The 124,940-nt window shown below is 39.7% G+C and overlaps 1 protein-coding gene across 2 annotated transcripts; it reads left to right on the forward strand.

Moving 5' to 3' along the window:
- The first annotated feature begins 25,774 nt into the window (after nucleotides 1-25,774).
- On the forward strand, nucleotides 25,775-120,427 carry LOC143340104 (cadherin-12-like). 2 transcript variants are annotated; one of them, XM_076761721.1, is made up of 12 exons: nucleotides 25,775-26,116; nucleotides 61,645-62,078; nucleotides 78,920-79,214; nucleotides 84,044-84,163; nucleotides 85,964-86,131; nucleotides 88,893-89,080; nucleotides 101,492-101,745; nucleotides 106,402-106,538; nucleotides 110,008-110,129; nucleotides 114,461-114,578; nucleotides 116,309-116,560; nucleotides 119,135-120,427. In XM_076761721.1, exons 2-12 carry the CDS (start codon nucleotides 61,833-61,835, stop codon nucleotides 119,644-119,646), a joined length of 2,412 nt encoding a protein of 803 aa, XP_076617836.1. In that variant the 5' UTR covers nucleotides 25,775-26,116; nucleotides 61,645-61,832; the 3' UTR covers nucleotides 119,647-120,427. The 2 variants fall into 2 exon arrangements, with proteins under 2 accessions (XP_076617836.1, XP_076617837.1); XM_076761722.1 differs by lacking the exons at nucleotides 25,775-26,116; nucleotides 61,645-62,078; nucleotides 78,920-79,214 and adding an exon at nucleotides 80,347-80,358.
- The last annotated feature ends 4,513 nt before the right edge of the window (nucleotides 120,428-124,940 follow it).

Consider the following 124,940-nt stretch of genomic DNA (forward strand, 5'->3'; position numbering starts at 1 on the left):
GTGTTAAACTGATTATTCCAATTACTTCTTGTTTTCACAGAACTAATATGAAATTTAATAACAAACCAGATGTTCATTTGGATTTAAAATTTCACAATATGATAGATTTCTCTAAAAAATGATTCAGACTTAAAACCATTAAAAGTGTATCATTACAATCACCATCATATTGTGATAAACAAAGTTCACAATACATACATGTGATTTTGTGAATTTTGTCACAAGAAGTTAAAACTCACTGCTCGTTAAACTAGTAATTTGAGTCATAGTATGGTCTTTAAAATGTCAGAAAATAGTGAATCACAATTTTCCAGAGGCCAAAGTGATGTCTTCAAAAGTTTTGTCTTATAAACAGTCCAAAATCCCAAAAAACTATGAAGAAAGAAAACCTCCATATATTCATGTTTAAAAGGCTGGAACCTTTTTTGGCATTTTTGCTTAAAGGGGACTTAATTACTTGATACATCAAAATAATTGCTAACTAATTTTCTAGAAATTGACTCTGTGATTAACTGACTAATAATTTTACGTCTACTTAAATTGCGAGGACAACAGTGTGCACACACGCACGCACGCATGCACACACGCACGCACGCACACACACACACACACACAGAAGAGCCGACACAGATATTTGTTTTTATTTGATCGAGTGGGATGTGTATCTTTATAAGCTTTTATCTACTTAGAGGTAACATATTCCAACCACAAGAGTCAGATGACTGTGTTGTAAAGAACAGAAGGTAAATGCAAGCCTTTTTCGAAAATCACATTTTGTGACAGCTTTGCTGCAGCAGCGGAACCGGCTTATTGCAGTGACAGCACTTATGGAAACATAAAAACACAAACTTGACATGAGACCATTACAAGATCCTTAAGCACATCACTTGGTATGGATCACTGCCATATATTAGCTATTGTGAGTGAACATTAACTGGGCATATTGACTTTGTAAACGACTGTTTATGTGCAAGTAAAAAGGCCCGAGAGGCATTTAGGGCAATAAATGGGACTAAAGGTATGAAGACAAATAATGCACTCACGCTCGCACACACTCTTCTTTTAGTAAGCGATCTCAATGTTTGTGCCTCTAGTTTTACAACAGATGCCTGTGTTTCATAAAAATGGCAACTTGAAGATTGTTCAAGTGCCTTTAGAAGGCTGAAGGTTGAATGGAAGAGGATTCTTAGCACCTGCTCAGGGTACCATATTAAAGCTCTGCACTATGGGTTGTATTAGTGTCTCCACAGGCATCCACACCAAACACAGTGGGGACCTGAAAATCACAGCCCTGAAACTAATGCTTGTCCAGTGAAGGTCATGGAGCGAGGAGTATATCTGCTCCACAGGCAGGCCTGCTTGAATAGATGAATCACAATTGACCAGGGCAAAGCTGTTTTTTTTTACCTTTGGTGAAACTTTTGTCATATGAAACAGAGAGAAAATACTGTCACAGACTTGCGATGAGACTTGAACAAGAAAGAAAGAAAAGTTCAAAAGGATGATCTCAGAGACCTGTTCATGGACTTAGCATGAGCGAGTTCTTTATTCAGCAGTGTGATACAACTACAGAAGAAAGTATTTTATCTATGTAAGAGAAAGTACACCTTTTCTGTACACACAATGTTAATGTTGCTAGTGAGTTTCAACATGTCCATTTACATTCTGCCTTAGTTCACCCAAAAAGTGAACTAAGAATCTACGTTAGTTTAGCTGACATGACCTTTCTGCTAGCTATAGTAAATACAACATGTAACTTATTTGGACAGCATGGTAAGACATATGAAAGCATCTCCCAACAGCTGTTTTCTGCAATAAAAGTTAAATAAAATGCATAACATTATCACTCACTGCACACTAAAACATACTTGAATAAAATAAATTGGAAGTGGAGGCTGATTCCAGTGGGTAATACTAATTCTCTTGCAATGAACTGGAATTAGTAACACCAATGGGCTGTATTTTAGACTGTTTGCTACTTATTTGGTTCTTGTGAGCAGTCTCCACAGGGCTGAAGAAACATCAGGCTGCATCCATTATTATACTTACATAGGGGGAAAAAAACTCTTGCTTGTTTGTATTTCTTTAAACCAATCACAATCATCTTGGGCGGCGCTAAGCCCAGGATGCATCAATGGTACTCCTGTAAAAAAAGGGTCAGCAGGGGCAACTTGTTTTGGTGGAACATTTGCACATGGGGAGCGAAGGTCTGGCATTAAAATGGCTAAATCCCTGCAGCTAACAGCTGCTAGCATGTTTACATCCGTACCATTAGCAGCCAGGTTAGGGTTAGAGTAATTTGACATATTCAGCATAGATGAAAGTGAAAGTTGCTGGCTTAGAGGATCTTGTTGTTGTTTTCAGCAGAAACAGGGATTCTGAGAATGGTAACATGCAGTCAGCCAATGGCTGTTTTATATATGTGACTGATGGCAGGCTTACACCCACAGTCTCCATCAGGTGAGTCAGACTATAGTGTATCATTAGCATGGACTATGTTTAAAAAAAAAAAAAACTCAAATTTATCCCATTTTCATCCAAATGCAGCATTGGTGACAATCTCTAGACTGACAATTAAAGAGTACAATGAATAAGCCACCACGCCAAGCACTTTCCAGCTTGTAAACAGCATGTAAAAAGCTCCCATTACATTTTATTTGTGTAGGTCAGATAATCCCATTATATCTGTATTAATGTACTCCCTGTGAACCAAAGTCACTTGACAATTGAGCAAATAAATATTGCACTAATTGAAGTCAAAGCAACTCCATATGAGGCTTACCAATCACAAAAAAACAACACGAACAGCAGCATGATCTTGCTCAGGCAATACAGGAGAGCATGAGCTGCTATCTTGTCACCTTAATAATTACAGGACAAACGCAATTGGAACCAACACACCAATGGTCCCCAATCTCAGCAGCTCGTTATTAGAAAGAAGCCCAGTGGAGCTCGTTAGAGGATGAGGGGAGACTCGGTAAATAAGGTTAATTGGCCGATCTGTCAGACCCGGGAAGATGCTCACGCTGACACGAAGCAACCAGAACATGATTTCATCCTTTTCGCCCACACCCACCCCCTCCTGTTTGCCTTCATTAGCAATTTAAAGGGGTGTGACATGGTAGCTGTAGTGGTGGAGATTGCTAAAGTGTGCTGTGTTGAAACCAAAGGTGATATGAGATCAACATGGGCATTTGTGTTTGGTGAATAACAGTGTGCCACGTGTACTTAAGTAACAGTTTGTTTGGAATAAATGGAAGATCTCTTTGTACTTTTGGTCTGGTTAGCATGAGCAGTAAAGTCATGCTTACTGCAGCAACAATATTGTTTCCAACATAAACTAAATTAGCATCTTGCAGGCCAACACTAATATTGCTATTAAAATAATATCAGCCCTCTTACCTGCTTTAGACAGTGGTAGAACTACACAACAGTTCAGTGGGCAAAAGCACTTGAAAGAAATAGCTTCAGTGCTAATGAGACTGATATGACAATTACTTCCAAGGGTAAGTCATTAGTTCTGAGTGAAAAGAGAGGACAGAATAGCACCAGCCTGTGGACAGCTTAATGGTCTTGACATCAGCATGCTCTGCTTGCTTTCTTCTTCATGCTCTCATCTGTTTTTACATTCACCATTATATGGGTATGGTACTGTAATGGCTATAGTTTCGGGTGTCCTCACAAGTCATCAAGATTTTTGGCTGCTCTTGTTAATGGCAAAAGACAGTTAATTAAAGATCTTGTCTCATGGGAAATGTATCCATCATCACGTTTATTGAACCAATCAGAGCCCTGAAAGGGACAAGGAATTCCAAAAGGATGCTGCGGCTCATATGTCTTGATTAGCTGAATATTTCTGCACTAGGATGGTGATTGCACAGGAAAACTGAGAAAATTGTCCATCATGGACTGCTGCTGATAGTAAAAAAAAAAAAAAGGGAGGGGGGGATAACTTGAGATTATCTTCTCTGATACTGAACATGAACGACTCCAATAAAAGTACCGCCTGTGCACTTTTTGGATATACTACTGTAAGAGCAGCATGAAAATGTATTGTTCCTTTGAAACTTGAAGACTTGAAATCCGAAACCGATTCACAACTGTGCTCATTTTCTCACAATATAAATCCATCCAGTGCCCTAAAATTCACTGCAGTTACAGTAGGATCTGTTCTTAGCTTTTGTTTGCTAAGAAAGAAAAGCACTGATACTGCCCGACACTTTAATTGGAAGGAAGAATTGTAAAGTCTAAATAAACAAGTGGCTTTTTCTGTTGGTGAGATAAAAAATTGAGGAAAAAACTGCCCACTGTCAATATCCAATGTCCTTGAGCAACATGTTGTGTTCCAACCAACACAGATTTAAAGCCAAATAAAGAAGAAAACTCCAAGGTTTAGTTTTTAATAGTAATAATTGAAAGGTACAATATTCTAGAGCAGAAACTGAGTAGCTGAATAGGGACAACAAAGGGAAAGTTTGGATTTTGTAAGTAAGGAGAAGCATTACAATACACCAACTGGTTTAGAATCATAATTATCCTGCTGCATCTACCAATATAAAAGTTGTCCTTTCTCCCCATACTGACTTATTTTTCTGGTGGAGATATAATTATTTTGGCACAATCATAGACAAATACTATAACATGAGCTTTATTAATGGACTTAACATTTGCATTTCCCTGAAAGGTAAGAACTTGAATATTGCAGGGAACTCTGTAAAATGTTGCTAAATGAGCGCTATATAGTAAGAAACCATGGCCTAGTTATGATAATCAAATTGTAATATATTCTCAAATATATGCTCACATATTGGAACTTATAAGTCAACAGAGGAATCAGAATTTTTAATTCCTTGTGGATGTATGGTGGCTTATCGTATCGGCTCCATGTGTATTTCTAAACCCCTGGAAACTATTCATACTGTACATAATTGACATAGCAAGCCAAAGTATGTGCGCTGTTTCCTGTAAAGACGAAGCTAAAGCTAAATTATTCAAAAGGATAGAAACATTAAATTTGCTGAATTTTAATATTAGCTTCAAGCCATTTTTTGATTCTTGAAGAATAATTAAAACAGTTAGGTACTGGTACAGTAATTTTACTTTCTATGGGTATGAGGCTAGAAGACCTTTCCCCATTAGCTGATCTACCTTTGATGTTAATTTATACTGCAGGATCTCCTTGTCTGCACTGAGCCACAGTAATGGATTTTGAACTGGCGATCAAAGCAGCCTCAAGACTCCTCTTGCTTTCCAGTGTGAAATCCTTCTGTATTTAAGCAGCCCATGTTGAACAAACCACTTGCTTGAATTATAAACTCTGTGCTTTAGTTACGACCTCAAGAAACTTGAAACTCATTCATATCTCAAGTATCAGACTGTTGACAGAACAAGCTATGTCAGAAAAATATATTGGGTGACTTGGACAAGGATGCATGTTGTAGAAAATGTAAAATGACATGTCTATATTGAACAAAAACTCTCTTTCCACTACAGTAGACACCGTCATCAGATGCCTTTTTGTATTATGACATATGCATCCACAAGCAGAAAAGTATACTTTGACCTGTTCTGTAGACACTGACACCCCAAAATGATTCATCCAATTGATAAAAACTTCAACATGAGGATTCAAGCTATGTCACCACAGCATGTACAGAAAGTCATAACAGATGCATTCACCTCCTATAGGACCTTAAGGTTCTAATACCTCCCATTATGTTGTATAGAAATAATGAACCATGCCAAACGCCTCACGTCCCAGATTCAAATGTAAATCATGTTTTAATCAAGTGAGTGCCCTCTCTAATAAACACTTGCGCTGAGAAGTGGCGGACAGTGTGTGACCTTGGGTGGTGATGTATCCATCAATGCTTTTATTTATGCACCCATCTTTTGATCACGCACCAATAAATCCTTGGTTAAACTTTAGAGGCACTTGCGTTCAAAAGACTAAACTGTCACCTGACAGGGCATAGGAAGAGTTTATGAGCACGAGGAACAAAACCATATAAAATAGCCCCTCATTCAATCTCTAATGGATCGAGGGGGATGCATCAATAGGGCTATTATGGCTCCCCCAAGGCAAGAGCTGCGAGACTGATAATAAATCAATAGTTTGCCATAAATTGGCTACACTAAATACCTGGGTGTCAGAACTGTGCACATAACACTTTGAATGTTTGGCCTTAAGGGCTTCAAAAGAAAAAACAAGACATGCTATTTTTCTGATTCCTTGAGCAAATGTCATGAGTGTAGACAAATTGCAGCTAATGCCAGGACAATTTTCTTGGGAGTACAGACTTCAGTATTTTCATGTTTCATGTCCTAAGGCAGCTACAACTCAAAGCTTAAAATTTCATACATCAGCTATAGCTCTTCAAGCACCTCAGAGGTGCCCGAATTTAAACCTGACAGCATGTAAATACCACATTTGAATTGTCAAAGTACAGGCTGAAATTTGTAACTTGCTGCTAAAATATGACTGATATAATTCAATAACAACTGTTTCCTCATTTAAAAACACTACTTTCACTTGCTAGTAAGTAAGAAAGTAAGTAAGTACAATTATTTGTCAATGTGTCAGTCTTTTTATGTTTAGGATGCTGAAATCAGAGATGAAGTAGGTCTATGGAAGCGCCCTTGTTGTGAATATAACACTTGAGTAACACGTTTTTATTCAAAAAGGTCACAGTCAAAGGTGTTAAAAGTTTTGGCTCAGTGAAATAACTGGAAGATGGTTAAAGTCAGATGGCAGATCGGGCTCGAAGTAGATGGATCTCTCTCATTCCTCCTGGAGGCTATTGGCATTTTTTACCCACATTAAATATGTCCAACATTCTAACATGGAGTAGTTTACCATGCACCCGACTGCTAACACGATACTGAATGCAAGTCAAGTATCTGGTTCCAGTTGGAAGCTAAATGTTCAGTCACATCCCAACCCATGAGATATTTTACTTCCTACATATTTAGTTATTAGCAACAATTCCACAGCTAATCATAATTTTAAGTTATTCAATTAAATCTCAATTACTTAATCCAAAAACAATGAGTCACTATATTCACACAAACAAATAACTGGACAAGACAAATGAGTGAGTATCCATGTGACACTGAAGTGCAAAGGGAAAAAGTGTTGTGTTACTATGGAATCGTATTCCTTCTCAAGCACAGGCTGTTGCAAATTGTCTTCTGTATTGAGATATATGGAGCTTGATAGATGGAAGAAAGCATTGGCTCATTGCAGATCCTGCCACTGTTTTCCAGTCAGCCTAAAATGGAACACCCTTGTGCTATTCATCATATGCTACTCAATTATGAATGTCTGAAAACTTGAACATGCTGCAGTAATATATTTGCAGGGGATAAGAGGAGAAAGAGCTGTGCTCGGAAAGCCAGAGCAAGTCATGTCGCTATTAGAATGCAGAAAGGATTCTTTGGTGACTAGACTTTGAAATAAAACCCTTTCTCATCTCTTAAATATGGTTGCTTTCACAATAAATACAAATCATACATTCATCCACAGTATCTTACGTTATTGATTTAACAGCCTACACAATGTATGCAAGAATACCATGAAATACTGCTTAGCCAGTGGGTGTGACTAATAATGCACATAAAAGCTGATGCATTACAGCACGTGCAGCCCTCTGGTTAATTTTCTTTTTGATGGTTTTAAAATATGGCTAAATAATCAGGGCAGACTTATCATTCCAGTCATTGTCCTCTCGCAGGCCTAACTAATAACAGTGAATCAGCCAAAGCCATCGGGGTTCCCAGACTTAATTACCCAACTCTCTTTGTCTAAAGAAGCTCAATAGAAGATCTAAAGCAGTCTTAGAAGTGTCTGATCTGATCTTCTAACTGTGATGAGATTTCACTTCCTTTATGGCTCTAATTACTGAAATTAGATCTCCAGCAGAGAAGACTACTGTATAGAACTGCATTAGAAAGGAGCCTTTATTTCTGTAACTGTAGCCAAGACTCTTTGTTCTGGGTTACAAGCCTTCATTGCTTTGGAACACGCCCATTCTCTCAGACCTAAGAACGGCTGATCCTCAGCTGTAACACTAAATGCCAAATAATGAACCAGTCCCCCCCACCATTATTGATACTCTTGCAGTGAGTCTTTTTTTTGCTCCTCACTGGCTCCACTTTGTCCTACTTTCCAGTATGAATAATAAGGAGGAGGGCACTTGTGTGTGGTTGTACTAGTCCTTGACCTGAGGTAGCTAAACCTTGCCATTAGCACAATCATAGGGTCTCGTTATGTAGTACATACATAATTAAAACCAAAAAAAACCCGGCTTCGGAACAGGTTCGTCCTTGGAGGTTTAATATTTTAATAAGATACTAAAAGGGCCAATCAGGGGCTTGCTCCCTGCTGACTTGAACTGAAGAGTGACAGAATTTATCAAGCTAACATTTAATCTACTAAATATTTTAGTTGTTTATTAGTCACTAATGTGTGTTGTGATAATAATATAAAGTATTGTTACCTCATCGCATTGTGCATGTTATTACTATTATTAACTATACTATTATTAAAAACTTCAGCATCAGAACATATCGCAGCTACACAACAACTGCAAAACTACAAATGTTTACTTACTGTGTCCATAATGTATCACTTCTAGTTGTGGTCAGACATTACAGATTTAAGTGTTGGAGGATGAACCTCAGGAACCAACCAGCTGTGTGGAAAAGTTCTCTATTCAGCTCATTTTGCTCCAGCTGAATCAAGATGTACCTCTAATTGATTAGAATTTCAAATGAAATTTAGCACAGGCTTTTGAGAAAACAGCGAGCAGCTTTGCCATCATCCAACACTATAATTTGTCATACAAATTTGGAAAGGCTACCAGAGAGACTTTTGTTTTCGATGAGGACAGTCCCTAATTGCAATGACTCCTGCACTGCAAAAATGGCACATGGGCAGCAAATCATCACACTAAGAATAGTAAAGAGTGGTCCCTCTGCAAAACAAGTATTCCAGTTACATTTAGAAGGTCCTATTCTTAAATGTGTAAAGCTGTAAACTGCTGTACAGTTAGAGTTCATCTTAAATGGTGCTTTGTCTTTAAGAAAACCACCTTTTCCAAAATCTTGCCCAAAAACTATTTCATTACTTGATAATCGATTAAATGCTGCTTTCATCGGTTCCCCAAGCTGCTATACAGAGTTCATTATTCACAGATACACTTGATTCAGCTGTAGTGATGCTTGGGTGGGAGTCAGTTAAATAGACTCAGCATTGATTTAATTTTGTAATTTAAAGGCATTTTTGGAGCATGCATGCTTTTCCAAACTGTGGATTGTTTACTTCTTCAGTCTGGTAACTTTTGGCAGCTAAACAATGGGACTGAGACGGAATGAGAGCAAATAAAGACACCGAGACACCTGGAAATGTGAATCTGTCCTGTTTCAAGAGACCTGAATTATGCAGTTCATGAGGAGCAAGAAACAGACCCAAAGCATGTGTGTGTGTGTCTGTCTGTCTGTCTATACATACATACATACATACATATACAAACAGATGATTTAAATCAGTCATGCAGGATTTCCACACCAGCCTTCTAGGTTTCTTGTTTTCTCTCTTACATAGCATAAAAAGAACAAAATGCATGATTACTTATTTATCTATTTACCACAATGCAGAATACACAGATTTGCAATGTGTCATTGATGCATGCGTACCAGCTGACTTTCCATTCCGGATACCAATAATGGCTTCCACAGAGGAACAATTTTGAAAATTGATGCTATCGATATTAGAGGACCATTTTTTCCTCTCCTCTGGGATTGAGTCAATACTGTTGTCTCCTGAGCAAACACTGCAGGTATGAAATGAAGTGTCCCTGTTGAAGAGGAATCAGAGAGAATAACATGTCTCTAGCTTCAAATGGAGCTCAGTTATGCCTCAGTGCTGCATCTTCCTTCTGCCAGCATGACCAAACACCTGTGACCTCCATGACGCCATAGTCCCCGAGAAGTTTTGGTGACAGCTGCTGGTTGACATTCGACAGAGATTAAATAAGTGATTTGTGCTTTGCTGTTTACTGCAAAGGGAACAGTGTTGTCTCGCACTTCTAAAATGCCATTTTAGTTGACGTAACTGTCACAGACTTTTCCAGGAAGTGCCACCCCCTTGCAGCCGTGTTCAAAAATACACCCACCTGGCCCTCCCGATGTGGCACATCTAACTAGAACACCTTCTTTTTATTATTGTGTTTCATTGCATGCATTTTCCTAAAATGATAGATGTATGCATTAATTGTGTTTCAAAATCAGATGTGGTGTCCTGACTATCAATAGAAAAATACAAAAAACTGCACCTCTTCAGCAGCTGCCTGTTAGTGGTGACAGAAATTCATCAGGCAAAGGTTGCTGTTCAGTAACTAAGCAGCAATTCAAAGTTATGTGCTCTCAGAATTAATTGGAAGTCCACAATGGTGCTTTCCTGGTTAGTCAGGTGTTTTCTCTGCAGCTTCCAAGGGCATCTGGCACAAGTAAACTGTTTTCAATTTTATTAGAAATCAGCAAACCACTCAAGAATGTTTGATCTGTTATTAAGAACTAACAGGGCTCAAAATGCCTTCATTGGAGAGGGCATGAAAGGCATGAAATAATAAGCAATGAAAAACAAAGTAAAGTATCACCACCTCTTGATTTGTGCTTGGCCAAGAAAGAAGCAATCAGAAGCTGTGTAAGGCAGCCAGCACCCTCTGAAACTGAGCCAGCACTAAGTACCGGTATGCTACATTACTAGCACGCTTGTCTTATACCCCAACTGCAAATAAGCTTGAGAGGGAAAACACTGGGCAAAGTGACAGCCTGGCAGAATAGCATTTATACAGAGGAAAACCAGGTAGGCTTTCACCACAACAAGCAGACGAGAGAATTGGAGCACTACAGAACCTATCCTGTGCTTGCTTAGTAGTGGAAAATAGTGTTGCAGCTTTAGCCTGTAAGTGTGCGCACATACAGACACAATCATCATCATGAATAAAGTGAAAATCTGATCACGTGATACTGACTCATAACTTTGTTGTGTCTTCACTTGAAAGGAAAAAAAGCAGACGGTATCCACAACAGTGGGTGTAACTAAGTGTCAGACCACTTTCTACTTCACTGCAGTTATGTGACAGCTTCAGTTCCTAGTTACTTTAAAAATCAAGATTTTTGAACTATAAAGTTTCACTGTAAAATAAACTACCCAACAGTACATACAAGTACGGCTGAAACAATTAGTTGATTGACTGATCAATCAATTGGTAGAAAATTAATTGCCAAAATTTTTCCTTTTAATCCTTTGAATTTATTATTAATTTCAGAATTGTGATGACATTTCCCACTATTTTCAGAAGCTTTACAAACCAACAATCAATTAAGGGAGAAAATAAGCTGAATCCATTATGAAAATGATCATTAGCAGTCCTATACAAAATAGTTCAAAAGGAGCTCCACCTCAACCAACAACAACAATGAAATTCTGCTTTAATTTTAATGCACGAGTCATAATAATCTAATGATATATAATTGTACAACAATTACAAAAAATACATTCTCCTGATAACATACTTTAGCAACATTTCAATCCAGGGAGTTTTACTTGGAGCAGATTATTTTTATAGTGTGGTATAAGCACTTTTACTGAGGGATCTGAATACTTCCTCTGCCACTGATCCACACACAGTGTCAACCTTGTGGTCAAAAGGTTGTTTGTTGGTACAGTAAAGTTACAAAAGATACAATCCACTGTACAGACACCCTCAGATTTTCTTTCTTTGAATCTCCTGCAGTAGGTCGATATAAAAAGGACTGTGAGCACTGCCGCACTACTCTATTACTTGTCAAACTGTGATCAGTGTTACACTTTTTTTTTCTTTTTCTATTTTTTTTCCCCAAACAGCAAAACACTTAACATTTACAACAGCAAATCTATCCTGTCATTTGTCCATTGTGATCATAGCATACTTTCCATGGGATTCAAACTTTCTTGGAAGGATTCTCTGACTTCTGAGTGTCAGTGACACAACAGGGCCACAGATAATGCCCCGTCTTCCAATATAACTTCACTTTGAAGTCCAGTCAGGGGATGAAGCAGAAAATTTTAAGTAGTTAATCCCTCATTTTCAGTCAAATGCACAGTATCGGCTTAATATTTACCGCAGAGGTTTCTAATTGTCCTGCTTACTAGTTCAAACTTAAAGTGCCATACTGATATTTCGTGGGACCTCTTCAGAGAAATTGACGATGGGGTGGAAAATGCTTTCAAGTGATATAATTAGCATAGTTTTGAAAGGAAAAAATAGCAACTTTTTTTTTTTTTTTTTTTTTGGGAGTAAATGCAAGGTCATGGTGTGTAAGTAAGGTAGTTTAATTAAATTTGCTGTCCATAAAGTTTTTGAGGAACATTATGCAAATAAGATTTTAATTATTGCCCGTTCCCAGTGTCATCAAAGTGCTTGTCTAAAAGGGAAGAGAATGCCTTCACCAGTCCTCTGTGATTTTCTCTAACCGCAATCCCTCCCATAAAAAAGGAAAATTAAAAAAAATAATAATAATGAATTGAATTAGTTCCAGTTGATCACTACTGCAGAAACTTTTTTCCCCCAGATATTACCACTCTGTCTCCTGAAAATAACTCTGAATCACTTTAATATAAACTGGTTCACTTAACTGTAAAGACATACGTTTTGCTTTGCTCATTAGCTACAAATGTGAGAATACATGTACATATATAAAAAGAAGTAGAGTGTCTAAAATGAGTTCTAGTTTTAAAAGCTCAATACATATTAACATTAACATATACGTATTTGGATTAATACTGTCCATCTTTGATGGAAAACTCTGCATCTTTTTGTTTCATCTGAATATCTGCATTGTGTTTAAGCAGTTTTTCTGATCCATATGCTAGATGTGTGAGCAGATGCCTTGAATGCATTCATAGACCACAGTCTTTTGGTCAATTCAAGGCACATGGAAGCTACCCATGCCTGAAATTATCCAGTTCAAAGGGCACTGATTGTGGTTACACACTTAGAAAATCAAATATTGGCAAAAGCTGCCATCCCAGTTTAAGGGAATTATACATCTGGGGGTGGGAATCAAAAGTTAAAACAGGGATGTGACGGCTCTGATGATTGAGACTTTGATCAAATATTGATTGTTTGGCACTGTACAGAAGGTGAAACTGCTGAGAAATCCTAAATCCATACTTTGGAATTTGCGAGATGTGGGCCTCCATTATTTAATTATCTTCTCCTTGAGAGAGATCAGCTCTCCAGTCAAGGCCCGACAGCTCGTCTTGAAAAGAACTTGCCAGAGGAAGCAACGAGTTTAATTTGCAACTTTTTGCTCCTCTTTCATTTCCGCATTACTGGTTCAACCTGAAAGCAGAGTCGATTCAATCCCACTACAGTGAAGAACACAGAGGTATTCCAGCATGAGTAATAGGGACTGGTATTGGTATTTATCGTCAGAGTAAGAGTGCGAAGTGTGAGAAAATACCTACTTATGAAACTGTTTAGCAACCGTTTCAGGAAATTTGGAATTCAAATAAGAGCATTTCATTGTTAGTGAATGTCGACACACCTCATTATGTTAGCACCATGCTAGTGGGTTGCATGTGTAAGTGCAAATTTTCCTAAGTTTTGACAGTCCTAAGAATTTACTTTGTGGGGAATTCTTTTGATATGTCAATGAAATATCTACACTGTGTTTCCTAAGACACGTTTCTATGTGGGAATGAAAAACAGATTGAGCTTTGGCAAACCAGCCTTAAATGACCGAGAAGCAGGGTTTCATCTGCTCCTCCTCTTCTACACCCAGGTCGCAGAAGGAGCAGACTGTAAACCAACTGTTCAACTTAAAATCAAATGTTTCATCTGTTTTTCTTATGTTTGCTTTGTTTCTTAAAGGGTGGGAATGAGACATGAGAAAAGGACCCCCACAGTTAAAGTGTTTTGTATATTCATTGTGTGTGTATTTATCCATGAATGCATGCATGGATATGCCAGAGAAATATATCAACAGAAGAGAGCCTTAAGCCCTGTGTTCTCATGAGAGCTTCATTATGTGGGGACCTCAGGTAATTAATGAACTATCAACAACCTCTGTGGTTTGTGAATTATATGGAGAGACAATGAAAATTCATGAAAACCATCAGTGGCCTGGATACAACACTTTTACATTCGTCACTGTGATTTAATAGAACAAAATGTCACATTTGTCTTGCAAAGCTAAACTCTTTTTCCACTACGACTTCAGTTTTTCTTACCAGGTGAAATACATTAAGAAAAAATAACGTACAGAAATATGGTAAGAAAAACACACTCTTCAACACTGAGGTTTCAATTCATGTCAGATTTAAACAGGATTAGAAGACGTAGAATCTCCATAATTATTCCATTTTTAAAGCCTGTATGCGTGCAATTTCTAAACTGGTAAAATCAAACGTTGCAGCAAATCAACATTTAAGGGCTTTCATATTGATTCTGTGGGAACAGAGTTAAGTCACCAGTACCATGTCAGAAAAAGCCAGCTAATTTATTTTCTCTCTCTCTCTGTCTCTATCTTTTTGTAGTGGATGAAATCTTGGGGGTCAACTTGTCAATCAAAACAAAGGTCAGGAGAAGCCAATAAAACAATAAGTACGTCTGAAGGCCTTTGGATGTTTGGAACTGAAGAACAACTTTGGAGGAACTTTAAATCTGTAAACACACACACAAGAAAGGTGCAGTATCTTTGCATTGTGGGAAATGTGTCAGAAAGTTTGTCACTTTGGTCATTTCTTCTCCAGTAATATAAACTTGAAACCAGCTGCCAATCCAATTTCAATAGGATGGTAAAGGGAACACGTAACTCACAAAGGAGTTCTGAATTGTCTTCAAAGAGAAAGAAGTTACCGCGGGCACACAACACTTATTGCAGTTTATGAAATAACCCTACCCAAAAGGCTCAGACGTCCATCCTGCACTTCCTGTGAACTGAGTCCTAAAAGAGCAAATGCATGAAACAGATAAATAAGTGAACACACACTCATCTTTATATTCTCTGTCTGTGTACACTCACCCCCTTTCATATTGTTGGGACCGGCTTCAAACAAGGTGAAAAGACATATCCTTCCAGACTTCAAAAGTGCATTTGATATCCCAAGCTGGACATTTTGCGCATTAATAATAGATTGTTTGATTTTATTACTTAAAAATGAATGGATGTCTCTTCTTCCGGGACTGTTTTCTTTTCATCATCTTTATCTTCAAGCAGCCCGAACATATAGAAGGCAACGTAGGGTGTAATAAAGGGGAAAGTGTCAAAACGGCACAAACTGTCCTTTTTTATTTCTTAAAAGCCCACTTCTGCGATATATGAGAGGCAAAGAGCAGGAAGGGGGAATGGATCAAAGAGCAGTCATGGTGAATGACCCAAAGCAATTTTCCCTGTCCTCTACACATATGTACCTCACCTGTGCTGTCCATAACATTTTCTGCAATGAACAAAGGTCCTAGCACCCGTGATCTATTTGTTTTCATCTCCGACTTACGATGTCTGCAAGCCAGAGCCACGGGACCGCCCCAAGCACATATGGGTGTACCTGTATGGGTGTACCTGTATACGAAACAGCACATTTCTGCTAAAGAACATTAATATGTGCAGCAGGAATAAAACATTTGAAAGATTTACTCGTCTTATGGTTGGAATCTAGTGTAGAAGGGCTCATTATGATGCATTTATATTACAGACTGTGCCTAAACATACTTGTTAGGCTGTGCTGTTTGGCCTACAGACCCTGTCAAAGTGACAAAAAAAATAATGTTCTTATTTCATAGTATTTTTTTCCATTGTGATACATGAATGATCTCTAAAGGCAGAGTCTCATTTTTCTTGTCGCCTTTCACCTGGACTTTTGTATTATCGATTTATTTTCATCTGATTACTTGCTCCCTCTGTTTGCCTCAGGAAGGAGTAGATTGCCCAGTTTGCAGCTTCCACTCAGAGGCACCACAGAAATTAACCATGTGTGGATTTGTTCTCGTGAGAGAAGCAACACAATCAGCCGAGAAAAATAGCTATCAGCTACGCAAAAGTCGCAAGAAGTTACCATATAACCCAACACTGAACTACAGTCTCCACTGTTAGCTGAGCAAAGCGGATTACAAAAGGAGTGAAGTGCTCAGACAAAGACTCTGGGAGCCTTTTTCCTGCACTAAAACGAACAGAATAACCCAGCATCATGTTCAGCTTTTCTGAAAAATACTGTTTCAGAAAATAATCTCCAGAGCTTTTGTGTCAATACATTCATACCATTCCCTATGAACAAGCTTATCAAGGTATTGCTGAAGTAGAAATTGAAGAAGAAAAAAAAAATATCCCATACAATATTATCATTAACGTTCCATGTCGCATCTCTTCACACGACACCACTTCCATTCTCCTTTCCTCATGCAGTCCACTTTTTCTCCTTCTTAAATTCCTTTCAGTCCTGCAGTTCCTCCCTGAGCCTTGAACACTGTTGAACTGACACTTTCTGGCCTTCCTGACAGAGAGCAATTAGTGAGCGTAAGGTTGAACAGCTTGAGGCCGAAGGCTGCCAACACTACTCTTTAGTGCCTTGGAAGAAACCATTTGATAATGATCCCACACTCAACATCACCATAAGCTAAGCCCAATAATGACCAGACCCCTTACCAGGCAGGCTGGACCCCTTCATGACAGATCACAGTAAAGTACATGTTGAAATACTGTATAATGGCAACCATTTTTTAAACCCACGCTAAGGTGTTGTGCAACACCACATCATAAGCCCCCAGCAGAGGCTGTGAGTATTCACAGCAGAACCAATTTATTGTGTCTACTTCAGAAGTACTGTTTATGTATGTTGTTTCTTGGATTTGTCTAAATGGGAAAACACATGCAGATTAAAATCATTCAAGCAGGAACAGCACCATTTGTCCCGTGCAAGCCTGTTGATGGTAGTGAAGAATGCCTGTGATTTCCCTTGCCAACAAACACATAAAATGCAAAACATCTAAAAACTCGATTTCCTTTGGTAAAAAGAGAAAATTGAAAATGCCCTTGCATGTAAGAAGATCACACACTGTATTTCCTCAAAGAGCCTGATTCTACTGAATATCCAAAGCTTGTTTCCTTCTTACTATGATACACAAATGCGTGTCAGAAAAAGAAGTACTATAAATTATGTTCACAGCCAAGGACCATATAAAATGATATTCCACTATTAGCTTATACATTCAGCAGCAACAGCAAGTCCCAGTAGCCCCTGGTGGAGATTAAAGAAACGGGGTGGCATTTAGCAAGCAGCCACTCCATTTATAGCTCTTTTTTGTCCAGATTTCCCTCCAGAAATTCTATAAATGAGGAATATGCCTTTATTTAATTTGCCACACATGTTGACCACTGATAAACAATGTATGTCTAATGGATTGGACAACTCATTTAGTCAATCTGCTAAATGACAAAGAGTAGAAAGTACACCACATGATAGCAGGACTTGTGATGAATTTGTGCAAAAGTGTGTTTTGAGGAATAACAACCACAAGGTTTTTATGGTCACAAGAAGTGGCTCAACATAAAGCCTAAAAACAGCTGGTGGATTCAGTCAGTGAAAGAACTAGCTGCATGTAGTCTCATGTGTTTATGAGTTGTACTAATGAAATACAGCAGGTGATTTGAGTTTATGAAGCTCAGTGTTTATTCCCAAAACTTTAGGGTGCCTTATTATTCATGATGAAAACAGTTCCTGAAGGAGAAGGTTAAGGCGGTCATTTGCTTGCCCTGGTACCATAATTTTTAAATAATCTGTGTCTCCCGCACTCTTTATCCATCTCCTTATGTGTGTGTGTGTGTGTGTGTGTGTGTGTGTGTGTGTGTGTGTGTGTGTGTGTGTGCGTGCGTGCATGCATGCAAACCAATCCAGCTGAATATTAATTCAAGCCTTGCTTGCCAAGAATGGCGGATGCAGCAGTGCTACAACAGCATCATTCTGGCTTTAATGACTTAGTGCCAAATGAATTAGACTGACAGCAATTTATTGACCCAATTTTGAAACTGAATTGCTGGAATCATCTTCAGCAGTAACAAATTAGGCTTAGGATGGTAACTGCTGCAGAGCTACCTTGTATGTTTGTAATAACCAAGCTACTCATGAATCATGTGCAGGGTTCTTTTTTTTATTATGAATATGAATAAATAAGGTGCATAATGGTGGCCTTGCAGTCTAAGAGGCAACCAATGCAGCCATAGCATTACACAATGTATTTCAGGACCTGAGGAAGACCAGAGGTACGTCAATGTGTTTCTAATGGGGATCCTTAAATTAACAAACAGGATCTGTGGTTCAAAACCATGTGGGAACCTTTGCTGTGTGTTATCTTCCTCTCTCTCTTCCCATTTTTCTGCCTCCCAAACATGATCCAATGAAGGCAGAAATTCCTCCAAAAACTAAATTAAAATGTTTCTTAGCTTAGGTTATTCGGTTAACTTATTTTGGGGAAAGTATGAAAATACACTATCTCCATTCGTGTTTGAACATTTTTATTCACCCTTAAGGTAGTGTGGCACATAATCAGTATCTCATTTGTTTCCAATCTGTTTTACTCTTCAAAAGGTCCTTATTTGTTTGCCAGAGGAGGACCCTAATTACTTTAAACAGAGAACAGGAACAATGTTTTCTGATCACTGGTTGTATGGCTCCTTAATAATGTTTCAAATGTACTGTATGGACTGTTGCCACATTGAGATGTAACACTGTAGTTGTAGTCAGAGAAGTTGTTGCCAAAAACATGTTGTTCATGTTGTTGCATTCGATGACATATTGTTTCATTGCAGTTAATATGGCAAGTGAGGTTTCTTTTGTGTTTTTTTTTTTTTCCTTGACACAAGGCCAACACTGCATGTTGAAGGTCTTTAGCGCAGCTCCATGTCACAGACAAAACATTCAGGCATGTGATTTTGCTAATCATTCAAGCTATTTACCCATTCAAAAGCTTTCTACTCTTCTCCTTGACTTCAATGTGTCTCAATGTATTTCTCAACATCTCAAACAATTGCCGAAACGGTGTTAAATACTGCTACTACCATAAGTCATCATTATGATGATTCATCTCTGCAAACTGGAATAGAAATAGTATTTTATTATTTGAATATATTCATAACATTGTAAAACAGAACATGCACTATTAAGAACAATTCTCTCATTACATGTACACTAATATGTTACTCTTTATTCATATTATTACAACACCAAGAGTACATCTAGCCTGGAGTGAAAATGCTCCAGCATGATATTTTTGCTCAAGGACGAAGCATTTGCTCACTGTCAGTTACATGCAAACCTCATTTGCAAACAATATTTTGGCAATCATGACGAATTTGCCATGTTCTGTTAGATGATAGAATATCACTGGTTGTGGGGGAGGCTTATTGGGAGGGAAGACACATTCTGTTTAAATACATCTGTTGATTGGCCACACCGTGGGAATTCAGAGAATAATAACGCTGTGAAGGCAGTGGGAGAGAGCTGGGATGAAGGGATCTAAATCTGCGCTGTGGACAAACAGGAAAGCCGTTTCCCTGGCATCATCCTTCCCTCAGAGATTACATGTCTCTCGTTTTCATCATAACATCCAAGTTGGCTTGCTACCATTAATGGGACAGACCTCAGTACTTATCCCATCACATTGCAGTGGCCAGAAAAACAGACCATAGTGGAGCAACTGTGTCATCTAAACACCATCGGGTCTTTAAAAATGCACGACATGTCGCATCACATTTGAATGTTACTTCTTTTAAATGAGGAAACAACATCAAATCATTTTCACAACAGCAGGCTGCAGGTACAATTATGCAGCCTGAGTGAAATACTAAAATACTCTCAATAGGTTTAACTGTGGGCCGCATTCGGGTGGACAGCAGTAAAAGGTAATATACTGTAGCTGCTGAGCACAATTCAGAGCCTGCGGTGAGTTGAGGCAGTCTCTGCACCACAGCCCTCCTGGCCGTTCACCCCATCCTCGTTCACTCGTTCAATATACCTCCAACTCTTCAGGCTAAAGCCCTTATACTGGCCGCTTCATCTCTCCACAGTATTTAATGCGTTTCTTCCTTCCCACTCCCACTCCAAACCTTTGCCAAATGCTTGCCTGACAACACATCCCTCAGCCTTTGCAGCAGACAAGTAATATGGGCTCATTTTGCAGCAGCCTGTGGCAGAGACAGGAGTGGGCCTGTGTCTGCCAGAACTGATTACTTGTGAAAATTGCTGATCAAATTGTCAAATCATCCAAACTTTGAGATAGTTTTCACTCTCACCTGCAGAAAATATGACCCCATTTTATTTGTGGGTCAATTTCTGTGACATGCACATTTTGCAGACAGAGCCTGATGTGACTCCAAATCAAATAGCGTGTGGATTCTTCTCTCGTACAACCAATATTTTTCCACCAATGAAAATGAATTCCCATGTTCATGTACCTTATATTCTGGTTGGGTGTAATTCTTCTGGCGTTATTACCTTGATTTTTATCTTCAGCTCGAAGAAGAAAAACGTCATCAGGGAAATGCGCCAGCCTCTCTGAAATAAGCGGTTTTTAATCTCTTTCATTAGGCTGGCATTACATCTTTGAAAAACTGATTAAGTGTCTCAATCCTACTGCCTGCACTGATTGTTGTTTATAACAACCTGTATTGCAGGGGCATTGTCAGACTGACTGTTTGGCTCACTCTGTTCAAGCAACTCTCTGAAACACATGGCTCTTTTAATTACTGCTCCATTCAGATCAATGCAGCATTTGTTCTGAGATCAGCATTCAGTATTTGAGTTTTCCTTCAAACTATTTCCTCATTGTGCCTCAGGTCTTGATTGTGAAGAGCCTGTTTATGAGAGCAGGCTTCAATCAAAGATTCATCTGCTGTGATTTAGCGCTTTGGATGTGGATGAGTCCTCACAACCAAATATGACTATATTCACAAGTGAAGCACTGCTTTAACAGCTGTTAAAAATCTAAATGTTGTTGCTAATTTCTCACTGGTTCCCTGAAATAAAGACTGCTTATGTACAATCGTTTATGTATTAAATATGATCACTTGATGCAGATCATACTGGGTTAAGTATACTTGCTACGTGCAACTCTGAATCATAAATAACCATATTAACAATAGAAATCCAGTAGTTTAGATCAATGCTCACCAATGTATTGCAAGGATTTATCTTAAGGCCTTTCAAAAACAAGGTATGATTGATCTAAATGACACCAAACCAGAAATCTTGATCCACAGATTTGGTGTATTTGTTACGGTATAATGCCTGTGTCTCTCTGTCTCTAACTGCTGTAAGTCAGAGAGGGGGAGGCAGACCAGAGCACCAGATGCCCTCTTCTGGGCCAGGACTCCCTCAGGACAGTCTGGTCTCGTCTTGAGCTGCATGATCTGGACAGAGGCAGACTGGTGATTCCATTAGCTTAGCCACTAATAAGAAGTACACCTGGGTCCTTGTTGTCCTGCAATACATCCCTATCCCCAGTCATGCTGCAGGAAATATTGAGCAGAAAGAAAAAAAGTAATTTAAGTAAAACCTGTGAATATTCCATCTGCATAAATTTCTCCTCCCTATAAACCTCAAAAATTCAGGCCACAAATTAGGTTCACTAAGTTTAATATGAATATCTTTGTTGTACTTGTTGTTGTTATTGACTTGATGTTGTTGTTCTATTTATGTGCTTGATGTTGCTATTTGACCCTGCCTTGGCCTGGTTTCATCTGTAAAAGAGATTTTAATCTAAATGTGAAAATTCCTAGAAAATAACACCCAACAGAAAATCTTAAAATATAAACACGTGGCAATAGAGACACTTTACGAAACCCTTGTGGACACTTGTGGGCAACAACACATCCTGTACTTTAACACAATAGGAATAAATACTAAAGAATTGTAACTCATAGGGAGAACACCTGAGGTTAAAGATTGCATTTGGAGCACCTATTGGCTTCTTAACAGGATATCCACCTTTCTTTCATTTTCCATTCTTATTTAATGTACCTTAAAAAGCAAGTTTGCACTTCAATAGCTACTGTAGTTGCCCAGTGAAATTTAAAATAAAAGAAAAATGAGCAATTGCACCCCTCTGGTGGCCAATTAAAGTTAACAGACTAACCAAATGCAATTAATTCTGAATTAATACTATGCATTAGTTTTACAGTACAAATACTCCCATAGCTTATTAACAATTCACAGACATAATTCACTGCAGTGTCTTTTGATATTTGTGAGCAATATTTCAATGTTTGAATCAAGTACGTGGCTACAGCTATGAAACCTTAGAGGAAATAAGCCAGTATGTTCAGTCACTGTGAAGTTACCCATTTTTGACCACCACACTACGTTTCTTAATCTTATCGTGAGTATTATTTGTCTTATATTGTTTTCGGACCCTTCTGAAAGCTTTACATTTTTATTGACTCTACTTCTTTTGCTACTTTGAGTGTTTAATTACTGTTCGAAATAGTTTGAACTGCATTTGCATTAAAGCTACTATTCAAGTAAACCTAAACTATAACAACATAACTTCTATCCACTTTGAGATATGTAATGTCATTCTTGTTGTCAGTTAGACAACATGTGCTGTGCGTATTTAGGCTACACTGCACTTAGTTATCATGAACAAATGAGTTGTGATATTTCCTGTATTAAGAAGTTATGTTTTCATTGCTGGAACCTCCATCTTTTCAGCAGTGTGCTTATATGACATGCCAATAACAGTGTATGAAGATCTTCAATTAAATGTCACTCAATCCCTCGCATGGACTTATGGCAATACATTTTTCCTCTTTCTGCCCTGTATGCATCCCTGTGTGGGGACACTTGTGTCCCATACGGCAGCGAGCCAGACTGAAATGCCCTGATTGACGTCTGACTCCAAGCATCCGTTCCACCTCTCGCTTAGCGGAGCCTGTGCCAAGAGGATTAAAAATGGAGTCCTCTAGGGCCACGCCATGCCATCTGGACAGGGTTGATCTGGGAGCAGGGTTGTCAGCCAGGACTGCTGAGTGTATAAAATACTGCACAACTACATTCAAATACAGCTTTCAGCTTTTCAGAAGCATATTTTTAAAAAGGGTCATTATCACATAATTCAGAGCTCCTTTTTTCGACATTGCTTTCGTTTTATAATGCTCCCTCTGAGTAGTGGAGATGGACTACTTGTAAACATTTGCTTTTTTACTTTAAGCTGACTATTGGATTTTTGCTGTCTGCTGTCATATTAAAAGACAAAGAAAATGGGATGATTGGCAAACTGGAGTAAATGGAGGAGTCAGAGTAAAATTCCACCATGATTTCACATCTATTTCTTATCTTTAGATTAAGTGGTTCCTGCTGTCAAGCACTCCACTATTAATTTGCCTTTTCATGGCCATCAGTCCTAAAATTTAAACTTTATAAAAGAGACAAAGAGGCTGACTGTAGAAAATGTGTAAATTCTCAACAACCTCTACTCTACTGAAATCAAGGAAGAGGGCCTCAGTGTCATTTTAAGTAAAGGAAAGGAAAAGAAAGGGAATTTTGTTTTACTGTCAGCCCTGTCCATCTTCAAGACAGTCAGAATGAAATATAGAGAGGACTAAATGCTAATGCCTCAATAACCTTTTCCATAGACTGATGTGTGCCACCTTTGATTCCCCCACCATATCAAGGTGTAATTTTAAAGGTTAAAGCTGGTGGTTGCTCCTCAATATATGAGGGAGAGGCAAGATGACATCTGTGTTCCTATGTCCCAAATAAGGCAAGTAGCAGTGCATTAAATCATGCCAAACATAAAATAAGGGAATTTAGGTCACCGTCAGCGACAACTGCCAGACTTCAGAGAAACCCTTAAAGTTTTGATGTTTAGATGATGTAATTCTTTCTCTGTGGTGATGTCTGCTGGGAATAGAAGGGGGCTGTTCGGTTTCTTTATTAGCTCTTTCTCTTTGAGAGGTTATGGGTATTAGCAGGAACCAGCTGATGCCTCCACTTCCAACTAGATTCCCCTGGTCCCCAGTGTACCCCAGACCATTTCCCTCATCCATGTGCTTTATCAACTCATTCATAGACAGCACATACGTACAGCAAAGAAATGTTTCATAACCCCAACAATATACCCCTACACCCACATATTTGTATTACTGCACCCTGGAATCCTATATTAACTTAACCACAACTGTGCTCTGAATTTCATTTCGACCATAATAATTACTTCAACCCGAAAACCTAACCTGACCATAAACTAGTCCTCATGTTACATGTATATTCTAAATACTTAGAGTCCCACAGATATGAATAAGAGAGTATCTACATAGAATATTCAGTTCATATAAAAACAGCCTAAACTCATCCTAAATTAACTGCAACATTCCTGTTGACCCCTAGACTCATGTTTCTAGAGATTTAATGCCATTTCCTGTATAGTAACAGACTTTTAAAAATTGAAATTATCTTAAAAATCAACCCTAAACCTGAGAACAAATTCACCATTAACAACTGAAATTGTAGCCTTTCAGACATCACCGAGGATCATTTTCCAAGAATGTGTCTCACATATATAGAAATAAATGAACACACTCATACACCATCTCCCCACTATCACACTACCATTTAAGTCTAGCTGAAACTAAAATGGGTTTCTTCGACACTTCAATATATATATGCTCTGTAAATGACATGCCTCATGGCGTCCCTTTAAGGACAAAAACTGAAATGAAATTGGTACCCAAAAGCGACAAATTCATTTTTTTATTCTTTATTGTTTTTGTTCTAAAGGAGGCACTCTCCATGCTTATCTGCCAGTAGGGCAGCCACTGGGTTTCTACCTACATAGACGAATAACCAATTTGCATAAACAGTGGCCAATCAAAAAATTGTATTTTAAATTATATTAGCATAAAGCAGCAATTCTCAATTGCCTATTGTGGTGTGACGGTAACACAAACAGCCAGCTGTTCAACAGCCAATGACATGGAAACACAAGATGTGTCAAAAACATTAGCGGTTGTGCTGCAACGTGTCTATTTTGTCTACAAGCATGAAAACATAAAATGTCTAACAACTTGGCTAGCAGAACCTGATAGTAAATTAAATGTCCCCCGCGGTAAAAATGCACTTGTTAAAGTCATTAGACAGGCTACATAGCTCGTAGGTAGTCAACTGTGGCAGCTTAAGCTGCTTTAAAACTTGCTGGCAAAATTCCAGTTTCAGCACCCAACACCCACAACCTCCCACAGAATATTTAGTGCACTTTTTATTAGAAAAAAAAAAGTACAAAGAGCGAAAAGTTCTCTAGTTTCAGCTGGACCTTAAAGGATCCGCAAGCACATGAGCTCTGGACAAAAGAAGTGCCGCCAAGTGTCTCTCTGATTAAAATATCCCCGGTGACCACAGCACTCACCACTGGCTCTGTGTGTGTGTGTGTGTGTGTGTGTGTGTGTGTGTGTGTCACTGGCGGTTTTGGGGGTGGGGTGCCTTGCCAGTTGGGCTTTAATCTGCTTGATGATGAAGATCCCCAATGCTCAGGGGACCTGACAAGGTGGGGGGGGCAGGGGGGGGGGGGGGGGGGGGCGTACTGCCTTACGCCAATGCAATCACGACGACTGTGGCTCTCTACTGAGCCAGCAGCGCTCACAAACCTCTCTCACATGCTCTATTCCTCACTCTCTCTCTTCACACACACTTCCTCTTCTTACCCTCTGATGCATGCACACACACAAGCTTCTTTCTCTCACTTCACCGCTCGCTCCCTCGCTCCCTCTATCTCAGTCGTCATTCTGTAGCTGCACGGACACGTTCCCGTGTATTCTCCAGCAATCCTGAAGCTGTTGTCTCTGTTAACTCGCGCAGCGCATACACTCACAAGCATCCGTTCTGTTCCAGCGTGGGCTCAAACTGTACACAGCGAGCGGGATAATGAAAGAAAGGCATCAAAGAGGGTGAGAGAGGGAATTAACAGGAGTAAAAGCAGCAAAGGAGAGAGTCTGCTCTTGCTAAGAGGTGGGAGGACAGTTTGATTCAGTGAATATTTGGATTAAACTGGCTTCGTCTCTGCTCTTAAGTGTCCCACTGGAGGTAAGTCTATCTTCTCTTTCTGCCTGTAGCCATCTAGCATGTACTCAAGTTTACACCTTTATAGATTTTAAACTGATTTTCAGCAACTCCACCGTTACCTGGTTTGTGCAGTTAATGGACATTTTATGGTTTGTTGACAGAGGTTCAGATAACAGATGGTGTTTTGTTCGATTATGTTATTGGTATCGTTCCCTTAGCAAACACAGTTGAGTCACTTCTTTCTAACAGCTGGTTAAGTGTGATGAAATGTGCTTCAGATGTGCCCTTGACAATGTTTCAACCAAAGGAGTTGCTGTTCAAGTCAGAGGACCGCAGACACTTATGCAGTTGTGTCATGGCTTATAGAATGAAATGAGAATTCAGTAAGTGTCAATTAAAGCAGATTGGTTCACGTGTCAGGCAACTCTGTGTGCTGACCTCATTTGTAGGTCTGAGTAATTTTAATTCATCTGCATATGAAAGGCTATGTAGCTTTTCAACTCTGTGTTGGCGAGTGTTCAACGCTGATTATCACACCATGGCACGTCAAGTGGTTTTGGCAAGTTGATCTAAGCTGTGCACAAATAAGCCACCACACTTACAAACCTTTAACTACATTTCATTGCTGTTTATAATGATTACTAAGAAAAGGGGAATTATACAAATTAATAGTCTATTCTATATGGAAATGACAGCCTCAAGGACAACCATATGTATTCAGCTTAAATGGCAGACAGTTTAGTATCTGTGTACACAGCGCTGTGCTAATAAAACTGTTTTCAGTTGAGAATCAGAGCACATGGGGTCTGATGGCTCAATCACAGGCATGAGATTATTCCTTTTGTTTGCACACAGTGTATATGAGCAATATTATTAGTGGGTTAAGACCATTCTTGGGGTGTGGAAAGGGATTAGAGAGAACAATCTGAGAGGATATCAAAGAGGCTTGACAGAGTCTGATTTGCTGAGAAACATGGGATCACAGATGCAACCTTGCCCTCATTCCGCAGTAGCAGATGCTTATTCGGATGAGCCCGAAAGGAAATATAAGGACACAAAACACAGAAATGTACCCTTGAGCGATGCTGAGCTACATCTGCTGTGAACTTATACATTTGATTGTTACATAAGCAGTCCCACTGCAAGTTGTTATACCATCAACTCTGCATCTCTTCAAATCATTCAAGGCAAAATTATCTCAAGTACTATGCTGCATTGAATGCATCTACAGTCTGAGCATCTGGCAGCCACATGGACAAAGACAGACAAAATTTAATGGCTATTGCCACTTTGTGGACTTTTGAACGAATGTACATCACTATTATTACACCAGAAATAACGCAGATTGCTCACTTATCATTCTCAGTATGTGCGTAACAATATTTCAGTCTGACTGAAGAAATGCCCTGTGGATTCGTGCACAGGTTTTCAAAGTCAATCCCATCTTCTTTTACAGATTAGATAAAAAAATAAGCTCTTGCCTTCCACTACTTTAAGCACATCTAATGTAACTCACTTTACTGTCAGAGGCACTGAGTCTTCTTATCAGCATTCAACCGAAAACACCTGCTTTGGAATAATCAAATTACGCTCCAAGGAGTCCACTTCCAGAGGAAAAGAGGAGCTGGACCCTTTGAGTACACAGAGGCTACTGTGCAGAAAATGAGCATTCAGGGCATGCAGCCACCAACCACTCAGGTATTATAACTGCATTAGAAGGGATAAATGAAGAGACACGCAATATACTTGTGGTTTATTAAGTGATGAAAGTGACACGACTTGGCTCAGGTGCATATCATGACAAAAGAATTCACACATTTAGAGACAGAATTAAGGAGAAGAGAATGTTTTGTGACGTATCTTTTGACTAACTTTTATAATCGGTGTGAAAATACGTTTTAATCTCATCGGCCACTGTGGCAACATTTCTACTGGCCACTCATTTTTGTTTTGTTTTTTTTTTTGTCGGCCACTTCTGAAATCTGCGTAGAGTGGTTCAGAAATGTAAACACTGATTTAGCGGTATCTGACAACAGACTCAGGGAATATATCGCGTAACATTAATCCCTGACTCTTCCCAAGAATTGCCTGTTTAAAAAAACATTGACCCTGAATTTGCAGGTGGCAGGTGCTAATTTCATTCCCTGGATGGAACGTCAGGTTTCTGTAATTTGCTTACTATAACAAATGCAGTACACTTCGAGTGCTGCCCTTGATAGGTGAAACCTTACGACAAGGACAGGAGGCTGCATCCTATCATACTGTATTATACTGAATAGTGTTACATCAGATCAGCTTGTTTCACACTGACAAACACAGACTTCAATTTACAGAGATTTAATCAAGTATGAATTCTTGTTTCAATGAAATCATCTGAGTGTGTGCAGTTCTTTAACTAACACATTTAATTATATCACTCTGCAATCAAGTTTGATTAGTTTTTACGATTTGTGATTCATTTAACTCAAGACACCTCATCATACCACCACAGAACAGATAAAAATGTGAGAATTATGAATTTGCTTTGTGATTGTGTGTGGCTCACTGTAAGCGACCAATGTGAATGATATCATTTCAGTTCAGTTTTAGCTCATCAAGCGTATCTACCCTAAGTGTTTTACATGTTCAGGTAGGACCAGAAGAAATTGATTATGGCCAAAACAAACATGCTATCAATTATACATCACAAATACTATCAATTGCCTTCATGGCCTGACAGTTATCTGCCACAGCAAGAGCACTTGTCAGGGTGAATGTACAGTCAGCCCGCTCTTCATGCGTTTCTCTGCTCTGACTGTGTCCATGTAAATGTGATGGAAAGACTGAGTGCTTTGTGGTAAATTAAAGCTCATGTCCACTAAGCTGTCATCATATCGTCGCATCTGCTGCACTGTTTGATTAGGCTGAGCTGTTATTTATGGATGGTCCACAGCCTTTACCGTAAGCAGAACTACAGTGATCAGTCATTCGGATATGCCACCTATCACTGCGTTTTGAAGTAAGTGTCCATCAAGAGGCTTGGTCTTAAATGGAATCAATACTTGAGATTATTTGGAGTCTCCAGACTCCCTTTACCTTGGGCTCTTCAATCTCCGCCCCCACTCAATGCACTCATTTTGACATCATTCCGCTCTAAATGACGTGTGTCTGAGTGTGCATACGTGAATCTATGTGTGTGCCTGTGTGTGTGAGAGAGAGAAAGAGAGAGAGAGAGACACAGCATGAAAGTGTGTCTGTCAGTGTGCATCTCTGTAGCACCATAAGATGTAATAAGCTAACTGTCAGAAACTTGCTTGCACGCTTTAAAGCATCTGAATGCTAATCAGATAGTGGATTTGGTTGTTCTGTTTGCAGTCTCAAGGCCAATCTCAGATGAAACTATTGTACTTGCTGTGTGTACGAACTGTGTCAGGCAACAATTTCTCCCACAGTGAGCTAAATTCTGCAAAGACCCCTGCAGACCTCTAAGACAGGGCTCTCCCCAGCTCTCAGACAATCATCAGCAAGAGTCCTAAACATCTCAAATTAAAGTCTTGCAGTGATGGATGACTTTCAATCTCTAGGAGATATTGTGCACGCTTCTGCTCTGAATGATGGGCAACTCCTCTTCACTCCATTTAGCAATTATTTATATAGATTTGTGTGTGTTCGTTTGTCAGCTTTTTGGAAATGGTGTTTCTTCCTCTCTGTGTGTAGAAATACTCCACATAGGTAAAACTGCACAGTTTCTGCAGCCTGGTGATGCTCAGGCTTTTTCTGGAAAGCAAACAAATATATCCTTCCCTGTGGTATACACATGTTGTTTGAAGTAGTGGTGAAAATAGAAAGGAGGGAAGGATGCGGTTACCTGAAGACACCATTTTATATTGAGGACACAACTGTTTTGCCATATGAATGTACAAAACAGTGAGCTCAGTGTGGTGTGCTATGTGAGACAAAAGGCAGTGAAAGTCTGAATACTGATCATGACGATGGCCACAGCTTAAGTCAAGGAAAACAAGTCTTTGAAACATCATTGACACTATTGAGCTGTTTTTCTTAGATTTGTTACAATTCCACTTAAATTCATTTCCATTCAAAAATATTTTCTTTGAAGATGTTTTGAGGAAACTCCACAGTGAGGTCAGTTTATTGTCTCTTCTTTTTTAGAGTACATTATTTATGAACTTTCTTTCATACAAGTTTTACTGTAGAAGAAAGTCTTAAAAGTCTAACAATAGCCCGAAGATACCCTAGGGCCTTTGTGCCTTTGAATATATTTGTGCCATCCCTTTGAGAAATCCACCACATATTCTCAGTAAACAGTGGGCATGAACGGTCGTGGTCATAAAAATCACTGGAGGCCATGCACAGGCACACGTACAAGTGGATGATGGAGGGTGTTTCCTTGCCAATGCCTTTACTCTACTATTTATAAAGTTGTTCTCTGTTGTGTCTCCACATTTGGCAAGCACTGAATAACAGGTTTTCAGTGGTTGCCAGCATCAGAAAAGACAGGCAATTAGCTGGTTATATATGTAATCCTTTGCATTTGTGATGAAATGCTTTCGATCTGACACACATTTAATCATCAGGATCCATCCAAACAATAAGCAGCCATCTGTGGCTGGACTTGACTCTATAACCTTAAACACAACCTCGCCGGCCCCCAATGGCAACTTGGGAAAGATTTCCTGTCACACAGGTGAATGACTATTAGTTTACTGACCCTAGAGGTAGAGGGAGATTGTAATGATTTCTAGAGAGGGTGCTGGGGGGCCTTTCATTATAGGGGCTGAGCAGTGCTGTAGCACTCCTGCAGGAAAGTGTGAGGTGGAAATAGATCTGGAATACTCCATTCTAGTGAATTGATTAAATCTTGCTGATGACTTCAATGCTATTAGCATACCATTTTTAAAGATATTGGCTTTGAGGGATCAATAAAAGTCCTCCATGTTTATTTTCACTTGAGTAAGGGTGTTAATCTGTGGCATCGGTCAGTTTTCCTTTGGTTCCAATAAAAATGACCACTAAGATGCACTAATATGGATGTTATAATGGATATCACAAACCTATTATTTTGAAATTCATCTGATTAGTTTCAAGACGTCAGTGAAAAATACACAAATCACAAATTCCAAGAGACCAAGGTGACCTCCTCAAATTGCTAACTTTTACCAACCAAAAGTCCAAGACCCAAAGGTACTCGTGTTTACCATGAAAAAAAAGCAAACTATCACATTTGAAAATCTAGAACCAGCAAAAATTTCAGGTCATTATTGCAATACAACCTGATAATGACATTGACGCAGTAAGGTATGGTTAACTTGACACCATAGTGTGACATCTTACAACACATTAATGCCACAAATATATTTTTCTTGAGTATGTGATGTAAAACATCTGAAGTAAAAATAAATAGCTGTGTTGCCCACATGTAAGAGGTCTCAAGCTGGTAAATGTAGCGACAGCATTTCCCTTTTTCCCTTTTCAAGAATCCTCTGCAATTAATTCTGTCCTCTACTGTATGCCACATAAAATTTTCACTTTTATTCATCCACGTCAAAACTCATCTTCATTTCATTAAAAGAAAATTTGCTCCTTAAATCACATCATTTCCCAGTGCAGCAGACACCACCTTCCTGTGAAGTACCTCTCACAAAGTATAACATTTCACATTTTGCTTAACACACTTGAGCAACTTATCCTCCCTAGCACACAGACTACTTTGAATGCAACCAGCGCAGCATCAATGTTTTAGTCTACTTCCCATCTGTTCGGTAATTCTATCACAGTATCTTACACCAAATTCATGTATCATTTCAGTCTTGGATACTGCAGTGCATACTGTAGAAGGTAACCTACTCAATACAGACATTTTAAGAGGAAGGAAAACTCCATAAAATTACAGTTAGAATACAAACTGACAGAGCAAAAATGGATATAGGAAACTGCTACGTATGATTTACAATATCTGAGGGGTAATTCAAAGTCTGTGTGCACAGAATGACTCGTGTGGGTGCTGAAATTTAATTTTAAATATTTACCCATAGACCTTGCACCTTCTGGTATCTCCTCCTCTTATCGTTATCATGGCAGAGAGGAAAATTACATCATAACTTACTGAAGTAGAACACAGGCTGAGCTAGCACAGCAGCAGGCAGCACTTTGATATGGGAGGATGGGAGCTAACTGCAAAACGCAGTTGTACCTTCACATGAAATATCAGCTTGTTCATTTAAATTGTCATCATGTTCGTCTGAGTATATTCTGGGGCTAGACTGTCAGTCATGTCACCCACTGCCATGATGGAGGTTCCGCTCTGTGACCAAAGCTACACTGAAGTATGTTAAACATACCAAGGAACTTTGTCTTTTTACTGATTCATTTAATAATACTGAACTATGAATTTGCGATAAACGTCATTGTTCATTTAGAAGTTGAAATTTAATACAATCTTCTTTGAGCTATGGACAGCAGAGAGCGTTTGCAGATGTAGTTAGATAGGCCAGCAGGTTTTATATGACAGGAGAGATGGGAAGTGTCGGAGACAGGCTGCAGCAAAATCTGGTGAGTTTGGCATAAAATGACAGCTCTTGGAACAACGCACTACACTGCACTGAAGAAGCAGAAATTCCAAACCAATCAAAAAAGTTTGTTGGAGCTTAACAATCCACACTGTTACTCTGAACTGTGGTCTTAGATGAGAGCATAAGGACAAAGAAACACTTCCCCTGTGTTCATTCATGCTTATCTTCCAACAAATGCCTTAGTGGAAATGTCATTGAGGACATTGAGGAGATAGGAGGACATTGTCATCTGTTTCTTAGTTTACTATTCAGAAGAGTGCCAATTTAACATAAAATTACCCATTCACCCCCACCCCCTGCACCTAAATCATTGTGACTCTTAAGGACATCTTTTTTTGTGTACTGGGTCTTTTTACTTAACAGCTTACCATTTCAAACAGGGTTGGCCCTTATGCCTTATATAAACCATGAACCTGCGGAGTGATAAAGCATTGCACTTCTTCCATTAAATAGAATAAGAAATCATCTTGACAGACCCTAGATCTCGGCCTGGGTGAGTCTTCGTATGAGCGAGACTTCCTCAAGGTCAGCGTGATCGTAGGCTACTTTCCTCAGTGTGTGAAGTGCCTGTGATGAATAGGATGTTGTGTGAGAGGGAGAAGAAATGAGGGCCAGGGGCCGGGGGTGGGCGGTGGTGTGAAGATTCGGGGGGTTAATGTATTGTGTTTACCTGTAAATAGAGGCCACAGTGAGTTGTGAGTTTTCAAGTTGTGACTTTAAGATTTAAGAGACAACAAGAGTCAAGTGTCTTTTTAATTGTTAATGTGAAAAGTTTAAGAGGAAGACATCATGGCTAATCCATACCTAAAAACAAACAAGTCACGTGACTTACATATGAAAAAATACAGATAAATTCTTATTTATTGTGGGCTTGAATACATTTAAATAACCTTACCATTTAAGAACTATGTGAGAAGAAAAAACAACAAACAATTACAAATATGACCATATTTTTGGCCAGAAAATTCCAATTGTTCTGAGTTGATTCAAAATTACAAGAAGGCAGTGTTACTGTGAACTGACAAATATGTTTTCAGTGTGCTTCATAGAAAATACGGAGAGAACAATATTTGAAAAGGAGCGGATCGGAATTGAGAGAGCCTGGATTTTGACAATCAAATGCTTTGGTTCTTTCAACACAGAGATGAAAATGTGGCAACAGCATCAAACAGTCCCTCTTGCCTTGAACAAAAACTAAACTGGTTGGCGTATTTGGTGCCAGGACCACAATATGGAACTGAATAGAACCAAAAAATGGATGGGACAAAAGGTGTTACGAATCTGTTGAAGTCAATGGAATGACACATGTCATGCCTGTGTTTGTTGCAGGCCATGATATGGCAGTAGTAGTGAATGCTGGATGTGAAACTTGTGGTTGACATATAAAACTAGATGACTGTATTGTGTGGACATTTGTGTTTGTGTGCTTTTGTATCTGCATACTTGGGGCGTCAGCATGCAGGTGTTAGCCCAGGCAGATGATGGTGCTTGCACAGGTGCTGCACCAGCTATTGTTTCCCATATCTAAAATTATCCCGTTTTTATGCAGTGCCAGATTGACCAAACAATTTGTCCTTAAATAAGTGCATTGAACATTTGACACTGAATGTCACCTCCACAAACTCCCACAGAATCAGCTAGTATTTCATGTGATGCAGTATTATAGACTCGTAGTGCTTGGGCTCAAAGAAATGACTGTTTTAAGATAAGATAAATAAAAAAATAAATAAATAAAAACTTCAAGCACATAAAAGATCATTTTGTCCCAAATATGGTTTCAGTCGTTTGAGGTAGTTCTTATTAGAAAAATTAACACTGCCTGGCACAAAGCATATTAGACTGCAGACATCTGTGCATTGACCCAAGTAAATATCTGCATGTCTAAGTATTAATGCACATGCTCTGAAGGCTGGAGGTCACATGCTGTTTGGATCAGTTGTTTTACTGAGTTCTAAATGGTTTGAAAGTGGACATATGAACACAGGTGTGATCACTGTTCTTACTCGTGTTGGGCGGTGTCAACATATTGACACTGTTAAACTTTCCTCTAATATTCCTGAGGTATATGGGCATTACCATCTGATAAGAAATCACACTGGACGACTTTAGGGGAGCCGCCACTCTCTGCTATACCATTTCCTGCCACAAGGTGTCTAGAGTGCACTTCAACTGTTACTTTCATTCTTATGTTACATTACTGTTTTTAACATGTTTTAATGGTCATTTTATGTCTATTCTTATGTTAAGCAATCCGTGCATGTCATTTCTTTGTTGTAAAGCACTTTGAGCTGCATTTCTTGATATGAAAGGTGCTATAGAAATAATTGCAATTGCTACTATTGTTATTTTCACTGCCAGCTTCATTTTCTGAACAACATCATAAATGGAATAGCAAATGTTTTTAACATTTAACAATGTCTATTAACAACGAATAAAGAACTTGAGTGCAACTACAACAGGTAGCTTGAGGTAAAAAAAAGATTAGCGTCAGGACAATTCTCAGGCATTTGTCAACCAAACAGTACGAAATTAGCAACACATTGTCTATGGCTACAATCCAGTACAACTAAATTAAATTAAAAGCACAGCTTATAACTTCGAGAAGGCTTATCAAATAACAAAAACAAAAATGGGCATAAAAGTGTGTCCAACACACAGCAACATTACACTATTCTTTAAGCCTATTCCAGGTTTTTTCTGCCAGAAAAACAAGCATATTTCCAATTTTGCCTGCAGCGCTGAACACCCGCTCTGATCGTGACCTTGTGGCAGATGCACAAGTATTTCCGGGCCACCCTCGACATCAGTGGAAAGCAGCTGACATTTGAGTTCCAGATAAGAGGGATCTTTGTCTCCTTTCAAAATGCTGCCACACTGCAGCAGTTGCATTTTTTGGGGGGACCAATTTGCTTGCATTTGCCATCTGTTTTTTTTCATATTCTCCCTTCTGAGGAGAAGCTGTCACATGACAGCTCAATTATGATATGATCGTCTTTTTTGACATTACTTTTTGACAAATTACATTGTTTACTAAAATCACTTTCATAGCATCTTCAACCACACAGACAGTGGTGCTGGACAAATACTCTTAAGGCACTTGTTATGTATATGCACACATTGTGCAGCAGGATTTTTTCATGACCGTAATGATACAGACATTGTTGCATTTTTCAAGGGGGTAACCATATAAACGTATTGCGACTCAACCCTAGTTCATACTAAACTTCCGAAGGTTCAGTTTTACTTTTCTTCGTCTGAGAAGAACAGTGAGTCAATGGAAGCAAAATTCAAGGAAAACCCCCAAAGGCTTGCGGCTCTGTATTTGACAGCTGTGACCTAGCCTGCTGAGTTCTGCTGATGAGCAAGGGTCCTCTGACTTCACTGTGTAGAGCATAAACAACAATGTACTGTTGTGCAAGCCAACCCTCTACCAGCCCCATCTCTGATTGTCTGACAGATCTATCAGCTTTCTTGTATAGAGCCATAACTCACTCAGTGTTATGTTTTGGGAAACATCTTAACTTTAAATTGGATAAGTTCTGATTCAATAACCTGCAGTGACATAAGCTGCATGGTGTTGTTTAAAAATGTGTCAAGGGTTCATTCCTTCCCTTAATTAGCCGTATGCGTGGGAGGTTTGATCCAAACGGATCAGATGGAAAAATGTGCTTTTAGATCTCCTGATCTGAGAACCAAATTCCAATTTTGGTAACAACTTAACTAACCTGCACTACGCCACACATGCCATCACTCACTTTAGATGAATGAAAGTTTGACGAATGTGGGTGTAGCATGTCACATTGTTTTTGCACCAATAATTCAACATAATTACAATTTGTGCCACAATTAAACTTGTTCACATACACACAAATAAAAGTTCTAAACAAATAAAAGTTACATTTGCATTCAATGTTTCTCACAAAAATGTTCTACCACAAAGTTGCACAAAATGAAGGTATTTCCTCCCTAATAAAACATTTGTAAAGTGATTTTTCTTAGAAGTCTGAAACGTGAATCATGACAACCACGTTTATGCATCCCAACATGTAAAAAAAAAAAAAAAAAAAAAAAAAAAAAATGCTCCATAATGATACTTGTGGTCGAAGAACTGTAATGCATACGTGAAACTGTAGGTGTGCATATGCTTTTATAGTGCATCAAAACTTTCAGCATAAGCAAAGTTATTTTTAAGTCATTCAAAACCAAACTGACCAAACTATCTGAAGAAAGCAATGCTTCCTGTTTAATTATGCAGAACTCTTCTGATAGTTAATGCATTCTGTCATGTGGTACATTTCGTCTTCCTCCACACAGTACTCACTGTACACAGAAGACCATACACAGCACTGTGTTGTACAGATATTTTCAGACCGAGCTAATAAGGAAAGGTTAGTGATTATGCTGTATGTATGTAAATTAATCATGCATGATCACCATGTAAAAGAAAATAAAAAACATATAACAGGGACATGTGACTCATTCAAGCAACACATGGATGTTCTGTTATCACATGGGCATGAATTACATAATTAACAGTTGCTCTGGGGAAATCATGATTTGAGGCTTGAAGCTGCTGGAAAAAAAACAGTGTTGTCACATCAGACAGATGATGTCTTGCATTAGCTGCTCATCAACACGTAATCAATTTTTTCCTCAGTTCAGAATCCACTCATTTTCACTTATATAGCAGACTGTTACTGAGATGGAACAGTCCATTATACTTTATCTATTTCCAGTATTTTATGGAGGGATTCTAATAACATACCAAAATACTATCCTTGTACATGTTGGTGCATATTACCAACACTCGATTCCACTCTGAATCCAACTTAATGTGATTAAAATCTTAGATTATGAACATTATTAACATTAAAGATTACCTGTTATTTAACATTACACTCGGGGAGATGGGGGTTGATGTTAGAGTAATGCAACTGGTATTACCTGAAACAAGAAGGTGAAAATGATTTTTCCCTGTTTCATGACTATCAGATTACCTCTGCATATTTTACTGCCTACAATAAAGGATGGCTTAAAAAAAAACCTTTATAGAAAAGGTCTTAAATTCATTTCAGCTCATAGACTTATGGATAAACAACTTCTATTTTCTGGGGAAGATTTTCCTCTTTTTAAGGAATTCACATGAACCTGCTCCAGTTAAATACATGGCAAAAGCTTTTCAAAGTTTACTTGCTAACTGGAACTGAATAATGTACGCAGAGGAGAAAAAATGCAGAATGTGAAGTTATTCATAAGCCTTTTACAGCCATTGTCAGCATTAGACTCCATCTATTCAATATTTCAATACAGCTTGAAAAGAATAAAGTACAAATGGAGAGAGAGCGAGCGAGAAGTTCCTCCCTGTGGGACTTTCAGGGCCAGTGTTGTTGCCACACAGACCAAAGAAATTGCATACTATCTGATATACAGAATAATCCTCTCTAAAACTCATCCAGTACAGTGTGTGAGAGGTGTTTCCATTTTTAAAATGTAATTAACGCATTCCTGCAAATATTTTGCAATCTCAAATTCAACAATCAATATGTTTGACTGTTAAATACAGGTGTTTCTGCTGTCTGACATATCTGCAATTATTTTCTAAGGAGTGGCTGTCACCTTTTCTCAATTTCACTATGCAACAAACACATACAGGCAACAAATACAGCTTTTAACACTTAGGAAATAAAGCTGCACAGACAGACCACCAGACAAAGGAAACAGCTGCTTTGAAAAGCAGACAAAACATTAACTCCTGTAGTCTTTGCTTTTCCACTTGGTGGACGAGACAAATTTTAGTTTCCATTCTGCTTCCATCAGTGTGAGTCATGAAACCTCAGTCCACTGTCCTCAAACCTTCTTCTCCCCAATTTTGTATGCTATACCATTATGCACCATTGACCCAGTGAGATGGAGCCATTGCAGAAAAGACTAATTCTTAATCTAGGATATTGCTTTCTCATTATTCTCTCTCCCTCTGGCCTCTTGCGTGATAACTGTGTGATTAAGGCAGTTATGTCACTTGAGAGCCTGAAAGAGCCCACCTTTTAATATTACCTGGCTGACTGATTATACCAGCACTGCTTGAGGCTAATAATGTTGAACTGTGATGCTTGATTACGAATGCTGATGGGCCCTTTGTAACAAAGTAGCCTTCACAACTCCCAAATATTAATCAATAAACAATGGAAATTAATTTTCCCAAACACCACCAACTGGATCTGACTGCCAATTCATTTTTAATTGTGAGTACTCAGACTAACTCTGCCAATTTACCTTATTTGTTTAATTCCAAAGTAGGCGATGTAGGTAGCAAGAGCAAATGCCTTTTAGAACTGCAAATTACATATTGTGTCATTGGTCTGCACTGAAAACTGGAGTGACAGAAAAAGTACAGAAAAAGCAGTCGTCCACTTCAGTCAAATAAAGAGACTGTCACACCTTCAAGAATGCTTTGATTAAACACTTTGGGAATACTGCTCGTGTCACTTTAATTAAGTGCTGAAAAACACTGGTGCTTCAGAAGCTTTCTGAATGCCGTTGAGGTCAGACCACTCCACTTCAATATTGAAGCTTGGTTGAGGGTCCTTTAGATTGTCTGTGATTTGAGATGGGGGCTTGACAGCTGGAAAAAGGACTCTCAGGAAGGGGAAGGCAGTCAAACTGTGCTCTGAGATGGAAAACTCTCAAAGGGATAGGTTATCAGACAATAAATAAATACAACTGTTGTAGCTTGTTATTTACTTATCTGAAACTGAGAACATATTTTATAAGCATTAGACATATGGGCAGTATACAACAGTGTGCTGAAAAAAACAAAAACAATAGTTCCCTTTTAATTGAATGCGCATCACCCCTGCTCATTCTAATGGTCTCTGTCAGCTTCGTGCATCACATTGTTTTCAGTAATCAGAGCCAGATGACAGCAGGCAGTGGAAGTGGCAAATAAATGAGATCACAACCGTTTCAAAACGATAATCCCATAGAACATCCACCTCAAAGTCACTGACTCTCAAAGTGGCGCCTCTCCTATTTGCACAAAAGGTATCACAGGTTAAAGTGGACCTTTTTTGCTGCCACTTATCTGAAAGTAATATCACCAAGCAACACTGAGTGCATTGCTGCAAACATCAATAGCTTGCAATGCTGATTGCTAAAGGGGAGGAAGATGAGATTCCATGAGGCGTATCGTTTATATCACGTAACTGTGGTCACTGAGGGCTGCCTAAGGCAAAGTCCTAAACACATTCTCTTCTCTCTACTCTTTTGATCTGCATTAATTAATTAGATAATTATTTCGCTAAATTTCCAGTGTGCACAATGTGCATAATGGCCCATTACTTTTGACATTATATGATTGGACCACTGAGTTTATAACATTTGCAACGTCAATGAAATGCTTTGAGGAAACATTTACTGCTTTGTTTTGTCAGTCCTCTTACATTAAAACTGCCCACCGTTCTACTCCTCAGTCTCACAGGCATATACATTCATGCACACTGTTCACAGATGCACATGCTGGTGAACATGACCATTAGGGTAGCGCACGCACGCACGCACGCACACACACACACACACAGAAAACAGAGATACATTAGCATATCCAACGTGATGATCATAGCTATACATCAGTGCGTTCCAACCCTAATGCCTTCTGAGTTTATCTTTGCCCTGATAATGAGGCTCAGCTTAATGTGACTGTGTGCCTAATAACCCATAACACCATGAAAAAAATATTTGTTTTTGTCTCTCTTTCTAGTTTTATTTTGCAGCACGGTTGAGCAGAAAATGGACAACATGTAGGAGAAAATGGAGGAGACGTTAAAAGCAAGGTTGAAATTGAGCAAGTTGAGGAGGAGTTGAGGTTGACTGGAGGCCACAGCACGGTAACCTGTCTGAGGTTACTTCCACCCTTCCCCCCTTGACAGAGACTGGAGACCAGAGAGTTCAACTGCATCATTTTAGGTTCACCGACTTGGCAAAATCTAGCGTTTAATGAAATTAGGTCCAGAGTGCTTCGTCTGGAGGTTTCATTTCAAGGACATAACTGCAATAAAGGAGAAATCAGCTCGGATGATATTTTTGTTCAAGCTTCAACCTCAAATTTTGCATTTAATTTTCCATATTAAAAATAGAAGACGTTCTGTCTGTTGTAGACTTCCCTGCATTCAGATGAGACATAGCTCACATGAGTAAACAGTATAGTAAGAAGATGGACAAATCAATGTAAATCAGATTTGTGCTCTTCAACTCCAAGTACCATTGCCTAAAGAAGAGTATTTTAAAAGCACATTTACACTATATATGTTTTAGCAGTGCTTTTTATCCATTTGTGGCTCAGAAAAAGAAAAAGCTCTGGTTTAAAAATCAATTTTTCTGTCAGCATCAATTCAGCACAAGCGGGTGACTCAGCTCTGTCTTATGTATGTTACTTCAAACAGCTTCATCTGTTTTTCTATTTGTACTATTCTTTGCTCCACCATGCTAAATGTGAGACCGTTAGACAACGCGAAGTGCATGGTTCCACAGTGACAGCTGTCCAGTTGACCCAAACAAACAGATCTGAATCAGTGTCAACAATTATGTGTGGTATGGGTGATTCTGCTAGCAGCCATATTTCCTGTTATTATTGAAACAAATTATTCATTTCCCTTGGTAGAATCTTCCAGCTGGACAAATAAGTGGACAGATTTTCTGATAATGTGGCAGCCAAATAAGACAACAGAAGAGGTAAAAAAAAAAAAAAAAAAAAAAGGTAAAGTAGGGCTGATTAATAGGAGCAGACCACAAAAAAATACAACAAAGCAAAGGGGACTATGGCAGATGCACAATGGACACCACACTTAAAAAGTAAAATTAACTTATCAGGCTCCTGGCAATTTTCAAACATGGAGCCCTATCAAGTCGTAGCTCTGATTTCAGCCCTGCTCAAGTGGCAATGCAAAACTCTGATCACCCTTGCAAGAGGGACTTATTCTTCCAAAGGTAAACTACCCTAAAATAGTTTAGCTACCTTCCAAATATGGAATCCTAAATTAGTAAGCTATATTTCTATGGTTTAGAGAGATGAAAAGGAAACAGTGTGTAAAATCTTTAATCATTGTTGATATGGCTTCCTTATTGTTTAAACACAACGCTAATAGCAATCGCTCAGTCATCTTTGGAAATTAGTGAAATGCTGGACCTCTTATTGAGTATCCAGTGGTGTAGATTACAGAAAAGGCCTAACATGATGAATCCAGTACACCAAAGTGTACATTAAATATAGAATTAGTTTACAGTAGGGCTGCACGACTATGGCAAAAATCATTATCATGATGATTTTCATTAATGCTGAGATCATGATTATTCAACATGATTACTTAAAAACGAATAAATAAAATGTAGTATGTACAGCAGCATAATGGGCTTCCCCGTGTCTTTTTTTCCGGTTCCATCTCTGTGATACGTCTGATTCTTCTCTTAACTCATTCTCTAACTCATGAACGTGCTCGGCAACCAGCAACGCACTGTTGTCAGCTCTGGGCACGTTACACACACAGTCATCACTGTAGAGAGCCATACATGCGCTGCAAGCTGTCATATGCTTAGGCTCTCTTTCTGACTTCTTTGTAAGAGATTTGGGGACTGTCACAGTGTGAAACAACCATCCCTGCCTGCTCTCCCAGCTTAAGCTACCTGTGTATGGATGTGTGTGTACGTGTGCTTGCCGTGCGCCATGTGTTATCTTCCTGTCTAACATCTGAATTAGTTTAACCTTTCTTGTTGACCAAAGGCCCTCTTTCCGTCATCTTGGCTCGAGCCGAACTAAACATGCCACAACCTGGCTGAGAGTGAATTTGGGCTTTTAGGGAGGGGCAACAGCACACCACCGTAAAGGAACGGGTGCGATGGATTTATGACAAGACAAAACAAGGGCATCATTGTGAAACAGAAAGCGGCACAACAATTGAGCAATCACTAGTTTAGACTGTCAATCACATTAGTATTTCTTTAGGGGAGGAAAAAAAGAGTAGACTCTTCAGTTTCACCAGCATAGTAGATTCACACAATTAAGTGTCAATGATATTTCCTGTGAATAACACAGTTTACTGCATGAATTTGACATTGTACAATGCAGATCGCACTGATATGATCTTGTATTCTCGATATCAAACTTCATTTAGACTGTTGTTTATCAATGTACCAAAGTGGAAAACAAGCAGGGTTGGAGCAGTTTACTGACACTCAGGACAACAGGAGAAGAGTGTATTTTGAACCCTACCATTAATGATCAGAGATGTGGTTAATGGAGTATGATGATGCCAACATTTTGCTGTGTGGTGCCCTCATCTCAGTGCGTTAGCCTGTATATTAACCTCCACAAAAGTTGTTTAAGTGCACAATAACATTCGCACACCTAATATCTATTATCGTTATCTGCAAAGACATTCTCATCTAAAGTAGGTAGACAAGTGTGAAATGTAACTAACCTGAAGCAATGTATTCCTTATTTTTGGCTCTTTGGATTGCACTGTTCCTGTCTCCCATTTCCTTTGACTCAGATTCAAAATGAAAGGGAAACTCTGCTCAAAGGGTAAGGGGGGGGGGGGGGGGGGAGTGAAAATTGGTACAAAGGACTTGTTGTCACTTATGGAATAACAAAACCACTGTAAGACACAGATCTTGAGTTGATTTCATTTGATTCCTCGCAGACACAAATTTGTTGTGCTGACATTCTGACACTTTAAGCCACGGGAAATATCGATTTGCAGACTCAAGGGGCATTTGTTTAAGTAGCCACAGTGTAACTTCCACACAATCTATCAAAATTTTGAGAGCAGAAAATGTATCTCTTTCTCAATCACATTATTGGAGCAAGACAAGCAAATATATTTCAAACTGATACTGGCCCATTATTGCTCATCACTGGTTATGCCATCCTGCTCAGATCTGCCAAACTATATCAAAATTGTCTGTTAAACCTACACACTGTGTTCTCATTGTACTGGCCTGTGACGTTTATTTTCATTAAAAGCTCGTAAATGTATGTAATGTATGCTGGAGCTCCTTTCTGCCTTGAAAGTTTTTTTCTTTCTTTCTTTTAATGTACTACTGCCTGCTGTTTCTGCTTTGCTTGTATTAATAAGTGTCACATAGGGCGAGCAACAGGAGCTCTTAAACAACCACGTTATTTGAAAGTTAAACACAATTATCTGAAAACCTGAGTTTGGAGGGAAGACTGAAATGTAATGTAGTGAAATGTTTGTCACGCCAGTTCAATATATCATACAGGTGCATGAATGTATAACTACTAAAACTAGATAAGTTGGGTGAGAAAGTAAGTCTGCAAGACCTACTGGTTGTTTACAGTAGTGTCGCCAGTCATTTTAACTTTAATTTTGCTTTTTATCTCCTCACAGCCATTAACCTGACCTTAACCTTGCTCTCAGGAGCACACTGAACTATTCATCTTAGTCAGTCATGTCCTGGAAGACAGACGGGAAGAGTTTCAGTCAAATATCTGTGTTTATGGACCCTATTTCCCCATGTCTTTGTGTCTAAGTGACTAATGGGGACAATTTGTCAAATTGGTCCAGTATTGAGCTGGGATGCTTCAGCCAACAGACACAAAACGGGCTGCAATGAAATTCTTCCGGGGGGTTAACGTACCATAAATGTATGTCCACTAAAAGTGCTTGTTTTTAACCACTCCCTTCAGAGATACTTTTATGTTAAAGAGCAAGATCCTTTTTTGTTTATCCTGAAACAGCTACTATATCGCACTTGACAAAGCCGCCAGACTGCATTGAGAGCAACGGTTATTCTATCATCATAAAACACACTTCAGTCAAACTCAACTGTAAGAAAACTCACCAAAACCATCTTGGATGTTTCAACAATCACTACCAACTCCGAGTTGGTTGAAATAAACCCCTTAATTCACAGCATCAGGAGCGAGAGAGAGGGCATGTGATAGGGCGAGAGAGCTGTCTTGCAGTTGGTGGTCACAGCTAGCTTGTCTGCTTTGGCTAGCTTAACTTTTAGTTAATCCTTTGTCTCTTCAAAGTGTTTTTCAATGTGTTTAGTCTCAGTAGCTGTCCACAGCACAACGTAATCGTGTTTGAGGTACCAAACTAGCTCTCATTCAAAGAACAAAGCAGAACAAAGCAGAAAATGTTTCCTCAAAAAGAGAACATCCTGATGATAGAGTGACGTTAGACAGCTTGTATACCGATCTGTTCTATGCTCTTCCTTAATGACAGTAATCCAATCTCTGCAAACCTTCGGGCTATTAAATAATTATCCAAATTGGGATCAATAAAGAAGCAGTCTAAAGTCTCATGAGGTCAACAGAAAGTGTAACATCTGATCCATGCAACACCCATCCATAGTTTAGTCATATGTTACACAGGGTAATTAAGAGACAAACTGAATCTATGTACACACTGATTACTGGTTCTGTATAATAAATCTAAATGGTAATGTGCTGCTCCCTGTGCCAGGATTATACTGGACTCCCTGCAGTTACTCTATTTCTTTGTCATTATTTGCTGCAACAGATGTAGTCCAACAATAGCAATACCTGTGGAGTTTGATTACTGTGAATCTGTCAAAATATGGACAGAGTCAAACACAGCCACAGCTTATCACAGTTTACCTGTTGTTGCATGTGTTTTTTTTTCTGTTTTCTGGTTGGCGCATCATTTCCATTACTCTTTGCAGTCGCAATATTCATTATAATGAATATTTATTGGAAAACTCTCTGAAGTTCTGTATTTCATTATTTAACATGTAACTATGTAACCGGCAAACTATTGTTTTGTATGTGCTTCCAGGAGTGTGTTTTTGTACACATATATATTATCAAAGAAAATAGAAAACTGATAACAGAAAAAAAGTCTGAAATGTGTGAGTGGGGAAAAAAAAGTGTTTTCTACCTAGAAAATTAAGCACATTCAGCTGACTTTAATTTTGAGTGGATGGGAAGTTCTGTGGTGGAATAATTGTGATCTCCTTATCTTCCTTTTGATGTTCATCCATTTGATGTAGACTAGTGAGCCCATTTGAGGCATTAAATAATTAAGCAGACCTTTCTCAGAGTTAAAATTTTCTCATTATTTATTCTAAATGCTTATTGGACTACAGCAGATGTGCTCTCAAACAAATTATCATCAGAAATTATTAAAATGTTTGTAATAGCCCATTTCTCTTTCCAAATGAAAGCTCAACATTGGTATGCCAATATAGATTATTGGAATATTGTCAAATGCTGACAAATCCTAAATCAATACATTTGCGGAGATAAAGGTTGAGACAGACAGACATTTATTTAGTCTATTAATTCACTGTTTCTACAGGTTGCTTTGATACTTAACATAATAATGTTCATACTGTAAATAACTAATTCCACCAGGACTTGACAACCAAGGAATATGTTTTAGGTAGCTAAAGACTGATGGTTTCTGTTGCCTTCAGCTGAACACTGAGGGAGTATGACTTCATTCTCTGCTCAGGGTGTCATTACTCCACTAAATCTCTGCATAGTAAAGTAGTTATCTGCTGCTACAGTAATGTTCAAAATCTCAGACGTAGAAAAGTGAATCTCTACATAATCATGCTGTCTATTGAAGGCCAAGAGGGACATTGTATTAGGTTAATGTGCTTTATGTGTTCATGCACATTCAAAAATCAATGATGCCAATTGTACTTATCTGTCATGGACAGAGGCAGATAATGAAATTAGCTGAACGTGATGTTTTTCGGTAATTCATCTTTTAAAAAAAATGTAGCATCAGCATAATGCCAGAAAATCAAGTCTTATAACTCAGAATTTATTGATGATATTGATATCATGATATTGATGTGCATCTGAGACGAGAGTCCATTTGGCATGTTTCTTTTCTGTCTCTGAATAATCTGGAGTTCCTCAGGCTTTGGCTGAAGGCAATTGCCAATTCACCTCCAAGTGTGTTACACTATATCTGCGGTGCAACTGTGTCCTGTCATTCGTAATTGTGTTATCAAGAAAATTCCACTTACACCCTTGTTACCTGCTACTACATAACCCACTTACCCTAAAGTCACACTTGCACTCACACTCTCCAACATCATCTGGCAAGCCTAAAATACTTATGTTTTCATTTTTGTTCAATAAAAAAAATATGCTGTCTAACATCCACTTACTCTGAGTTAGTAGCAGTAGTCTAACATGTATTTTCTTGTAGTATCCTTGTAGTGATCCTTGTTCCATCTACTTCTGAATTATTCCTGAGCTGTTCTGAGTTGCCACTAAATGCCCAAATGTTATTAAACATTAAATACACCTTCAAATTACAAAAACACACACAGACAGCCCAGTTTCTCAGGAGAGATGGTAAAATGTATAATTAGCTTCAATTGAGAGAGCCCTCCTGCACTCATCAGTCTGTATCAGGTACATCTGCAAGTACTGATAGTACCCACTGAGTTGTCATTACTTAGGTCTTTGACGCTTGTCTTTGTTTTAAAAGAAAATGTCAAGATATTTTGAAAGCTGTCCTATTCAAACCGTCTTGAGGAGATGAAAAAGATTTTAATTTCACAGCATTACAAAATGTACCAGCAAGACTCAACTCCCACAAAGGATTTTATTCTGTCGCATACTGTCTAACTTCGAATGTTATTCTTTCGTAGGACAGTTTTAACTTAGTGACAACTCAAAAAACTGTTTCATTAGCGTCTTAAGAAAGTAAACAGGCGTGAGCGTGTAATATTCAGCAAGAAAAGAAAAAAAAAGTAGGTTCAGACTGGCAGGTAACACACGCAAAATAAAATTGATCATTCTTCATAAACAATGCACTGTGGAGGTGGCTGGAATTCATTTTGAAAAATCCCACCTGAAAGCCTGCTTGTTAACAAGAAAGACTGTAAAAAGGCTAAAATCCACTGTCTCATATAAACATCCAACATCTTAAATCAGCATTGGGTAAAACGTTTTGAATTATTATGGATTTCTTTACACAAAGTGTAAACCTTGTATTTGTCTGATAATTTTTTGTTGCAGGTTGAGCCTTCATTGAAGAGTCTAGCTTTCTTTTTTGTCAGGCTGAACTCTGAATACACAGCAGCACTTGCTGTACATCGAGGCACAGTTCTTGACACAGTATTTGTACAAACAGAAAAGGTGTCTTGGAAGCTCACCTGGTAGAGCATGCCTCCCATGTATTGAGGTTGAGTCCTCAGCAGCGGTCCAGTTCAATTTCAACCCATGGCCCGTTACTGTGTGTCTCTCCCCCTCTCCTGTCTATCTCTAACAGCTGTTGTATCAAAAATAACGGCTGAAAAAATGATGCCCATATCACCCACCACTTTTTCCACGTTGCAGGCTAACCTTATGATGTAGGCTCATGAGGCACATGAGTTTCACTCCAGATAAATGCTGCCTAGCTTTAAGAGACAGTGAAGAAATGAATGATGGTGGATCTAGATATTCCCCAGCCTTCACTCCTCTAATGAATAGGAGATGATAAAAAAGGCCACAGCAGGCGTCCCTGACCACAATGATGGACTACAATTGAGTGGCAATGCCAAAGTAGCAACGTGCAAAGGAAGATTATTGGTATCAGACCACCAACATGTGGGTTTAAAGTTACACGAGGACAGGCACGTTCAACTCCTGCGCTATAGATGTATTTACAGTGCCGAGGAAGAGCGGAGATAGGAGAAAGCAACTCACTAGGTGTCACTCAGTACTATATCCATGCAGGGAAAATTGATGGCAGGGGCAAGAAGGAAGGCGAGGAATGATGAAGCCTTTCACTGCCACCAATCCATATCAGTGCATCCAGGATAGCTGTGGCATCACAGTGTGTGTAGACAGTGTGTAAAAGGTGCATTTCCCCTTCCCCTGTGCAATGAAAGTAACTAGGCTGACACCTTGAGTGAGAAAAACTAAGCAAAGCTTCATTTAAATCCAGATGGTAAACGCAGCATATCCCCCAAGGATTACATTTTAACAGTTTTATTTAAAAGGACTAGATGCTGAAAACATAATTTGTTTAGATTCAAAATTAACATTTGGATCATGGAAGAGTATGAATCCATAACTCAGCTACTGATTGCTTCTAGTAATAAGATGATTTATTTTAGTGTAATATACCTCTGTTTAGTCATCCCTGTGGACTGATCCAAAGAGTCTCTCCATGGCACAGCTGACTCTGCCTGGCACCACAGACGCAGACAAACACTGTCAGAATTTAACTGCAAGGCTTTATGTTGTTCAATTAGTGACATTCTTTCTTTTAGAATATGTCAACATGATAAGCAGTCTTCATTCAAGATTAGGTAGAAGAGGGAGAACAGAAGGGGAAGAACACATCTCAATTCTACTGCACATGCTGTGCCAGAAGCATCATCCTGGTGGAAAAAGGGACAGTTAAAATTTGCATTTAGATTACTGTGGTAATAGAAAAACCATGGTGATGAATCTTGTTCTGAAAAAGAGACTAATGTGGTTGTATTTTGAATAAAACTGTAAAGTTAAACACTCCGGGTGTATGAAAAGATGTGTAATGGAATCGTCATAATCAATCCATCAATCCAACAATAACAGCTAATCCACGGTTATTAACACATGGAAAACATAAACAAAAACAAACGAGTTCGGCAATGTTACTGTACACACAGTGCGGAGGTATGTTATGTCCTCACCTAAACAGGTCGTCACTGCCATTGTTAGATAACCTCGTCGTCTGAAGTGTGCTCTGCTTTCCGTAAAGTCTAAGTTTCATCGTGTATGATTCTTTAAACAGAGCAATAACAATGTCTGAATATAACAGTAAATATGAATAATTTTTTCTGCTATTTTCACTCTACAAATTATCTCCACACAAGAAAAAAAAAAACACTGTATTTGGACCATATTACTTTACTGTATTTCAGTCAGACATTAGCCACACATCACGTCGGATGCTGATTTTCATGAGCGACCCATTGTCAATTGTGCATACCAAAAGTGTTTCATTTGTTTTCAGTTCTCCCCTGTCCTCCAATCACAAAATTGACGGCTCCACAGCATTAGAGCCAGTTAATTAAGCATCACCAAGCCTCTACACATACAGACTTTTAAGAGCTGTTTCAAATAATCAAATAATAAGGCCTTCATTGGGTGAGAATTCCCCAGTTGACTGCAGTCATTACTGTGGTGGGGAAATGTAAACAAAAGGAAGGAAACACAGCTGAACCTAAGTTGGAGAAAATGTATTCAACATTAACTTATTCTGCACTTACTTTCCAAGCTGAGCAAGATCTTCATATCACAGCCCAGCATGGCAACAAGCTGGCTGTGTGTGCCCACTACCCACATTATCAAGTGGTGGTGACGCAAATACAAGTGGGAGGAGTTTTTCATTTCTGTTCAGTGTGACACAGGTCAGTGCCGCGATAGAAGTCTTATAAATGACAAACTCTGAAAAGTCTAATGCCATTAGCATTCATTTGACTGCAGAGGTGAAGATGTTAGCCCTATTTCAGAGAATAACAATGTTCAGGAGCTTATCATTCATATAATTGTGTGTACTCAAAATGGACAATTCTATTCAACACATACTTGCAAGATCTCTTTTTCGCTGCACCTACCTCAGGAGAGAGTTTTATCACTTGGTTGGAAATGTGAGTTGTCTGTCCATGGCATCAACGTGAGGCTGTGGTTGATGAGAAGACTGTTTATTGTATTTGGGTAAAAACCATTTGATCTCAATGTTGAATATAAGATGGAATATTAAAGCAGCCATGCATAATAGCTTGCATAATAACACCAAATGAAAAACAAAATAAACAGTGGGAGGTGGGGTGGGAAGAGGTGGAACTGCTCAAAATACCAGCTCCACAATTGTTGATTAGAATAGAAACTGACACCTTCAAAAAGGCCACAAAAGCAAACATGGCAGGTTCCTTTTCTGCTACCATTTAGCAGGAATTCAGGAATTGTTTAGGCCACTGCCCATTCTCTCTCTGTCTCTCTCTCTGTCTCTTTTCTCATATCTAATTTATTGCCATCTGCTCAGCCTGAGTGTAAATCTGAACGCAGACTGACTTGCTCGCCCAAGCTTTATCTGTTAACATTTAGCAATGTCTAATTAAGCGAAAATGGGAAATGTGTTGGCTGAAAAATGCTGCGGCCGGATAATGACAGTCATAATAGTTTGGGATGTATGTCTGTCACAGTAAGTAAATGCACTTATTAGATCAGGGTAATTAGAATAAGACAACAGCTATAATAGGCAAAAGCTGTTCAGCTGTGAAAGGGGCCAACTTACAGTACATCAATTGTTTTCAGCTGTGCAAATGACTGATAAAGGTCACAACTGGCAAAATACCTAAAAATTCTCCATTCACCATGCCCAGTGAAGGGTTGAAAAAAACTTACAAAAACTGAAAATGTTATTTCGGATAATCTGATAAAGAAAACATTAACTGTGCCAGATCCGCTCCAACATTGAATCACTACTCAGTTGGCTCAATTAAAGGCTTCAAGGTGACACTACATTCACCATCAGAAAGAACTAAACAACAACTGATTGCTTGTGTATGTGTATTACTTATAATCTCAACAGAAATTATTAAACAAGGCCAATTTCAGGTCTGTTTATTGGATGCTATCTGACTGAATGTTTTGCCTCTGACACATCTAAGCAAGTTTGTCTTGCAAAGTTTGCCATATTGTCTGCCAACTAACAGCATTATCTGGTCAGCTCTCATTGTTCTGTTGCCAGGAAGCATACTGGTGGCTTTGCATATTAAAATCTATTAACTATAAGTTGTGTATACTTTACATTACCACTTCCCAAACCCTACCACAAGTTTGTTGGTGGATTTCCTTCATTCATTTCACTAAAGTAGGAAGCTTAAGTGGAACAGATGCAAAATTCTCTTAAAATAATCAGTCCACGATCCATAACCCAGTGGTTTGGCCTTGTGAAAACTGTTGCGAACTAGGGCCAGCTAGTGTTTTCAAAGATCTTCAAGAAAGAGCTCTTCCTTGTTATTTGATATCCTTAATGTGCTGCCAAATCGATGTTTGACGATGGACGGTTGATGTTGTCTTCAGGAGTCCACTGACCTTAAATAATGACTAAAGTGAAACTTTCATAATGGAATAAATAATTCAAGCAGGAAATAGCTAAATGACACTTAACAGATCAAAGGTATTCCCTTAATGATGCTCTTGCTCCTAAATTTACCCATTTGTTAAGTTTAACCCAACTTGATATACTATATTTAATGGGCCCATCCTATACCTCACAAAGTGTGGGGACAACTGATGCATAAAATTCAGCAATTTAAGGGACCAGATTTACAGCGGAACAGGGATGATGAAGGCATTTTAAAGTGGCTGTTTTCAAACTGCAGTAACTTTTGAACTTTGGGACCATTAAATGACCTTCATGATGGTAGCAGGAGATTTGTGGTTCAACTGACCGTGTTGTTAAGCCTTCGATAAGAATCATGTTGCACTGTGGGACATCAACATATGCCTGCAATACTTGTAGCAGAAAGGTAAAATCACTACATTTTGAGTGTATCACATGCAGTCACCAACAACTATAATCTATTGACTGTCAAATATTGACAATATTGTTCAAATTTTCCTGGAAAGAGAAAGTAAGGTACATTTAGACAGCCTTTAAGTCTATACTTTTGGTGGCACTAAGAAATATTTTCTTCAATGTTCTTTTCCCCACTCTAGACATGTTACTGAACTGTGAAATAGCCTTTTTGTCCTGAAGTAGCCCGGAAGTCTCATACAGTGTGTTAAATTTTGCAGAGGTGATTTTATGCCAGCACATTAGAGAATTGTTTATAACTAAATGTCTCACATTGCTGTTTTGTTTTTGTTTTTTTTGCAACATTATGAAAATATATTATGAAAAATGAATCACTGTCTTTAACAAATTGATGACACGCCTTACTAGTAATCGAACAATTATGGCAAAACCTAAGTGAAAGTTAAAGTGTTGTTTTGGCCACTATTCTCTAGTTATTCTTTGTAGAGATCAGTGGCCCACTGCACCAGCTATACATAAGTTTTCTCCATGCTAACCAACACACTGAAACTAGCAGGTTTGATAATAAGCTGTGTCCATGATTGGGTGCATCATGGACATGTAAGGTTCATCGGAACTACTCTTTCACAGAAAATGACATTTTCATTTCCTGTGGCCCATCAGTAAAAAAGTCTTAACATAGTGTTTATTACAATGTTGTCTGTCATGCCCAAGCATCTTCGAACACTTTGCTACACAATAGCAAAGAGGCTAACGGCTAAAAATAGCTAACATTAATCGCCAAACAACAACAACATATGAAACTAGGACAAAGTATTATGATTATGTAACTAGACAACCATAATCTACAGCTCATGCAAAATAGGAACAGTTACATGGAGTGGTGAAACCATCAACTACTACATAAGGTAATATAGCGGTACCCTGTTATGGGCTGGTGACATTGTAACATTACAACAAACAGATATAGCCTACCTTGGCAAACTGTTATAAATGGTTGTTAATTAAAAAGTTATCTTACCCTATAAATTTACTTGCCAACACTATAATATTACTGTCTAATTTCACATTTGTGTTTGTGAAACCATGTGCAATGCCAATCACAATTTTACAGGGGAATTTACACCTTTTAAGGCCTGAGTATAAAATTTAAGCTGATACTTATGGCCACCTTTGAACTACTTCAGCTGGTGCAACCCTTACATGTCAGTCATATTTTAAATCTGTCCTAATTTAGAGATTATTTCCAAACTAGGATACTTCTGAATTTACACACAGCTGGTACAACCCACTGCTGGTGCTTTAATTACACAGGCTTTTCTGCAACTCTACAGTTAATTTTCCTTTTCTACCTAGAAAAGAGCAGACACTCAAACATTTGCTCAATGCTATCTGTTTGTTATAATCTGACTTGCCTTCTATAACCTCCTCTGTCAATAGTTGGCATTGCCTTGAGCAGAATTCAAAGACACACTCTGTAACAGAACAATGGGGTTCAAAATTCTGCCTTAGAGTCTGTGTTTTCATCGCTCAAACTGAAGCAAAGGGGGCTATCTGAGTGTGCACTGCACACCCAGGTAAAGCAAGATTCCCCCCTACAGTCAATTTGGCTTGTGGGCTTGTAGTCAAGCTGAGTGCTGACAGGTCTCCACATTCACACCTTTTATTTTAATGTACATTCATTCAGTTCAGATCACAGAACAGCAGCAGCTCTGACTCAAACAACAGGAACCAGACATCAGTTTTGAGCTGTTCCACCTTTAGCAGTACTTTATGTTTATTTTTTGTAAACATACATACACATACACACACACACACACACACACACACGCGCGTGCGTGCGTGTGACATATTATTTATTGCATCTAAAAATTGTGAAGTAATAATTTAGATCTTGGGCATTTCCTTTTTAATCATAACCTTTCATTGGAGCCATATCTGTTGCATCACAGACTTTGTTGGCAGGGGATCCAGACATGTTCACGCTGGGGAGAGCTGAGTCAGTGTGGTGCTTCTTTATTGCCTCAGGCCAGTTTTGTCTCTACAGCTAAGCCTTCCATATCTTCAGGGGGGAAAAGTTCAGTTTCTAACAGAGAGGCAACCTTCGTTCAGTAGGACATGCAGCTAATTTATTTTTCATCATCAGTGGATTATATTCAAGGTGGTATACCATCTCAGGGAGTTCATGTACTCAATGATGTGAAGGGTTCCTAAAGAGACAAAATTTAACTGGTGAAACCAATTGTCTACAACCTAGTATTATGGAAAACAATCTGAGAAGTGACAATTCAGGGTTACACCAACATCGCAAAAAGGGGCTTTCCAACTGCATGGAGTATATTTTACAAAAAGAACCAACATGTTGACATCCCAAATCTCTAAGAAGATGAATAGCCAACAGATTTGCGATTGAACCGGTCACAAGTTATATTTGTCTTTGTTTTCAGTCATCCGTCAGACAAAAGTACTGTGAACTGATGCACTTAATTTTAATCAATGCAGCTGTAGACACCACCCAGTATCACGCCAAAGCATGGAACAGACCCACCGAGTCCATGTTGCCAGTGTGACATTTTGGCTCAGCCAGTCTGGGCTTGTTCACACTGGTCACATAAGGTGTGTTTCATTCCCACTTAACATGCATAGCTGCAATCTTAAGTCTTCCGACTTACACATATAAGTACAATAATTATATATTGGGTTTTGAGGAACTGACAGTCCCTTACTGAAAGAAGAGTCCTGACAGAACTGTTTTCAAGCAGTCAAAAGTCAAAGGGTCAAACATTTGCTGTAGCCCTAGATGCCTGAGAACTGTCTGCCTGGATGACAGCAGTTGCCTGTGCACCATTGGTGCTCCATAGCTGCCTTGGGGCAACAGGGGTGCTTCATTTCATCTCTGTAGCTGCCTGTCTTTCACTGCTCCAGAGTAAGATCAGGCATGTCTCCCGACTCTGAATATTTGTATCTGTCAAAGCTTCAGATGTCAAAGACATGATAAAAGATAGCTGAACACAGGATGATTGGGATATAGGAAACTCGAGGAAAAAGATTGGTTCAATTCTCTACCAATTTTATAACAAATATACTGTGTGTATGACCATGTAAACAATGATTAGGTCTGAGTAAATTAGTAGTGTAAATGTATTTTTGGAAATAAAATTTATAACTGTTATAACTATTCAGCTATTTGAAGTTTGAATATTGCTTAGAACAATAAGAGGGGACTGGATTTTTATTAAAGTAGTTTAAACACATGAGTATATTCTTTTAACATAGCCCTGTTGATGCAAAATAAGCACACAATTGGTTTAGGTAAGGTTGACACTATTGTCTCCGGCTGGAAGATGTCAAAGTGAAAATATTGGAGTGATGGAGTGACAGACATTTCATACAAAAAAAGACAAGCTGACATCTGTTGTACTGTGACAAATCCAACTTTGTCTTGTTTGCTTTGACTGCCAGACCCTGCTTTCTGACAGTCACTTGTCAGAGTTTCCATTATAAACATGTACATTCCCGAAAATAGGGATGTCCTGGTCAAGTTTTTTTTTTTTTTTTTTTTTTTTGTCCCATCCGGAGTCCTGCAAATACTGAAGGTTCTGATTCTAAACTATTGAGTTGACAACTGAAATTATTGCCCTGACATGACTAAAAAAGTTTAACTGTAAGAATGAGAGTGGAGAGTGGCAGTTCCTCTCTCACAAAAGATCTTTGGCTGGTTGATTTTGGTCTGCCACCAGGTTACTTTATCAATTATTTTGATCAGCTTTATTTTAGCCGATACTGAGCCTTTAAAATAGAGCCAGATCTGCCCAAATACTAACCATTGGGATAAGTTCAGGCCACTCTAGCTGAGACATTATTTTCATATACTACATTTTTTGATTATATACTAATTAGTGGTAAAATAAGATACCATTTGTAACTGAACTACGTAAAGTAACTTCTGACAAAAAAATAATTGGTTTCTTGAGGGCAACATCTCTGTTGTCCAGCATTCTCCATATTAAATCACTGGCAGCATGTAAAACTGTGTTTCCAAAGCAGCTTCCCCAACACGACTAAAACCATCCGCAAAGTCTCTTTCCAGTCTTGGTTCTGCTGACAAAGCACTTTAGTAAAGTAAGCCTCAAGGCACATTTATCACAGAAATAGCCTTGGCAATGGGAGTAGTTGCCATTTGTCACTATTAAAAGAAAGTGTTTTGGCTTACTGTCTTAGTGTTCTAATGAACCCAATGAAAGACAGAGGTGTTTCTCAACAGGACAAATCAATGTTTCAAAAACCTTAGTACTAGCATTCAGTAGTCTTATTCTTTCCTTCAAACCACCAAGGTTATTAATGGATGAATCAGTTTTCCAGCAAGCAGCTAATAAAGTGTTCTGCTGATGGTCCAAATCCCTGTAATGTGTAAACTAAAATGAGGGGGTGGACAACATAAGTGAAACACAGATCAATATAAAACAAAAACAAATCACCTGTAGTCTTCCTAGAGTTCTGTCGTAAAAAGAGAAGACTTCTCAGTAATGCAGTCTGATGATAACCCAAATATTTACAAAACTGCTTCTTTTTAATCATACTGGCAGGAGTTAAAATGGGTGGGAACATTATTAGAATATTGTAGATGGAACAGCATCACTGACATACTGAGGGGCAACTTGGGCTAAGTAAAAATTCATCACATTCCTGGTATGAGTGCCCACAGCATTTCATATCCACCACCAAGTTTAACAACTACCCAGACAAAATGTGAGTGGAAGGCCTCCTTTGGCTATCCCCAAACATAATGTGTGTAGGATGTAAGAAAAAGTGGGGAAGACGACTCATCAGATCATGTTAATGTTTCCATTGTTCAGGGAACCAAGTTTTGTGCTCCTTACAGTTTTGTGCACAAGCCTTGCATGCAAGCAGCCCTCCAATGAATATAAGACTTTTTTTTTTTAATGTGAAAATTTAAAAAGCACAGTATCTTTCAGTTTCCAACACAGCAACATATCCACTGTGCTGCCTTGCATCTAACAGTAAGAGTCATTGTTTCACAGCTAGACAAGAATAAAGTCCTTGTTTTTTGCCAAGCAAACAGAATGGCTGAAGCCAAACTGTGTCGTAAATGAGTAAATGTATGTGAGTAACTAACAAAGCCATTTTATTCACTACTCATTACTTTGGTTGTGCTATAACCTACGCATGAGATGTTCTTTGATAATTTAGCTTGACTGGCCAGCTGTGTTGTTACTCCCATTTTCATTACATTGCTTCCACCTACACTTCTCTCCTCCCACTCTTCCCCTGAAGGATTTCAGTGATATTACAGTCTTCTTTGGCCTTAGCCGCACAAAAACAATGTTTTCACAGTGATTTCCCTAACTGACTAACACTATTCTCCTTCATCTCCTCAGCCTGAGTGCACATATTTTCTCATCAGTCAGGACTGTAGTTCAGTTGAGGTCACTGTTTTGATCGCTGTGGTGACAGTGCTGAATCTCAACAAATCTGTGAGAGGAAGATTCACACCATTAAACATAATAAGATGTTTAATATAATATGATCTGTGCTAACACGTTACTGGCCATTTCATGTATTGTACTGTATGTGCAAAGACAAAATACAGAGTTTGTCATTTTTCTTTCCTTTAATTGCAGATAATAGTTGATTGCTTTGCCCATCTAATGTCATTGGAGGTGTGAATGTTGACAGCCATACTCTGACAACTGAACACACACATTCTGAATTTACCATATAAAAAAACGCCTCTCAATGTTGTTATTTCTTCTGGAATCACTTAACAAGAAACCCCAAAATGTGCTGTTAAAACATAGATGTACAATGAACAATACTGATAATTTAATGTGTTTGTTATGTGTTTCATGTTAGGTGATTAAGGTGTGTAATTGCCAAATAATGCCTTGATAATGGCGTGACTATGATGTCTGAACAAGAGTTTAAAAGTCACTGCAGTGCATTCATCAATACTGATTCAATGCTTTTGTTAGCTTTATTACATGTTTGTTTAATGCTTTAAGACACGAATTACCTTTCCATTTTTCCCCAATCATTGTATCACTGGTTACTACTCTCAGTTTCTGTTCCTGTTGTTAATGTTATTACACTGTTGGCTGTAGCAGGAATGGATGACCACTGTTGTAGAACAAAAAGGTGGATCTAGAACAGATATTTTAGGAATATTATAATATAGGAAACTTTAATGGCTGGAATGCATTTTGATAGAAATTCCACATTCATTTTTCAAATAATACTGTTGTTAATTACATTTGAAAGGTATAAATTGCATTACTGCAGATAAGATCTAAGGTCATTTCACAAAAGGCAGCTCTTTAGTGGCAACATGTGCTCATCATGATACTCTTCCCACAACAATCCACGTCCAGGACACCACAGTACATCCTATCTTACAAGTCCATCATCTCATATCCATACACTCAACTTCAACCTGCAAAAAATTTCTTAAATTAAAATGTTTAAGTCAGTGACAGGGTTCATGGAAACTGATCCTATAAGATATTGAATTACCAGTAATCTTATCTACATATAACCCTGGTTGCATGACTGCAGCCCATTTGTGCAGTTAATTGTACATGCTTTGGTTGCATGATGATTAGATGACTTCTGCATCCTTGCATAGTGTGAAATACAGACCAATTAACAGACACCAAAGAGTGATGCCTCAATACATGTAGACCATGCCCCCAATTTACAGATGAAGCACTTTAATTCAACATTCAGGAAATTTTTCGACATGCTTCTACTTCAAAAGTGATTCAAATCCAATTTTTAACATTTCAAAAGATTTCTTGAAAACTCCTTGATGACTAATTAATCCCCATCTGAATCATGAGTAGGCAGGTACATAACCTAATCAAAACAACTGTGCCTTCTCCATGTCTCTGAATGACACGTCCGTCCACAATGGAAAACACTGCAGTTGTTAAAAAGGAAAGGAAAGAAAATATCTCTGCCCACATATCTATCAGGAAATGAAGTATATGCAAAACAAGAACTTGATTCAGATGACTAATTTCTCCCCTCTATTCCAGAAGTCAATGCCTACATATTTGTTTGTCATGTTTATGGCAGCCTTGACGACTAATAACTTTCTGTGGGAGTCTCTTGTGGGTGGTAATCTGCACCAGCAGATCGGCTAGCCATATGTTCTTTGATTATTGAAGGTGATGTGTGAGAATGCTGTCAGCCCACTGCGTCGTGTTATCTGAAGTAGACACACGGGTCAAGGCTCACAACCGAAGCCTGACACATGCTAATGAACTTATCTCATAAAATATGCATCAAGCCCTCCCAGGGCCGTACAGTGGCAGAGGCGTGATTTTGCAGGAATTATGGGAACAGTCATTTTCCATTATGTCAATGCTAAATGAGGAGTGACCTGCGGGAGAGACATGTCTGACCCGTGTCAAGATAGTTCCTGCCAATTTTGCACGAAGAACTTTGCAGATCAGTTTTGACTTTTAAGATACTGTGGTGACAGAAAGAATAAATGGATCTGGGTGCACAGCATAACCTTGTTGAAGCAATCTCCCTCTGAAGCCGATGTTCCAAGTCTGTATAATTAATCAAAGACAATGATGTCAATGAGGGCTCCGGTTATGAAATTAGAGGCACGCTGTCTTCCATTACTGTACAGCTTATAAATGCATTAGGAGGAAGAGAGGAACAATAAGCCAGGTGTGAAAACCATTAGCTCCATTCTTCATTCCAACCATTTGTGGTTCCCGTGTCTTGTTTTCAGCGCAATTAAGTGTCTCGTAACAAGGCCAGAGCTGAACGCTTGAGTGTTGATATGGTAGTCAGGATTGCAAACAAGGTGTGAACAGCAACAGCAATAGTTCTTTGCTCAATAATGAATGAGGCTTAACAAATTAGGTTCGTTCTGTAATGTTTCTTTTTCTTCTTTGCATTAGGCTGTGTAATGAAAGATTGTGAAATTACAAAATCAAGTTTTAGTGCTCCTAATTATAAAAAATGTGCTATGTGTCACAACAAACCTGACATCAACAAATACAGGTGAATTACTTCATACCTTTTGTGGTATTAAAAGCATATTTTACTGATTGTTTATCTACACTCAGAGCTTTCACGGGTCACAAGGTGGAGAGTCACCTAATTACACGAGATGGATTTTTGTAATCCTGTTTCATTTTATCATTGCTAGTTTTTGTTGTTTCTATGAAAGCACTTCCACATACACAAAGTATACAAATTATTGAGTACCTGAATGTCTTTTCATTTGTATTCAATATTGAGGGATAAATTGTATTAGGTCACTACACTAACATGCTCCATAAATGGTCTCAAGGGATCAAATCTTGTACTGTACTTCTATTGTTATAAAAAAGGAACGCTATTGGATAAACAAGTGATTGAGAAGTGAAATATGTGCTGAAAAATATGCTTTCAGAATAAATTCTTTTTTTTATTGACAACACAAAAAAAATCAGATTCAATAGAGTGGCATGACAATGCTGTTACATACTACATCCTGCCCATTCTTAAAGCTCATTGGTACTTCCACTGATCTATGAAGACATAAAAAAAACATACTGGTCGAAGGACTAAATTAAATATTCAAATGCATGTCTGTGAGCAGGATTATATATTAGTAATCTTCTGTATGAGTTGCTTTTTTCATAGAATGCATGGCAAATGACATGGAGCGGCAAGCAGAACGATCTCCTGTGGCCATTGGCTGTCAAATCTGTTGTGCTCCTCACAGGAGTGATGTCTGAGAGAGAGCAAAGTATCTTAAAGAAATCATTGTGAGCATGCTGCTTCGCACTGACATCTCATACAGTACACGTGTCACTTTGATACATGAACTGCCAATGCATCATGCTATAGCTCCAGACGGTTGCCTGCAACTTTTGTAGCAAGTGCACAATTTTTCATCAGTTTTCCGATTGGTTTGATTAAAATTACTAAGACAAGGTTTGTGAAGCAAAACATAAAAGCTCATCAGCACCCTCTCATTAAAGTGTCATTAAATAATACATGACTTTGAATTTCCATGGGCGATCAAGGAACTGTAGTAACACTGACAGGTCGGTGGCCTTTAATTGACAGCAAAAACAGAGTCACAGTTTTCACCACAGAGGAGAATAATCCAGTTAATTATAGGATACATCCAAGAGAACTGTCTGGCACAGAGGAAATCTATTGCCAGCCAAATAATTATGACACTCATTTTTTTGATTGAGAATGCCAGTATTATCATCCACCATTGAGTAGTTAAAAACTAAAGCATGGGAAGGTGGGGGCAAAGATTATGCACCACCAAGTCACTGGTCTTCATGAATAACAAGCCATGTGTGCTATGAGCCAGTCCTGGACAGTCTCTAATCAGACTACTAACACTGCATCATTCATTAAGATAATGTAGGTACGCAAACCTTTTAAACCTATGTATTTGTTTTCTACCCTTCAGGTGATGAGCTCCATAAATCTCTGAGTGGGATCCTGACAGGCCCAGGAAAACTGTTCTTTGGGTTTGCCACACCTGGCACAGCCCCCAGCCTCACCCGTTCCCCATAACCACCTCCAGAAGTTATTTCAGTGTGGCTCAACTCTCATCACTGGACTTTAACTTGGGGACCTGAACCTCACAGATCGCCAATGCTAACAAGGAACTGCCTGCTGCTGTTCCTTTGGCTTCTTGTTGACGAAGGCTCAGTCTTTTCTTTGCGTCCACCTTTACCACCACTGGAACGGAGCAGGACGGGGAGGGAGCACGGCAGGAGCTTGGTGGGCCCAATGAGGAATGGGGCAGCTGGATTTCAACGGGTCAAAAGGGGCTGGGTGTGGAACCAGTTCTTCGTACTGGAGGAGTACATGGGGTCAGACCCGCAGTACGTGGGCAAGGTAAAAAGCCTTATTTTTTCTTCTTCTTTTATTTTTTAAAATGGAACAGAAGAAGTCATAAATCACATAGCAAGGAGTTTGGAAGAAATTGAATTGGTGGTAAATGGAGGGAGCAATAGAACGTGAGAGAGATAAAATTGGAGAAAAGGAATAGAAGGACAGAAAAGAACACTAATGTAGAGTAAGTTTAAACCCACTCTGGTCTCAGGTGGGCAATATCATCAAAATACAATATTACGTGTTTATTTTTTGTTGGTGCATGTACATAAACAATGGGACAATCTATTATTCTTTTTAGCAAAATGTATTTATTATTTGTTATTTATATCATTTTACCATGCATATAAATACATCTACCAATTGATGGCCATGAAGTTACTCATTTTCATTTTGCCCCTGGTACGAAGCCTCACCATTTTAATCTGTTAATGCTCGTTGTAAAACTGTCCCTGTTTGTTAGTGTTTTAAGATATAAATGGTCTCAGGCATGGGGAGAAAATCCATACATGCTAATGGGGCTGTGCCAACATTTCTATGTTAGACGAGCCACACATATGACATTGAAGTGGTGAAAGAATCAATGGCATGGTAGAAATAAATTTAAATTACAGTCCCTGTAAAAGCTGTCAGAACATCATAGTTATGAGCCAGGGAAGACACTGGCAGCAATAAAAAGACAGCAGAGAGACACATTAGCCTTAACTGAATCCAGGCTGAGATAGTGTACACACATCCACTGAGACACACTTCTTTTTGTCCCCCTTCAAACCTTGGCCATCTCTGTTTTTAGTATAGGATTTTTTATTCTCTGCTGTGGCTTAAGACATTCGTAAGTAAACTCTGTGGGGTTTTAAGGCTAAAGCTGTAATTTGGCACTCCTAGCTTACATAGGATAATAGTAAGACTGACTTATCTGCCCCAGTACCGCTGCAATCAGCCCTGACAAGCCATGCTGTTTGTGGAAGTCTCTGAGGCTAAAAGCAGAGGGAGGGAGGCTGCTGTCTGCTGCACTCCTAAGTCACTTAATCCTGGACTGCTGCACTGCTTCAAAATAATTGACTGATTCTTTGCCATATGAAAAGCATTTGGAGATGAGATCCCCAGACCTTTGTCAGGACAATCTTAAGGGAAAAGCTTTTGCTTCAAAACAATTGTACATAGCGATAACAGGATAAAAGTCAAACAAATAAGACCTGGAGACCTGAAGGGCAGGGTGTCAGTGACATGTCTTCCAAGTAATTATCAAGTACCATCACAAAGGTCTATAAGAGTAACAGTTTTGTTTTCAAGACACATAAATGAACTCTAATGGACCATGCAGCTTAGAGCAAGGAATTCTTGTCCTTTAATAGATCACTGCCTAATTGTGGTAAGGTATTCTCTCTAGAGTGTAAACATGATTTCCATTTAGGGGTCTGCAGAGTATTGGGGCTATAGTGGCACAAGTAACTGCTGCTTTCCCAATCAGTGGCACAAGTGCCATTTGGGACCAAATGAAGAAGTAATTAGCAAAATTATTACTAGTATTCTTTCTTATGTGTAAGCACTCATTTCTTTCAGTAGCGCAGCTGAGGAGCAACTCTGCACTTTTTCCCTCAATACCTTTCTTTGAACATTAATGAACGTAATATTTATTTAGATATTTTTACTATTATTGCATGTAAAATTAAAACTTAATTGGCACATGCCACACCACACCGTTTATCCTTTAACACTTGAATTGAAATATTTGAGAAACTTTTAGCCACAATGTAACTTTTGAGTGTGAGCATGATAACATGCTTCTTCAGGTGATGTAGTGAGCCTCTGTTTTGTTTAGCTTGGTGTTCTCCCTCTTTCTCCTCCTTAAATACAGTGAGAAAAACAAAACGAAAGCAGGTTTTTTGTTTTATGAGAACTGTAATCTTGTGCTTACAATCAATAAGCATTTTACTTCTGTTTAATTTGATGTACCTGGTCCTCTATCTGATGTACCTACAAAACTTGGTGTAAAGAAAATAGAAAATGTTAATTCAGGTACAGCTCTACCTACCCTAAATCTTTTTGAAACACGATATTTCTAAAGCATGTGAGGCAACAGGGTTGCTTTATGTAAACGTCCCATGCATTGGAAATTCTCATTTACACATACTAGCACACTATGAGGTAACCTTTGTTTTGTATGAATCTTTTTATGCAGTAGCTGTACTTTTGATATTAAAAAGGCAGTTAAACGGGTGTAAATATATGACTAAAAATTGAGAAACCAGGTGAAAAAGTCAGTCCTTATTTATCTGTGGTTTCAAGGCTTTGTTAGCTGCTATTTAACTCTGAGGTCTCAGGATCAATAAGAAGTGTTTCATCAAGCTTTTAGGTTGGTTTCTATTTTGCCTCACAGTGCAATTAAATGAACAAGAGAAGACAATATTATTCAGAGATGTGTCATTCTTCCAACGATGTGGAAACCTCACTGAAATTATGTTCCGGTTTTTACCAAAACCTGATCATGTGAGCAATAATAAAATCTATTTCAGGAGTGTTGTATTAAATGCATCACTGCCAACTGTAATTGCAACAGTCAAATCACAACTAATTAGCACTGTCCATTAAAATTAAAATAATTCACATGACTAACAAGATGCGGCAATTTTGTCAGTTCTGACAGCATAAAGAATGGAAGACAACTAGTAAAGGAGGAAGGGTGGAGAGAGGAGAGGAGAGGGACAGCTACTGATGGTGTAGTGGAGAGTAGAGTTCCAGTGTTACGGATCAACTAATTTCCCTATTAACTGGTGACGTTCACCTGAATGCACCAGCGGTCGCTTGTAGTGACAGCAGGTGTTTGGAAACAACATGATAACATTTAGTTGTCCTTGTGAATTAATTAATTGTCTACTTTTTTAAAATGTAAAAAAAATGCTCATCTGAGTCTCAGACTTCACTGAACCCATTTCAACCACAGGAAGTATGCAGGTACATTTATAAGATACATCACCTTACCACAAAAAAAAAAAATTATCTAATGCTGTTTGATACTAATCCATTTAACTGCTGCGCATAACAAAGTCTTAAAGTGCCTGTCCAATATAAAGAATATACCTAGAAAAGCATCGGCGTACTATTTGTGCTTTCAACACAGTTTCAGACATCTCAGTGCTATCCCACTTCTTCTAATATATTACACTGGACACAATTTTTAACAAAAAAATTCAGTATGGTGAAACAAAACACACCTCATACTACATCTTCCAAACTGAAAATACTTCATAGTCACAATAAAAATTACTATGGTAATCTTAACAGGGCTATAGTTCTCTTGTCATATGGGACTCATATGAGCTGCAGGTAAATATTGTGTTGAGGAGGGAATTGTACAGGGAAGGACATGCTTAAAAAAAAAAAAAGCATCCATCTTTACTTGCTGTTTGGTGCATTTCAGATTAATGAGTGCAAGCAAAGCAACATTTCTTTTCTTCTGTGACACCAGTAGAAAAATATGCCATGTCTGCTTTTCCACTTGTTTTGGTAGCATGGTATGAATACATAATAAAGGAAAGACAATAAATTTAGACTCAGGCTCTTAAAACATTTAATGCATGAGGCCTAATTTGAGGACAAAAATTGTCTATCTCAGAAAAACAAAAAGTGTGACAATATATTTACATTGATTTTACATACACAATGCTACATCTCAATATAGCTACAACTTACTCGATCTACTTAATTATCCTCTTTACTCCCTGAGGCACAAATAAGGTCATGACTAGATTCGACATGGTCTTTAGAACTACTGCTAGTGCCATACTGCTAACATTAATATGGAAGGAAACACCCTGGAGCCTTGCTCAAAGGCATCTGAACTGTAGCTGTTTAGAAAAGTGTTTATTTAATTTTTCACATATAGTAGAGGCACAACGTCTTCAGAGTCTCTGGGCCACTATGTTTCCTCTGTGGAAAATACAACTGCTATTTAGAGTGAATCAAATTTACTTTTGAAATCGTACAATGGAGGTATACATACCACAATGTCCCTGTAGTAAGAAAAAGCAGTGCAAGAGTGCAAATGATATTTTCAAAAAGGTTTTGTACCGTTATACCTGTTCAAGTTTATTATAAGGCTGCTATTCTGAGTGAAAACCAGTGCTGTGTAACTCCCAAATTCTGATGCAATTAACAAAAAATTAAGAGAGCCACCTAACAACAAACCATTATAATTTCATAACTGTCTCCTTCCACAGCTTTAAAAAGACATGAATAATTATTCTGTCACTTGAGAAACAAAAGAACCACTAGAAAATATTGATTAGAAATTACTCTGAGCACTAACAATTCACATGTGATACAAGCTTTTATGCTGAGAAACTTCTGACAATCTTCTTTTGACAACAACCACATTTATTACAGATTAGCAATTAAAGCCCAGAGGGCTTAAAAGGGTTGATGGAACAACCCTGTGCACTCACAATTAGATAATGCTGAGGCCTTTCCTATGCTGAGCAGTGATTATCTGCAAGAAAAATCTGCCATTAGTGGTGAGGCGGTATATCACGGCAAGCTGCTTCCTCCACTCTCTATTAAACTCTCCGCTGAGTTCAGCAGCTATTTTCCAGCATTTCTTTCTTGCATCATGGCACTCTCCATTTGAACATATTGTTCATTCATTTCTGTTTGACATATTTTACCTAGAATTATAGTAATATGGCAATTCAGAATCCACTTAAAAGGAATTGTGCTTGTCATTTCGAAGCACAAATATAATGGCCGCTTACTACAAATACACCAATAATCAAAAGCAAAATGTCTGTCAGGCTTGACATCACAAACAATGCTGAGATTTTCTGATGACATGCTATAATTTTATATTGACAATATAGCATACAGTGTGTCACTAAGTGGATGGACTTCGGAGCATGACCAAAAGAAAAAAAAAAAAGAATTTGTAGGCTGGTATTTTACATTTCAGCCATTGTTTAATCATTTATACTGACTTTATCTTGTGATTGCACAACTCAGATAAAGGCTTGGATATGTATAAAAACAGAGCAAGTGTTGTATGTGAGAAAGAGAGAGAGATAGGAGGGTGCAGAGAAATTGGAAAGAGAGTAAGGGAGCTGGGAGAGACTACACAGAGCATTTGCACAGAATCCTATCCATTGCAATCTCATTGTGGAGTGATTGGACCCACGTAAGAACAACCTGGTCTCTAGGTTCGCAATGTATCTAAAAATATATTTTTGCACGTCAGAGAGTCTCCGCTGTGTTACCTCCCACAGAAAGAGATACCAGACACTACCCTGTTTTCTTTTTCTGTACAGTAAGACTCTCACAAAGGGGACAAAACAAATGCTATGATTATGATTATGATATGATATGATATGATATGCTTGGTAAGAGAATACAGTAAAGGAATCCGTTTCATAAAAAAAAACCCTGCACCCATTAAGTTCAGAAAGCAAATATGATATGTTCCAATGCATTGAGGATTAAAGCGATATCCAATCAATTTAGATATTCACACTTTGGACCTATAAAAAGGAAAGAGGACAAAAAAAAACTCAGTTAGTGCCCTTTACTGCAATACAGAGCATGTGAAGGCATGCAGTGGCATGCTCCAATGCCCCATTTCTCACACTTGCAGACAAAAGGTCACTCATTTAAATACAAGTCAACAAACCACTTTTGCTCGAGAAGGGCAGTCCTGTGTCCTATAACTTGTTTATTCCCTCGCTTCCTGCCTGACAAGGAATGACCATCCTTCTTTTTATTGATGGCTCTTCCTCCCGGTCCCACCCCACACCTGGCTGAGATTTATTACTGATGTGGAGCCCGCAATTTAATCTTTCAATGAGGACCTATAAGAAGGACATAAAAATCTTTTCAACAAGACTTATGCACCAGGCACAACAAAGAGAGATTCCATCATCTGACCGTATGAAATTTACCATCCATACTCGTGATAGCGTGTTCCACACGGTTAAATATGGTGCAGTTGCAATGCTTGGGAACTTAGCTGTAAAATGCTTGAAAACCTGAAGAGGCCCATATAAAGGCAGCAAACCTGTTTACACACAATGATGATGATAGCCAGTGTTGTAAAATACTTCAGTGGGACTTACTGCAAGCCAGCAGTTAATTAACATCAACTCCAAAATCACAGGCATCATAACTTGATTGCTTTGCACTGTTCCTATGCAGAGGTCTATTCAGTGACCTACTGCTAAGAAAGGCTATTACATGCGGAGCCTGAGCAAAGTGCCACATCATAATCTTGTTGATCTATCCATGACATCCACAAAGCATGTCTAATGCAGTAACCTATTGTCTGACACAACAATACTGCAATCACTGAAACGTAAAACATAGCACACAAGTACATATATCAGGAATCATATGACTGTAGTGTTCATAAGATCATTTAATAACAGGAATTACATTCTTAGATAAGGATATTTTTTTGAATGCCAGTGAAGAAAATGCAGAGAAACTGCAAATAATGTCAAAGGTACATAAAACACTCCTCTATAAAATGCTCATATGATCTTATCTCTAAATTAATGTTGGAATTTGTTGCCCAAGTAATTCACTGTCAAATGCAAAGTAATTTGAAAGGATTGCTCTCTTGAAGATTATGCATGAAGTGTGCCAGTGATTCAGCTGCTCGTTAGAACATGTTAAGAGGTTGAGGGCATTTACAATTGTAATGTATGTTGATGATGAATGTTGCGAGAAATTCTGAAAAGAACAGCTGAAATAAAAGCTAATGGTGCCATTCATCTGTCCTGCCAAAGTAATATATTTCATATATTTTATCCTCATGGGTAATGGACTTTCTCCCTGAATTGCCGGGATCATATTTCCAAACGGTGTGCTAATGCCCCAATCAGTATCACTTACTACCACGGTCAACATTTTCCATTTGTTCCTTGACATTGATGGGCAATATTGTTGCAATTCTGGGTAGAAAATTGCAGTCTGTATGTTGTATCAATATCACTATATTGTTTAATCAAGTGTGATATGAGAAAAGGGAATCAAGCCCTAACCCGAGATCTAAGATCAATAACAATTATGTACATTCATGTGATATGTCAAAAATCATTCTTACATCATGTTATTTGCAAAAGCAAAAGACAACCTGAGGTGAAAACACATTTGGAAAATCAGTAACATATGATAAAGCTGCTGCTTGTTGCATCCTTTTAGTGACTCTGATCCTTCACCTAGGTAAATCTTATATGAAGGAGCATAGTGACAAACTTCATCATCTTCATCTACAAACAATGAACGTAGTTGTCATGGTTTTGATGAATGCCAGTTTACAACTTACGGTGAGATGAGCACTGTATTGTGCTAATACAGCTTCAGAGGTGAATGCAACTCAACACCGTCTATCTTTTTTCACACACCCAAGGCTATATCTGTCAATCTGTCCTATTTTGTCCTCTCTCCATCTCCCTCTCTTGCTCTCTCTCTCCCTCACACACACATAGAAACACACACACAAACACACACATTCCTATACATGTTTTCTGTCATTGCAAATCCACCCATATAGTCTCCTGTGTGTATGTGTGCATTTTCTCCCTCCATCCCTATTACCTGACTGAGGCATGACACAACCCAGATAGCAAGCTCCGAGCTGTCAGCAGCAAAGAAATGGCTCGCAAGCCAATATCGATCAGCTATAATAAGCTTGCAGCATTTGACACAGTGTTTTCTTTCCATCAGCAGCTCACCAGTACACCAACTACCTGCGAAAACTTACCACGCAACCAGAAGTCACAATGTGGTGTGACATGGCATTGGCCTGACAATGCACAAACTTGCAGCCACCTACAACATACCACCATGCCAGCGCAATGCCAGTATCTCATCTCACCACTCGGTTGGAAGGACAGTGTTTGAATAGTTGTTGGACTGAAAGGTAGTTGCAGACCTCATAATGAATAGCAGCATAAAAATAAAGTCAAGACAGCGTTAGCTCTGGGATGCATACAAAGCACCAATGGATGTAGAATAATTTACACTGATTGACAGCACATCGTATGAATTCTCGTGGGAGGTATATACATACATTGTATGTCTTGCTTAAAGCATAAGCCACCGTTAAATACTGATCAGAATTAATTCATTCACAGTACAATAAATCGACAACAAATGGCCTTATGGCACCAGTAAGGGGACATCTTTATAATGGATGCTGGGAAATATTGCTCATTCAACAAGCTAAGGTGCAGGACAAGACACGTGTTCACGAGTGTCAGTTAGATAACAAGGAGACTTCAGAAAAGCTTATGTGGGTTGCTGTACAAAGTCTGTGGGTCTTGTGTTGTGTTGCAGGCTGCTGTCTGTTGTGCCTGTGACAGAACGCTTATGTTTCTGCTTAATGCAACATTCAATTGGCTTTATCAACATAAGGTATTCATCTAAACGGATGAATACTGGAACAACATTTTGTCGCATTGATGCAGGAGGGCACCATCACAACTCCAATAATATAAAATATAACTCCCCTATTTTAGTTAAATTTTTTCCTCAGCGGAGAAAGGTGATTTACAGAGCAGATACGTATGCTCGATCAGACAAAAACAATGCAATTTCATTCCATTAGGACTTTAAATTACATAATCCACACAGATACTTAATTGGATGTATTGATGACAAAAACAAGTACGAACTAACCCTTTTCAGAATGTTTACTGATTTGCAAATGTACTTGCTGGTGTGGGGTTGCTGGGCCATTCAGGGAACAATGTTGGCTCACTATCAGCAAAGAGTTGTGGCTTCCATATGCATTCCTAAGAGGAGCTCCACATAATCCTGGTTGCAGAAATCCAATTACAGCATTTTCTACAGAGGTTGGTTACATTCTCCTCTGAAATCGCTCAAATTAATCAATATGCGGGTTTACTGCATATCCAATGAGGGACCATGTGCTGCAAATCCTGAAAGTAACAGGGAACACCACCCTCTCTCAAGGCTAAGAATTCCTTCTTAAGCACAATCACTACCCTAAGAATGTGAATATTCCACAGTCAGTACAGATTGCCCACAATTTTCCCAAAACTGTAAAATTGTAACCTGAATGTTTGACTTTTCCACAAAACAGCACCCATGCAACCATTAGCATGAGTTTGAGATCATAAGAGCAGTCACAAAAATGACTAAAAACCCTTTTTTTTTTTCTACCAGTTTAACATTAAACACACCGATGAGAAACTTCAAGGCCAGACTACTAGTCGTTTCCGTCACTAGATACACTGCAGACACACAGCAACTGACAGGAAGAGGAGGTCATGTTATACACAGAAATATTAGCCGTTTCTGGGCGAATAAATTTTACTATTACCAAAAAAAAGGGAAGCTAAAAAAGGGCAATGAGAATGCTGAGCTTTCACGTTTCATCAGGAGTCATTAATAACACCATCGAGCACATCATGTTTAGGAAAATAGTTTAAAAACATGCACACAAAGGGCAACTATCTACAGCATACTGCCACTGGAACCTGAGTACAATTAGTTGATAATTAGCCTGATCAGCTACCGTCGGTAATTAATGCAAACACACATTGTTGCACTATAAACCATTAATGAAACCAATAATTTGCCACAGCTGATGAAGTTAGCACTTAAGCTGTTAATGTTTACAATGTAATGTTTGGATGAGGAAATCCACAACTTTTCTTCTAAGGACACAACAGTCCTGTTCAAGATAGGGCATGCCAAACTGGCCATGCAGCAGAGGGGGCATTACAGCCACACCCGGGGCACTGGCCGTTTGGCCATGGTCTGATCCTGCATTGCAGGTCAGAGCTTTGCACCCTGTAGTATCTAATGAGCGTTCATAAAAGGCCATAAATCCTGTCAAAATGAGGTTAAGTATGATTCTGATCTGCTTCAGGATCAGTGAAACATCCGTTGGACAAAAGCATAAACTAACTGTCTAAAATGTAAATGTAAACAGTTAGACATGTTTGGCATCTTGCAAGGTTGTGAACACTGACCAATCATCCGAGAGAAAAAAAATTCTGACTGCAAACATAATTACTCAAACAGATGGTGGCTTTGGATGGTAACAGGACTCTTACTTCACTTCCTCGCACTACCTGTTTCTTTTTATAGCTGCCATGTCAACTGGTACCTTGAGCAAAGCATCTTGCTAATTATGTTTATCATGAAAAATGGAGTGTAAAGACATTCTCAGTATAATATGGGTCCATACCATCATGCTGTCTCTACGAGCCAGCTCTCATTCAGTCATTCTGCACATGCTTTGTTAACCAAATGCATGTTTGCTTTTTTGGATTTACATAAGGTTATCAGTAATGCCATCATTTGAATTCTGCATGCATAGACTCTGTTTTGTTGGCTCCTGTGCTATAAATTGGAAACAACTGTTAGAGGAAAGGAATGGACAATTTTCTCCTCTCTTAAGTAAAATCACTTGTGTTCTTTTGATAATGTGTTAAGAAGGTTGTGGCTGTGATTCTGCCTCTTGTCTATTGAGCTCAACGATGTTTTGTAGTTTAAAAGAAGGTCTTGTCTGCCTCCCTGTTAATGAATCCTTTCATATAATTGATTACCATTGTTAGCGTAATGGAATTTTTAATTAATATCAGTCAACTTTCACTTATAATTAATGTGGCAATGTGCCTGTTTTTTTTAGATTTGCATTTCTTTTTCATCTTTAACTGTGCAGTTCAGAATCGATTTGCAGGTGCCTCTCCTGGGTATGAACTGCAACTGAAAAATATGCTCCTTTTTTTTCTTTTCTTGTCAGTTAAGGGACAACAAAATCTAAACTCCCCATTAATCATAAATGGAAAGTGATAATTTATTCAATAGGGCACAGAAATGTGAGTCTGCCCACAAGATAGAGTATATTAATGCCCAAACCAGCATCTGTTAATAAAGGTTTTTTGTGTTGGTGATTATTAGGACTGAACAAATTGTTAAAGTGAAGAGCCTGAGTTATCAATACAGTAATTAATCAGTGTCACAATCTGTCTAGCTGCCTTTGAATACCTTTGTGCAATACAGAAGTACATACATATGATGCAAACTATCATGGGCCTAACCACCACCTAACAATATTATGTTATCCAACACAATTGCCCTGCATCAGATATTGTTGTAAGGCTTAGAATGCTTAATAATGGTGTTTGTTATCTTATTCACTGGGAGTGGATGACAAGTTAAGATGAACAACCTGTAACATAATGCAATCACAATCACAAACTGCATGCCATCAAAAATGAAATATCATTTTTTCACAACAGTGTTGAGGGTGTTCTGTGTTGGATTGCACAAGACTGGACACAGGTGTTTATGCTGTTGTGTGCATCCCAGTATGTTTTCTGCCAGGAATACGCTTTTCTTGGCTTGGTCTAACTAGTAGGAGACTGTGGACCCTCCTATGACTACATGGTTGCAACAGTCTATCTGCTACTCTGATCTCTCTGGTACACCACAAGGAAAAGGAGTAACAACTTTCATCATGCCTAAGAATGAAATAGCTGTATGCTGGTATTGTAATTTCATGTGCAAAACTGTTTTAAGAAGTCTATAACTCTAATATCCTGAGATAATCTAGTACAAATTGTGCTGTGTGAATGGATTGCAAAAGATTATGGGATTACAAAACAATAGGAAACAAGTTGGATAATAAATGAACAGCTACACATAACAGCTACTCTTGTTGCAGGATCCCCTGTTACTATCTGACTAAAACATGGCACTGGAATGCACAGTGTTTTATTAAAGCCTGGCAAACCTGGAAGCACAGGTTTCTGGAGAGCACCTGAGGGCAACAACTCTTAAACCGTACTGCTGACAGCCCACAAGAAATAGTTCCCATTTGGCTCGACTGAAAATGCAACTGTTGGATGGCTGCATTTTGTTTGCACCATCTATGGCAATGAAAACCAATTCATACCCTAATGTATCTACATTTTACAAGTTGAAGTTTTAAAAAAGTTTCATATAAAAACACTTATGAAAACTCATTCCACTCGAGTTAACTGTTGTTGTTAAGGGTTTTAACACGTGCAGCTGAAGTCCAAGTGGATTTGTGTTTGTAATTATTGCAGCCTCAACTACAGACACACCAGACATGCCATTTCACACAATCACAGAATGATAGAAAAAATATGCTCATTACTGCCGAAATAAGTACTTCCCAATTTTTCCTAATGGGGGCACTTTGATTAAAGAGGGAGCTCTCTGTCCAGTTGATTTTACAGGTGACTGTAACCATTTTCCAACAAATAACGCAAGCATGCAACCACTGCAAACAACACTGTGGCAGGTAGACAACAGTACTACATGCATACATGTATGTGCACACACACACAAACAAGCTAGTGGAACAGTGAGAGGATAATGGGAAGACAGCCCAAACCCAAGCAGCAGCAAAAAAAAAAAAATAGAATAGAAAAAAATCAGTATACAATATAACAATTCTATACAGTATGTATATAGACAGTAGACATGTTACAGGCATGTTGCATCCATGCTGCTGTTTAATCCACCTCTGACTAAAACTATCACTGTAATGCACAGTGTATAATGTCCCAACTTGCATTCAAAGATGAAGCCAAAAGCCTTTCAGTAGTGTAACTACATTATACAAGTCAATAATTACAGTCCAAAATAAATCATTAAATCACTTCAATAGTTAACTGTTTAAACCAATAAAGCTGAAAATGAAACCCTGCTGGATTTTGCTAATTAATAATTATTGAACAACACCTACAGTTTAGCCACATGCCATGTGTCACAATGATAAATTAATACAGCCATCACAGCTCAAAGTATTTCTCCAATCCATCTGATGACATGGCCCAACAAATAAATGTCCATAACTAATTACTGACAAAATGAGTAATTTAGCAAAATCAACCATCACACACACACACACACACACACACACACACACACACAAAAAAAAAAAAAAGGTGACTTGGTGGTACAGCGACCAATACTTGTATAATGGCACAGCAGCAAAGCAACACAGCAGCACAGAGTGGAATAGAATAATATCCTACCTTCTGGACTCAGACAAATTGTCCTGAATCTCCCATCCAGCCCATAATTCGATGCGTGTTGTTGTTGTGTATGTTTCATGCATACCACATCTTTCTCTTTGCACAACATGATTCACAACATGTTAAAAAAGATGATTTATGTTGTAAGAAGAAAGCAGATCAAACAAGCATACACTGCAATGAGATTTGTGATCAGAAAGTATGATACAATTCACATAAAAGCACACAGCAGGCAAAATGAGCCAAAAAAAAAGCGTAACGGCACGGCAGCCGGCAACCAAACAGCGTAATGTTAGCACAGTATAGAATAATCCAGAATACAATAGACAACAGAATAATGGGTCACTTCTCTACCAGATGTATACCTGTGCATATGTGTACATAAGACTTGGCAATATGTTTGAAAATAAAGATTCTACTATTAATGACGATATTTTCCCATTTCATATCATGTCAAAAGTACTCGAACTAGCATAAATAAAGAACAAAACGGATGATGGATGCAATAATCTTTGTTCCACTGCATTACATCAAACAAAACACAAAAAACGGGAAAAACACAAACTTCAATAACTCACTTTGTAAGTTTCTGAATTAATTACCATTTTGAGCTATCAACGTACAGTTCCACTGAAAGTCAACAGATTGTGATGAGTAATCATCCAGCCCTAAATGCACTCACCAACAGAAACAACGAAGGATAATGTAGCCTAACACAGCAGCCCACAGCACAATAATGAACGACAAGCGGCGTGTCGCAAAGAAGCACAAGTAAGACAGAAAAAGGCAAGGCTGCCTCCAAGCACCAAAAAACAGAATAAAACAGTCACTCCTACCTTTTGAAGTCACAGGCCATCCAGTCCACAGCGTACTCGGTCCAAAATCCTCAGCACTCCGTTTTCCAAATGGGCATCAGGAACCTGGAAATGTAACTATCGACTGAAGATCACGGCCGAAGTTCTTTAAAAGTTCAGGTGGGGAAGATGCCATTTGTTCTTGATATGTTGGTTCAAGCCACATCAGTTTGTCACGTTGTTAATCCAAAATTTATCCAAAACGTGATTTACCTTTCTGGCGGGCGGCCGGGCACTTCAACTTTAAGCTAGCTCCGTTTCCACGGTGATGGCGCGTCCGTTAGCAACTGCGTGGCTTTTGGCTAATCTTCTTCAAGTGGACTTTACAGTTCAAAGAAAGTTATTAAAGTTAGCATTTCAGTAACGTTGCTTCCAGGTGTTTTCAAAAGGCCCAACGCTATTTATTTGTGTCCAGGTAGTCGCATTAATTATCTTGCTAGCTTCGGCCAGGGTCTCACTGGAGCTTGGGCCGTATTTAAGATAGCTGCCCGCCTGCGCAGTTTAAATTTATTAGCATAACTCAACCGAGTGAAACAGCGAACTTTCTCGTGTCAAACTACCTCGAAACGTTTCTTTATCTGCCGTTTCTCTGAAGTTCTCTTGGCAGAGTTTCTTGGTATTTTCCTTCCCTATCCGGGAGATGAGGACGCGAGGTCCTAACTGCCCGACAGCAAAATGGCCGCCAAGTTCGGTTCCAATTTATTTCACGCGGGGTGTTCCCTCGTTCCCTTGTCTGGTATCCTTGTAGCGCCAGATTAAAACGCTGACAAAAACCATGAGCTGAGGTAAACAGCCTGGGCTAAATTCTACACTTTTCTTGTTAGAAGCCTGGACATGTTAATGATAAGGCGCTATAAAAATTGTTATATGGAGATGTTTACCATTAAGCAGGTGGGTTGAAGTGTAGGACAACTCATTAAACTTGGGTATCATGACCCTCAAAATAATAATTATGGCAACCCTTAGCTCTGCTGTCTGCCACAAACAAATTGCAGAGGATACAAATTAAAAATAGCGGTGGTTGTTACTGCATAGTTTGGATTTCAGCTGTGAAAAATAAATTCATCTTCTTCACCAGTTGTTTAATGGCCCCCCAAAAAAGTTTGTAATCTACTTTGTCTCACTGTCATATTGTCTAGTTTGTGGAGGAGTCGTATAATGTTCACTTTATTTATATGGACAATACGTAATCTACATTTCAGATTTTGTGCTCATTGCATAAAATGTTGTGGGACCTAGTTGTCACCCAACAAGGGTTATGTACTAAAAATAATTCTCATTCATTTGAATATCAATGAATAATGCACCATGGGTGAGACCATTATATTGCAGCGCTATGCTTGTGTGAACTGGGCAATTTGCACTGAATCACCAATTATATCCGGTGTGTTTGTGCCTGTGTCTGCATGTCTTGAGTTGTTTTGAAATGTAACCTACAGAGAATTTATAGCTGCATCTAAAATTTCCTCTTCCCTCCATGGCTTCCGCTACCATGGAGGTTCACTGGAAAATTGGCTATATTTGCAAATGATAACTCAATATTCACCAGCAGGGAAATAGAAGAGACAAAATTACAAAAAAAAAAAAAAAAGGCTGTCAGTGTGTGGATTCATTTTGTCATTAGACAGCTACGCTGATAGAGGTTAGAGAAATATCCTGGCTGTGGTACGTAAGATATGGTTAGGGTTCAGCAGTTAAACTTCTCAAAGACTGTGGTTGCCGTATATATAAACATACTCATTTCAGGACTGTGACAGGAGATAAAATGCATTAAAGCTGGACATGCTACAAGCCCATCCACCTCCACACCCTCATGTAGGCCCCACAGTTTCCTGCATTGGCACAGAAAGTTGGCATTGGAATCATTAATTACCCATATAGACATAATTACTGGGGATACGGGGCTGATAAATCAGAATGTGATTGCAGGATAATAATGGTTGTTGAACACATATTATTGCTTTACATTACTACAGTTTGATGACACAAGTTCCCATCCAAAAGCAACCAAAATTAATCATGTCTATTTTGTTTTAGTAGTGCTAGAAAAGGGCCCAAAGTCAGCCATTAAGTATAAAATTAGAGGTACCTCGGTGCAAGTTATGGAAGCTTTTCTGACAGTGAAAAATTAATCCATGTTGCCCAGAGCCAGCAGGTCCTCAAGTTAGCTGGCTACACTATATGCCTCTGCTTCAGTGCTTAAAATATCTGTTCTTGTCTCCTGGAATAAGACTGCTTTGGAATTTCATGCCATTGAAAAGAAGGTAAAAATCCATAGCCATGTGTGGTGATGATCATATTGCAATAGAGTCTTAAATATTTAAAAGGCTTTAAATTGTATGACTGATCTCTCCAGGGAGGTAAACATAACTATGTCAATAAGCTTTCTGCCACCAGCCCAGAATCTGTTTGTCTTGTACAAAGAGAGCTGCACTGGCCCTGGATATATTAACAAAGATGTTCTGTGGCTGGAGTAGTGATGTTTTGCAACTGTACTGAGAGTCATCTGGTCCAGACCTCCACTGTCAGATGAAGGCATATACAGTTGTGAAGTATTCACCTCTAGTTTTCACAGTCTGGTCTTTGCCATTTTTAGAAAAACTCCCATCTCCTATTTCACATAAGAGAAGATTTTTGAGTCATGCTTGAAAAGAAATGGCTCCACAATGTTGAAAAGCTATCACTGCAGCGTAATTGCACTGAGAGAATACATTATTTATGAGAGATTTAGCCTCATTAATCTGTGAAACGTTCTGAAAGTACCACCATTTTATTTTTCTCATGACTTAGTGTTTTGCAGTTCTTTGCAGAGACATGAATTTGCTCTTTGATGCGCAGTCAGTTTCCTTGACTGTCTTTGTGAAATAGTGTTCTTTGACAGCTCTTCCCCAGTGCTTTCAATGAATCATTATCTGTGCCAATGTTTGCACTCAACCTGTCTTTTTCCTCTTTTGTCTTTCAGCTGCACACTGACCTCGATAAAGGGGACAATGCGGTGAAGTACACTCTCTCGGGGGACGGGGCTGGCTCCATTTTCACAATTGACCAAACAACGGGGGACATCCATGCCTTAAGGAGTCTTGACAGGGAGGAGAAGCCTTACTACACCCTGCGCGCCCAGGCTGTTGACATCAACACCAATAGGCCCCTAGAGCCTGAATCTGAATTTGTAATTAAGGTTCAAGACATCAACGACAATGAGCCAAAGTTCCTGGAGGGACCATATAGGGCCAGTGTCCCTGAGATGTCGCCAGTAGGTAAGTGACTTGCTCTATCCTCCAAAGCTACAGAAGCCAGTACTTTCCTTCATTAATTAGAATTCTTAGCACTGAGTGCTTTGTTTTCTCATCTTGAGCTGCAAAATACAAAAGTTAAGTTTCAGGAGCATCACAGGTACAACCAGAGGGGCAAAGCTGTTGCTCTCAACAGATTTTGACATTTCAGAGAACCAGTTATTCTTGGTGTGCCCTGAGTGTATTTCACAGTTTTGTCTTTATACACCAACCCTCCCTCCCAACCCCAACCCCAAGGGAGAACAGATCAAGGTAATTCGCTGGCAGAATGGTTCCTCTTGATGTGAATGGCAATGAAGCCCTCAAAACTCCAAAATCAGCAGTCTCTAGGGGCTGGGTAGAAAGCAGGAACAACATAACCTAGCCCCAGTGAACACTCTAAATCATAAGATGCTCTGCAACTGTATACTGTAGAATCAGAGAAGCTTTCAAGTTTATCAAAAAACCCATCTAGTGTGACCACGGAAGCTGAGTGCCGAGATTAGCTTTAAATTAGCTTTAAAAACCACCCACAGAATGAATGTTATCATTTCTCAAGTGAATTTACCAAATGATTCAAGATGTTGTCTCCCTGTTATTACAAGATACATACTTACTTTATTGATGATTATTATTTAATTTGATGTCGGGCAGTGTATGAAAGTAATTCAAAAAGATCACTTTGTCGCTTACTTACTGTGAATGAATACCTGCTTGAATTTGCTCATGAGAGACAGATTCACTAAGAAGTAGTCACTTCACTCCATTGTCTTTGTTTCTGCATGCATTTGAGTTTATTGTATTAAGGATACTCATGCAGAGATATGCTGACATTTAGTCACTAGTATGAGTCATGACCCAAAAACTTCAGATCCTACATTTCCCAACTACTGCAACTACCAGCATCTGTCATTGATGCTCACTGTGTTTAAAACTCCACACACAGGCTTTATGCTATAAATGTGAAGCCCAAACTGAAATACCCCGATGACATCAGCAAAATCATCAGTGGAACAACCATGATGACATCATTAGGGTGTTTTTTGTTTTTTTTTCAGACTTGGGACATTATACAACTGTTTTCACAGGTGGAGTTACTCCTTGGAATGAGAACTTCCTGTATAATCTGGTATTTTGTGTGTTATAATTTCTACATTTAATAACAGGTGATGATGGTAGCAATGTCATATGAGTTAAGTATGTACAAAGTAACACGTGGAACGATCTGGTGAAGAGTAGATTGAAGAACCGGGGTTAATGTATAGGCTACAGGTGTAGTTGATGAGTGGACTGTCAGCAGGGGTGCCTGTGAGTAGGCGGGAGGAGGAAACTACATTGACACACCCTGACAAAAAGGACACACTCGGGAGGGGAAAACAGCACAAACAATAGGGATGAAGGAGGAATTGTGCTGGAGTCTGACAGTGAAATCTCAAAATGTGCATTTACAGTGAAGCAAATGAACAATTCTGACTTATCATTAAACAAGACCTAATGACCTGCGGCTGCAAAAATAAGCTCCACTTCATTATAGTTGAAGCCATAAAAACTGTTATGCTGATAATTGCTGCCAAATTATGCAGAGAGGCACCACCATCAGAAATACCTTGGCTGAGAAACCAGTTGTGAGTATTTAACACCCACCGACAATGTGTGGTAGAAGTGAAAAGGTACTCAGAGGTTAATCACCCTGTAGAAGATGCAACCATTGTGTAAACATCAAAACCAACTAAAGTCTTCATCAATATTTATACCAGCAAGGGTTGGGTAATCAATGGGTTCATTAACTGTTACATCTTGCTTGTTGTCTTTGGTTAGAACCCCCCTGTGGATATTTTTATGTTAGCAGAGTGCAGGGTTCTAAATTAACACCCGCCAACCCGCCAAATGCGGGTTAAAATTCATATTGGCGGGTGTAAATAAAAACTTACTAGCCAATTTGGCCGGTAATGCATTAGGCAATCATGTCAGTCAGAGCCGCTCTACAGTTCTCGGTCATTTGTCCCCCTGACAGTCCGTCCTACATTTCCCATGAACACTGTCGTAATGCTACGTGATGACGTACAAGACGCCCATTGGCTGTGCGCAGGCACACTACAGTCTGTAGTGCAACCGGCGCGAGAAACCACGGAAACGCAAACACAAAGAAGAAGAAGAAGAATGAACGGCGGCGTATGAACTGTAAAAAAGGAGACTGAGCTAGCTAAAAGTAAAAAGTAAAGTTAAACTAAATGCGTGGTTGGGACAGACGTCTGGGGGCGAGAAGAGGAAGGAGGCAGGGGATGAGAATGTCGACAAAGCGTGCGAAACGAAGAAAAGAAAGTTTAACGCTAAATGGCTGACAGGTCGTGAATGGCTTGTGTTTGATCACGAAAATGCCGTCATGTTTTGTACGGACTGCCGCATGTTCATGAAAGAAAAAAACAAGACGAATAATTTTGTGGTGGGGACTAATACTTTTAAAGTCGAGGCAGTAAAGGACCATGAGAGTGCCCGAAGTCATCAGGAGAGCCTAAGGAGTCTGCAATACTGACTGCTGCACTATTTGTGTTTTCTAGTTGTACATACATAATTCAATTTATTACCAATGCAATTTTTTGCAAGTGTTTAAGTCATGGCTGTTACTTATATATATTTCTTATTAAAGAAGGAAAGCAGAAACACTTTAAGTTGAAAGGAAAAATACATTTTATTAGGAATGTAATGATACTAAATACTTACTAGAAAAATGTCTTCTATAAAATAATTAATCTGACAGCATTTTTTGTTTGTATAAATTAAATGTTTGCACTTTCTGTGTATATTTTGTTTCATGTGTTGTACTTTCTGTGCATTTTTCATGCCAACAATGTAAATAAAATGATCAAATGTATTCAGTGGCACTCATAATCTCTTATTTTCACCGGGAAAAAATTTGGCTAGTGGAACTTCTGATTGGCTGGTAACTTTAGAAGGTCACCAGCCACATTGGCTGGTGATCAAAAAAGTTAATTTAGAACCCTGGCAGAGTGAAAACTAAAAGAGAAATGCCAAACATAAATACGCTGTGCAATAATGGTTGTTAATGGAGACCAGTCTATGGCCAAACATAAAATCACTCATTGCAATAATCTGGACTTCCTCAGAGTTGTTAGCAATTAGCTTATCCCTGAATCATTTAAAGAGAGTCACAGATTTAAAGAAGAAGAAGAAAAGAAAAATAAGTATTTCAGAGAGTTCCCTCAAAAAAATGTAATTACCACAAAATGTCTTTGGCTGGATTAATTTGTTGATTTCACTTCTTGTCAACAAATATGCATTTGAAGTTGCTGATATCAGACTTTTACATGATTTAACATAAGTCCTTCCCCAATCAGATCAATCTTTTGATAGCACTAATGCGTCTCTCTTTCTCATCATATTTGAATCTAAAATCTGTGTACATTGTATATTGTGCCATGTTAATTGGTCTCCTCCGGCTTGTACTGTAACATTACAGTGATGTGTTGAATATTGTAATTTAAAGAATATCTAATGAAGTCAGATGGATAATCTATAGTGTGTAAAGCTGGTCTGCATTCTCCTCCCATGTTTACCAGCAATGACCTTTAAAGCCATTCTCTCCACCCACTTCTTAATCACACTGCTGAATTTCCATAATTGCGTGAATAGAATTTATTCGCCATATTTATTGTCTCACAGCTCAGGTAAAGGCAGTTGTCTCTGTGGCGTGGAAATGCGAAAGGCTTTTAAACTTTCACTACACTTGAGCTCTCCGAGCAGCAGATTTCCTCTCTTTTGCTGAACTGGAAAGGTGTTCATGCATTATCTCGTCTATTGTATTTTCGTGTTGAACATGATGCAGTCCTTCTCTGGTATGTCTAATCAGGGATGTGTGGCTTTGTTAGGAAGGACTGAGACACTAATCTCTCTCACCTAATGTTTTAATGCCATTGTTACCATCTGCTCAGACTGCAAAGCCTGTTTAATATACAGTCAGTTCTTTACAAGCAACTAGGAGCTTACCAGAATGTAAAATGACCATGTAACTGGTGTCCTTCTGGTCAGTGTCTCACAAATGCTGCAGCTGAAAATATTTTACACAGCATATCTTTAAGACAGCCAGATGTAGGTGTATGATTGATACATGGACATATGAGCACGGAGCTGTCTGCCTGTGAAGACATCCATGTCAAACTGTCTGAAAGTACTCTTTCTACAGAATCTGCCCATCTGTCCAAAAACACCAGGCTTGTATCTTGGAGTTATAAAATACTCAGGCTGACAAGGCAGTTTTTTGTTGGTTGTTCTTCTCAAACTGGAAACTTTGGATTGAATCTGTTGAATTTAAATGCATGGTAAATAAGGACTGTGTTAATGGAATAGTGTTTTCAATGCCAGCTAGTTAAGGGGGATGAGCCAAACCTCCAACAAGTAATTATTCTGTCCCTCTTACTGCAGGAGTTTGGAAGACTGCCATCCTAATACTATTCTTGCCATGGCTCTTTGTTTTCTTAATGGTAGCATTGTTTAATGAATGGTTGCACAAGAGCATTTTTACCCTTTCCCACTTAGTAATGCTACAAATGTGCGAGTCAAAAAATACAGCACAACATACACAACATCCCAACACGTCCTTTCTCTTCCACACTCCTCCTTACTGCACTCCATCAGGGACTTTGACCGTTCAGCATTAGCTGTAGCTTTCTCAGTTGTGATTCATCATTCATTAGTGTCAGGTGAGATTGTTCAATAAACTGATGAAGAGTTTGGATTTCAGTCTCACAAGGAAACAAATTAAGTCAAAGTCAATATGTCTTCCCACTCTTCCACAGGGACTTATGTGACGCAAGTGACAGCCACAGATGCAGATGACCCCACCTATGGAAACAGTGCCAGAGTGGTATACAGCATCCTCCATGGACAGCCATACTTCTCTGTTGACCCTAAAACAGGTAAATCACTTATACTAGCTGATTTTCTTGACAAAATCGTGTTTCAGTCAGTGTGAAGTTCAACAACATCTTTACATTTTTACTCTAAATATGTGAGTAAAAAGTGGCAGAAAATATGTACCTCTGTTGAACATGCACCTGGTGATGGCAGCTAGGCAGTGAAATAAGGTTATCTAGGCCATTAGTCTTGAACGATGTGTAAGATTGAGTGTGTGTGATATATTGTGGACGGGTAAAAGCATATATCATGAGAATAAAGCAGGTTCCAGAAATGACCCGTGGGCCACTCCACAAATCAGTAGGCCACAAAAGGACAAATGCTCTCAAATAAAGACAGTCACTTATTTATTTGACAAGTATGAAATGAAGAACACAAGCAGCACCAATATCAAGCATTTCATATGATCAAAAAAAGCATTAAAATATAAGATGAACTTTTCAGGGGATCTGCTTCAGAGGAAGCTGTACAAAAAATGTCAAAAGCACAATTCTTTTTAAGTGCAGTAGCTCTAAATATGGCTGTTGCTAGCTTGCTGCAGTGGAGGAACGCCATCACTTCTTGCAACATATCAAAATGTCAGGTGAACCCACGAAATGAGAGCATCAGAGTCAGTGACTCCGGTGACTGTCTGAATCTTTGCTGCAAGGATACTGAGTAGTCAGTGTTGTTGTGTATAGTTAGCCAGCAAACTGCTCTAGCAGGTAGCTTGAATTAAGATCACCGAAAGACAAGTAGCACAATTTTATCCTTAACATTGTTATTTAGTTATTTTGACATTATTTATATATACACTTTGCTGGTGTAGGCAGATGGTGTCATAGGAAGGAAATGGCAGTAAAAAGGTTGCAGAGTGGCAGCAGGCAGGGTATGGCAGATGACTGCTCTAAATCTGAAATACCTTCATACCAGCAGTGTTTGCCGGTAGTGGGCTGCTGTTGGCTTACTATCTGGGACAGTTCAAAGCATATGAAAATAGGTTCATACATATCACACAGGCAGATTCGGTGGAATCTGTTGCTGATTATGCCGCTCATCCCAGAGCTTTACAGAGCACATACTGTGACTGTTTTTCACACTGATGCTGGGAAAAATCTAACTGTTAAAGTAAATGTTTGCCCTGCTGGGCCCGTAGCTATCTCCAAATGCACATCAACAGGGGAACAGACACTGGGAGGAAAAAGGTGAGCAACAGGAGGTGGACGACAACAACACATATTAATCTCCATGCATGCCATAGAATTATCCCTCTCAGAGTCGGACATCCCCCTTCTCCTAAACCTAGAACCTTCAAAAATAAACATGATCTTTGATTTTGGATTCACATATGTTAGGGGTCTGTGGATCAAATGGGACATCCTCGCCATGTTAAATGGAATAAGAGGGAGGAAAACGTGGAGACCCACCTATGCTGCCTGCTTCCTTTTAGCCTGCCAACCTCCCACTGACCTAGCTATTAATCTGCAGTACAAACGCTCTCTGATCTCAGGGTCTCTGATCCTCAAGTGGATCATTATATGGCTTCACCAGAGTTCCCTTTTGAATGTCAAGTGTCTCCAGTTTGTGAAATGACCTCCATTTTGGCCTTGGTCAGAGGCACACGTACAGCTTCTTGATGCAGAGTGAGCTTCTGAGGTGTAAATATATCCTGTATTTTGAGGAACATTGTGAATTTTGCATCAAACATATTTGCTTCATCTATTTCTTATCTGACTCTCTCTATGTCTCACTATCTTCTCTTCTTCCTCAATGTCTCACTCCTTTTATTATCTGTATTTCTCATCACTCTTGCTGTACACCAGGGGTTATAAAGACAGCCTTGCCGAATATGGACAGAGAGGTGAAGGAACAGTACCAAGTATTAATTCAGGCCAAGGACATGGGGGGCCAGCTGGGGGGCCTGGCAGGGACCACCACCATCAACATCACCCTCAGCGATGTCAACGATAATCCACCCAGGTTCTCCAAAAGTGAGTGTCCTTTGTAGATAATTGACTTCTGAATATAATGTCTGTTTAATGACATCAACTTTCCTTTTTTCCAAACAATAATAAAGCAGATGACCATACGCAGGTTCACATATTTTATTAAAACAAAATAAACACCATGCAATTACAACAGGGCTGGGGGTATTCATTATGTGTGCTCTTTCTAATTGGTTTTCATTATTTGTCATTATACGCTGTCGTAAGCAAAGACCTATTTATTTAGCATGATTGCATCTACAGCTACTACTCCTGGCAGCAAAAAGCAGGATTGGTGTTATTTCGCTCATGGGGCATCCTTCTATATTTAGATCAGGTTTGAGCTGATGATGGTGCTGCACCAGGGATTGAGTCAGTGTATTTAAACACTGTATTTCATCCGGTATTTTGTATAAGCTGCTAAACCAGATTAATTTGATTGTACCGTTCACCAGGTCATGTAAAAAGCCAAGCTGGAAAAAAATACTCATTGCTGTAAACACATAGATGATCTGTGAATGCTTCTCTACATATACTAAGCATTAATATTAAACTGTGTGCAAAATATATTTGATTCCAAAACAGCAAGCACACGACAGGAAAGCAAATATCCTGCTCTGTATTGGTGCAGTCTTTTCAGGTATTTTGCGGTGACACCGAATGGTCTCTTCTGAATGTAAATACAGGCAGTCAGACGGTCAAGCTCCTTTGGCTGCAAGGAAAAGATGATATTTCCATAATGCTGTCACAGCAGAGAGGTTTGGGCCAAGTATGGTGGCTCCTCTGCCCTGTCCTAAATCCTCTCTTTGTCTTCTTCTCTTTTCCATCTAAAAAGGGCTTACAGGTAAAAAAAAAAAAAAAAAAAAATGTGTCAGATGATTCAGTTTACTTATAATATTGCTGCATGGATCCATCCCACATCTGTCTTTTCCAGAAATCCTTTTTTTTCCTCCATAGTGATTATAGATTAAGTATTTGTAAACCGTCAATCCCCTGAATGAACCTCTGTGATGGTACCAGATGTGGCTACAACAGCAAAGCCTGGAATGGTCCTGACTAATAGCAGTGCATATACCTGCACATGGCTTTGCTGAATTATTCTAGAAGCTTGTTAACCCACTGAGAGTGCCATATACTGTAACAGCTGTTTGTTAATTTCTCTTGGCACTAGAGCTAACAAAAGGAAACATTATTGTCCTGTCCTTGAAAGGACATGAACCTTCAAGGACTTTTAAAATGAATGCATGCCCTTGAAAGTACTTGATTATTTATTGAAATTATAGCACCTTAATTCATCCATATGCCTCAGCTCCCCTCTCTCAATCCGAGAATCAACACTGAAGAAAAAGCCAAGATCCACAGAAAAAATTGAGGGATAACAAATGTGAGGGAGCGCAATAATGTACATATAACAGCAGTTCCAATACTTCACTGTGTAGCACAACGTTAGCATGGTAGTGAACATTTAAATATTTCAATGTTTAAATTGAAATGGGATCATTTAATGCAATATTCTCCAACAGCTTGAGCAGAGGCTGGAGTTCTGCTTTTGTTTCCATGCATTTATTTTGGTTCTCAACCAAGAAAGAAAGAAATGTTCTCTCTGCCAAGTAGCATCCTTTTTTCACCCTTCTGGTGCCTAGTATCTGACACTCTGGCTTATTGTAGGCATTTATGTTCAAGTGCATCCATCTCCAAGTTTGATGCCATTGTGTGCCAAGTAGCACTATCCTCAGAAGGAGTTTCTAAGAGACTCATGTATTCTGCTCTCTCTGGCACATCGTCTTCATTCTTAAACTCAAGTTCAAGTTAGGATTTGCTTTTCGAGCCAAGGAAAAAAATGGTTTGTTTTTTTTTTTCTAGAGCCGATCTTTGCAGATTCTTCGTTGCAGCAGAGAGATGTGTGAGGAATTTGTTTTATCAAATGGAAGAATGTGATGTACTGTAAACAAAACAGTGAAGCTGGCCAAGAGGTCTGGCATCAGTGCTACACAGTGATTATCCAACACTCATTCAGTCTGGATGAATCGTCCCAAATAAATGTTGTGTAACCTTTGACATAGCAGCAGTTTCAAAATGAATGTTCAAAATGAATGTCACATTTCCTGAAATTTCTTGAACTGAAACAGCTCTGGGTACAGAATGGGAGGCATAATTACTCCAAAACACTCCAAGTCCTCACAGTAATACTGACGCTATTAAAGTGTTGCCGAATTGCCGATGGCACCTTGATGATGCCACCAGGTGTTTGCAGTAGATTTGTAATACAACAGTGAAGTTTTCATTTCTCTGGCACAAGCAGATACTATTGTTCAAACAGCTCGCCATCTCAGAGAGTGAAGAGAAACACAGAAAATGACTAATTTCCACCTTTTATCAGGTGGAAGTGACAATCAATCAACACAAACTGTTTGTTTGTAGATTTCCACCCAAGTCCTCAGCAGTGATTTCTGCTGTTGGGAGTATCAAAGCCCCTGAGCTCTTGTGTTTGTTGATCTTACAGGTTGAGCCAGCCAATTACAAGGGACTGAGCAGCCTTGATGTCCAAACACGTCAAAATTGAATAATGTCATGCCTATAGCTACAGGGCTGACTTCAGACAGCAGCATATCAGCTGCTTGCCTGTGGGTGGATAAGACATCCTCGGGTGGGTGAGAGACTACATAAAGGACGGAGGATGTGAAGAGCTCAGTGTTTTCCATCTGATGTCAAGTGAAGATAATAAATGAGCCGGTCTGAATCCAGTCTGATATTTGTTTGTTGACAGGTTTCTTTCACCTAAGAGTTCCTGAGTCCTCTGCAGTGGGATCTGCTGTCGGTAGAATCAAAGCCCACGACTTGGACATCGGTAAAAATGCAGAAGTAGAGTACACCATTGTGCCGGGAGATGGAGGCGCCATGTTTGACATCACCACCAATGAACACAACCAAGAAGGGATCATCATTCTCAAAAGGGTATGGATGTTTAACTTTAACATGGTCAGGACAGAAGGAATTAGTTCTGTGGAATTCTACATCATAGGAGTTTGCATTAGCTGGGATGCAAGGCCTGTTTCTCTGTGCATTTCAGGCAAAACAGTCCATTATTTGAGAATTTACAGTATGTTTTTCTTTCTTAGCTACTTTATTCAGCAAATGGTACGTATGCCATTGGCACTGTACATAGGATGGCAGTGATTTTTCATAGTTTAAATGTAAAATGCATGACTGATCTATTATGGAACTTACTTTGAAATGTATATGAAAAACAGTCTCATATGGGGTCCACACAATGTCACATCTTGACAGCACCATGTTATGTTATGTAAGCCAAACAATTTGACAATATGAACGGCGTGGTTTTAAAATATTAAATAAGGCATTGTATAGACTTGTCACTCAGGACAATGCTAAACCTACAAAGTGCTGCTCTTGGCTGAACACTGCTTTGGAACTTTTCTTTCAAGCTGCAGAGGCTGTCTAAACGTGTCCAATCCTTCCTGCCACAACATAACAACACAGAAAAACATACTGTAGGAACCAGGCAATCTTGTGCGGTTCATGATAATTAAAAAACGATCAAAGATATCACAGGTGACAGGGAACGAGAGCGATGCTATGTAGCACAACATAAAGAAAAAGTCCTGCATATATATATATAGCTTCCCCCAACAACTTGGAGCAGGTGGGGGTTTTACAGCACTCCCACAGCCTCCACTTCTCGCAGGATATGCCATTGTGTGTGTTAGATTTACAGCTAAAAGCCTGCTCAGGCTACTATTCCAAGGGTGCTGAAAATTACCTTTGTAATATATTTTACATTTTGATGAACGTACTTCAACATCGCAGTACAACACAATGTAGAAAGAAACTTTTAGATACAAATACTGAAATACATGAAAAAAGATATGATGTAGAAAGAAGATGTACCAGCAGGACACTTGGCAGATGCGCAGGCTGAACCTGTGATCTCTCAGTATGATGTTGCTCGCTGTTTTGTCTCCTTGCCATCCGTGCCTTAAAGCACAGCTCACAGCAATGGCATAGCTCCCTTTGAGTGCCTGTTCTATATAAAGCATTCACTCAACATGTCAGGGCTCATTTACTATGCTATACAGTATGTTCTTTTTGCTAAATGGATTGATACATCCAATGCATGGTGACCCAAAGCGAGGGGTCTTGGTCTTTGGCTGCATTTTCTTTGAACCACAGAGCAAAAGTATGTAATTTAATACAAAGTTTTACCACATATAACATTTGCAGAGCCATGGTATCACTCCACTAAATGGCAAGTGACACAAAAGCACCAGTGATATTAGAGAAATTTATTACTCCTAGAATAAACCCTTTGAGGTCTATCATCTCATTTTCAAGGGAGACCCACAACTGCCAGAGGTGAAAGAAAAAGGACATTACAGCCACAGACTAAAATTAGAGGGAGAAATAGTGTGATCCAGCCAGCGCAATGAGTACTAATCCACTAAAGCTAGACTATAATAAGGCTTATTATGCAATCAGTTATTAACTGTAGCCTATATATATATATATATAAAAAAATAAAAAGGTCTGTTCCAAGATTCAGCTCATTTATACTTAAAAAAGTACCATGACCTTATGTCCTTGGGACCTCAGGAGTGAGTTAGACCAATCATGGCCGTTTCATTTCATTTCAAATATATCAATAGTAGAGCTTCACATCTGCTCCATGTTCATGTTGGTTTGTTCGATGAAATGAAACTCTCCCCATTGAAATCTTCACTCATTTGTGTACATCGCTGTGACACTGTCCTTTGAGTATGCCTAGTTAAAGACTTGAAGATCCATAAAGTCCATAGACACTAAATAGAAATAATATTCTTCTACCCCCAGCTTGACTGTAGAGAGCAACAGCATGATATTAGTTCCTCTTTGGACATTGAAAGCATTCAGCTAAGTGACAGTGGGTGGGTAATATGCATTTATGGGTGCTGCATGAGCAGAGAATGAAAGAGTCTCAGTGTGGCCCCATTAGGGTTTCAGGAACCAGCTGTTAAAAGGTATGCCTACTTTTAAAATTGTGGCAAGCGTCAAAGCGACAAAAAGGGCATTAATAGAATAATTTGTATTAATGAAATTTTCATTGGACTGACACTGCCTGCATTTTACCGCATCAATCAGAATCTAAAGTGCTCTGTACAGAGGAATCTGGGCTCGCAGATGTTGGTTTGTTTGCCTCTCTAATCTGTCTGGTATGCTACGGCATCAAGCAGTGCAGGCTAGCCGGGTTAGTAAACAAGACTGTGCAATGTGCAGTTTTCAACAATTTACAAACTGCTAGCTCTCGCTGCCATTTGGAACCACGACTGAATAACAGAACTGCTCAGACTTCCACACCTCTGCCAGCATGCTGTTAAAATACACTGTGTCAGTAGCACTTGAATAGCTGGCAAGCGTTTGCCTCTGTGTCTCTGAATGTGTCGTGTAAGAGTTAAGAAGAGCATAATGTGAATGTGTTAAAGCTAGTAGGTCTCACCCATGCACAAAACTACACAGGCGCACATGTATGCACTGTCCTGTGTACTCTCACACACACGGAGGCAAACGTGCACAAGTATAAGCTTTCAACCTGCTATTTTGTTCGACACACAATAAGACTTTCTCACCCAAGCCCTTGCACATTGATTCCTTCATAGTCTCTTTTGCATTTCCCTTTGGCAGGATGCAGCAGACCCCTGCGGTGAGTTTAAATGCCACTGAGATTCAATAGAAAAAAAAAAAGAACTGCAGAGCAATGCAAAGTTTGCATAATGCAACGGTCACAGAATGTCTCTGCGATACAGACAGGAGAATAATGTAAATGTCAGAAAGTTTTTGTAAGAAGTGCCCTGATGCATGGATTCCTTTTCTGGAACGAGATCTCTTCCTATTTTCCCAAAATGTTGTTTGAGCTTTTGGGTACATATTGGCAGCTGAGAATGGTCCCATTGTTTCCAAAATATATTAGATGAATAAAAAAATGAAAAATACACGTAAAAATATTTTGTAAGGTAACAGATAAGTCACAATTTTACAAGCAGCTAACAGAATCCATTATGTATTATTATCACAAACAGTTATATCTTGAACAGTGTCAATTTTATTTACCACCAAACCAAAAACTTTCTTGATAAAACTGTCAGACTTCCTCTAAAACTTTGTAGCTTTACATGCAAATTTACTTCTGGAAGATTAAAAAAGTGGGTTTCTCAATAAATCCTTCCTTTTCATGCAAATTCACCTGAATGAAATCCTTTTAAGTTGTTGTAAAACATGTTTTTGTCTCATTTCAGGGATACAGCATATATTTCATCTGATTGCAAAAGTAATAGAAAAAAAAGTGCAGCCAATTCTACATGTTTCTATGCCTTTCAGGGTATTTCTGATGTAAGTGTCTAAAATGTTCTTTGGGGGAATGCAAATCTGCATTTGTTTTTCTGATGTGTCAGACTGAGGTATTCGTTAACTGGTACATTTTTAGTACATGCCCCAGCACACAAGCACACAAAGGTGTGTGATCCTTTGATCCCCCAAAATATGCAGCTCAGTGAGTAATTGATTCCCTGCTCAGTGTAAGAGCTCCCTCGGTATTCTCAGTGCATGTGTATGAACATATGCAAACCTCATATGAGAGTAAATCATGCGTGTGTGCACACATACATACACTGTATGAACCGAATGTGTGAATTGTGCTCACAGTCGTGGCTATAGATCATTGTATAGTGACCTTCTCATTGACAGTAATGGAATAACAGAATGAGACAGGAGGCAATTATGATGTAAATGAAGACGGCTATTTGTTTACATCATGTATACCCTCGATGGATGGTGAGGATGCATCATTCCTCCTATTGTTTTACTTCAGCGTTTGATATGCTGCCATATAACAATGAGGCAGTGTGATGCATTCCCTACAGTGGCGGGCTACTGCACAAAGGCATTGTTGACGGGGGACACTGTGATCGCCTTTAACTGACCATGCCCCCCCTCCACAGTGTAATTTACTAAACAACATGTGCTTCTACCCATGTGGGATTGTGATATTAGCAGGACATAGAGTGAGAAAGAGAGGAGAGAACGGATGAGCTGTGCCTTGGAAAGGTGTGGGGAGTAGGTAGCTGGAGATGAAGCCTTTATGAGTCGTTCACTGTGTTCCCAGAATACTGACCCTCCCACAGACTTGTCTTATTTCAGATTGGTGGAATATCCCCAGAGACAGGTGTGCAAATGTGTGCAGACAATCCCTCACTCTACCCCTCTCCCTCACTCTCTCCCTCTCTGTCTTTCTTTCTCCTTCTCTTTTGACTTCCCTCCCTCGCACCAGCATTGAAAAAACACAGCAGGACAGAGAAGAAAGCCACATTGTACACAGAGCAGAGTTTGGCAGACCCCAAATTAGAGACTCAGGAAGGTTGGTTATGATAAGAGGATCAGGCTGAGTAATGGGTTCAAAGGATGATCATCTGTTTGCCAGTCTGCCGATACAGGGGGAGAGGAAAGAAGAGGCACAGACGCATGGAGGGGGTTTGCACATCCCATCTGCAAAACATAGGATTATGGGAGACAATAGATCAATCCACCAAAGAATTCCCAGGAAACGTGCAGGCAAATGTGTGCACATGGAGGGACATACTGTACATGAAAAAGCATGTGGAAGGACACGGGCGCATTCAAACGCTGCCGTACATCCAGTGTATGAAGAGCAATAGCCCTCCCACACATCAGAAGCATCGGCATGATAACCTTGGGTTGCGTTGGTAAAATAATTTTCTGTTAGATTAAATGTCATTTATCCATTTGCATGTTTATTTACCTCCTCCTGGGAGAAAAAAGATGGCAGATATGCATAATTGAAATTTGCTGTTGTAAGCCTAAAGGAAAGGCATTGTTTAACGGCAGCATGTGTGGCATAATATTTGCTGGCTCACATTCAGGGAATCCATTTTAATACAGGACTATCTCCTCACTGTACAAACCGAATGCCCCCAGCGGCCACAGTGCATTGAATAAAGAGCATTTGCTGCAGACCTCTGGCACTGCCTTCAAATCCATTGGCTCACAGTGTCAGAGGGGTTCAAAAAACATTGTAGAAAAGTGCAGGTGACTTGTGTACTGCAACTGCTACATGCTCATTTCAACCCCTGTTTTAATCAAGTAATTAGTGGTAAAATACCCAATAAAAGTTAATTATGATCATATAAAATAACTGGAAAATACATTTTTTAAAAAGAAAAGTTACGCACATTTGCCTACTGAGCAAAAGTGGCTTGGTTGTTGCTTGGATTTTTGGGGTGTAGCTGTAGGTGTTTATTGGCTTTATTTTTTATGTGTTGTTTGGTCTTTGTTGCTGTAGTGTTGCTAAGTTAATGTTGATGTGGTGGCTGTGGTCCTGAAGCTAGAGCGGGTCCATTAATTGCATTACTAAACCCCAGTTGCTCCCACTGGACAGGCCTGGAGTATTAGGGGCGAAGTGCTTTGTCTCAATAAGTTTGAAAAGTTCTTGGTTAATGCATTGACCAGGGTTTATGGTTTCTATGAGGGTTTCAGAGAGTGAATTTTCTGCACCGTATAGTTCTCTGAAAAAGTTAAGTGGCCATGGCATTTGCACTACTTCTTGTAACAATCCCATTGTAAGTTTTATAAATAGCAGAAATAACAGTAGTTTGAGACGAGTTTCCATAATCTGTGTTTACTGCTCACTGTGAAGTAAATGATGTAGTGTCTATCATATAGGGAACACAGAATGAGTGAACAAGGGAGTGATTCCTGATTTTTGATGTTTCAGCACCATGGACAGAGACAGCAGTGACTGGTTCAAAGGCTTCAGAACAATGGAGGGAGACAGTTTATTGCAAATTAATTAAAAAAAACCTATACATTGGATTACTGACTATAGATCTCCAACATTGTTCCAAACCAGCTTGATGTTTTAAAGTGTTTTAATACAAGTATGCAATCGATTTACCCCTGCAAACTGATGACTTGTTTCAAGGTTTAAGTCAGGTAACACGCTAAAAACAGTGGCCAGTGATTCATCCAGCTCGCATAAGGTGACATTTTTTCCACATCCCCAAAGATCGGCACATTCAAGTGATTAATGTTAGACTCTTGCATGACATTTAAGAAAAGAGCTTGTCACCAACAATGTGCAAAACTGATAAACATGTGCATTCAAAACAAATGCCACTAATTCCGTGGATTGCCTTAGCTCAACGTGGCCATATTTAGACCTCCCTAAAGTCAGAGCCATTGGTGTACTGAGGCAAGAGACCTTTTTCATCCTTCCTGCCATCAATTAAGGACTTAATTTCACTAAAGCCAGACAGTGACTGCAGTCTAATTTCTCCATCAGAAATGTCATTACTGGGCTGTTTGAACAGTAAATCATTTCAGAGAATGGAAGCTGTTACTGCCTTTCAGTCTTGATGAGATACTACCAAGCAGTAAAAAAAGTAACGGTCAAATGACAAAAGTAATGAACCAACATCTAACTTGACTGAAGGCCAGAAAACAGTGAGGAATGTTGGTTGAATACTAATAATAAAAAAAAAAAACACAATGGGCTGTGGTTCAATACAGTTTGCAGCTTATCCAAAGACACGTCCATGCATTTTTTGTGTCTAAAACATATATGTAATCTATATTTTGCCATGGGGTAATTCCAGTATATTATACCTTGAAAGTGACAGCATGAGAGGGCTCATCCAGTGACATGGCCTAGCTCACAGACAGGAGTTGAAACTAATCTATTGATTATAGTGCTGAATGTTCCAGTGGGAGGTGAAATGAGTTATTTTAAGTCCTGGTGTGAGAGGAGGTGAAAGAAGGAGGAAAGACAGAAACAATACGTCAGAACAACAGGAGATCCAGGTGCCCAGCGCAGATGAATACCACCTCAGCAAGCATCTAAGCAGGGAGCAATGTGTGTGCGGATGTGTTTGTGTATGTCTGGTTATGCATGTGCTGTGTGTCAGTGAATGAGTTGAAAGAAAAAAAAAACTGGAGAGTGAGTGACAAAGAGGCGGCTGAGGTGGTGCTCGCAGTCGATGAAGTGCCTTCTCTCTGGTGGCCTGGGGAGGCGTGGGTGTAATAGATTAAACTAGTGTCTCGGGGCTCATCCCATGGCTAACCCTGTCCTATTAAGAGTGGCAGTGCGAGTCTTTCACAGTCACTCCACTCCAGTGCAGCGTGGACAGGGCTGCTGGCAAGGCTCTCAGATGGCACTCCACTGTTGTGAGAACTGTGGGGATGGAAAGGCTTCGAGGCGACCAAGGACACAAACCGATGTGACTGATGGCAGCACAATAAAGTGAGCATCTCCTCTCCACAGTGTTAGGACCCCCCGGTATTCTGAGGAACATCAAATGGCTCTCTGGGGCATGTAAGCTTTTCTCTACTGATGATAAACGCATTATGCTCTGTGGTCAGTTGACTGCTTATGGTGGCTAGAGGTCTTTAGCATTCTTCTGCATGGCAAATTCTTGCTGAACTCTCAGTCAATAACTGCAGTGACCTTATAAAGAAGCCACTCATTCACAACAGAGATATCAGGCCGGACTCAAACCACTGACTCATAATTGCTTATCTCAGGATCTCATTGGAATGTCCACCCCAAAGCAGCTTTGCATCCTAGAAATAATGTCTACATCTTATGGAGCATTGTTAGGACTATTAGAGCTGGCTGCAATCCAACAGGCAAATCTTTTAGATGATGGGCGCTGTCGTGTGGGATCAGGAGGTTTTGGCCTCACTAGAATTATGCATCCAGACATGGTGTAATGTTGCTGTTTGGAGAAATATGTTGGCTCACATAGCTACAATTAGAAATGCGATATTCAAGGGTTGTTTGGCTTAGCTTTGATTTACTCTCAGAGGATAAATCATGTGAGGGGGTGTTAATGATTCATAAGTTGTATTGTAAATATATAATACTGTGGTTAAATGGATTTAAGACTGCTCTGCATATCACAGATTAAACAACATTTGAAATATTTTTCTCCCAGCCTCTTCGGGTAGTACCTGTGTTCAGCACAAACAAATGATATCAGCCTGCTAATGACTTGCTGTGCTGTGATAATGATTCTTCAAGGGGAAAGGCTGGATTTGCCCATGGGTGTTGGCAGAAGACCGTCCCCCATATTATTGACTGAGCGCAGCTGAGGTTTGAGAAGAATATTGAACTCTGCTATTGTAATAGTGAACTGAACACCAAACTGAGAACCTATTCAATATGCATATCCTGCTTCACCCGTCCCCAAAATAACAGCAAGCTGAAAAAACAGCTGCGACGAACACTTTACACTGCGCAGGGAGCAAGCTGTGGAGGGGGACCAGAAAGAGACCTTAAGTATCAAGTGAAGAACAGATTTCAGTTTATGGATTTACTCTTATATCTCAGTAGAAATCGTCGGCAAGCACCGTTCAGCATTCACACATGTGAATCTGACGATGCAAGGACTTCTTAGTGTGTGTGAAGCATAATACTGTACCTATGAGACTTTGATGCCTTGATTAGTCCCCTGTTCTAAATTAACAAATTCCCTTGGAACCTGAGACGTTCAATTGGCAAGAAAAAAAAAGTTCCTTCATTCAGTATCACTGCCAGTGCAATGAAGGTGCACATTTACATATCAAAGGGCACAGCACCATGTCTAGAATTTCAAGTGTGTTCTGTTGTGATGTTGAAGAGCAGCAGCACTGACATGAGAGGAACTCGGTCTGTCCTCCTTACAAATTCCTCCGCTGATACACTTCCTTGTTGTGTCCGCAGTAACCCATAAAAGGTGCATAACAACTGAGGCCATAATGAGACACTTCAAACAAGTAATTGAACATGCCTAGGTGTATGCAACTTGTTTAAGCATAATGCATGTGTGGATAAGGGTAATAGTTACTCATACAGCACTGGTTCTGAGCGCATAAGTAGGTCATCTTCGAGGAAGGGGGAAAAACGCAAAATGATACATGCAGTCAGAGAATGAATGGCCATCTTTTTCTTCCTGGGAAATTTCCCCTATGGCCTCCAGATCTGATTTGATTCTCCCCAAGTCAGGCGTTGACACATTAGCACGTCTTCTCATTAACTCAGAGTTTCTCATTACCCCCTCCTGGCCCCATTTTATTCCTATTTAACAACAGATATCCCAGACATACTTGGAACATCGTGAGTCTCAGACGCATTAAACAGGCAGTGAAGCTCTCAACGTTACTGCTTTGGCACCCAAACCAGAATATGTAAATTAATCTGTGGGATTTGCTTGACACTTAATCATATGCCTGTCCATGCATTGTTCAGCGGGTATCAGAAAAGCTTCTCCCTCCTCCATCTGCTGAAGAAATGAGCTGCATTTGTTCTCTGATGTTCTACTTAATGAGTACCTTTACTAGCAAAACCTTTCAATCCTGATGAAATACTACAGTGTGTACTGGAATGGATAAATATGACACATTGACGAGGTAAAGTTTAATAGTGAGTTGATGAATTAACATCTTCTGGCAACGCTCAACTGTTCAGTAAATAAAGAAAATGATAAATTATAATAAGAGAAAAGAAGAATTATTTGGGTTTGTCGATATTGTTTGCTTGTGAGCTGGCTAAAACTAAAGCTATCATCAGAGTGAGGGCATCTGATTTGCATACTACTGACAGCATCTCATAAATGTTATTAGTGGCTTCCAGTTGCATATTAACATTAAGATGATTAATATTTGTAAATTCTGCCTCACAAAGACAGAGAGAAGTGTTACAGTTTGTTTTTGCAAATGATTGCATTCTGTTTTTATTGACGTTTTACACAGCATCCAAAGTTTTTTTTAATCAGGGTTGTCGCTGTCTTGTTCATTCTAAGTAAGTCAGTGCAAGTGTGACCACCAAACCATCTGCACTGAGTTTTGACCAAATATGTCCCTGTGTTTCGGCTTTGTAATGCTCTATTAGCCTGCCAGCAATTTAGAGTTATAGCAAGGTAACTGTGTGAGTCTGATGTGGTGCTTTTGAACGTTTAACTGCTTCTCGGGTCACAACAACTGGTTGAAATAAGGTTAATAGCTAAAATCTGAAAGTTTCCTCTCAAACCAGTAACTTTTAACGTCACAGTCCAGCTGCACCTAAGTAATATTTCTCTTGCTCAACTGTTTTAAATTTAGGCATTGTTTACGCACACCATTTGACAAATGGAACGCCAGGGTGCCAGCTGTGCTCGCTCGGAGTTTTGTGTCAGAAGTGCAAAGTCTGCGTGTGAGAAGAGCATTTCCCCATCACACTCCACAAGTCTCTGTCTGCAGCTAGCCGAGGATTACATGAAAATTAGACAGTTATAAAGGGTGAGAGTTTGGGATTCTATCCTAATTGTGGCGATGCAGCATGTTGAGATGGAAAGCAGTGCTTCTCCTCATCCCCTGTGAGACTCTGGCTAATGAGGCTTGGTGTACACCTCCTGCTGTCCACCTCCCCAGCATCGCCTTCCCTCCTCCTCCTCCACCTGTGCACGTATTTCAGCTGAGCTATGCATGGCTGTCTACATGTGGCAGTTCAGGCACACTGTGATATAGAGCGCATGAAGGCCTCTTATGAGTATCATTAACGCTAAGGTGTCTAGTTTTCTTTTTTATACTGGTTTTGAATCCCATGAACACTAAATAATGAGAATGTTTTCATTACATCATTGATTCATTAATTTCCAGCCTAAAACGCAGTCTTTGAAAAGCAAAGTACGTTGAGTTCTTTTTGGTGCTGATTTCCAGCAATTCACAGGAACCAGCACGAAGCTCAGTAAGCTGAAATAAAGACTGCTGTAAATTTTAAGCCACTTTGTAGGTGCAAATTGGTGGGAAACCTTTTAGTCTGACTGTCGGGATCGGCATTTGAATGACACCCGCAGTGAACTCAGTTTTTTTTATGGTAGCGTTGCTTCAGGGAGCTTGGTCTTCCCTCAGTGTTGTCACTTCTTGAAAGAGATTGAAAGGGACAGAGTGTATTTCCTGTTGAAGGATCTTATAGCTGTGCCTAGCCAGTTGCATCTGGCACACTGTAATCAAACCAATCATGGTGGTTGATGGTCAATGATTGCTTTCAGATTGGCTTGCCTTCACATAGCTCGCTCTCTTTTTTCTTTTTTACGGACACCTGCTGTAGCAGCAAGACTGTGAAACCATGGAGATGGAGGAGAGACAGAGGGCTTGAGAAGCATCTGCTATCACTGTGAAATCATGATTGCACAGCCTCTAGTCACTGGTTGGACTCTAATTAGTTTGCTAATTCATGTGCATTTAATTTGGACAGCGACTGGTCATATTTATCTTGCATCCAAAAAAAAAAGAAGCTTTTTTTCTACCTCCTCCAGCACGCCTCCCCTCTCACTTTCACTGTCTCTTTACATAAGCACACGTTGCTGTGCTAAAGCCAGCTGTTTTCACTTGGTGGTTTTTGAAACAACATGCCAGGGAAGCCCAAGTCCTGGGGCAGGAAGATAGCATTGGTGCCATAGTGGTTCCATGTTAGTCAATTTGAAATACACAGAAAGGAATGTCTCTCATGTGAGTCCGGGCCAGTAGAGCGTGAACGGCTGCAAGCTCGCCAAGTATGGTTGGTCACACATGAGAGGGCAGGAGACAGGCAGAAGTACGAACACGGGTGTCACTGCTGTCGGATGTTTACACCTCAGCAGCAGACATACCGAGGATGCAGATTTTTCTCCTCGCTTTTGACTAATTGACTCTGGGCTGATATGTCAGAGGCTTGAAGAGGTAGAACATGAACCCCTGAGCTGTTGTATGGAGGACTCTTGTAAAGGGGCGTAGTTCTGCTGAACCCAGTAACTGTAGCCTGACTTATTCACACTGAAGGGGCAAGACATTAACCTGGTCAAGACCTTCTGTGTGTCTATCATGGAATAGGCACCACTGTACTATTTACTTTCACTTTAGCTGCCATTTAAACAAGAAAAATATGTGCAATCGTCACCTGTGATATATCTGAGGGCATTTTCACAAGTGCGTTTTCTCCTTTTGAGGCACCTGAGAACAATGCTATTTGAGTGTGTTTTGAATAACAACATGATCATTCAAATCCCCTGAATACTGAAATTTGTTGGATAAAAAGAGGCTGATGTTGACATCTGGTAGCAGTTACTCATCCTTGAAAATGTTACAATAACAAAAATGAAGTGAGGGCAAGCTTGCTGTCAACACTGATGCTCATGTTCAGTAACTGCACTTCCTCAAGTGCTCTTAGCTCATACAGATGAACACTACAGAGAAAATAAATTACAGCAGGAGCGATAACAGATTCCAGATCATGACACGATTATCGTGTGAAGATAAACTGCAGTTGCAAAAGTAACTTTAACTGTGCTCTTTTCTGTTTTTTTGTAGCCGCTGGACTTTGAGTCCAAGAAAGCGTACACCTTTAAGGTAGATGCCTCCAATGCTCATCTGGATCCACGATTTCAAAGCTTTGGGGCCTTCAAAGACACAGCAACAGTGAAGATTAACGTTTTGGATGTGGACGAGCCCCCGGTGTTCAATAAGCCCTCCTATGTGATGGATGTGTACGAGGATACACCCGCGGGCACCATCATTGGAGCGGTGACGGCACAGGATTTAGATGCCAGCAGCAGCCCAGTCAGGTAAAGTTAAAGTCGCCGTTATATACTTTACACAAGTTTCAGAACATTGTGTTGTACTTTGGTTTTCTGTCAAGATGCGTTTATCAAAATGATCTAAGTGGCTGAAAGTTTCACCAGAGAGTATCTACACTGTGTGAGCATTCAACGGCTTTGCTCCACTTTGACTAAAATGCCACATTTGCAAATGTTTGGTCAATGTTATTTTGGTTACTCGTGACGTATGTAGATTATGTTTCGTGGTGAATCTGTTCTAGTTTTGTTTGTCTCCAGCAAACAGTCCAAATTCCTAATCTTAATGGAACTAAAGGTGACTTAAGGTGGCATCAGAATAGTTTAACTACAGACTTTCTTGGATTTTCTATAAAATTTCAAGATATGGAGTGATTAGAATCCACAAATGAACTGTACTTTCAGTTGTGTTCTTAAGTACTTTGATGGAAAGACCCATTAAGGTCTAACTTTATTGGAAAACGAGAGGTTTTAATTAAAAACTTTGCTGCTTAAATAATAATACTTGATAGTGGTCAGGATAATGAGAAACAGAAAGAAACCACAGTTTTAGTTTGACCCATAGTTCTTTCCATTTAAAGAAGTGTTATGTAAATCATTTTTATTTTATTCATGAAGACTAAATCTTACTGGAATGAGTGGTTACAGGGAATGAAGTAACCCTGGATCTGAACGCACATCTTCATCTCGAGAGGCTTTACTGTTGAACCAAATATCCCTCGTAACTCCCATGAGGATAAAAGAGCTAAAGGGAGAAGTATTGTGATACCGCCGCCAGTAATTGAAGGTTTTAGAACTCTAATCCATTCATCAATGTCTCCAGGCTCCATTCATCAACGTCACCGTGGCTTTAATCTTCAGAGTATTGTCCGTTTCACTCATCAGTTTGAGGACTAATCAATCGATGTAGGACATTTGACATTGTCATGTAAAGTCCTGCTAGCGTCATCTTGTAGCAGTTCAGGGGGTGCCGGTGACCTGACAGAGAAAACAGTATAACTTTGTTAGTGGACCCATGTCTGAACTTGATATCTGCACTGTTAACATGAGAGTGATGTCTGAGTGCTGATATTATCTGACTTTAGTTGATAGATTATGAATTAAGATTATTCACATGTTGAATTAATCTGACTACTGGACTTTTACTGTAACTTACACTAAGTTTCACATTAAATCAACACAATATCATGAATAAAAATAATATTTTGCCCTGTAATTTCTGGTGAAGGAGAACAACTCACACACTCATTTTTTGGTAACAGAGGGCTCAGCTTTAAAAAAAAAAGTCTCTAAAACAACACCTTTTTAGGCTAAAAGTTCATTAATCATTAGTTTTAGAAGGAATCATTCTGTCATCTCTTGACTAGTCATGCAAATAATCTTTATTGTATTTATTGTCATCACTTTCAGAGCACCTGTTTTAATGGGATTCAGTGTTTAACAAAAACTTGCGGCACTTTCTTTCGACTGTTTTAAAGAAAAATGCATACATAGGTTATCCCCTATGACTGACATCCACTAAGGCTTAAAAACAAAGGAAACAGCTCTGATCTTGCAAATGATGTAACTGGCTGTCATTTTTAAAAGACATACTTCTACACTGGGTATTGCATAGTTGTCCTTTTTGTGTGTGTGTGGTCGTGTTGCCCGGCAGATTTGTGACATCACTGAGAAGAAAATGAAGTGGATGATATTTGAGTTCTTTTATGCAGCTTTCATGGCTGTAATTAAAATGGACCACATTACACAGAGGAAGCTGTCCTCATGCTTTTATTTTTATCCACACCCTGAATTAGCTGTACCGCAGTAATTAGTTGATGCTCAGAATAAGTAGTTTTAAACTAACATTTTCGGGTTAGATTGTAAAAAAAGAGCTGCTGTTTGAACCAGACAAAGGGAGTTTGCACACAAAACAGTGAAAACATCATTAGTAACAATAATCTAAATGGAACCTGACAGCTGATAAGAAAAACACACGCAGTAGTGCAGTATATAGCCCCACAGAAGCAAAGAATACATATTAATGCGAACGCTGTTCTGTACTGTTTTCTGTGATGTTTCAATTCCACTTTGTTTTTCCACAGAACTCAAAAATTAATCCTCATCAAGCAAAAATTCGTAGCATAACAAAAACCTTAAGTCCTAAATAATCTTTGAAGGCGCTGTGCTGCAGACTGCAGGTCCCTCCTCTGTAATTATCAGGTGAGACATTCAGACATCACCGTTCAGTTTTACAGTTCTGACATGCTTGACATAGCTCTGGTTTCTACTCAAGGCAAGTCATTCCTCCTCTTTCTCAATCTCTCCGTCTCGCTCCATGCCTCCCACCACACAAATACACACACGAGCACATTAGGCGGTGTTCTATCGTAACACTTGAGTGGTAGATAACAATAGACTGTCATTGGCAAAGACAAAAGAAGTGCATTCTTAAAAATGTATGAGAGCCATTTTGTTAAAATCTACTGCTGTACTTATTTTTGCTCAGGCACACTGCTTTGTAGTAATGGTTCTTCCAGGGTGTATCACTGGAGCGTAACACAAACGGCAAAAATACCTGTTGCCCGGACAGTTGTTTTGTCATGAATATTTTATTCCAGAGACAACAAAAAAAGGGGGAGACGCAGAGATTTGTGCAACAAAAAGCTTATGCCCTCTATTCTGTGGATCTCCACTTTGTCTCCAGCACTTTAAATATTCATCAATACCACAGCTGACATTGTTCATTTGTGTGCCTTCAGAGAGCAGCTTTGCATTCTTCACTTCAAAACAATAGACCCAATGACCCATCATGCATAGGGAATCATGCTTTTAGACTTTAGACTCAACTGAATCTGCTATTTAGCAGTATCATGCTGAGTTATCTGCAGCTGGGGAAACAAAAGGGCGTCATGAATACTGCATTGTTGGTCGATTCTAAAGAGCTTCTGAAAGTCAGAATGTTTTTTAAAGAGTGAACTTTTGGCCTTGGTCTAAAATGGTATTAGCACAGATTGCAAGATACTGACCATGAACTTAAAAAGTGTTTACTGCAGCAAAACCATAAACTGAAAAAAATCAATGGGTGTGGAAAATAAACAAAATGTGCCTTCACTTTTTAAAATTTCCTTTGCATTGTGTGTAATGTCCCCTGGACTGAGTTATCATTACTGCAGTTCAAAGTGGGAGATAACGCTGTAATTAATTTTTAGATCCGCAGTCCTCAGCACTGAAGTAGACTCTTTAGATCTGTGATTTCTTTCTCACATCTGTTGATGAGCTCCATTCTCCTTAATGATAACTCAGATATTGAACCAATTACAAGTAAAACATGTTTGATGTTTTCTATCTCACATAAATACAAAAAAATAGCAGTCTCTGAGACGTTTTTGCCATTTATCTTGCGAGATTGTGCTCGTGGGGGTTTATCGTCTTGGTCCAGGGAATTTCAAAACATTTAGTTTGGAATATTCTGGATATGAGGCAGCTTCTCTAACTGCTGGGCCACACTCAGTGCAACGCATGCTTTAGCAGCAGCTTGACTCAAATGATACCCCCCCAAAAAATGCTTTCTGCCCTGAGGAGAAATCGCAAACCGTTGATGTTTTGAACTCTTGATGGGAGTTTGGCTGTAATATTTATCAAAGAGACTCACACTAAACTATTTTGACACGATCATGTTCACTTCAAGGCTATGCGCAACATGGAGTTAGAGAAAGGACGTGGACAAATCAAAATTGAAACAGAAAATCTGATGGAACCAAAGCTCGTAGAAAAAAATTCTGCCGGAGCGGTTTTGTTATCGTTCTCATTACAGTAAAAGACTTCGGGGGTTTGAATGTTCGCCAGGCCTCTTTCTCTTAATGAGTGAGTCAAGTCCAGTTTGAGGCTGTACAGTGTGAAAAACAAGCATGATAAATATTAATGAGAAATACCCTTTTAAGATCAAATAGCTTGCTATGAGAAAGAAAAAAATGGCAGAGTGGTGGCCTGGAGAGGCTCCTTCACATGGAGAGTTGACGCTCAAGCCCATGAGAAATTCAGCATCTGTCCCGTGGAAGCGCCTGCGAGCATGGCGCTGAACCCCCAACCTCTGACCTCCTTGTGAAGGCGAGATAGAAGACAGCAACATATTTTCTTCTGCGGGAACTCCACTGACGATCACAAAATTATTAATGAAAAATAGCCTTTTAAGATCAAATAGCATGGCATGATGAATGGCGCTGTCAGTGGCATGTGGTTTGGTTTCAGATCTCTTTTGTATTTCATAGTTTGCATTCAGAGCGACTGGCCCAGACTGTAGATGTATTTCTCAGAGAGGACGCCGTATCCTCTGTTCTCAGACACCAAACCAACATTTTATGCCTTTGTAGTTCATTGGCCGTGAGAGATTGATACGGTTTCAACAGTGCCTAAAATTCATTTATGCCCCCAAGAAAACCGTTTGCTCAGCATGGCCAAAGTACATGTGCCCCATTACTAGATTGGAAAGTATATGCGATCCTCAGCACATTTTCTGGAAATGACCATTCAGAATGAGTAATGAAGGCTACGCCAACATTATATTACACCTAACTCATATACATGAGCCCAGAGGGGAAATCATTGTGGTTTAATTCTCTGCTTTATGTTGGAAATGGATGCCATTAAACAAACATTTTCTTTCAGGTATTCCATTGACTGGAAGAGCGACTTAGACAGCTACTTTGACATTGATCCAGTGGAGGGAACGATTTCCACCAACGAACTCCTCGACAGGGAGAGCATCGCGCAGCACAACATCTCCATCGTGGCGACCAAACTTAGTAAGTATGACAACAGGATCGATTGTGATTCATGCAGGTGGCGTTGTCCTTCCCCCGCCATAATCTGTGTGAAGGATTTAACACGCTTTTACTCAAGTCAATACTCAATCCCATTTTGCTGGAAAGGTTTATAGGTGACTATAAAGCATGATGGCTCTCCCAGCGGGATGTATCTTCAGGACATTGTCTCCTCTAGCATACTCACTTCAACTCTGTTTTCATTTTTAACGGTCTTTTTTACCACGTTTGATGACATTGGCATTGGACGGGAGCTTTTCTTGCCAGAGTCAACTTTTACTTACACCGCAATAAAATGTGAACCTTCTAGAGTTTTACAGCAGGCAGATGCAGTCGCATCACAGCATGTTGTGAGCTCGAGAAAGCGCAGTAATGCGGAGCTGTGGCTTTAAGAAATGTCATCAAGCTAATTATGTTTTTATGAAGGAAGTGGAGCAAATTTCCGGATAAATAAGCAAATCCATCGTCATCAAGTCATCAAATCTGCTAAGAACCGTCAAAGTCATTATCCCAGAGGCAGGCTGGTGCTCAATCAAAATTACCCACGCTGTATATTCATTAGGACAGACTGTGAAATATGGGCTGTTCAAACTTGAGTCATTGTCGCCTTGGAAACTGATATTACTCACATCCCCTCAAGGTCATGGCAGTGACATGCTAATTCTGTTTTCAATGTGTGTGTGCGTGTCTCTTTGTGTGGCTTTTGTGCATAAGTGTCAAGGAACTGGAGGATGAGGTAGACTGAAAGGATATAGGGTGGTGGGAGGAGGGAGTGGGAGGAAGATGGGAGTTTTACAAGGGCGTTACATGTTCAGTGTAAGCGACGCAGGAATCAGGCAGTACTTCTGCACGCCTTGCCCTCGTCCATCTGCCTTTCACTCCGCTCTTATCAGCTTCTGATCCATCCCTCTGTCCTCTCTGGTTCCCCTCTCAGAGGACCGATGTTCCTCCAGTGTCTATTTTCACCGTGAGAGGAAAGAGAAAAGAGGTCCCATCCACGACCAGCGTTAAAAAAATAATGGTTGCACTGGTGCAGCAGGGGTAGGGATAAACCAAACACCCCTGAGTTTGTGTCCCAACTTTGAGTTCAACTGTGTTTTTGACCTTGAGTGAGATTTGGCAGAACTTTGTGTTCTGGGTATTGAATAGCTATTATGGCTCCTCTGTGATGCATTCTATTATCATCGTTGGGATGTTGTCTGTCTGTTATTCGGGTTTTAAACCATGAAGAACAGCAATAAATACTGAAGCGGGATACCTCCAATGCCGGTAGAAATGATGCATTGTACGAGGAGAGGTCGTGCACACACAGAAGACGTCCTGACTTTTCTATAGTCTCGAGCTGGCTCAGTTGACACTGCACAACAGCTCTCAATAAACAGTAAAATATTGCAGTTCTGTTTTTGACCCATTTCTCCATCTACTGTGTGTCCTTGCTGCTGATGCTTTCCAACTTTTTTTTTTTTTCCACATACACCTTTTATTCCCCATTACAAAGACTCTGGGGCAAATATCCAACGATATGAGTTGCTGGATGACATTTTACTTGAATAAAGGCACCTTTACTTTGCAATGATTAGCACAACACCTGAGTCGGAGACTTTTCACTTCACAAAGCCTCTGAGATTTGTCCGGTCATTGCTAGACACCGCAGTCATGCAGCAAAATGAGAGCAGTGTCTGCTGCTCTCCGGAGACACAGCACACAGCAGAAGGCGTGCTAAATAAGAGCCGGGGCTAGATTAACGGTTTGCTTTTTGGCATTTAAGCCCAGTGGCAATTTTTAGGAGTCAAAGAGAGGGAAAGATGTATTAAATGCAATAATAACCTTGGCAGGAGGCAATGAGGAAGCACGCTCTCTATCTATTTACAGCAACTGAGTGCAGCTCCACACCAACATGGAGTTCAGTGTTGTGAGTTTTTCTGTCCACAGTTGCACTTTTAACAGATTACTATGCACATGGAATGATTCTATCTGTTTTGTAGCACATTTTATAGATTTGTGGTTGATTGCTTGCAAAGATGGAGTTTTTTTATTTATTAAAATGAGCTTAATTAAAAAAGTAATATCCAGCAGAAAAGCAGTATAAAGCAGACAACTTTATGGCTGACCGACCAAGCATTCTGTCGCACTACAGGATTCTGTTTCAATAAAACAAATAGAGCATTTGTTATTGGGCTGAAATGCTGACACTAGTCAGATTTGAAAATAAGCACTATACCATTGCTCCATCTAGTGGGCTATAAGATATATCACTGATGACATGCTGAGAGTCAGTCAACAGTTATTTAGATGAGTTCTTGAGATGAGATGAGGCGTAAATGATAAGCTCTTGCGTCCAGGAGCCTGGGACTTTAAAGACAAATTTTCAGCCATCTAGAAGATTTAAAGTTGTCCAAACTTTTTGGAAGCCAAAGAACTGAGGACCTCGATGACCGAAAAGATCAGTATTTTTGCTGGGTGCGCATCAATGTTAGTAGTTCAGTCAGAGCAAAGCAGCAAATCCCATCCTTGGTGTCATTTTTACCTCGGTGGGAAGATTGCTTTTTCCGTCAAGGTCGGAGACAGGTTACTAACTGAGCCGTGGCTGCGTCTCCAATCCCCTTGAGACGACTCGACAGATCCCCCCCTGCATTCTTCTGAACCACCCACCTACACACAAACCTACGCACCTATGCGCCCCTACACTGGCACTCACACAAACAAGCGCACACTAAGCCCCCCACTGCAGAGCAAAGCCTATTCCCACATCAAATCCATAAAGTTTACCTTACTTGGGCTTTCACACAAAAAGAACATTTCCCTGTTGTGCCCCTGCAGTGAGGAAACATTGTAACAAACAACCCTGTATTCAAGTTAGTCCCTCTCAAGGGGGCTTTCATACTATAATTAATATGGGCTGCACATCTTATGGCTAAAACCCATAACAGAACCTGAGGAAAAACAAGCTTGCTAAGAAAACGTTCTCTCTATAGAGCCATATTCCATAATGTGAGACATGCTTTATTTGCATGGGAAGCCTTTCCATTGTGTTTTTATTTAATTCTCCTTTTCATCATCAATCAAAATCGTCATAAAAAGCAGCGCCCGGATGCGATTTATGCCTCAACATGTTCCAGACACATGAATGGTTTTCTAGCAGACTCATTTAACCAGATCGACCTACAGTGGGCGAGCAGATCGGCGGTTTAGCATCTGCTCAAGGACGCTCTGACTGGACACTCGGGCACGAAGGCCTCTTTAGCCACTTGGCTGTCCTACAGCAGCAGTGATAAACCTTTATGCTTCAGCTCAGCATATGATGGTAATACTTTAGATATCCACATGATGTCAGTGCTGTGAAAACAAAAAAAAAAAACCCATGTTGTATTTATCTGTATTCATGTAACACTATCCAGTCCTGAGAGCATATCTGTGCTTTACTTATTCTCTGTTGTGTCTTCTTCTCCAGACAGTCCAGTTCTGACCAGTCGGGTGGCCGTCACTGTCCACGTGTTGGACATCAACGAGTTCCCACCTGAGCTCGCCAGTCCTTATGAGACCTTTGTGTGTGAAAATGCCAAAGTGGGCCAGGTATGTTCGCATTTCATCTCCTCTCTGCCTCTTTCTGTGCGCATGTCATGTACTCGTGGTAATTTAAGCATCACATTTTCTGGTGTTAAGACGGGTTGACCTTTCAGATTGAAGCTGACATGGCTTCAAGGTAGTTATTGAAAACTACCTGAAGGTGTTCAGCTGAATCTGAAAGATGTGGTTTTGCTTGCAAAGAGCCATTTTTTACACTTAGACATAAATAAACAGTGATTTTGTGGCACGTGAAGATAAAATTTAGTGGAATTTTCTGCTTTTTGGAGCCCCGTATTGCTGTAGTAAATACACACATTTCGTTCTCACGTTGATACCTCACAGAGGGTTAATTTCCAGTATCTTACTCAAGATTGCTTGAATAAAACCTTTTATTTCAAGAGAGTTTGCCGAGAACCCTTCAGCACAGTATATGAATCTAAATCTTGAACTGATTGTGTCATAGAGTTCGATTCAGCAGGAGAAGCAATCATAAAGCACAGCAGTGCTTTGCATATCAGCAACCCAGAGTACATTTCAGATGATATATTAGAGATGCAGTTGAGAATTTGCCTGTGCGCATTGTAAACCACCTGTGCCTGTAAATTAGCCCATTAACTAGCATCTATATGCAGTTAGCGTTCTGAGGGAACAGCTTCTTTGGCAGTCTATCAAATTGCTGTAGACTCCTCATCACATTGAGGATGGTTTGCCGGTCCTCAGGCCTGTTGCAATCAAAACAACGGCTGTGCCCTGCATTTCAAGGCATCACTGTCTTCTGAACATGAAGAAGGCTGTGATTTTTGCCATGTTTTCAGCCTTCAAGCTCGAGTCAAGACACTCAGAAAAGTGGCCCCGATAACCTTTTCTTTCAATCAGCTGCTTACTACAGTGCGATCCTGCATGAATGCACAATCTTCTGCCAAAGTTTAGATCTTTTTTCTGTCTGTGCTCACTGGTTGGAACGGCGAAGAGCTCAGCTTGATGTCATGTATGTAAATCCACCAATCAGGATTTAGCCAAAATTTGATAACAGTTGTGGGTTTTTTGCTTACGCCATGAGGGCGCTGTCAATCAAATCTGCTCAAACCACATCTGCAAAGACTATTTTCTTTCTACTGCACTACACCTGCTAACTGTATGACTGCGCAGGAGGAGGCATGCGAATAAGATTTGAAAACAAGTTTTCAGGAGCTTTAAGGATCAACAGATCTTTACACTCACTTGCACAACTTCTGCCCAGTAACCCTCCCCATTCAGCTTTTCAATACCTTGACAAGACTATGACAAATGATACCACTGAGGTCCAAATCTTGCTATACCTACAGATCAGTCAGCAGTTTGTTCTTCTTGGGATGAAATCAACCATCGTGGGCCAGGGACAGAGAAATACATGTTTTAAAACTCTTAGAAAAGTACAAAGAAGTAGACAAAAAAGACAAGTCAAAGTCAAAAAGGCAAAAAACAAGTGCAAGATAACTAAAGCCTCATATTCAGATCAGCTGCAATCATCATGCAGTATGTGCCCTGTATTTAAAAGGCATCACCTTCTCTCATCTCCTCTCAGCTTATCCTCTTCCTTACTTCCTTACTTTAATCTCCTGCTTTTAATCCAACCACACCAAAGCGTGTAATAGAGCCACCAGTTCAGCGTGCCAGTGTCCTGCTGTGCCTCGTCTGGGCGTGAAAAGAACACATTCTCATTCCGAGGTCATCTTAGCAATAATAAATGTGCAGTGTCCAGTTAGACTTTCAATGAAAAGCTCAGTGAGAAACTGGTGGTGGCAGCTGTTGCTTAGGTTTAGGAAAAGATCATTGTTTGGCTTAAAATAACTAAAAACAATCGATAGAAACTGACAGTTTCTCACAGGATTCAAACCCTCATCTTCTCCTGTGTGAAGCACTATCCTGACCTCCACCCATAAGCAGACTTTGTTGCTCTTTTTGCAGTGTTTGTCCTTCGCTTCCATCATTATCGCCCCCTGCTGGTACTCCACCTTCATAGACATGTACCTTTCATCCCTTAGCGTGGTAAACCGTGACACTAACATGCTATCCTCCAGCAGATTGGTAGCTTATTTACACACTTTGGCATGAGACTGGGCTGCTTTATCTCCTCTTCCTCCTCCCCTTCTTCTCCTCTCTCCTCCCTCGCCCTCTAGTGCAGAATATACACTTTCCCCCGGTGTTTCTGAGGCATGATTCCACCAGGTGTTGCGTACAGCTGGTGGATGATAAAGAATTGCAGATCCTCGCTTGTAAAATCCATCACATGTCTCTCTTGATGATTATGCACTCACACTGCTGAAAAACATACAAACTGCTTGTTTGGGAGTGTCTCACGCTGTGGCGCAGCCTCCCATGGAGAATAATCTGTAACCAGGATGTAGCCAAGCAAGAGAAGCAACTGGCTATTTTCATTTAAATGTGTGGGAAGCGCAGGGAGGAGAGCGGCCTAAGACCTTAAACTGAGATTTGCAAATAAAAATGGTCAGGGCTGTGGCAAAGTAATGTAGTAGAATATTTCCTTATTTTATTATTTACTGTAATCAGAGTCCTGACTGGTGAACTGGTGAAGGGTGAAATGAGAAAAAGCAACCACAAAGGAATCATAAAACAAGCATATTTACTGTGGACTTCTACGTATTAGATGTACTTAGGGCAGCCAGTGCTATAATGTGTTCTCTGCTCTTTAATGTATTTCCTTTTCTTTTTATAATGGTGTACTACTGACTCCATTTGAAATGCTGGAACAATTACATGTACTGCATTTAGCTGGCACTCTTATCTCCTTATCTTACAATGCTGCTGAGTGCAAAAGCAGAATACACTTAAAACCATTTAACATATACAATAGTGCCCAGTAATAAGCAGTTACAGCAGCCACAGTTCCACTTATGACTGAGAAGAGGTGGGAAGCACTGAGTGCAAGAAAAGGAGCATTTTTTATATGATAAATTATAATAAATAATAATAAGAGAGGGATATGACATGCAGCAAAGGTCCCTGCCTGGAACCGTTGACACAGCAGTTTTATGATATGTGACTTAACTGCTCTTCCACTGGAACAAATACACAACTTAAGACATCACTTTGGCTGTGGTAAGCTTTGATGGACCTAAGGCATCATTCCTGAAAAAATGATCGATGGATTAAGTGAGAGTTATTGTTAGTTGCAGCTTCAAATTTATTCATCACTTAGCTAATTTGTTCACTGAAAATCAATAGTGTGAGGCGTACAGCTGCTGTGGGGAGCACAACAGAGCTCTCATCGCACCTGGTGTCAGGTTTACTTCCCCGGAGGGAACTTTATTCAAATACTGAGATGGGAAAGAGTGGGAGAGCAACACAGTCGGGGTGATGTAACAGGGCGGCAGGGTTGATTAGTGGTTCCTGCATGTGGGGGATACAGGGCAGAGGTATCAGGCCAAGCCCAGTGGGTGGGGAAGAGCAGGCCGGTAACACAGCTGGGCTGGCAGGACAGCCGGTTTCAGACAAAGCTTCGCGACGTCTGGGGAAAAGAAGAAAGTATAAAGCCGTCAGCAGTCTGGTACGGAGGCAGCTGAATCAGCAGTCTCTGTCTAGCAGGGTGGAAATACAGAAAAGTTAGCGTCTGGCTAGGTGTTGTTCAGTAAACACATTTTCACATAAAGCCATACTGTTTGCTGAAGTGCTGCAGTGGGTGCTGGACTGATCAAACTGTCTTTTTTCTTCTTTTCTTGCTGTTTTGGGAATGTAATTGGAGTTGGCCCCGCGCCCTCAGACGATGTACTGTAATATAAGTACAATATGAAACAACTGTTTTCTCTTCATGACCCTTGAACAAGCTCCAGCAGTTTTGAATGAACTTGATCCATCACACTGTGTTTTGAGGTGATCTAGAAATTTCAGCTAGTTATCAATCAAGTGCTCAGCGACTGTATCCAAAACTAGAGAGAGAACAATTCAGCGCCTTGTTGCAGCGCTGACGGGTCTGACGTGCAGTCAGCTCTGGACTCGCTGACACTTCTTTTCAGTGTTGAATAATTTCATATTTTCTGCCAGAACAGTTTGACCTGTAGGAGTTTCATTTCCCAATAAAGTGAAACATCTGACACCAAAACAACCACTCAAAACAAAACCTTCCATCTGTGTTAATCCTTCGACAGTTTTCGGCCAGTATGTAGATGAAAAGGTTGTCAGTCTGCAGCCAATGTATGTGCCCCATACAGGCACACCAGAGGAGTAAAACCTGAAGTTTAACATCAAACTAATAAATGCCAGTTGAAACCCTATGTGCATTAAGAAATCCTTAACTTTTAATCATCGAAAAACATCATTTTTATTTTCATTCCCAACAGGTGATTCAAACATTCAGTGCAAGAGACCAGGATCTACCAGCTGCTGGACAACAGTTCTCCTTCAAATCACCGAAGGAAGACGTGAAAAACAAGAATTTCACCATCCGTGACTTTGGAAGTAAGTGTTCTTGTACTCTGATAACACCTCTGACATCACTACAGTGAGACACAGCTGATTTATTTCTGGATGTATACCCTGAGAGGGTATCACCTATCTGCACTTACTGTCACAGTTTATGCATCATCATCTTCTAAATTATGGAAACACCACTGGCTCTTTACACCTGACAATTGATTACAGTTTAGGAAATGCTAAAGAAATGGTGCCTGCAATCAATTTCAGTTTCTTAGAAAGAAAGCTGTTGCTAAATTGATCATTTTTTCTGAAAGAAAAGAAGCAATTTGTGAGATTACACACACATTAAATTGTTTGTACATGATATTGAAGGTGGCCTTGTTAGCGAGATGAATATCAGCTTTTAGTAATGAGAACATTTGAATTTCAGTGCAAATAATTAATCAAATCGAATCATTATTAATTACATCTCAATAGATACAAATCTCTGCAACCTCTCAAGTTCGATTATTAGCTACAGTAGTTGAAAAGTTTGTTGCTCAACCTTATAAGAGTGGCGTGTCTCAATGCTAAAAATAACTTAAGCACATGCAGTCAGACGTTGTCTTATGATAAGGGCACATATGACACTCTGCAGTGTGCACCGGCCGAGCCCTTTGAAGTCTAACCAGAAAGACGGCTAATGAAAAGTGGGACATGGCAGGATGAGTCCAGGGAAACTAATGCATTCACCATCCCTGACAAGCCCAGGTCTGAACCTCTGATCCAGTTTTACCTTTTGGACACACTGTCTTGCAGCTTCCTGGCTGCCAGAGGCCCCGCAAGCACACTCTCCAGATACAGAGTGAGATCTGATAGGCAGGGACAGAAAATACAAACACCACGGGCACCACGGACAGGTTCAGCAAGAGAGGGAGAGGGAGCGCAAACAAAATCACAGTTGTGCACAACATGCAAGGTGTGCTAAAATGCCTGACCTCCTGTCAAGAAAAAGTGCCAGGCTTCGTCAGTGGAACAAACCTGGCTTGACAGGGGTCAGACAGTCTCGCTGTAGCAGGCAGAACCAGGCAGGTCCAACCTGACACGTTCCCTCTCCCTCCTATACGTTGTCGACCTCTATTCCACTCGCCACCCTCACACCCCCGGCTGTCTTCAAGTTGTTCCCTTTGTGCGTTTTTATTTGTTTTTTATCCATTATCTCGCATTGCTAATCTGCTGTTTCTCTGGAGTGATGCTGCCTGCACAAAGAGATAACAAAATAACAACAGATCCCAATAGTTCTCACTGTGCAGGTAGACAGAGAAACGCTTTGCAGTGTTTCAGGGAATGATGTACTTGCTTCTAAAGTAAGTGGTGTAAAATGGTGAGAGCTTTGATAAGACAACTCTTTGATACATTGCAGTTTCTCATCACATTCAGAAAGGATTTGATATCAAACATAGACTTATCAGACACCGAAGAGTTTCATCTGTCTTCTCATACTCGGACCTCCGGACTTGTAATGTAGCTCAGTGGATTGTCTGATTGATGTGAGGTTATGCTAGGTGGAATATTTTCTTTTGCTTTGGTCAGAACACTGTCTAACCTGTATGGATCAAATAAAAGCACTTGCTGCACTACTTCAGGCCTTTCCATACACATTTGGAAGCTTCTTTTAATCTGAGACCACATACCCTTTCACAAAAAAGTCCACTGTTTTGAACATTTCTTTTTAATTTCTTTTTTTTTTTTGGTGGCTGATTGCAGAATGTCTCCTTCTCCCCTCCTTCTAGACAACACAGCTGGAATCGTGACAAAGCGGAGTGGCTTCAGGCGGCGCTTGCAGGAGATTTACTTCCTTCCCGTGGTGATTGAAGATAACGGCTACCCGCCCAAGAGCAGCACAGGCACCCTGACCATCCGTGTATGCGGCTGCGAATCAGATGGCGCCCTGCTAACTTGCAGTGCAGAGGCCATCTTTCTCCCCGTGGGCCTCAGCACAGGAGCTCTGATCGCCATTCTTCTATGTATCATCATCCTATTAGGTGAGACCTGTCGTCTTCTGGCTTGTAAACAGTCTTCCTTTTAGCACGGTGTCATCAATAATCAGGGAGCGAATGCGACTGCTTTATGTACTGCCGTTTTGCCCTGATCTTTCCGCACAGGGGAACCTCACACTTTGGCAGCTCCCACTGAAGAAAGATAATTATTATCATTATTTATCTCAGTAAGGTGTGTGCTCTGACCTACATTGATTCAAGTGTGTTGTTGCTGCTTCATGGAGCATACAGCTGCTTAAAGCATTGTAAGTAATTTGGTCTTTCAGTAACCTTCTGAGGTGTCCATACCTTAATCCCAACCTTACTTTGTCCAAACCAGCAAATCTGCAGCGTCTATTTAGAATTAGACTGACAGCTCAGGTGTAGTTTACCTTTAAAATCTTCCCTGATGCAGTTTTAAATACCACTGGCTTGGATGTCAACGTTGGAGATTATTGTAAGACACTGAGCTTGACATCCAAAATACAAATGTGCATCTGAACGGCCAGACAGCACCTGACTCCAAACGTGCTGGGCTGACCATCAAACTTCGCCTGGCGTCGCTCCAGGAGCATCCGCAGTTAATTATAGAACCCATATGAATTTGGTCATTCAATGAGACATTTAAGATTGGAGGGAGGGACGCTTAGCTCTATAAACTAAATCCAATCTTGGTGCCCTGTGGCTGCTTCCCAGGCTACAGCTCTTACATTTCACACAAGGTCATGGCTATAAAACTCCTCCTTAATTCTCTGCTATTAATGTCCAAACTCATCTACATATCAGGGAGGAAGTAAATGTAGGTTTATGGCATCATTTTCTGAATTATGAATATGGGATGGTCGGTTGTTAAAGAAGTTCTTATCAGACAGTGCAAGTCAAGGTATCCATGACCTTTGAATTAGCTGTATTTAGATTTCTTTATCTCTGTCTAGTATGTGATCCAACAAGGAATCCGCTGTTAAATTCCTGCTATGCTTCATCATAAATCCTTTTTCATTACCTTCCCGAGCATATTCGTGTGAAATATCAGCTTGAGCTTCATTGTTTCATATGCGAGGGAACACAAAAGCACAGTCGATTGTCGTGGTGTGCTGCAGAGCTGTGTTCACGTCCTCTGAGAAGAATGTCTTCAAAGCTCCAAGTCGGCTTGCCCCCCCAAGGCTGAGGCTGACGCCAAACTGTCATGCTGTCCCTGAGAAGGAAAGTGGCAGAGAGAATCAGGACTCACACTGAGAACATTTCCATCGAGCCACTTAGTTCCTGTGCAGGATTTGTCAGGATGACCCAGTTGTCCTGTGAGGAGAAATGATGAAGCAAATTAAACAGACCAGCACAGAGACTTTCATCTGCATTGCTGTTTCTTTCAAACTGATGTGGATTGGCTGCACCCGGTGACAAGCTGTGTTCAACCAGTGCGTCCTACAATAGCAGACTGTTGTTGAAGTCCACCAAGGTGCCACTGGGGGGAGCTGGCACACTATACACAGGCAGATAAAATCACTTGGGAGTGAGGGGAGGCAAAGAGGAAGTGAGATATAACAAGGATGAAAGGAAGAGACCTACTTTTTTCAGTCAGAATGTATTTATTGGGCTCTTTCATGTGAATGATTTCAGTTTTATCCTGGCTACTGACCTTCCTCCTATATATGCAACTGTATTTTGAAAACGCAGAGGAAGAAAACATTTTACTGCATTTTTCACTGGGGAGACAGAGAGAAGGGCACAGAGGGAGACAGGCTGCACTGACAGGAGAGAGGAAGAGAAGGAAATTTATTGTAACATTATGTGTTGAAAATCACACCGCAGTACTACAGTGTCTACAAGGTGCAGAACCTCAAGCAACCTCTGAAGGGATGCGTGCCAGAGCAGTAAACCGTTGCTTTGGTATATTCTCAGCGTTACAATTTCACCCCACAGCTCTTGTGCTATCTATTATAAGTACGCTATGCAGCCGGCACATATTATTTGCTTTGAGCCACAAAAGCAATTCCCAGTAGGCATTTATTTGCAGGACCAGACATTTAAGTTGAAAGTGGGCCACATTTGGATGAAAAGTGTCTTTTAAATGTCTAGGTTACTCAGAACCATAGTTTCAATGGGAGTTCATTTATTGTATCTCAGTGTAAAGGAGGTTTGAACTACATCCTTCGAATGCTACTGAAACTGAGATTACATATAAATCAGATGTATGCTAGCGACTCTGTGAGGCTGTACTACGCCACAGTGGTGCTTTGAGCTAATATCAACATCAGCATGCAAGAATTCTGACAATTACAATGCTAACATGCAGATTTTATGTTTTTGGCTTCTTAGTCGTAGTTAGTGCCATCCTATCAGTTTAGTGTGTCAGCATGCTAATGCTTGCTAATTAGCTCTAAATTAGCACAGAGGCTGCTGGGAATGTCATTAGTTTTGCAGATATGGGCCCATAAACCAAAGTGTTTGTGAAATTAAAATTTTGATCAGCTGGAGGTGCTAACTGAAAAGTCAGGGGGTCACCAAAGTCATTAAAGTTAATGCTAACAACAATGTGTCAACAATGGTCTAACGAGCAGATTTCTTGGTTTGTTCCCCTAGTTATCGTGGTCCTCTATGTGGGCTTGAGACGGCAGAAGAAGAAGGAAACCCTCATGTCATCCAAAGAGGACATCCGGGATAATGTGATCCACTATGACGATGAAGGAGGCGGGGAGGAGGACACACACGCATTTGACATGGGGACACTTCGCAATCCCAAGGTTGTCAAAGAGAACCTGTTCCGCAGGGACGTCAAACCTGAGCTGAAGAGAGGTCCCAGGCCAGCTGCCTCTCAGGACAGCGCCGACATCCGAGATTTCATCAACCAGCGTCTGAAAGAGCACGACATGGACAACTCAGCGCCACCCTACGACTCCCTGGCCACGTATGCGTACGAGGGCAACGGCTCCGTGGCCGAGTCGCTCAGCTCCATCGACTCGCTCGCCATAGACCTTGAGGAGGACTATGATTACCTCAATGAGTGGGGGCCCCGCTTTAAGACACTGGCAGGGATATTTGGGGAGCAGTCAGAAACTCAGTCGGACTCAACGACCACGGAGAACACACATTGATGTTATTCACAGACTCATAAAACGGTTATGTAACATTGTCCTTTTGGTTGGCGACACACAATGTTTTACCATTGTTTCCTTTCCATGTTATCTTCTTTTTCCAGCTCACCGTTTTCTAATTCATGTGGTACTTTTTACCATGCTCGGTCCCAAAATTGTAAAAAAAAAGCAAGGGAAGATATGGTAACATGATTAGATGAGCAGAGCAGCCATTCAATTACCTTTCAATTGAATGTTGTTTCTTGTCTTACATTTTGTTTCCTCTTGGGGAATACGCATACACATGGAAATGTTGTCATTTCCTAGAACATCCTTAAAAGTGCCTCAATATAATTGTTCTTTCACTTGCTAGTTCATGCCACATATCCGGTGTTGTTCCTTCGAACCCCATAGGCTAAGCTAATTCAGTCAGCATACTGTGCTCTGACTGGCTGAGGCATCTACTAAGACCAATGTCAACTCTGTGGGGACAATGAAGTGGCCCAAGTTTGGCCAAAGATGTTTTGAATGTTATTTATTGTTCTATTTATTTATTGGCTGATTGAGTTAGATTTTTGTGTATTTATCTATTTATCTCTCAGTCATCAATCTGTATTTTTTATTTTTTGAGACACTCGAGGAATTTTGTAATTAATCAAGGCCCACATGAAAATGTATGTTTCTGTTAGCTGGGTCCTGTGAATAGACTTGTACTAGAGTTGTAAAAAAAATTAATTAGGGCTACATACTGCAGTTCAGTCATGTAATAAACACAGTTTTCTTAAATAAACCACACTTGGACAAAATCCCTTTCTGTGTTTACTTATTTGGCTCACATTAATGCGCTGTGTGTGTCCGATCTTTTAATATTCCAAGCTTGTTCATGGATTAAAGGAAATATTGTACTGTTCATGATGAGTAGTATGAACAGGCCATAACACTCTAAAGCTAATCATAAAACAGAGTTCTGGAAATATAAAGCAATGTTTCTGCTGACAACTTTTGGGTTCAGACCAACATTTAATCTCAATAAGATGAGTTTAAAGTACTCTGTTCTTTTCAGTCCTGCTATTTTTGGCCAGACTAGTGGAAGGGTAGGAATGGTGGTGTTCATTGGTCGATCCTCCGCTCATTAAATATCTCAACGAATATAGATTGCTATGAAATCATGTACTGTCATTCATGGTCCCAAGAGGATGAAACCTACTGACTTTGGTGATCTTGTGACTTCTCCTCTTGTGCCACTGGAAGGTTGATATCTTTGGTTTCCTTTCAAATGGATGGATTAGCATTCGGCACAGATATCTATGGTGCCCGGAGGATGAATCCTAATGACTTTGGTGATCCTCTGACATTTCATGCAGCAACATCAGCAAATTCATTTTAATTATTCAGTTCAACAGTCATCATCTACCACATGGATTGGCACAACATTTGGTACAAACATTCAAGGCTCCTTGAAAATGCACCTGAAAGACTTTGGTGGTCACCGGTAAATTCTCTAGAGCTACTGTTTGAAAGTTTTAATGCAGATTTTCATGTTTTTCCTGGGATGAAAAAATTCTGCGACACACTTAAAATCCAAATTTCACCAACATTTTTGGATCTAATTTTAGCATACCTTGTGTTTAGTTTTGGCATCTAGCTCTTAGTCTTGCTCAGTGAAATCCTGTAGAAACCAAGAACAGTGACCCTTTCAATGGACAACAAACCATCTCTTCAGACCCTACCTTTATTCTCCATCAAATCACATGATGTCTAAATGTGGACTTTTGTCCCATATCCCATCAACAAGACAGCACAACCTCCCTGGAAGAGAGAAATGACTCTACACTTGATTGGGTTTCTTCAGACAAATCAACAAATAAATGCTTTTAAGGAGAGTGTTTCCGGATTCGGCTAAACATCCCATTGCTGTGGAAAGGCAATCAGGATGTAAGAATTACAAATCAAACAGAGGCTTCAGTATGGTATCAAAATGACCCTATTTCCCCAATCATTGAATGGAGTGGCCCAGGCCTTTCTTGCCATGGTCTGGTGACGACATAATGGAAGGTCTGGATGAAAGCCAAAGCAGTCAGTGACACACAATGCAGAGCCTCCACCACCAGTGGATGTGAAGTGATTCCCCTTTCTGTCTCTCTCTATCACATCCAACAGGTTTACCTCAAGGCCGAGCCTCAATAAATGTGCGGTGATGTGTTTGAGTGGACGGTGAGCAATCTCTGACCCTTGCAGGCAGCAGGAATTGCAACAACAGTGACACAAGTTAACTTCTACAGTCTTACCATCATTTTGAGTCATCGTGGTCTGTAAATCACAACAATGTAGTCACTTTTGCAAAAGAGAGATGAGTGAATTAGCTAATTAGAGAGGTGATACATTACGACAAAACAAAATAACCTATGTTTATGTTTTCCTCTTGCGGTGATGAAAAGGTGGAGGCAGTGAGACGTCGTAGTGCCACAAAACCTCTTTTGGGGAAGATGTGGGGCTGGATGGTTTCTGAGGGTAACCACAGAGATGACAGATGCCACCTCAATCAATCAACCTGCATTTGCATTTTCTCTTTTTGTGCCTTCATAATAAAAGCATTTAGTTGAGGATCTACTTTTCTCCAGACTGACTCGTACCAGTCAGAGGTTTTGCAGTTCTTGGTCTCGTACCTTCACAAGCTGCGGGTTTTTAGCCATGCTAGCGACTTCTCCTGTGAGATATTTCAAATTTACCAGATGAACTGGCTCCAAAATTGATGTTAATGGTTTCCAGATGATAAATCCACCTGACTTTTGCTCTAGCGCCACCATGAGATTGACATTTGTAGTCTGAATGAAATGGCTCGACACTTGTCAGATGGATTGCCATGACATTTGGTGCGCACACTCATGTTCTCCTAAGGATGAATTGTGATCACTTTAGTGTTTCCCTGACTTTTCATGCCCTCATCATGTCGATATTTCAATTTTGGTTTATGGCCAAATATCTGTAACACTGATGACATTCCCATCGCCCTCAGCTGTGCTTTGTGTTTTTGATAGTTAGAAACGTTAGCAGGCTACCATGCTAAACTATGAAAACTATGAAAACACTTCTACATGCTTGTGCTTCACTGTGAGCATATTAGCATACCTATATTAGCATGTAGCTCCAAGCACCACTGTGCCAAAGTACAGCCTCACAGAGCTGCTAGGCTGTGGACTTTTCGCATTGTATTAGACTTGTCGGCATTAATATTGTCTTATTTTTTTATAGACATAGCATTTAATTTAATAACTATGTGAGTGGTCAGTTTGGTGAGAGTGATATTTTAATCGATACATCAGGTGAATCCGATGACTAAACATGACATCTTCTGCGCAGTTACATGGCCTTTCCTAAAACACAACATTTCCATGCCACTTATGACTCACCCTGTCTAGTGGCACTAGGCAGTGTAGACAGACCAAACACAGACATCAACACTAAGAGGGAGGAGTGGCGGGTGTGGGAATGAGGGGGCCGCCGTCTTATGCATAAACATGAGAGAACTGGCACAATCCACGCAATAGCTCAGGGGACAGCAACCATTACCACAAGCCAAAGCAAAAAGAAGTGATGGCATTGATACTGTTTATGTTGGATCAGGTTCAGCCCTCTGAGCCCCAGTGAACAGCACTGTCCAGGCTCATTGTTCAGTCTCCTCTCCAGCCTTTTACTGCCGGTGCTCCAGCATGAGTAGAGTGACTCTGTAAAGTCAAAACATCCTCTTCCTCGCAAGTCATTTATCAATAATTTCATCACAGTAACACGCTTTATTTGCCACAGGAAATACGCAGTAAACATTTGACTTTGCAATGTAGGGAAACATCACAATTTACAGGGCTTTCAAATTATGGGAACATTGTTTGGTTGTGCACCAAGGTGTTTACAGCATTCCAATTTCTGAGGCACTTGAGTCTGTGCGAGCCTACGTGGCTGTCATGATTCAACAAAGATGAGTTGTCACAGCGCCTTTTGAATAAACTCTTCTATTGTTGTAGGCAGAGAACAATTTGCTTAGGCTGAAATAAATGAATACACAACATCACCGAGACCACCCTCTCTTATTACTTTTCAGTTTGCCATGGAAACATGCCTCAGCTTCTAATGAAACCCTGCACACTGCTGCTGTTAGGGATTACAGTGCTGATACATACGGGTGCTTTAATTAATACCAGTCACTTTGTATTATTCTGCATCTTAGGGTATTTTCTGAGAGTGTTAATGCATATGGAAATAAAGCTGTCATCACTACTGCAGAGTGTTCTCTAAGCTGACAGGTTTGCTTTACAGGAATGTGCTGATTTTAGTGTGCACATTTGTGGCCACTAACCTTCGTTAACCCCCATAATTATGCAGCAGCAGCAACAGCAGCAGCAGTGACTAACCTTGTGACAGGCATGTAAGTAAGCACAGCAGTCATTTTCACATGTTTATTGAATGTTAAGCAATGACTGAAGATATTAACTCATGGTGAACAGTAGTTGCTTGCATGGGCTAATTAGAAACTGTTGCCAGTTTATTACTGTCATGTCTAAATCTAATGCAATTCAAATAGAAATGTCATGAAAGGCATCAAATCTTTGTGACACATCAGATGCTGACTTTTTATTTACTCTGTGTCCGAGAAGGGTTGATTGAAGAGGTCAGCATGGAGGCAGTAGTTGGCGTTGAATTGCATTGCATTGCACTGGTGTCACACCCCATTTAAGTCAAAACCGGTGAAAGTTACACCCTTATTTTCATTGTGATTCATAGCTGATTGTGCGCCTCCAATGACACGGTAAAGTCTCGATCCATGTACAGCACATTTATTCAGAATCACTTTAGAAGCCTCAGCTACCAGACGCAACCCTATCTCCGGTATTACACTGGAGACGGGGTTGAAAAGAACAGGGTGGAAAAAGTCAGCCAGTGAATAAAGAGCATTGTATTCTTCCTTTGAAGGTATTACATGAAAATTAAGCCGCAAAGCAACTTTTTAAATCCTTCCACAATTTTCAAAAGCATGTGTGAAAAATTCTAAATTCTTCTCTTGCGCAGCGTCTTTATTTTCCAACGTGTCACTCTTCTCCAGTTCTGCTGTGATCCTTAAAATAATCACTGTATTGCATTATTTTTTTTTACCGAGCAGGAATTTCAGAGCTGCTCGGGAACAAATCGGCATTAACATTCAAACTTCAAAACTGAGCAACTGAACACTTGACTGGAATGTCAAATAATCCAGCTAGATTGCAAAGTTTTAGTTGGTTTTTCACAAAATGTAGTTCCTCCCCTGATATCGCCTATTGTTTTCT

Source organism: Chaetodon auriga, chromosome 21, assembly GCF_051107435.1.
Source record: "Chaetodon auriga isolate fChaAug3 chromosome 21, fChaAug3.hap1, whole genome shotgun sequence".
Taxonomy (NCBI): Eukaryota; Metazoa; Chordata; class Actinopteri; order Chaetodontiformes; family Chaetodontidae; genus Chaetodon; species Chaetodon auriga.

Coding starts and splice junctions, on each gene's coding strand:
- LOC143340104 (XM_076761721.1), top strand. CDS start 61,833: ATGCTAACAAGGAACTGCCTGCTGCTGTTCCTTTGGCTTCTTGTTGAC. Junction 84,164..85,963: donor CTCTGTTGACCCTAAAACAG/GTAAATCACTTA, acceptor GCTGTACACCAG/GGGTTATAAAGACAGCCTTG. Junction 86,132..88,892: donor TCCACCCAGGTTCTCCAAAA/GTGAGTGTCCTT, acceptor GTTTGTTGACAG/GTTTCTTTCACCTAAGAGTT.